Source organism: Schistocerca gregaria, chromosome 6 (assembly GCF_023897955.1).
Source record: "Schistocerca gregaria isolate iqSchGreg1 chromosome 6, iqSchGreg1.2, whole genome shotgun sequence".
NCBI classification, from domain to species: domain Eukaryota; kingdom Metazoa; phylum Arthropoda; class Insecta; order Orthoptera; family Acrididae; genus Schistocerca; species Schistocerca gregaria.
Window position 1 is genome coordinate 347,260,723 of NC_064925.1, and position 135,258 is coordinate 347,395,980.

At 39.2% G+C, this 135,258-nt stretch overlaps 2 protein-coding genes across 3 annotated transcripts; one reads left to right on the top strand and one right to left on the bottom strand.

Moving 5' to 3' along the window:
• The first annotated feature begins 3,132 nt into the window (after positions 1–3,132).
• LOC126279112 (E3 ubiquitin-protein ligase MYLIP) lies at positions 3,133–38,763 on the top strand. The gene is made up of 7 exons (XM_049979593.1): positions 3,133–3,409; positions 32,837–33,030; positions 33,139–33,373; positions 33,482–33,648; positions 34,078–34,294; positions 34,456–34,668; positions 36,692–38,763. The coding sequence occupies exons 1-7, from the start codon at positions 3,299–3,301 to the stop codon at positions 36,905–36,907; spliced, it is 1,353 nt and encodes a 450-aa protein (XP_049835550.1). The 5' UTR covers positions 3,133–3,298; the 3' UTR covers positions 36,908–38,763.
• Positions 38,764–42,766: 4,003 nt separating this feature from the next.
• Positions 42,767–105,147, bottom strand: LOC126279110 (protein LTV1 homolog). Of its 2 annotated transcripts, none has more exons than XM_049979591.1 (9): positions 104,888–105,147; positions 103,882–104,022; positions 98,044–98,247; positions 97,856–97,943; positions 94,619–94,751; positions 67,623–67,836; positions 59,247–59,555; positions 58,835–59,074; positions 42,767–42,933 (listed from the first exon to the last, which is right to left on the bottom strand). In XM_049979591.1, the coding sequence occupies exons 1-9, from the start codon at positions 104,888–104,890 to the stop codon at positions 42,820–42,822; spliced, it is 1,446 nt and encodes a 481-aa protein (XP_049835548.1). In that variant the 5' UTR covers positions 104,891–105,147; the 3' UTR covers positions 42,767–42,819. The 2 variants fall into 2 exon arrangements, with proteins under 2 accessions (XP_049835548.1, XP_049835549.1); XM_049979592.1 differs by having other exon boundaries at positions 98,044–98,244; positions 104,888–105,100.
• Between the last annotated feature and the right edge of the window lie 30,111 nt (positions 105,148–135,258).

Here is a 135,258-nt window from a genome sequence, read left to right on the forward strand (position 1 = left end):
TGTGTGGCTAAAAATCCAAAGATCTGGCTTTGAATCTTCCGTAATTCTTTTTTTCTATCACTTGCCAATTCATTCACCTTTGGCAATGTTGCCCTTCTTTGTGTACGTCCAATACCCCCTGTTAGTCCTATTTGTTACAAGTCCAACACAGCTGAGGAAAATTCTAAGATGGGTCACATAAGTGATAAGCAGTCTCTTACATAGATTGATTGCAATTCCATAGTATTCTAACAATGAACGAAAGTCCACCCTGTGCTTTAGCTATGTGGTTACTCCATTTCGTATTCCCACAAATTGTTGTAACAAAGTATTTGTATGAGTTCGCCAATTCCACTTGTGATTCTTTAATATTGTAGTCACAGCATACTACATTTTTTCATTTTGCATAGTCCACAATTCTACTTTACTAAATATTTGAAGGAAGTTGCCAATCTTTTTTTTTCTTCCAGGCAGGACTTCATTATCGATAACTGCATCACCTGTGAATAGTCTGAGATTACTATTACTGTTTTCTGCAAGGTCATTAATATACACCATAAACATTGAGGATGTCAAAGTACTTCCCTAGGGCACACTTGATGTTACTTCCACATGAGTCAATGACTCTCCATCCCAGATAATGAGCTGTGCCCTCTCTACTAAGAAATCCTCAATCCAGTCACAAATTTCTCTTGTGTGTGTGTGTGGGGGGGGGGGGGAGAGGATACTGAGTCAAATGCATTTGGGAATGAGTCAAAGTGAATAATAAAAAAGAGAATCACACTCTCTACACCAAACTAACAATTAATTAGCAATATACTTCTAAATACTATGTATGTGTATGTCAACTAGATGTAGCCAGGAAAGGACATGAGGAAGCTCCTACACTAGCAGATGAACAAAGACTGTAGAAATTCACAGACAGAGAGCAATGGACACGTCTCTGGACTATTGAAATTGCTCCATCAACGGCTTCACTGATGTTATTGCAAAATGGGTTACAGATGCCAGACTTACATGTAAGCCTAAGTACTGACCTGAAACGAAGAATTTCACTTAATGAAGTGACACCATCAGAAACCCCATTCATATAGTAGTTGCACAGTATTGGAACCCTTAGGTAGTGTCATAGCCCTTTTGAATGTGAACTGGTATCCATTACTGAGTGTAGAGAAGTATCTTTGGAAACCACACTGAAGATGAATAAAAAGCTTTCTGGAGTCTTAATGTCTACACCAAGTGGTTGTTAGTCATTATTTTCTTTTGTCTTCTCTAAACAGCTGATAAGTGGTACAAGGAGAATTTAACCCTATAAGTTAGTGCACAACTTCTCTAATTTCAGAAAGATAATCATGATCGCTTCTTTCTGTGAATTAATGATATTGTCACTCACCAAAACTTCTGTTAGGAAGCATGAGGAGGTAGCCCTTGGATGTGGGATTTAGGTAAGTTAGCCATTTCGTAATTCTTTTTGTTTGACTCTGGTTGCTGTTTGTCTGGCTCTGGTTCCATATTGTGAACTGCAAATAAGGCACATACTAACTCCCATAAATTAGAGGGCTGGTTATACTCTTCTGTGTTGTTGTAACTTAATATCAACTGTATGTATGATGTGATGAGCCTAGCATCAACATGTCTATGTGTGAACACATCCCATTCATAAACAGCTTTCTACGCTCTATATTAACACATTCAACAGATTGTGTAATCCAATACTTGTGTGGTTTACGGCTCCTGTTTGCAAATACACAATGACGGTTTCAGACTAGCAACTGCCTTAATATTACATGAAATACTTGGTGACATAAGTGCCAGCATAACTTGTTTATTTGTAGCAGCAATGATTATTTACAGTAGTTTTATGGTGGCAAAAAAAAAAAAGAAATATGAGGAAGAAGGAACAGTTAACTTCTTGTACAATAACAACACAAGAGTCTAATCATAGCTATACTAGTAATAGTGCCTTATATGTTGAAAAATCAGTGTCATCAACGATTAACATCATAGAGCTATTTTCAGTGGTTGCATCAGCATGAATTACTCAGCAAGAGTGGGTATGAGGGGCATGCTGTCAGTCAGTCCATTGACTCTACACACATTTTGGATAATACTGATAAGTTTTATACACGAGTCCGTGTCATTTACTCCATTTTATGGGGATTTCCACAAATTGTGTTTATAATAAACACAATACGAAGCTTAAACATGGAAAGCAATTACGTTCAATTTGTGTTCAAAGATTAAAACTATGACCCCAGAATATTAAGGTATTTCGCTTCGACAAAAGACGCCAAAACATGGTTATGGAATTATGTTTCGATAGCTCTGGGTACATTTATTCAACTCCGCATTTTTATTCTTTTTTTTTTCAATGCAATGCATTCAAGCGTAAATAAAATGAATTTCTTGCTTGCCTCTCATAATGGACGAAAAATTGTGACAAAATATAGGAGATGCAGGCGGTGTAAATCGTTAATTTGGTGTAACAACGTCACATCACGTTGTTCGCTGTACAGTTTACTACAACGGCTCGTCAATTAAGTACAGCAGCCTTCCTTTCATCTCTCGACAGAAAACGCCAATGTTTAAAATACGAAACGTGCTTCATACAAGACCAGATTAATCTAATATTACTAGGATGCTTAAGAAATCCACTGCGCACATGAAGGCTCTATTTACTACATAGCTAATGACTTCAAAATATGCAGAATCCTTTAAGGAGAAATCTCCCAGTCACTTGAACACGGTGGCGGCTCATTGTTAATTGTTGTTGCAATGCTCGTTCTCAGCTATTGTGCGGATTTTTCTTTAATCTAGACGTCAAATATTATTACAACCCTTCGTTCTCTACGAAACACCATCCTATTCTGTCCGCTATCGCGCATCGCCGCATTTGGAATGCTCGCTCCAGAGAGGTTTCTAGTCGAGATCATTGGTTGACCATAGATATTAATTCTGCCAACATAGTGGATATATTTTTAATTATTTGGACAAAACATTGCTTTTAACTGTATTAAAATACACTTGCATGAGTTTCTGAAGTAATTTAAATTGACCAAATATGAGACATCAATAATTTCCGTGGTTAAATAATGGTTACAATATTTGAAAGCTAGATGGCACTAGCGGTTACAGCACCAATGTTCTGCAACCAGAAGTGACAAAATCTTGAATGCTTTGTGTTCTGTAGTCAGTCTGCGCTTGCAAAGTATAGGCGACAGATGATGGTAATGGGAGTGCGTGCTACTAAGCGGCTTGTTTGGTGGATATATAAAAGTAAGACAACGAACAGTTCTTCTAAAGATATTGTAAGACTTTAATGACTGCACATAACCAAAGCAAGATGTGGTGCTTAGTGAGTCAACCTAATTCTGTGATATTGGAGGTGGAGGTGGATCCCAAGGCGAGGGGACAGGAATGTCTCGAAAAGGTAAATAAGAAACATACTGATTTAATTTTCTATTGTCGTCTTTAATATGATGTAAAATATGTCAAATATTCTATTCCTTCAAAATATTGGCCCACTATTAATTTCGGTGTAAATATGAGTGAAATTGTAATCGTATTGTCAATCTGTAAAATTCTTTAAAGAAGACAAGTGTTCTCAAAAGTTATAATTAAGATCTCTCCGTCTCTCACAATTTTTTTTTCTCAGTGTAGCATTTCATATACTTCTAACATATTATCTGGTTGTGTTTAACCGAAACTGGCGTTTCCTGCATTGTGTATTCTGCGAATTCTTCAGAAATGTATTCCTTTTTGTAACTTTAAATAGCCGATTGTTCAACACTTTTTTTTACTACAAGAGTCTTGGCTCATTTAGTAGAACAAAAAGCATGTTCTGTATTTTAAAAAATATTCGACCAAGTCCCAATTGTGATGTGGTAATTTCATTTGGGAAGCTCTATGTTAGTAGTTTGGCATATTTTTGTGAACGCGTTTTGATTGACACAACTGCCGCAGAATTCCCGTACACTGTACAGTGTAAGGCTTCCTCGTAAATGAAATACTCCGTTCTTCAAATGAGCATGCATTCTTTTTTTTTTTTTTTTAATCAGTGTATTTACGAATGTGTAGCTTTCAGTAATCATTAGACATATAGCCTGCAATATCCTACAGTAACGTCCAAAAAGCATCCGTTCATATGGCTGAAATCACTCCATAAATGTAGCCAAGAACCAATATGAATTTACATTTAAATAATCCCAACTGAATAAAGGCATAAACTCTTTCCCGCTCATTTAAATTTGCTTAATTTTATAAATTCAAACTGTAGTTGTCAAGAGTCTACACGGAGGAGATTTTGAAAACTGGGATGATTCACATAGAAGCTAGGTGGGTTGCCAAGAGTACCTTTCTCAAGATGCCAAAATTGAATGGAAAAAAGACTTACTTGATGAGCCGAAGAAAATTTTTTAACTGGCGTCTACTAAATGCCGTGACAGGGTTCGAACAGGTGAAAGAATTTCATTGTTTTTAAAAACGCAGAATCTGGTTATCGTGTCGTTACAAGCTACTACAGCCCGTATGGTTTTTACTGACAATTTGTGCGGCAAGCTAGTGGCTATGGTTGCAACAGCCACCGGCGGGTGAGAACGTGCCGCAGCACACGTCTCCGGCGTAGCAACCGGGGACACAGCTGGCCAAGCCTCCGTGACATCATAGTGCCGAGGCCGGCCCGGCTTCCCCACGTTTTATCCCTATCGCCTGGCGAGTAAGCGCGCGGCCTACGAGGTCTTTGACACGTAATCCCGGGCGAAACAGCCACAATAGCAGACCCACAGGTTTCTTTCGTATGTTCCAAATTATAATGATCACGATTTGCTACTACTGGAGCCTCATCAATTACTGCCTTGGCAGGTCCAATTTTCGTTTTACCTCCCAGTGTGTCTTCGCACCTTAGCCATGAAGGAAAATCGTTGTTCTGTTAAGAATGATACAGTGAAGATATTTCGCACGCATCTTGATTTTCTTTTTGAGAAAAGAAGAATGCGATAAATAAATTTTTCACGTTATCTTGAATAGGTATTAGATCACCTGTGTTTGCCAAAAGTTCTGAGAATTGGGCTGTGGTGTATAATAGGGATAACGTATTTTGAACACACCTCGCATTGCCTCGTATTACGATAGGACCTGATTAATGTGATGAGATACAGGGAATTTCGCGGGCAATGTTAAATAAGACGTGATAATGCAAGTATCATTTTCTAAGATGTGCTAAAGAACATACTGCCTCTAAGTTAATGTGATACGCAGAGAAGCCAACCACAGATTGCTTCCGAAACTGTGACAGGACTTGGTTGATTGTGATTTCAGTCTCTGTCTTTATACTTTTTACAGCGTGTCTCAGGAGGAATTGTCAATATTCAGGGATGAGACAGGTACGATAATTCGAAGCAGAAAACTCTAGTAAACGTGGGCTCCAAAACGCATATCTTAACAGTTGTGATTAATTGTTCCTCGTACCTGCAGTGAAACGTTTTTTATACTGAAAAAGTGCTCATAGTCCTTAAAGTATGTGTTTCAGTCCATGTTTACTCGAGTTTTCTGCTTCGAATGATCGTTCCTCTCATATCCCAGAATATTGACAAGTCCTTCTAGGGCATGCTGTGTAGTGCTAGCGATACAATAGGAAAACTACGTGTGTTGTTCCTCGTATTTCTCGATATCAAGTTGCGTGGGCTGTCTTGTCACATTCGCCTAAAAAAGCTATGTGGCCCATTCCTTAAAGCACTCGACACTCATTCGAGTGGAACGGTGTTCAAATCTCCGTCCAGCCAACTAGAAAAATTTTATGCTTTCTCAAAATCAACTAAGGTAAATGCTAACAGTTCATATTTGGAAAAGATGCCAGTTTCCATCTGCATCCAATGAGGATAACCCTAACTCTTTATGGAACTCGTGAGATTCTTCACTTAGTGTTACTTGATTCATTACTGTACTAAAAGCTACCAGTTTCGCTATAACATGATATAGAATTATATCGCGTGGCTATAATAGGGCCATTCCTTTAACAACTAGAGAAATAAGAGCAATTTTCCGCTGGTTAAAAGTTTCAGTCGAATGACGTTTTAAAGTTTATCGGAGTATTTGCCCACACTTAATTGCAGCGTTTGGAGCAGAGAAATCGTCGTCAGAGTTGGGTTTCAGGTTAGTTTGCATTTGTGGCTCTGCGTTTAATATTACTTTGCGTGTTACTGTTTCTCAGGTGGTCGCTGCTGGTTCGTGGATATGAAAGTTTTTCAGGCTGAGCTAACACCAGTATGCACGAAATTCCAGTTGCGGTGTAGGTCAACTGATACTGTAGTTTCACTATGTTCTCCGTAAGAGGGAGAACCTCAAAGGAGGAATAGGGATATAGTGTTTCTTCCGCCCGGCAACGGCCAACAGCGGGGGCAAAGTCCAGCTCTCGACGGAGAGAGTAGTTAGCTGCGTGACTGGGCTATCTGTCAGATAACCGCTCTGCGAACAAATATCACTATCTTAAGAGCTGTCACAATGCAACTTGCTTGCTAGCTTGCTTGATCGATCCAAAATACCTTTCACCTCTTTATCTATTACTAGAGCTGCAGTTTTGGGGAAGCCAATGAGCTGACGTCACGCATTCACTAACGACCAGAAAGAAAAGTAGTCGGAGTAAACGAACATCAGATGCGTGTCAAGTTGTTTTTCATTATATCCATAAAAAAACAAAGTGCTTTGCAGCCACAGAAATTATAAGACATTGCTTGTCCTCGCAAACATAATAACCGTAAAATTTAGTGAACACTCTACAGTAAAAAGCGCTTAATGATTGTAACGTGTGCTTTTAAATAAATAAATAAAGAATAAATTTTCACAGCGGCAGAAAAGAATATCTCCTAGCTTTTTAATTCAGTGCTTCTTTCCTGCAAGCATTTATAAACTATTCATAAATATTTTGATGCCCTGACTAATATATATATATATATATATATATATATATATATATATATATATATATATATGTTGATGAGGCTGCAAATGTTTAAAAGCTTAGCAATTGTCATAATTATGACAGAGAAAAAAAATAAAGATCTCCGTTAGTCCCGTTCGTAATTCTAGTTTGCAGTCAGTATAATTTTCCATGGTCGAGATTGTGGAATTATTTATAACAATTTCCCTTTACTTCATCAAGGTTTCAGATGTACATGAAACATCGGTGGTTTCTCGCTCAGCATTTCGAAGTCAAGGCGTAGATCAGTGACTCCGTATTGTTACACAACCTCGACAGAAAAAAATCTGTGTAAAAAATGCATGGAAGTATTAGCGAAAATCTTGAATAGTGCAAAAATAACAAATAGCGTTATCAACAGCGTACCCTACTACTGAAGTTCAAATTTCTTAGAGGTATTCACTCTCGTGCATTACAAGGTACGCACACCATGTATTCACGTACATGTCTGAGATGCACATAGCGGAGTTGGGTAAAGTTTTTGTTAAGATGCTGTTTTTGTACGGATCGGATTGTTACAGTCCGGCAGAATGAGACGGGGATTTAAAAATTGACAAGAGCACTCGTAAAACTCCACAGATAGATGGCTGATACAGCGTAGAAAGGCGCACGTCCTCCCTTATTGTTTAGCATAATCGCCGTAGTTGTCGAAAAATTTCTGATATTGCTTTCGAATCACTTTCCACGTGTCTGCTCGAACAGTCTAGAAATTACCTTTAGATTCCAGAGCGAATATCAATGTTCCCACCAGCACTACTGTCTATGGGTAAATGAGATGGGTAACGGGAGCATTGTATGGGGTTGCATATATACTACGTGGAATGTGGTAAACACAATTCATCTCTGGGTCACTAGCAATCAATCATTGGGATACGAAGTTAGGTTCTGTAATATAGAATTTTTTACATCTACGTGGACATACATACTCCGCAAGCAACAATACCGTGGGTGGCGGAGGGTACTCTGTACCACTACTAGTAATTTCCTTTCGTGTTCCACACGCAAATAAAAAAGGAAAAATCGACGGTCTATATGCTTCCGTACGATCCCTAATTTCTCGTATCTTATCTTCGTGGTCCTTACGCGGAATCAGGCAGCAGTAGAATCTTTCTGTAGTCAGCTTCAAATGACAGTTCTCTAAATTTTCTCAAGTATTGCTCCAAAAAAACTGAAGCATCTCCGTGATACTTGAGTGTTGTTCGAATTTGGCTGTAACAAATATAACAACCCGCCTCTGAATTGCTTAGATGTATTCCTTCAACTGGACCTGGTTCGGATCCCAAGCGCTCGAGGAGTCGACCGAGCATCCCATATACCGTCTCCTTTACTGATGAACCATGATATCCTAAAATTCTCCCAATAAACAGAAATCAATCATTCGTCTTCCCTACCACATTCCTCACATGCTCGTTCACTTTTATATAGCTTTGCAGCGTTATTTCTAGATATTTAATCGTGACTGTCGAGTAGCACACTACCAGTGCTTCACTCGAATATTACAGGTTTGTTTTTCCTACTCATCTGCATTAACTTAAATTTTTCTGCATGTACAGCTAGCTTTTATTCATCACACCAACCAGAAATTTTGCCTAGGTCATCTTGTATTCTACTATGCCCACTGCACAATTGCTGCACAATTGCTGCACACCTCATCAGCAAACAATTGCAGATTGCTGCCCACTCTGCCAACCAGATTATTTATGTATATAAAAACCCTGTGGCACTCCTGACGATACGCTTGTGTCCGGTGAATATTCGCGGTCGAGGACAGCATAATGGGTTCCACTGCTTGAGAAGTCTTGAGCCACTCACATATCTGGGGAAACTATTCCCCATGCTCATCGCTCCTTTAAGTCTGCAGTAGGGCACCAAGTCAAATGATAAAAAGACGAGGGCTAGTAGAAATCCTTGGGTAACAGAAGAAATATTGAATTTAATTGATGAAAGGAGAAAGCATAAAAACGCAGTAAATGAAGCAGGCAAAAGGGAATACAAACATCTCAAAAATGATGTTGACAGGAACTGCAAAATGGCTAAGCAGGGATGGCCAGAGGCCAAATGTAAGGATGTAGAGGCTTATCTCACTAGGGGTAAGATAGATACTGCCTACAGGAAAATTAGAGAGACCTTTGGAGAAAAGAGAACCAATTGCATGAATATCAGATGGAAACCCAGTTCTAAGCAAAGAATGGAAAGCAGAAAGGTGGAAGGAGGGTATAGAGGGTCTACACAAGGGCAGTGTACTTGAGGACAATATTATGGAAATGGAAATGGAAGAGGATGTAGATGAAGATGAAATGGGAGATATGATACTGCGTGAAGAGTTTGACAGAGCACTGAGAGACCTGAGTCGGAACAAGACCCAGGAGTAGACAACATTCCATTAGAACTACTGTCGGCCTTGGGAGAGCCAGTCCTGACAAAACTCTACCATCTGGTGAGCAAAATGTATGAGACAGGTGAAATACCCTCAGACTTCAAGAAGAATATAATAATTCCAATCCCAAAGAAAGCAGGTGTTGACAGATGTGAAAATTACCGAACTATCAGTTTAATAAGTCACAGCTGCAAAATACTAACGCGAATTCTTTACAGACGAATGGAAAAACTAGTAGAAGCCGATCTCGGCGAAGATCAGTTTGGATTCCTTAGAATGTTGGAACACGTGGGGCAATACTGACCCTACGAATTATCTTAGAAAATAGATTAAGAAAAGGAAAACCTACATTTCTAGCATTTGTAGACTTAGAGAAAGCTTTTGACAATGTTGACTGGAATATTCTCTTTCAAATTCTAAAGGTGGCAGGGGTAAAATACAGGGAGCAAAAGGCTATTTTCAATTTGTACAGAAACCAGATGGCAGTCATAAGAGTCGAGGGGCATGAAAGGGAAGCAGTGCTTGGGAAGGGAGTGAGACAGGGTTGTAGCCTCTCCCCGAAGTTATTCAATCTGTATGTTGAACAAGCAGTAAAGGGAACAAAAGGAAAAATTCGGAGTAGGTATTAAAGTCCATGGAGAAGAAATAAAAACGTTGAGGTTCGTCGATGACATTGTGATTCTTTCAGAGACAGCAAAGGACTTGGAAGAGCAGTTGAAAGGAATGGACAGTGTCTTGAAAGGAGGATATAAGATGAACATCAACAAAAGCAAAACGAGGATAATGAAATGTAGTCTAATTAAGTCGGGTATGGTGAGAGAATTAGATTAGGAAATGACACTTAAAAGTAGTAAAGGAGTTTTGCTATTTGGGGAGCAAAATAACTGATGATGGTCGAAGTAGAGAGGATATAAAATGTAGACTGGCAATGGCAAGGAAAGCGTTTCTGGAGAAGAGAAATTTGTTAACATTGAGTATAGATTTAAGTGTGAAGAAGTCATTTTTGAAAGTATTTGTATGGAGTGTAGCCATGTATGGAAGTGAAATGTGGACGATAAATAGTTTGGACAAGAAGAGAATAGAAGATTTCGAAATGTGGTGCTACAGAAGAATGCTGAAGATTAGATGGGTAGATCACATAACTAATGTTGAGGTATTGAATAGAATTGGGGTGAAGAGGAGTTTGTGGCACAACTTGACAAGAAGACGGGACCGGTTGGTGGGACATGTTCTGAGGCATCAAGGGATCACAAATTTAGCATTGGAGGGCAGCGTGGAGGGTAAAAATCGTAGAGGGAGACCAAGCGATGAATACATTAAGCAGATTCAGAAGGATGTAGGTTGCACTAAGTACTGGGAGATGAAGAAGCTTGTACAAGATAGAGTAGCATGGAGAGATGCATCAAACCAGTCCCAGGACTGAAGAAAACAACAACAATTGCAAATCCTGTGTGATAACAATTAAATTTCTAGTTATCAAAGCACTGCTGTAGATTGTCATCTGCAAGAAGTTTCACAAAATCTGTCGTAATTAGTTGAGCTAAGATCGTGGTTAGTAGTGGAGCACTTGCTAGAGCCTCAGAGTCTACTTTAAGATTGCTGACTTTCTTGGGTCGCGGGCGGGGAGGTGTGGCGATGACCTGGTCATATGGCAGCGACCCCTGCTTAATCGGAGTGCCTGATAGCCGGGACGACAGTGAATCATGGAATAAAACGCCGACCGCTGCTGGCCGAGTTGGGAGATAATGCTCGCCAGATCCGCGTCCGTGCGGTCTGCAGCCTCTGACCCAGCGGATAAGACTGCGAGGCCTGCGACACCGCAGGCGTGGTGGCTTCTACTCATCAGTTAGAGGTTTTCGCGCGAATGTCGGAACAGATTACAGACTTGGCTTACTGTAATACACGCCTCCGCCATGCCTTGACACATTTCGGTCAAGGTTATTTGGAACGTGTGGTCTTCTCTGACACACACACACACACACACACACACACACACACACACTCTCTCTCTCTCTCTCTCTCTCTCTCTCTCTCTCTCTCTCTCTTCTGATGGGAATTTTCCAAAATAAGTATTACGTATTTTTCGTGGATAGCGTGCTTTGTCTTTGCGTTTGTGACTACTTCCATTTGTGTTTAGTCCATTTTTTAAGTATTCCTTCATCGACGTCTTAGACTCGAAGTAACTAAATTAAAGTTTGCTGTTTCATCAAACGTGAAGGGACACACTAAGCAACTGGGGTGCACCAAAGATGCAGGTGTGAACGACGGCTGCAGAGATGTCTGTGACAGGACGCTAATGACCATTGTAGTTGTGCGCCCTAAAACCACAAAAAAAAAAAAAAAAAAAAAATGTCTGTGGGCGAATATAAATGCAACTGTTGAGCAGCTGACCGCCCATATGAACGAAGGGGCAACCAACAGTGTCTCCTCAACGAATCTTCAGCGAACGTTGCTGCACATCTGTCTCCGCATTACTCCATGCTGTTCATAGGAGACACAGGCTGGAATATGCACTACAGTACCGCAGCTGGGCGTCCAGTGAGTGATAAGTGGTCTTTGCAGATGAATCGCGTTTTATGCTCCAGCGGACAGATAGACGTTGGCACGTACAGAGTGAAAGATATGAAAGCACACCTCCTAAAACAACCGTCGCTGGTGTTCATACCGGAGGGCATGCCCTGGGTGATCGCGTCATGGATAAGCGCAAGTATGCATCTATCATTGAGGCACCACTGTCCATCCAGTTTGTTATTCCTCGGTACGATGACATCTAAGTTGGACAGTGTGACGTGTCACACAGCTCGCAATGTTTGTGTGTGGTATGAAGACAACCGGGATGATTTTACCGTACTCCCTTGGTCACTAAACTCTACAGACTTAAACCCAATCGAGAATCTAAGGGACCACCTCCATTAAACTGCTTGCGCCATGGGCTCTTAGCTGACAAACCTAGCACAGCTGGCCACTTCACTGCAGTCGGCATGGCTCCGCATGCTTGTTCGCGCCTTCCACAACCTCATTGAGTGGTTCGCACTGCAAAATGTGGTTATTCTGGCTTTCGACAGATGGTAACATTTACGTGACTGGACAGTATAATAATATCTGCGTTTCATATCACTCGGATTCCTACAAGCAGGTGCTGCAATTGAAAAATAAACTGAAAAAGGGGCCCCATTAAGTTATGTCTGTAGTTACAGGAAAATAAGTTCTGAATTGGCTTCACTTCGCAGCATATCGAACGATATGATAACGTCTTGACATAATCAAAATTGATAGTTTTAAATTTTTTATTTTATTCATTTATTTTTTTGAGTGGCACATGATCGAATAGCTCAATTGGTAACAGCATTACATTCTGTGTTTCGGATTTAATCTCGGCGGCAACTTTAATGCCGGAAATTTCGAAGGCAAGAGGGCATTTCAAATCTAAAAGCAGGTTGGCTCAAAAACTAGCCTTTCACTTGCATAGTACCATGCGCAGATCCTAACTGCGCGAGTATCTGCAGTTTTTCATTGTTGATATGTGAAACACTTCGCAATGGCTGCGCAAAAAAAGCTAAGCACCGTTTGTGAATTAACTAATGATTAGATTTCTACGCGCAAATCCGTATAATGTGGCCAAAACTCACTGTGAGCTTATGTCACCTCGGATTCTAAATACAATACCTTGTAATGGCGAGATTAATTTTCACAGCAGCCCTAAAATATTTTCAGACATTAACTACACTGGTAAAACAGATATAGATGTCTTGTTCACGACAACGCACAGCCACTTTTTAAATTATTGAACACTTCGGATGATAGTCGTGAATAATTCTTTTGTATTGAAAAATGGATTAAAAAACGGCCTTGATCGCAATAAAACATTTATTTACCATGGTTATTGGCTTTGGTCAGAATGTGACCATCTCCAGACCATTTACACCACGACGGTAGACTGGTGACGGTGGACGAAGCAGGCACTAAGATTCTACGAAAGTTAACAGTTAAGGTTTTCAGAAATTACTGCAACCAGTCGCCTTTTATGTAGATGTATTTTATTTAACCATGACCGGTTTCGAGCTGCCTAGCAACTCATCATCAGATGGTATATACATTTAGTATGGTATATACATACCATCTGATGATGAGTTGCTAGGCAGCTCGAAACCGGTCATGGTTAAATAAAATACATCTACATAAAAGGCGACTGGTTGCAGTAATTTCTGAAAACCTTTTCACACCACAGTCGCAGTGTTCCACATCCACAATGGATAAAAGTCTTAGTTAACAGTTAGTAGTTGACTTTCAGGGAGTAGTAACACCTGCTCCGTCCATCATCACTGCGGTGAAAATGCTCACCTTCTAACCAAAAACCTTGTAAATAAATGATTTATTGCGGTCTAGACTGCTTTTAATCCATTTTTAAAGTACTTTTAGCCAGATCGCTGAAGTAAAATTAGTAAGTTTTATATGCAAATCCCATGTGATGGAATTCTGCCCTAAGGACGTTATTCCTTTATACCAAATGTTCCTGGAGAGCTAAAGGTCGCAAAGATAATTGTACGAGCTATGAAATAATCAGTATGTGTTTCGTATCTTCACTGACGATGGTAGCATTGGTTGGGAGAGAAGTTGGGGTGATGAAGGATGGAAGGGAAGGGAAGCTACTTGATTACATCTACCGCACGCAGGAAGTCCTCCTAGAGCCACTATGTGCGTGCGTGCGTGCGTGCGTGCGTGCGTGCGTGGGAGAAAGGGGGGGGGGGGGGGGGGACGCATACGCGCGTGAGTCTTTGGGCTTGTCGTTCGCTATAGCGGTGTGCAAGCAGAACTGACTTGGCCAAAAGCCAGTCATCTGATTGTGCAGTATTTGCTAGAGATTCAACTGCTGGTGTTAATTCTATTCCCTAAATCAGTCTATATTGCCGTAAATCACCGTAGACTGTAGCACCACGAGCCATTGAGTAGTCGTCGAATGATTGTTCGTGAAAGGATGTTTGTCATGTAAAATCAGCATTTCACCTTAACGTAAACTTAGTATCGGAGGTGTTCTACGGTATTGGAACCTGTAATGTAACAATAAGGCGAACATAATTCTTAGCATATATTCATTCCTTGGCAGGGCATTCGCATTTTTTTCTCCTCTTTTAAACTTGCTCTTATTCTTGCCATTCCAAATAGTAGTACACTTTATCATCTCCGGATTTAGTAAAACGCTATGTCAATGCGTACGAAGGTACAGATGAACTTTCATCCCGCTTAAATACGTGAGTACCTGAAGCCTGTAGAAAACAATTAGTACCCTATTAAACTAATAGGTTGCTGATAAAGGGGCCGATAATCTGATCTTTATCATATCTTTGGTGTGTCTTTTGTAACTGGTATATACATAAGGAAAAGTCCAGAGCAAATCTTTATCGAACAGTAATGTTAAGTTCTACATCTACATGAATACTCTGCAAATCACATTCAAGTGTCTGGCAGAGGGTTCATCGAACCACCTTCACAATTCTCTATTATTCAAATCTCGTATAGCGCGTGGAAAGAATGAACATCTGTATCTCGCCGTACGAGCTCTGATTTCCCTTATTTTATCGTGGTGATCTTTGCTCCCTATGTAGGTCGGCGTCTGCAATGTTGCTGCAGTCGCTGCAACGTGTATAAAATGTGTGTCTCCATAGTAAGTCTTTAGTCTGAAAACTGATTTGCTGTAGCTCCACGCTAATCTACCGTGCACCAGCCCCCTCATCTCTGCATAACTACAGCAACCTACTTCCATTTGAACCTTCTTTGTATTCTTGCCTAGGTCTCCCTCTACAGTCTTCCTCACACTCCCCTTCATTACCAACCTAGATGCCTCAATGTGTGCCCTATCGACTAGCGCCTTCTGTTAGTAAAGCTGTGCCATGCATTTTTCTCCCTAATTTGATCGGGTCTCTCTTCACTAGTTACTCGAGACACTCATCTAATCTTCAGCATTTTTCTACAGCACCACATTTCAAAAGCTGTGTATTGTATGAAGCCTCTTATACACATTAGTTTCCAATACTGCAGCACAAGGAGACGAATGTCTGTATCCATCTTAACAGACAGCATCCAGATGTGTGGTTCAAAGTGGATGGCAGAGTTGTGTGTTGCTCTGAGTAAAAATCAGTTCTAGGACGAAAGCCAAGAAAGCGTGTTTTTTCCTAGCATTCCACGGCTGCAGCTGAGTAGGGCAGGGCGCCAGGAATGAATTCAGTCACCCCAACCCTGTTTGTTTTCTTTAACCTCCGTTGCATTGCATAATGTGGATTAAGATGCATGTTATTACGGTAGCGCAGCACCTCGTAATGTCTTAACCGAAAAAATGGTTCAGTACAAGGTAGGATGTTGACTTGTGAGCGTCAACGACAGCACATATGGGTGCTCGTTGTCTTGGTCCTATTCCCGTGGAATAACTTAAATTCATTTCAGATTTATTGTGCTAGTGTCCAAAGGACAAATGTTAGTTAAAAGAACCATCCCCGCATTCGCACCGAAAACGTGAATCCAGTGTGGCCGGAGGGGATTTCAGTTATTCTCATAATGGATAAATGAAACGTATGTTATCAGCACCCCTCGCTTGCTTTGGAAAAATGATGCAAAGCTTTAGAATTCGTTCTTTCTAAAGAATGAAACAATCTGGTGGATTTTTGGAGAGTGATGTTAATGATAAACAAAAAAACAGTGCCAATTACCGCCAAACACATTTCTCCTAACTGTGTGGAGCATGTCAGTGAACTCATTGATACGTGTAACCTTGCTTTTTCACTTCCTTTAGCTATAGCAGAGAAATCACAAAATTGCATTCTTGACTGTTCATGTGGACACGTATTATAAAAGACGTTATAATAGCCCATGTTTTGAATTTACAAACCTGGATGGGGCAATTAGGGATATTCTCCTGATTGCCTGAAGTAATTTAGGAATCCACAGAAAACCTAAATATAAAGGAGCTTATGAGGGTCTTAAACTCTGTTGCTCCTAAAAACGAGTGAGGGTACACAACCACTGCGCCATTTATCTCGGTGTGTTATATGCTGAATAATCCAGTAACAGACCCCAATTCTGCAAACTCCATTAATGATACAACGTTCTCAGGCGGCAGCCTTTCGACAGTGGGCTGTTTACATGGCTACCAGTGGTAATCTGTTATCCACTGCACCGAACTATATGACAAACTGTAGTAATGTAGATTTACACGAGGAATTGCTTTGACCTTTCCGCACAACTGACTGATTTACCTGCCCTTTGGGTACGGTCGTCAGATGTGTGGCGTGTACCCGTCAAAGTTGCATAGTATCTTCTTGATCGTTCCTGCATAACATCGTACTGCCACGTCGTTATGCCATTGCGGGTGACTACAACTGCTGCTTCAAACATCACACTGCCACGTTACTCGTGTAACCTCCGTAAATCAGAATATCTGGAATGGCAACAGTGGTAAGTTGTGGCATAATTATATCAAAGGGAAATTGTATTTGTTTGACATGTACTGAATTTCTGCTTGCAGAGCGCAAATTTGAGAGATTTGCCCTTAAGGAATTGTCTCTCTACTTGATGTACTTCGTCCGCTCACTGCTTTGCATTATCACAGGGAGCATACAAAATAATAAGGCAAGCCTAGTACAGTGCTACCGCTGAGTATCAAGTATGGATCTTCATCGTGCACTGTGAGAATCGGACGAAAATTCATACTGTTATATTGCTCTTACTACAGCTGTAACGAAAGCGGCTGTAGCTGGGCGCCCTAAGCCAAAACAAACTAAACAGAAAGAAGTGGTAGGGACGTTTCTAATGTTGAACCAAAGGAAAATAATTTGTGGGGGCCTCCTAGCAATGATAAAACGATTTCTTAAATAAAAAAGTAACACATACTGCCATGTCAGTCACACTTGAACACAAGAACTCGCATGTCAAACAGCAAAGATCTTAACGTAACCATAGACGGCTTAATATTTTTAGTTTCCTCATGTGTAACCGTCACAGTAGCCGGATGATTGTCACTGCCTTCGGGGGGGAAGGAATTTGGTTCGATTACTGATACCACCTCAAATTTTTTGAGGCAGTGTGTTCTCGTACGTGATCCACTCAGACCTTGTTAGGCTAAATGTGTAGCTGCTTGAATAGGGCAGCAGCGAAATAGTCAGGATTCCTCTACTGGCAGTAACGGCTGGAGGAATAGAGGACATGCTGATCACATGTCCCACTATCATAGATCGCTCCTCGATCTGCTTTGTAACAGCAGTCGGCCAGCCGAAGCAAGCCAAAAGCCCAACCCCCGACTGATGCTTACGATCTTAACGTATGTTGATCAATAGGCCCGCCATAATTTGTAAATTTTTTTTTATGTCCACCGCAAACTATCTGATATCGTTTACGCTGATGGTTATTACATAACCATTTCAAAATTTTAATGTGTGTAATGGGAACTCGTTTCTGTAGCACAAAGCAGTTAAATATGACGACACACATTTCCTAATAGCCACAAGCCGAAACTGGCCAATAATGTAATACATGATGAAACGGAGTTATCTCAAAAAAAAAAAAAAATTGACCAACAGTGGGAATAAAAACGGTTTTAGCAGCCTTGATGTCTTAATTTGCATTTGTGCAAAGGACAATAGTTTTATGCTCTCGGCGTCAGTTACAAAGTTAACTTTGGGTAGGAGTTACGTGTGTACGAAAGTATAACTACCAAAAATGCCACCGTCGACTTGGAGCTGTATTCTTAACGGGATCGAAATCTTAAACTTTCGCTCCGTTGAACAGTAAATATTACTTAACCCACCATCTGATAACGACTAAGCCCATGAAGGCTTCCACACTTGTTTTGTTCAGTACATCGTGGCCGTGTGGAATGGTGCTAAATGATATCGCACGTTACAGTTTTAAGTTCGCGACTGCCCTGAGTCTCCATGACCGACTTTGCCATTTCGCGAAACGCAATCTCTGTTGTCGTGAGGTCGTGGCGAAAGCGAGGAGGAGGAGGAGGAAGTCTGTCCCAGGCAGCAGTTCGGCAGTAGGCCGCTGCAGAGCGCTCGTGACTAACGCAGTTTCCATTTGCAAATAAAAAAAGGCGCTGGCGTTTGTCATCGTGAGAAAACCCACCAAACAAAGACTTGTCGCGCAAACAAGACTCACTGTCAGTTATGGCGGTTATTTTTGTTGCGCCCCTCATATCTGTGCCCAGGATTTTGTTTCCTAGTAAACCCGTGTAAGCTTAGCTGCTGTCAAATGTGCCGCTTCTTCTTACGCTGTAATAGTGGAGTATTCATAAGTTTTTGTGGTTAAATTTTAAATCTATATTGGTTCAGTTTTATTAGAACAGTAGGCGAGTGAACATACCTTAGCATGCAAAGTTGTTTATTAACGAAGCATTGAATATTTTTAGTTTTTTACATTCTGGTTCTCCTATCTCATGGACAACGCACGAACGACAACGAAGCAAGCACGATCCTTCTTCAGTCATAAGAACTGGTCCATCTAAATAATTAAATGGGCGGTGTACAAACTAACAGGTCTAATTAAAATACTGCGATATGAATTTCTCCTCGTGTGCAGGAAAATCTATGGACTGATTGTCGCCAGACTCCCAGCGAACCACCAGAGAATGGAATTTATCATTTTGGATTTGCGAGCAGATATCTCTTGATAGACACACAAACTTTAGTTTGGCATAAGGATGCCGTTTGTATGAAAGAGGAGAAAAAACGGATTGCAGCTAATCGCAGACAGGTTGTGCCTGGGAGTTAAAGCAGTCCCATTTCAGTCACACGAAGCTGTAGTCTGATTTATTATTCAGTAACCAAAGCAGGGGCCCCTTGGGGGAGTCAGGCATTGTCTGATTATAGGCGTCCTGCCCTCTTCAGAGAAACCGCTTTTTTAACTATCAGAAGTTCCTGAGCCTTTACATTCACGACAGTTCTTGTGTACCACCGCAAGTGGCAATGGCACGTGAAGAAATAACTAGTTGCCTCACGCGCAAAGTGAAATTCATTAGTGAAAGCGAAGCGCTGTTGTCACCGCCAAAATTGTCATTGAACATCCTTCAATAAGAGACTGACGGGGAGTGTGTGTGTGTGTGTGTGTGTGTGTGTGTGTGTGTGTGTGTGTGTGTGTGGGTGTGTGTGTGTGTGGGTGTGTGGGTGTGTGGGTGTGTGGGTGTGTGTGGGTGGGGGGGGGGGTGTTCGGGATCTACAAACATAGGCCACTATAAATAATTACGTATTATACTAGTATGCTTTCTAGACCAGGTACTTCAACGGTAGCGTGACGGTTGGAGGAATTGTTTCTTTAGCACATGTTCTTTAAATTTCAGAGCTCCAGAGAACTATCTTGAGAGGTCGCCCGTGGAAACTTTGTCATTGCAATAACTTCAGCTGTATTTAGAAAAATTGCGGAGAAAGGCGGAAATTGTTTGCGATTGGGATACATTCAGTGCTAAACGTGTCTCGTATTGTCCAAACATATTTAAGCTGTCAGCATTATTTTGAAAGTAGTAATTGTAACTGGAGATAGTGATTTTACTTATTTTAATTGGGAATTAAATTTTATCAGCTACTTGAAAGATCCTCATGGTCTGCTGATAGTTAGTAAGGTTGGTATAGTAAAATTAACGTCTATGGATAATATCGTAGTTCATGGTTAAGACGTGCCGCCGATTAATTATAGGCCACATTGAGGTATTGGAGTGAAATGTAAATTGTCACTTGTATGGCGTACCAACAAATAGCAGGTATGGACTTGGGGTATCCATGTTATATTTCTGCCTTTCTTGGCAGTGACACATTTCTTACTGCAAAGAAAGCGGCACGCCTAACGAGTTATCGGGACTGTTGGATACTTGACGTAGCCAGCAAATATTCTGCCAAGTGAGTAGAGTAAGGACGTGTATCGCGCCAGATATGCAGTATGTCGCTGCCTTTGGCAGGTTTACGATTTGGACCATTTCACTGAGAGCGATAGGTAATCAACCCAATTTTGTCATGGAAGTTTACACTTCATTCATCAGGGCACTTATCTTTTTGCAGAGGTTATCGGAAGAACATAACATTTCAGCGCTATTGCCACACATGGAGTATTATTGATATCTTAATAAAAGGAGCAATCGCGCTTAGAATGTGAAACATTGCCATTAATTAAGGAGCTACATCGGAAGGGCAGTTAGGTAGTACAATTTTTTACTTGTGACATTTGAAGCATGGATAATTGTCTTTAGTGGTATCATGTACACGTCCTCCCCGGGAGGACGGAAGAGCGGTCCGGTTTTCGAATGCATAATGCCGCAAATGCATTGTCAAGTGATAGCTACCGTCATTGTTTAACACCGTTTACAAATTACCACTAGGCCGTGACTACTCGACCAAAACATACAGAGTTTGAATTACCTCTTACTCAAGTAGGTTGTAAGAAAGGAAGGTGGGAGTTAAATGTTCCAACCCTGGAGACGGAGCGCTATCTCAGTTTGACAAAGCTGTGGAAAGAAATAAAAGGATGGCACCATCTAAGTAACCATCCCAGCATTCGTCTTAAATGAAATTGGTAAACCTGATCCGCGATGACTACTCGAAAATTTAGACATCACAACTCTTGTAAAAGTTCAATTAACTTTTGTGCCAGCTTTTGTCACCTTTTGCGATGTTTTTTGGAGACCCTGAATCTGCCCACTTCTGGAAATTTAAATTTATCCGACTTCTCATTAAAATATTTTGTCCTGCCCTCTTCACCTTTCAGGGTGGAAACAGGTAATAGTGTACATGGGACTAAAGTTTACAACCTTAAGCAGTGTTTAGCACGTGAATTCATGAACGGTAAGTCGAACGGAATATCTTTCCTGCATTAGCAACTATATTGTAGTACGTCACATGGATTTTATATTTCCTGTAGTGTGGACGAAGTCTTTGTCTGTAGATAATAGTATTCTTAAGTAACCACGAAAGTATCCCAGGTTATTTAAGGCGGCGCATATGAAGCTTGTAGTGAAAGTGTAGCTAAAGTAATGTAGGCGTACAGCTAACCATATTCGCTAGTAATCGCCAGAGAGGGTGCATTTGATTACTTTCATCTTCTTACGAAGTACGGGTAGAAATCAGATGTTTAGTATGCCGCAACACGTTTCACTGTTTTATCAAATTCCCCGTAAAGAGTTTTGAAAACGTTATGTTAATGAATTAATGCCGTAGACACCAATCGTCACAAATTCCTTGACGATCATGGGTGAAAATTCTGTGAAAATGTGCTCTGAATCGGCGGTAACATCTACTACAACCACCACCACACCACCACCACCAATCTGCGAAACCGAACTGGGAACCTTGGTAGGACATAGTCTATCCGTGTTTCCTACGTAAAGTGAGCAAAGTTAAATTTGCTTTGTTAACATCATGGTGTTAGGTGTAATAACATAAAAATATACGAAGAAAGTATAACAGAACGGCACTGGAGGAGATAAAGTGAAGTATTAATTTGAGCACTGGATTACTTTAATCTATTAAATCGCTTTATGTTGCAACTAGAAAGTTTTACAGCTTTCTCACAAATTTGTCTTTGGCCTTACATAATTTATACAGATATAGGTCGTAGTATTGACACGTTTCAATGAATCTTATTTTCATGCGATTCTACAGCTTAGAAAATTTTATGATACACGGTGATTGCCTTGAAGTGTGCGTAGTTAATAAATAGACTTGACATTCTCAGGACCAACTAATGCAGAGGATTCTCTTTGTTACACCATGTTTCATCTAAACAGTTTATGCAAGCAGTTAATTTTGTTTCTCTGCCCTTGGGGCTCGACAGTACAGTTGATAGCAGTCTGGGAGTGTCGCAGAGTAAACAAATTAGCCAGTAGTGAAGCGTCGGCGTGTGCGCCTTGCATGGAGAACTTGTTTGTGCAGAAAGTTGCTGGGCTTTTCAGCACGTAGCGTGCGCCGTACGGCGGCTGTGTTCACAAGCACGCACTTTAATTCACGACTGTTCTTATTCTGAAAGCCCTTTCTGAACATTTCGTTGCCGTTTCAGATGCTGTCGATAATACTTGTAGAATGTTCTAATATCTCTTGCGCTCACCTTCGTATCCATTTAAGTTACCCGTAAACTACCCTTTATATTAAAAAGGGTAAATTAGACGCACAAATGCCTAGACATTAACAGGCAGTGATGAATTATAATCGAAACCGTTTATAACGATGTCGAAGGGACCGGCGGTTTTCGTTCTTTACAGCCGATAGTTGCAAAAACAGTTTTTCAATAAAAATTTCGTATCTGTAAAATTTAGACTGCAACAGAGTTAAATCTTCAAAAAGTTGCAGAAATACAGTACACTTAAAGTATCAGTATTTGTGACTAGGGACGAAAGAGAATGTTTTCTTGTTTATGCTGTACATACACCAGTAACATGCCAGTAAAATGTAGAAACCTTGATTAAGCGAAGAAACAAGTATCAATAACATAAATCATTCAGTAATGTCGAACATCGTCGTAAATAATGAATGAGAATGTTGAACATGTTTAAATATTACTGGAAGACCTGTATAGTATAATAGTCATGACTGACACAACTTCGTTCGCTATTATTGTATAAGTACCACACATACCTTTATCCACTGCAGATGTCGACTGCAGGACGAGCAGTATAATTATCGAGCAGGTGAACAATGCTTCGTTTCTTTGTTTTCGGCTGAAAGTTCCAGTTATGCAACCATTTTCAAAAATGCCAGATGTCATCCAGTATTTAGCTGTTTTTCCATAAAACTATAGGTAGGGAGTGCTTTTAAAACTTGTAGTTTTTCTCAATTTTCCAATCACCAAAAGCTTTTCTTTACAAGATCCTATCATATTTGCAGCAAACATAACTGTGATTGTTGTGGTCATTTTCCCACCCGAACACTGTTCACCTTTAAATTTCCAAGTCGTATCTGGGGTCATGTAAAACAAGCCAGTTTCATCTGCATTGAATGTATCTTCTGGCTTGCAACCTTCACACTAATAAACAGGCCTCTTCTTAGTCACACGTCTGTTATGCCATCAGGTACACAGACAGTTTCGCCACAATGTTCCCGGCAATCATATCAAGGCAAGCTCGGAATCGTATCTATCATAAGACGGACGACAATTGAAGTTCGTATTACTCAACAGACGCGCAAACTTACTGGCTTTCGCTTGAATAGGTTCATTGATTGGCACATTATTTGATCTCTGCTACTTAAAACATGTAAGTAAAAATTCTTATAAATCTTTGTGGTCAGATTACCTTGTCCAATTGTCTTCGAAAAGAAACTGTATTTTCTTTCTGTCCTTTAAAATTGTAGAGAGCGTTGAGTATGACACGCCCAAGTCCTTTAGTGGTGCTGTCATGTGTTTTCTCAATTTCGAATCGCCATACGGTATATTTCCCGAAAATGTTATAAATTCGTCATTTTATAAGATAAATCATACTAAGCGATTTTGTAAATATATAATTTGGATTCGCTGTTATAGCCAATCGCTTTTTACTACAAATAACAACTGTGGATCAAAATAAAGAAGTGAGAAACAACTCGTACGGGATGAACTAATAAGCTGACAGACCATATCTATGTGAAAAAAATTAACCAGAAGCTGATGCCGTAACGTTAAAAATGACTTACGAATACACAGCCTAAAACTAGAAGCAGCAGTCGAAAGAGAAAGGTGTTAAATTTAGAAAGAATTAAAGGCAGAAGCAATAAGAGTGTAAGTGTAAAATTGGGTAAAGAAACAAGAGACACGGTGAAAAGATGAATATCAGGGGCAAAGAGCAAATGAGAGAGAATTGAAATTCCTGTGTGGTCCTAGAACTGAAGAAGTTGAAAATTCCACCAGGTCTAATATCACACTGTTGTAGCCAAAAATTTGGTTCGCAGCGGCCACTCCAGATCCGGTTAGGTGCAAAACGTATGCTGTTATTGGATAAGGTGATTTTTCTCGATTACCCCGTAAACAATAAATAGAGCTAAATTTCAACTTCACACAAAGAAAATCACAATGAACAAATTTGGGGACGGAAGGGGGCAAATTACTGTATTTTTTGCCTCCAGGTCACATGGTCGATGACGCTACTTGCTGTGCGACGTTAAAAAAACTGCGTAGGCTGTTCAAAACAAATGGCTGCCGAGGGGAACTTGTTTACAACGCGCTCTCCTTCTGCACGTGGCACCCAGGAACCGTTGCGTTCCGTCAGGGACGGCATTTTGGCCTGTATCTTGCATTCCAGTCGTGAAGTTATCAAAGCCGTTAGTACCTGCTGTATTATTGCGTGGAAGACATGAGGTCTAAGACGAAGGTTCACAGTGATGAAAGTACGTCTCCAGTGTGGCCTTATACTAAAGTTGAACTTGAAGATAAACAGTAGAGACAAGAGAATAGAGGTTTTTTTAAATGTGAGTGCTACAGACGAATTCTGAAGAATAGGCGGGTAGATGTGATAGCTAATGGACAGATATTGAATCGGACAGAAAAAATGAATTATGGCGCAACGTGATTAAGAGAGGAGATCAGTGATAGAACACAATATGGAGGAAAAACCGTAAACGTATATAAATGCTCGACTACAGTATACAGATTTAAATGGATAGACTAACGTGGGGAGCTGAATCAAACCAGTCTCTGGGGCGGCGGCTTAAAAGTTAGGGAGGTTGCTATGGAAATCCGAGAACTTAGGTAAAGCTGGGTTTTCTGTCTGTTAGAAAGCATTATAACTGGAATATAAGCAGCAATATCCACATTTCTTTTCCTTCCATTCGTAATTATATTTTGTTAATTTGCACTGCCACTGCTCCTCCTCTTGTACAAAAAAATTACCTCTTACGCATTATAGTAATAATTAAAATAGAATTTTTTGCTTGACAAGGTTAGACTGTCCGACGAGGCAGTAAATTAATGGCGCCAAAATGTGTAGAGCCAGTCACAACTAAAGCTATTTTTTATACACAATAAACAGCGAAAATTTAGGGTCTCTGAATGTTTCCTGCGCACTGTAACCCTCGTACCTTATTAAATAGTTGCGGGTAGCCTCTGTGGTGCTTTCATATATTCATGGCCGATGCCAGGTTTGATCGGACCTTAAACCTTCTAAAATCAGGTTTGGCGAGGGAAAGAGAGAGAGCAGCGGTAAGGGCATGCGCTTCTCCAAAACATAAATGTAGCATGTCACCAGACTAAAGTAACAAAAACGGTTCGCAGGTATCTCATGTGCCTATTTGTTACTGTTTATACGAAATGAACGCGAAGAAGAATTTTTCCGCTGTAGGATACAACATTGTTGTCAAAATGGCTCTGAGCACTATGGGACTCAACTGCTGTGGTCATTAGTCCCCTAGAACTTAGAACTACTTAAACCTAACGACATCACACACACCCATGCCCGAGGCAGGATTCGAACCTGCGACCGTAGCAGTCGCACGGTTCCGGACTGCGCGCCTAGAACCGCGAGACCACCGCGGCCGGCAAACAACAACATTGTTGTCAATTAAGTTAACCCTTGAGACTTAGCGCATTGATAATCATCTGCTATCGATGATGAAACGGCAAACAAAATCAGTATAGTGGATTTTTTGTTTATTGCCAGTCGGACACTTCTCAAACGCCTAGGGCGGCATGCAGTTGGTATTTACCGACACCAGTGGTATGAAAATCTTTCGGCACTACGCACAGTGTGCCAAGAGCCATTGGGATCATTCTTATGCCAGAAGCGCAGAAATCATATTTTCAGGTCTCTGTGCTTAGTAAGCTACCTACTGTCGCCTATTAACGAGCCACTAGTGTCATGTCTGGCACATTGTGTTGGTTTGGAATAAAAACTCCCACAGTGGTTAGGTTGTACCTATTTTTATAACTTATTACTGAATCAGGTCTTTGCGAATAGTGATATTTCTGGTGTATGCTAAGTTCCATTGTACCGTGTACGCCACAGTCTTGTGACTACAAAGTCTGTGCTTCACGTCTTCTGCTGTATGCTCAATCCTGCCTTTGATAGTATTTGTTCTGATGCCTTCTTTCTGTGCTGCCAAAATCTGTCCTTTTGCTCCACTTTCAAGGGTTAACCAAAAAAGGTATTTTCCATGGCTATTCTGCCTTCGATATTTTCTAAGCAGCGTCCATGGTGTGCTTTATTGCAGGTACTGTCCAGTGTTGCATAACTGTCTTCCTATGCTGATTCTCAATTTGTTGTATCTTCGGCAGGTGTTGACATTAATAAGATACAATTACTCACTTCCGTTCACACAGTCTGGTAGTACATGGTTCCTTATCCACTATCTGCCAACCCTGCAAGCCTTTGTCGTCTGATTTTCTCAGCATGTACGACCTGCCACCTCACTGAGGTGTCCTGCATAATAAATAGACCATGAGGTGTCTTCTGTCAAAGTATAGGAAGTTTACGCAACTTCATTGTTATTGTTTCCGCGAGAGGCTTCGTGGCTATTCTCAGTCTCATTGTCTTAAATAACGCAGTTAATCACTTGAAAATTCAGGAACAAGGAGAATTTTGGTGTGTAAAGGTGAAATTTTTGAATGTTTGATTGACCTTGGGCTTTTTTTTTTTTTTTTTTTTTTTTTTTTTTTTTTTTTTTTTTTTTTTTTTTTTTTTCGGGTTCGCTTACGCTAAACAGCCAGATGTTAATATTACCATTTTGTCTCCGAAGCAAATGCTTGTAAATGAACTCAGTGCACGGGACTTGGTCTTAACCGCCCTTTCCTTCTATGCAGAGCCTACATCGTACACGTGACCGATGACACTGCTTGCAATGTGTGGGAAACAAATGGTCGTCGATGCTAATCACATACGAAACAATAAGTTGTCGCCGCTGCTGTAGCGAGGGTCAGGGGAAAACTGCCGTGTACTCTGCAGAGTCGCAATTCCGTGGGACAGTAACCTGTAGGTTAGAAAGCAAACGGCAGCAGGCGTGCCCGTGAAGAGCGTAACATTTTGTATTTTCAGAGTTTTTGAAGAACATAGACGCAAGAGCATATTACAATATGGTTCATAAGATGGGGTATATTGTGCTGCTTTGGAAATTATATCTTTTGAAACTGCTATTTTCCAATGGCAGAAACTACAGTAAAAAGACTCTCTATCTATCTAATGCTAAATTGGTAATCCCTTGATGTCTCAGAATGTGTCCTATGAACCGATCCCTATTGTGCCACAAATTTCTTTTCTCCCCAATTCCATTGAGTACCACCTCATTATTCACGCCATCTAATTTTTCAGCATTCCTCTGTAGCACCACATGCCAAATGCTTCTATTACTTTCCTGCCTAAATTGTTCATCGTCCATCTTTAAATTCCATACGTGAGGGCACTCAAGACGAATGCCATCTGAAAAGAAATCTGTTATTCATTGTTAACAAATTTCTCTTCTTCAGAAACGCTTTTCTTGAGATTTCCAGTCCACATTTTATGTCGTCTCTACTTTGCTTATCCACTGTTATTTAGCTGCCCAAATAGCGAAACTCATCTACTTTTAGTGTCTCGTTTTCTAATGTGATCCCCTCAGCCCAATCCGAACGCATTCCAATATCCTTGTTTTGCTTTTGTTGATACTCATCTTAAGTACTCCTTTCAAGACACTGTCCATTCCGTTCAAATGCTCTTCCAAGTATCTTGCTGCCTCTGACAACTGTAATGCCAGTGGCAAACCTTAAAGCTTTTATGTCTCCTTCCTCAACTTTAATTCCAGCTCCAAATTTTTCTTTGGTTTCCTTTACTGCGCGATTAATATACAGATTAACACGGGGATAGGCTACAACCCTTTCTCACTCAACTATCAACCATTGCTACCTTTCCATACCCCTCGACTCTTTGACCTGTCGTCTGTTTAGCCCATATCTGACTCGGTGGCTCAGTTGGTATATGTTAGACTACAGGTCGCAACGTTCGGGGATTCGATCTCCACACCCACCCAGATTTGTCAGTTATCAGTTTTTTCACCTATGGCCATAGTGTGGGGGGAAAAGAAGCTGCATCAAGGTTCGCAATACACGTTAAACTGTAGGTCCTCCAATAGAACCAGGCCAAGTAGAGGTTTGCAGTTTCCAAACCAATCGGCAGTTTTTATTACATATTTGATAAAGTTATCGTGAGGGTCAAATATATGTATGTGTTTGTATAACCTTCGGAAGTCTTTAATTTGCATGTTGGACTGAAACTTAATGCCTTTCAAGCATCCCATGACGTTTAAGAAATGACCAGTGCGCTACTTTTTTGCAGTAACGTGCGTAGCAGATATGATATCTCCATTTAGTGCACGTAAATATTTGTCTGGAGCTGGGGAACTTGGCTATTATCGGAAAAATCAACAGGTCTTGCTTGGGTTTATTGTTCCAAAGACCTTGTTTTTCGTGGAAGCGCCGAAGAAATACACAAGATAAGGAGCGTTGTTTTGCAGCTCGGGGACGGAATGTAAGTGTGTCTGGCCTTCCCTCGATCCATAGCTCCTCATAAATCCGCGAGAAGAATGCCTCGTGCCTCGAAAGCACCTGTTTCGTGCAGACGCAAGTGCTTACTGTCTGTAACGTTTGAACAGGTGAATGTTTCGCGGGAGACTCAAAAGAGAAAGAGAAATAGCACGTTTTGAGATGTAAACATGGAAGTAGGCATTCAGTTTTCGAACCACCGTCATGGTGACTGGTAGAATTTGGTCTGTGTGCATGCAGTTAGGGAACAAGAGCACAAAATTAGTGAATGCTGATACACGCTCTTGTAACTTGTTTACTACGACCAGATCATCTGTCGGAGAAAAGTTCTCATCACCACTGGTGCAAAGAAAACGCGGAAAACAGCGCTCACCGACTTATTTACCCACTAGCTGTTGCCGTCAGCACTGCTCGCTTATCAGTGGAATGAAATGAAATGAAATGTGCGTATAGCTTTATTGGCCAGGAGACTGTGCTCAGGATATTCGACCTCTTGGTGCAAATCTTTTTGACGCCAATCCAGCGACATGTGCGTCGATAATGATAAAATGTTGATAAGGATACCACACAAATCCAGTATGGAGCTGAGGAAATCAGATCTGGTTGGGAATCGAACCCGGGAGCCTGTGATCAAGAGTCAGCAACGCTAACCTAAAGACCACGAGCTGCTGACACTCTTAAGTAGTTTTGTTGCGTGGTGACTTCCAATAATTATTAAATAGCCCTAAACTGACGAAGAATGAAAATAAATATGTAGTTTGGTGTAGGGCGAATTTTATAACATTTGTACGTGCAATAACGCAGCTGTCCTCAAGCTTCTGCCTGTTGACAGCGGCTGCGCTTGTATATCATCAAATGCAGCCTCAATAAAATCTTTCTATGTTCTCTATGTAGAAACACGTAGTTTCTCTAGTTTGTCGTACAGGTTTGAAAGGATGTCGTTGTAGTGTCGTGAAGCGTATCGGAAGCTATGAGACGCGAGACAAGAGGGCTAAAATCCGACGGGCTTGTGACTGATGTTAGAAGTATGGATTAAACACGTTGAGGATTGTATAAGTACTATATTTATTGCGTTGAATCATATTATATGGAACACACGAAACAATAAAAGCATAGTCGCAAATATGTGAATAAAGTTCAAAAGTCAGAGGTTAAATACCTTTTTCAAAGAATGTTTTTCCATATTTCGCGTTTTATTCTTCAAATCAATAAATATGTTGTACTACACACATTCTAAAGTTCTTCCTCGGCATTCAAGGTATATCGATACCAAATTTTATCAAAACAGATTACACGATTTAATCGTGAAAGCGTAACAGTGTTACTTTCCCATTTATATTATTATTTGTATGGAAGTGTGGATTATGATTGAATAGCCGCAAATACATTAAAATCGTTACTCTTTATCAAGTAGGATTAATGACAGATGCGAGGAAGACTCAGAGGAGAGCTGCATTATTTGTCATAGATTACCTTACGCGTCATAAAAGCGGCACGGAAATGCCACGACTTTTAGTGAGAATTTTTACGAATTCAAGGTTATGAATTTCCAGTGAAAAAGAAAAAAAAAGTCAACGTTAGGGCGCTTCTCTCCTTTTTTGTGTAATTCCACTGTTAGACTGCAGTAAAATGTAGCTAAAACATTCCCAGTCTGGTAGACGACTGGATTTCGTGGAACAGTGTGTTACGAAGCCGCACGGATTCGCGGCTGTCTCGCAGACGCGGTTTCGCGCGCGCGCTTTTTTGTGCTCTTTCACTGTGAAGGAAGCGTAGCGTCAGAGTCCAAAGTCCAAGGCGCGGCCAAAGTCCACTGGCAGGTGGGGCCGGCTGAACTTTGTCCGGTGTTTACAGGTAGCGGCAGGCGCAGCTGGAGGCGCGCCCGCAGCCCGTCCTTGGGGGCAGGCAGCAGGCGCTGTGCACGTGCTCAGCACGCGGCCCGGCTGTGACGAGGTGTGCCACTTCGTGCCCCGGCGCTATACACACCGCTCAGAAATAGCCCACGCCCTCCTCGCGCCTCGTCTCATCCGCTCACTCTCTGCTGTTTCAGTTTGTCTCCTCCGAAATTGTTTCCGCTGTCTGGCTGGGTAGTCGGAGAATATGCTTGCGTTCATCGTCGATAGTAATGCAGATCGACAGGAGACATCATGTCCTGAGTTTGTTGTGTGCAAATATTAAGGATTTATCCTCGTCAGGGTTTAAGTTGTCTTGTACCTAAATAAATCGGTATCTCCTCTGTCATGTTTAGACTACTACCGAGACTAAACGTAAACTGAAAGCGAGGAAAAGACTAATTATCATTAAAGTCTGATGTAAGTTTCAGTGGTCTAATTTTGTTTGCTCATAAGGGTGGCATTCTGTATGTGACATTGGTGTTATTATAGTGGTCTTTAAAACAGCGCTAGGTATCCAAGCGCGAAAGTATCTTCAGTGCAACGATAGTTTGTTACAGGGAACAACTTACCCGAACATAATTGTGTTGTGAAAGTATCAGTACCTGACCGTCGCTCTGCCTCGACAAGCTTTGTCTTTAAGCATTAATAACAGTGGATCATTTGCATTTCTGAAATGAATTTTATTGGACAGGGAAAGTTAACCCAGGCCCCATCCTTCCGTAGTCACGGCTGTCGGCTACCATAACCTTCTGTCTCCGTCTGGTTCCTAGTGAAATTTACTGCTAAAATGGCTGACTTTAGATTGTCACTAACAGGAAGGCAGCACCGGTTGCTTCCAAGTAAGCTAAACTGTCGGCAATAGACGCAAATGGCTCTGAGCACTATGGGACTTAACATCTGAGGCCATCAGTCCCCTAGACTTAGAACTACTTAAACCTAACTATCCTAAGAACATCGCACACATCCATGCCCGAGCCAGGATTCGAACCTGCGACCGGAGCGGTCGCTCGGCTCCAGACTGTAGCGCCTAGAACCGCACGGCCACTCCGGCTGGCCAAAAACACAAATGATAGTCTTTGTTATCACGCGCTGAAATATACCTGATAATTGTTCCTAGCATTTCAGTACCGTCTAGTAAATGTGCGTGAGCTGTAAGTAGTTTAAAAGTAGGAAATTTTTATTTGTATAAATGAGTTTCTATAATCCAGTCATCAGTGCAGCTCACTCTTAAATACTAAGAGTTAAAATTATGCGCATTGTAAGGTACACACTGTAGCACCTTGCAGCATGTAATCCATAAACGTGTTGCATTACAGTTTCGTGAATAGCGTATCCAAAGAATCAGATTAATATTCGCTATGGTCGTGATCTTCGTCGTTTGTGACTGGCTCGACACTCTGATCACGCAAAAAAGTTTTCCGCAATGTACTCGTCAACAGACCCGTATTTTCTTTTGCATCTCAGTTACTGCAATAAGACTGGTTTGTTGTACGCAAATCCTTAATAGGTAATATTTGTGATATTAGAAGATTCCAACGATACGTTTACTGCAAAAAAATTAAAAAAAAATTGCTTTTAGTACGTTTATCTAATGCAAATCTGGAAACAATCAAAGTAAGAACTTTCGCCAGGAGACAATTTTGTTGGCTACAGTGCGCTCTCTCTCTCTCTCTCTCTCTCTCTCTCTCTCTCTCTCTCTCTATGTGTTTTTCTATCCTCCTCTCCCCCCCCCCTTTTCCACCAGATTAGAAAGTTAAGGAAGCGGTAATCGTAGGGAACAATATTTGAACTGTAGAGAGACATTCACATCTAATGAACAGAAATTCGCTTACATGACCAAATCTGTTCATTCATCCTTTGAAGCTTATGGTGTTGCATAAGTCTGGGCCTCCAATCTTCAAATGAGATTACTGTTTCGTTTTTATTACATGACTGATAGGTGTACTTCAAAGGTCCTTACACTTTGCAGCAACTGCCAAAGATGTCTAGGGTAGATAGTGTTCTTTGTAAAGCACCTATTGCCCACTTAATTTTGATCACTTGCTGTATCAATCAAATTTCTTACTATTTTCCAGTGACAATGTATCAGTATTGATTCTTGAAGGTAATTACTGCAATGATCACTTTTGTATCAATTACTATGTAAAGTGATTCAAATTTATTATTTGTCTCCAGGTGTGCCAGTACCTTGGCATTGGTAATGAGGCTGATTATTTTGGACTGAAGTACCACTGCTCTAAAGGGGAAGAACTGTGGTTAAATCTTCGTAATCCTATTGAGAGACAAGTGGGAGGTGTTCCTCCATACCGTTTTGCTCTCAGAGTAAAATTTTGGGTGCCTCCACATCTTTTGCTACAAGACACAACCAGGTGAGGTCTGGAGTTAAGCATTTGTGCTTGCTGTGACTTGTGCATTCATTTGTATATACTACATCCTGCGAGTGAAAATTGCCTAATGTACTGCACGATTTATTTCAGGCATCAGTTTTATCTTCATTCCCGGCTGGATCTTTTGGAGGGCCGCCTGAAGGTTCCAGATTCATTAGTAGCTGCTAAATTGGCAGCTTGGATGGCACAGGCAGAATCTGGTGATTATGATCCTCAGTCGTGTCCCCAAAGTGTTTACGCCCAATACTGCCAGCTAGGTGGTGTCAATACCTCGAGGCCCCAAGACTTTATTCAGATGATTGCTGCACAGCATCGTGAACTTAAGGTAATTAGAGCACTCTAAACTAATTTGCACTGTGATTGCTAATAAGAGCTTTTAATCAGTAGCTTCTTGCACTTCGTAAACTTCAGTTGGGCATTAAATATTCCATAGGGCAATAAGCAGTCAGCAGCAGAGTACTGGCTTCTCAAGGAGGTGTCTTATCTTGAAGATTTTGGCGAGGAGGTGTTTCAAACAAAAACGAGCAATGGTGGAAGATGCAGTCTTGGAGTTGGTCCACATGGGCTCAGTGTATATCATCCAGATTCAACAAAACAAAGGTAAAAGGCCACACTAAAAATACTTTGTTCAGAAATATTGTGTAAGATACCAGTGAAGTTGTAACGGCAATATTTGCTCATCCATGTATACTATTACAGTGGGATGCATACATTAAGATTTTAGAAACCGTAACATTGGAAGTATGGCCATACTTCTTCTCACTGTCAAAATCTAGTTTAGAAGACCAGTTCAATTCTGAAAGTTGCCAAAACTACTGACATTGTTGTTACACAGATTTATTTCTTGAATTGCCTTCATCAGTTTTCTTTGACTTGATAATTATTCAGTTGTACAACAGCAGTAATTTTTACACAAACAAATAAAAAGCTGCCAACTGCAACGTATAACCCTCATACTTTTTAGTTGGGCACAATTGGTACAGTAATACTTTTACTGGAAAATAAAACTTTTTTGTTTTTATCTTACAGCATACCATACACAGCCATCCAAAGTGCTGCCTCACAGCGACGTTCCTTCCATCTTCTGTACCTAGATCTTGACAGCAACGAGGCAACACTTGATCTGAAACTGGAAACATCACAGGCAGCGAGTGGTCTGTACCGTGCTATCACCGAAAAGCATGCGTTCTATAGTTGTGAGACAGTACGCAGTGCAGTTACAGCTCAATTCATAAGGGATTTAAAGGTAACAGCCATTTGTTGTAAAAACTACGTAGGTTAGATTAATCAATGAAACACATTTAAGTGCATTTGCAAAAATTATACAATTAAAATCAGTAAATGTGATTGATTTGGAGATGAATGAAAAAGTGTCAGCTGCTCTTTAAACGTCTTTCTGTATTGCAGGGCACAATTGTGTCCATATTTAATGAGGATACTTCTCTTGGGAAGAAATACGTGTTTGACATACGACGTACCTGCAGGGAAGTCTATGACAATGCAAGGAGGGCATTGTATCAGTCTGCAAGTTCAACTTTTCCTCCAATAGAGGAAAGTCCAGAGCAGCAGATACACAATACTCCAGAACAGTGTGACAACTGTGTAGATGAAAAATGCAAGGTATGTTCCTAGATTTGCTATTTAATTAAACTAACATAGTAAAGTATAAACATTTATTGGTACTCGGCATAGAGAGGAGATGTTGAGTCACAGACAGGCACAATGAGAAGACTGCTGTGTACTTTAGACTTCCTCAGAAGATCGTCTTCTGAAAACGCACACAAACATTATATAAATGTTTGTGTTTCCTCACTTCAGGAGGAGGCCTTTTGGCCAAAAGCTAAAACATATCGCAGTCTTTTTCCTTGTGCCTTTCCTCTATGGTGAGTAGATCTATCTTTTTGTAATATTGTTGCTATACCATTCTGGACTTTACTATAGAAAGATTTGATTTCAGTGAGAAGCCACTGGCAAACCTTTCTATCCTTCTATGAAATTAAATCCCACAATCCCACTCAATTCTTTATTTCTGGAGCACTGTTTTCTTTAAATACGGAGACAGTGAAGCATTGCTGCTTCCATGCAGGTGGGGCGGTGGGGGAGGGAGGGAGAGAGCTGATATAAATAATATGGTGTTTCATGAGGAAAAGTAAATATTTTAGTACTGAATGTAAGTTATATGGAATGTTTTATTTGAATTAGTCTGTACTAATATACTAATTTGAATAAAACACTGCATATATTGTGTGTTCAATTTTTGTTTAGAGAGACACAGCTGTTAGAATGTATCCCAAACGAATACCAAAGCAAAAGGCAAAGAATTAAGTTCAAAGTTTATTTTCAAAAATTCCAACCAAGTCTAGAATGCACTTTCAAATTCTTGTTACATTGTGTGTAGCCCTTCTGAGAGAGCCATGTTAGCATTATTTTGAGGCCAGCACTGTTCATAATCTAAACTACCAGTTCACCTCGTTTACTTTTTCTTTGTAAACTTTGCTTTCAACCACCTAAGACATAAAAATATGTAAGATAAGGTTTGGGGACATTGTTGGCCCAGAAATATGAACATTTCAGCCAGTCCGTCTTCTGTGAAATGTAAACCTAACATGTTGTCATTTGTCAACTAGACTGTGCAGGGACCATCATGCTGAAAGAACATACCAACCTTTGTAGCCAAAGGAACCTCTTGAAGAATTGCTAGAAAATCATTTTCAAGAAAGTCTTGCTAATGGAGACCTATTGTAACACAAGAAACCCAACCAAGTGATTCCCTGTAAATGTGTGGTTTCTTACATTTTTTAAATGTCTCCACCAAGACATGGGTGTTTTGTTGGACTGCCAATGTGAGTTAAGGGTTATGGTACCATCGTATGTGAAAATGGCTTAATCAGTAAACAATAATAATGGGATTAGTTGGCAATTTAAATTCCCATAGTTTCTCTTCCTCTCCTTTTCAATATTGGTGAATCTACTGCAAATGGTAGAGGCCATGCATACACAATTTCTGCCATACTCTTGTATGCGGAACACACATACGTGCAAAAATACTGCATGTGCTTGTTCATTTGCATGTTGAAAGCGGATACTGCTTCTGGGCACGTCATCAGTAATCTTGTGCAGCTTTTGTAAGAAAGAGTAAATGCTCCTTATTTTAGTACTCTGTAGTTCGGAAATTGTCAAATATATTTTCTACCACCATTAGAATTTGTTACAAAAATCATAAACAAATACCACATCTCAACATACTCAGCATTTGCAAATAGGTGTGGAATGTTTAAACAATACAATAGATATGGCCAACAAATCTCAATCACGGTTGGAACAGATGTAATTATATAAATTCTAATACAACTTCGAAACTTGAACTGCAAGTCAAAAATGAGAACTAACCCTCTGTAACAGGGATACCAACATGCAAATTGAAAACATCTTAGTAACTATCTGTACATCTGTAACCACTACAAATTGGGATGTGGAATGTTTTGTCTCATATAATTTCACTTGCCCTCAATCATTGTTTAATGTGTCATGTCTCTAAATTTGAATATGCAACCAAATTAAATGTGTTTGTCCTTGAAATGTTTACATTGTACCATTTACAAAGTGCTGTGTGGTAATTATTTATCTGTGTTTCAAATTTCAGTCATCACAGCGGAAGTTTGCACGGTTGCTGGAAGCAATGTCTTGCCGTATCTGCATGGACAGGGGCATTGATACTGCATTTTTTCCCTGTGCACATGTTATAGCATGTAGTGAATGTGCTGCCCGTTGTGATCGCTGCCCACTTTGCCGTGCAGAAATAGATCAAGCGAAGAGGATTTACTTGCCCGTAGAACTGCAACAGCTTCCAACCTGTTAGAATAAATCGACAATAGTCTTTTGTTAAAGTGTGCTCTCAGATGTGATGCTCTTGGACCATACACCTTGCATGTGATGGGAAATGTGTAATTGTGAAAGAACACAAGTTGTACAAGTGCAGTTACATTCCTGTTAATTTTAATCACTCCTGAAAGTTAGTGTCTTTATAGTGCCTGTTATCTACATAAACATGATCACCTGAAGCATTTACAAAAGGGATAAAAGAATGTTGTGCAGTGTGGATATAAAATGACAGTTTTAAGACGTGAAGTGTAAAACTGTATGCCTTAAACATGGAGTTTAATGAAGGTGAACTGCCAAAAAACTAATAGTTTTAAAACATGACTGGTGATATTTCAGACTGACAGTAGTGACAGGATGTTATATGCATAGTGGAAAAACAGTACAGAATGTACTGCAGCCTCTAATAAATTAATCAAATTAAGTAGAATGTGTGTAAAGTTGGAAAGCACTGGTGATGTGCTATGAACAGCTCTTCAGAAAAAATATTTTAAAATATTTAACATTGCTCCAAGTGATTTAAATTTACACTGCAAAGGGCAAGATTGAGTATTCATATCTCAGGGACACAAGCTGCAACTTGGAATCTGTTAATGAATGCAAGTACTGTCAGATTAATTTTAGGAAAAAGGTGTAAAGTTAACTTCAGTATTGTGCATAACCATTTTATACTTTCTTGCCTCATTATATATATAAAAAAACTGAACTGACAGCATTTATAGTACCTGATTGTGCGTATCCATGCACTTAATTGAAAATAAAACTTTACATTGTCCTCAGAAAATAAGTGCTGCACTAATAGTAGTAGTCCACATGACTTGTTTTAAAAACTATAACCTTTCAGAAAATATTTTACTCTGAAGTGGCAAAGAAATTTTGAATGATGAATGGTTTAAATGGAAATTAAATTCTTAAAAATGTAAACATTTCCTTATTACTAAGTACAGTTGTAAGTATGTGGAGTAATTCTTTACACCTTAATATATGTATTACATGATGCTGAGAGGCAATAGAAAGATACCAATGTCAGTTCAGTTTTTTTGAATTATTTGCAAATATTTAAAAAAATGACTAAAATTTATAAGAAGTGCTTAACAGTGTCCTGTCAAGCAGTTTCGTTTGCAGAAAATTACAGTATTATAGATGTAACATTTTTCTTCTGTACAGTGGAGGACAATAATGGAAGTGATATAACTATTTAACTGTAACATTTTATAAGTGTGTGTGTGTGTGTGTGTGTCATTTTTTACATTGTAGGGAATAATCAGAAGAAAAATGTTTCCTCCTCAAATATATGGAATTAGGTAAGAGAAAAATATCAATGCAATGCCAGAATAAAAATCAATGCAATTATCTGTGTAAGGCAACCTGTATATTAAAATTGTCGCTTCAGCGGTCGTATTACCATTAAATCTTTAATGCTCAACAGTTTTAGTAACCAGATTAGATCAGTGATTCAATTTTGAAAGTATTTTTAAATATACTCTGCTTTGTTGTAGTTCTCTAGTAGTCATCTGATTTTACTTCAAATGGAAAAATAGAAAATACATGTGCTGAAGTGAGAATTTTGTATAATACAGAATTATTAATATATTTGTTTGTGCATTTAATTTTTCTTTTATAATGTTGTCAAATGAATGTGTGATTGTAGAATCTCAGTGTTACGTGTGATATTTTTTCTCAGTTCTAAAGATGGTGGAACTGAGGAAATTTTGTGTGATCTTTTTTAATGAATTTTTCATTAAATGTGACCTGTATCAGATCTTAATAAATGAATATATAAATGGACTGCTTGTGCAAACAATACCAATAAAATATATGGTGTTCATAAAGTGATACATACTTTTCCTGACAAAGTATGTCAACCTTGAGTAAACACATTAGCAGTATACATGAGCATAAATTTACCTTCTTTACTTATCTTGGACATATCAGTAATATTTATTAGTGATTGTAGTTAATAACCTTTTGTGTTAGGTGGACAAACATTAGGAGCGTAATACACAAATTTCAATAAAGCTGTGCACCATAACTCACATTGTCCTCACTAACAGATTATCTTCGGCAAGTTAAAAGCTCTGCAGAAACAGCCTTCAGTTTTGGCCCATCACGGAAACCCACTTACAGCCAGCTATTCATGAGCCACAGACAATGATGAAATGTGATCAGATAGAAAAGACAATTACTCTCACAACCAAATTTTCAGCTATACATTTTGTCAGAAAACAAAAGTACATGCACATTCACACATGACCGCCATCTCTGGCTGCTGCATCTACAGCCCCTGAGAATCGGATCCAAATAAACCACTCCTCATGCCTCCTGTCGGCAGCTGCTAGGATAGTGACAGCACTGACTGCAAGCTGTGGGGAGAGGTAAGGAGGAGAGAAGTAGTAATGAGGGAGCAGGGAAGTGGCACTTGTACTCATCTGCACCCAGCTACTAATGATGATGCACGACACCTCAGTAAACAAGCCATTTTATCTACTGAAACAAAACAGATTTTTCCAGTGTCTCCCCCCCCTTTCCCTTCCTTCAAATTTCCCTGACATTCTCTGATTTCCAAAACCTGTGGCAACCCTGTTGACACACTGATTGAACACATGTCCTCCCTCAGATATCTCCCCCCCCCCCCCCCCCTCGCTCTGTCCACACATGTAGCCCCCGCAATACATTTCTAAAAACGGGCTGATACTATTCCCACAACATGCCTGTCATGCAAGGCAGACTACACATCTAGGGCTTGAAAATAATTTATTTGTCTCTGATGTCCAGGCCGTCATGGTTCACAAAGCACACTGATACTGCTCCGACAACATGCTTGTCATGCAGGGCAGCCTATATGCCACCGTCTGGGAAAAATGCATTTTTGCCTGTAATTTGTTCCAAGAGCTAGAAAGTTATAAAAAGCACACAGTGCAGATACTCTTGAGCACGCGCTTAATTGTTGATGTTTTGACCAACCTCATCAATGAGGTTATGTATCCAAAAGTTATACTCTTCTTTATGCACCTTCAAGGACATACCACCGAATCATATGTGTTGAAAATGTTTCCATGTCTTTATTACAAAGCATTGCTTGGCTTATGGTGAGTTGACAACCCCATCTATTTCTCTGCAAATGAAACAATGACCACAGTATTCTACAAAAACAGTAAGGGGAAATACCAAATTAATGTTCCATTTCTTGTTATGACTTATAGCAGCCCTAGAAAATACTACACAGGTGAGTGATTTTGTTATACCAGTCATAATTCTTTATCAATCTTGTCGTCTCCCTTGCAATTTCTTTGTGATTTTTAAATTTCTGGTATCTAAAGATGTAATTTTGAGATTTTTGAACAAACAATCGTGAAACAACCCAGTACAATCGAGAATAGCAATAACTTCACACACAAGCAATGAAAACACAGATGGTAGAACAGTAAATGTGAAGTGCCTAGACAAAAAGCAAGCATGGGACAATTAATGTACCAGAAAAATAAGCAGTAATTCGAAAATTATCCGTTTGAAAAGAAGTAAGCAGATAAAATTATTAAGGCACAAAAGAGTTGCTTTGAAAAGGAGACTATTGCACAATATTCAAGAATTGTATGTATGGGTACAATCCAGTTACTATGCTCTATGAAAGAAAATGGAAAACACACTGCAGAGAACTATAAGCAACAAGCAGCAATTTTTGAAAAATCAACTAACCAACTGGAATGCCATGATGTTACAACTGAAAATGCAGAATCACCAAGTACCAATATAATTAAAATTATATCAAATGAGTAAAACACAACCAAACCTCCTCCCCCAGCCAAGATAGCCCTTCAGATGAAATTCTAGGAGTCATCACAAATGAAAAACTAGATAAGGTCAGGGACATCGAAACAACTCTAGAAAATGGAGGCCTTGCATTAGTTCAGCAACTTCATAAAGAAGGGAACAAAACACATACCAGTAATTACACAGAAATTTCATTACTACTCTTAGAATACAAAATCATATTGACAGCTCTTCTAGACACATTAAATCCTCAATCCAATAAACAAACTAGATAGTATCAAGCTGGCTTTAGGTAACAGAACCTGCCCAGAGCTAATTCTATGCCTTAGATTGGAAAGGAATTCTGCCTTATGCAAGACATTTTGTGGTTTTGTTTTCACTCAGATATGTTTCAGCACTTTTGTGCTATCTTCAATGGGTTTATTTGGTTATTTTCTTTCTCACATGAAGCTGTTCGTTGTTTATTCTGATAGCTCTAGATCTATTATACGATTTACAAGTTGTCATAGTTTTTTGAGGTTGTTTTCTTCCTTTGTAGTGGTGATCATTGCTGTCGGCACACATTCATTTTCTAAAATTTGTTCACCAGGCACAGGTTCTACTATGAACAACACATAATGGCACGGGAAAAACTGTGCTTGGCAAACAACTCTTAGAAAAAACATGGATAATGACAACAGAGAGAAATAAGCACACATTGCCTTGAGAAAAACAAAGGAAAAAATTCTACATCAACAAACTACGAGACACTGTAACTTATGTAGTGGATCTATGGCTATCAGTGTAAATGATCAACAGCATTATGTGAGGGGAAAAAACAAAACAAACTCACTGAAGGTAGCATAAAGAGTGCAGCAACTTTTCTGTGTAAAAACTAAATCACAAAATAATGTCTTGCAAGTACAGAAATAAGATGAACAGCAACATTCACAGGTGATTATATCCAAACGTAAAAAAAAACTTGGGCATTTGAAAACACCAACAAAAAGATACTGTTAACTTTTGTTGGTTTTAAAAAGGCTTGTGATTTGATAGAGAGACTCCCTTCTTAAAGCTTGAAGGAAATTGCAGTAGACAGGAAAACTCTGGAAATAACTAAAAAAACTCTTGCAAGGAAGGAAGGAAGTTCAGGATTTAACATCACACTGACACAGGTGACCAGAGATGGCAAACACTTACAAACACAGTATCAAAATTTAAATTTCTTGGAACAACTTGTAGTCTCTTCCAATTGTATCAAGAGAAAGACAAGATACACCTAATACGATACACCTCTCACGACGCGTGCGAATAGCAAGATGTCGTAATGTTCTTGGTCATAAACAAAGAGGGAAAGTTTTGTTTTTCTATGTGTAGAATCAGCTACATACCATCCAACGAACTTGCAGATGACATGATGTTTGCTGAGAAAAAATGGCAGCAGAAAATATGTCACAAACAGCGACAATAATTCCAATAAACGTGCAATAACTTACCTTAAATAAGATTGAAAAAACCCACTGATAATGATGATATTTGTGGACGAAACTAGTTTGGGAAAATAAACAAGTAAACAAACAACAAGGTGTTTTGCATCAAGGCAGACTCAGTTTCTGATATGGTTGTTTTCTATGCAAACACAGACCACATGGAAGAGTTCCAAGATAAAGTTACTGAATATTCTATAATTGAAATCAAAATTAGTTTCCACAAATAATGACACTCTAATGAAGTCTGCATTACTACTATAAATGCTCCACAAAATTTAGGATGTTTCCTCTTGATTGCCCGTAAACTAAGTTGCCCCTCCCAGACCCTTTTTGTAGCACAGCATTAAGACCTGATCAATATAACATTTATTAATCTACATGTTCTGTAACTTAACACTTTATTTTTAGTATTTTCCCACTCTTTTCTTGTACTTTTACATTCAGTGATATAAAAGCGATGTTCTGACAAGCAGAACACATCATTGATTTGAAAAGGTTTGTTCGAATCCTGTCTTCTGGTGTAGCCCTGGGTATCTACTTCTCTTCTCCATTGAGAACAGAGTCCATACAGAGAACAAATACATTCTGTAAATACTTATCATACTAAAAAATATTTATTGTACAATATGCATGGTTCCTCATGTACAAGTAATTACAAAATTTTCACACCCTGCTGATTCAGCTTATTATTCAATAGCACTTTTTCTTGCCTTTTCTTTTCTTCTTTGAAGGCAATGGCATTTGCCTTCTTCTCCAGCCGCCTCTCCTAGAATTTAAGATGATGAAATTAAACAATGGAAATTCTAGGTTGGAATATCAACAATTATGAGTAATCAAAGTGAGCACTGGGAAGATTGAAGAAATCCTACACTGTTATCCTAGGAGAGTTCAAATATTCAAGTACCTTAAAATTTACTTTTTTCCTGTGATAACAGTAAACTGGGTAATACTCAAAATGACTACAAAGCTAAGATAGCCTGCAACAGAAAATTTTAGAAACACCAGGAAAAAAACCAACCCCAACTTACATTTAAAGAAACGTGAGAGATGAGTAAAGTATATGAGTATGAAACAAAAGTTCACTGGACAAATATTAACCACCCTTTTATAACACCGGACTCTTAAGCCATGTCCACAATTAGTTTGCAACATGTTTCCAACTACTATTGTTTGCCACGTTTCGTAACATGGAAACAGACATAGAAGTGTTGATGCAGATCAAAGGAAACAATGTTCCAACCCAGCTACAACATATCACTGCTGCACGGCACTATTGTATGTTTATATGTTGTATTGTGTTTTTGTCTGGCAGTAGCGCATTCATTCCAAAAATAGTGGAGTGGAATGTGAGATACAAGCAGTAAAAAAAAATCTCTGTACAAAACTGCTGATACATTTGACAATTGCGCTGAGAAGAAAATCAGATCATGTGTAGTCCAATACTGATTCGAGAAGATATTGTTGTGAACAGTAAAGCAGTGAGTTGTGATACACTGTCTACAAACCAGCATGGTTTGGCTCTCCAATCTTGCAATTTCTGTGCGATATTCGTGAGCCAAAGAAAACTAAGAATACCGTGAACAAAAAAGTTCAAAAAACTATGCTTGCTTGCATTGCATTTTATACTGTACAGTAAACAGTCATCCACAGTTGTTTTGCCAGAGTACACTTCCTTGAGAGCTTAAAAATAATGTGCAAACTTTTCATGAATTTATTTGTTTGATTAGAAGCTTTCAGGGGTATATTTGTGGCGCAGTAAAAACTGATGAAGTGTCATCTCATCTCCATGAGCATGTGATCATGTCATCCATCTGTAAATCATATGAACTGAAGCTTCCTTGTGGGATATATTGGTTTCTTGCTGCAGCATTTTGCCTTAAGAAATTATGAAGACAAATAGTTGTAAGGATGACCGTTTGTACCGTCTCAGGTTTCCAACAACAAAGGATTTCAGGAGACTTGAAAAACTAAAGCTGTGATACTGAAAGGTTGTGTATAAGCATTCTAGCCCTAAACAACCATCTACAAGCATTCTAGCTCTAAACAACCAGTAAGTAATTAATTATTTTTTTATCATGCCTTCCTGTATACAGGGTGTGACAAAAAGGTACGGCCAACCTTTCAGGAAACATTCCTCACACACAAATAAAGAAAAGATGTTATGTGGATACGTGTCTGGAGACGCTTAATTTCCATGTTAGAGCTCATTTTAGTTTCGTCAGTATGTACTGTACTTCCTCGATTCACCACCATGATTTCAAACGGAATACTCTACCTGTGCTGATAGAACATGTGCCTTTACAGGTACGACACAACATGCGGTTCATGCACGATGGAGCTCCTGCACATTTCAGTCGAAGTGTTCGTACGCTTCTCAACAACAGATTCGGTGACCGATGGATTGGTAGAGGCGGACCAATTACATGGCCTCCATGCTCTCCTGACCTCAACCCTCTTTACTTTCATTTATGGGGGCATTTGAAAGCTCTTGTCTACACAATCCCAGTACCAAATGTAGAGACTCTTCGTGCTCGTATTGTGGACAGCTGTGATACAATATGCCATTCTCCAGGGCTGCATCAGCACATCAGGGATTCCATGCGACGGAGGGTGGACGAATGTATCCTTGCTAACGTAGGACATTTTGAACATTTCCTGTAACAAAGCGTTTGAAGTCACGCTGGTACATTCTGTTGCTGTGTGTTTCCATTCCATTATTAATGTGATTTGAAGAGAACTCTAACATGGAAAGTATGTGTTTCCGGACACATGTCCACATAACATATTTTCTTTCTTTGTGTGTGAGGAATGTTTTCTGAAAGTCTGGCGGTACCTTTTTGTAACACCCTGTGTAATTTCATAATGTTTTCCTGTAACAGAAACACATCGTGTGCCACAAAAACATGGTAGGCCTTTGTTCCTCCAGGTAAGCATACAGCTTCTGGCAACTTGAGTTTCTTTTTCAGATGTAGTTCACTTATGGTGACATTCTTGAATATACCGCCATTGAGATTCTTCCTTGACAGTCAATAACTTTGTACAAAAAGTTGTGACAGTCATTGACAACACAATGCTAAATCCCTTTGTAATTGTATAATTTGTTTTTCTAGCAATAGGGCACTGTATGACATACACTTCCCATCAACTGCTCCCATACAATGTGCGTAGTGAAGCATCTGTGAGAATGCATATGCTACTCATTTTTAGTCGCCGAACCCTGAAATAAATAAATGTGATTTTAGGTTTTCGAGGATTTGCTAGTGGGAGGAGATGATGACAAAGAGCAAGTTTCTGTCCCGTCTACATCGCCTCCTCCAAAGCAGAAATTAAGATGAATCTATGGAAAGCAAGATACCAGTTGCTACTGAATTGTTTCCCAACTATTTGCAAAGGATATATAGACAAATGTGGTGTCTCTGGCCAGTATGTAGCAGTCATATTTCGCAAACTGCCACAAATAGAAGAGCAAAGACCAAAGAAAAGCTGAATGAGGTGCTATCACAATCCGAGTTGGATTGTTTTGAGAGTATGAAGCCGTCAGTGTATGTGGATGTATCAGGGCCTGAACAACTAGTGTTGAGTCCTTCATCACATTAATATGAAAGTCAGAAACTCGTCCCACAGTAGAGAAAGTAATGTTTGATAATTTATGTCAAGTTATATAGAATGGGTAGCTTGTATGCCTCAGTGATACAGATAGCCATAACGCAAGTGTAACCACAATGCAGGGGTATCTGTTGAGATGCCAGACAAACATGTGGTTCCTGAATGGGGCAACAGCCTTTTCAGTAGTTGCAAGGGCAACAGTCTGGATGATTGGGTGAGCTTGCCTTTTAAAATCAAACAATACAGCATTGCTGTGCTAGTACTGTGAACGACTCAAAGCAAGGGGAAACTACAGCCACAGTTTTTCCCGAGGGCATACAGCTCTACTGTGTGGTTAAATATTATAGAGGTAAAATACTCCCCCATTCGGATCTCTGGGCAGGGACTACTCAGGATGATGCCTTATCAGGAAAAAACAAAATTGCCTTCTACAGATCAGCGCATGGAATATTAGATTGCTTAATCAGTTAGGTAGGTTAGAAAATATAAAAAGGGAAATGGATTGGATGAAGTTAGATGTAGTGAGAATTAGTGAAGTTTGGTGGCAGGAGGAACAGGACTTCTGGTCAGGTGAATAGAGGAAAGTCAGATAGGGATACTGCAAAAGTGGGTTTAATAATGCATAACAAAGTAGGAATGCAGGTAAGATACTTTGAAAAGCAAAGTGAATGCATTACTGTAGCCAAGATTGACACGAAGCCCACACCCACCACAATAATAAATGATCGTATGCCAACTAGCTCCGCAGATGGTGGATGAAGAGCTTGACGAAGTGTACAGTGAAAGAACAGAAATTATTCAGATAGTTAAGGGAAACAAAAATTTAATTGCAATGGAGACTAGAATTCAATAGTAGGAAAAGAAAGAGAAGGAAAAATAGTAGTTGAATATGGACTCATCATCATCATTTAAGACAGGCAACAGAGCATGCACAATGTCGGCACTACTACAGTGTATATCCACCTTTCGCAGCAATGCAGGCTGCTATTCTCCCATGGAGACGATCGTAGAGATGCTGGATGTAGTCCTGTGGAACGGCTTGCCATGCCATTTCCACCTGGCGCCTCAGTTGGACCAGCGTTCGTGCTGGACGTGCAGACCGCGTCAGACGACGCTTCATCCAGTCCCAAACATGCTCAATGGGGGACAGATCCGGAGATCTTGCTGGCCAGGGTAGTTGACTTACACCTTCTACAGCACGTTGGGTGGCACGGGATACATGCGGACGTGCATTGTCCTGTTGGAACAGCAAGTTCCCTTGCCGGTCTAGGAATGGTAGAACGATGGGTTCGATGACGGTTTGGATGTATCGTGCACTATTCAGTGTCCCCTCGACGATCACCAGAGGTGTACGGCCAGTGTAGGAGATCGCTCCCCACACCATGATGCCGGGTGATGGCCCTGTGTGCCTCGGTCGTATGCAGTCCTGATTGTGGCGCTCACCTGCACGGCGCCAAACACGCATACGACCATCATTGGCACCAAGGCAGAAGCGACTCTCATCGCTGAAGACGACACATCTCCATTCGTCCCTCCATTCACGCCTGTCGCGACACCACTGGAGGCGGGCTGCACGATGTTGGGGCGTGAGCGGAAGACGGCCTAACGGTGTGCGGGACCGTAGCCCAGCTTCATGGAGACGGTTGCGAATGGTCCTCGCCGATACCCCAGGAGCAACAGTGTCCCTAATTTGCTGGGAAGTGGCGGTGCGGTCCCCTACGGCACTGCGTAGGATCCTACGGTCTTGGAGTGCATCCGTGCGCCGCTGCAGTCCGGTCCCAGGTCGACGGGCACGTGCACCTTCCGCCGACCACTGGTGACAACATCGATGTACTGTGGAGACCTCACGCCCCACGTGTTGAGCAATTCGGCGGTACGTCCACCCGGCCTCCCGCATGCCCACTATACGCCCTCGCTCAAAGTCCGTCTACTGCACATACGGTTCACGTCCACGCTGTCGCGGCATGCTACCAGTGTTAAAGACTGCGATGGAGCTCCGTATGCCACGGCAAACTGGCTGACGCTGACGGCGGCGGTGCACAAATGCTGCACAGCTAGCACCATTCGCCGGCCAATACCGCAGTTCCTGGTGTGTCCGCTGTGCCGTGCGTGTGATCATTGCTTGTACAGCCCTCTCGCAGTGTCCGGAGCAAGTATGGTGGGTCTGACACACCGGTGTCAATGTGTTCTTTCTTCCATTTCCAGGAGTGTATTTCTTTCCCACTGATATTACTTTCATTTTGGAGACGCTAATATTCATACCGTAGTCCTTAGATTTCTGATCTAGCTCTGAAATATTACTTTGCAAACTTTCAATCGAATCTGAAATCAAACTAAATCATCCGCATATGCGAGACTGCTTATTTTGTGTTCACATATCTTAATCTCACCCAGCCAGTCTATTGTTTTCAACATATGATCCATAAATAATATGAACAACAGTGGAGACAGAGACAGGTTGCAGCCTTGTCTTACCCCTGAAACTACTCTGAACCATGAACTCAATTTACCGTCAACTCCAACTGCTGCCTGACTATCCATGTAAAGACCTTTAATTGCTTGCAAAAGTTTGCCTCCTATTCCATAATCTCGTAGAACAGACAATAACTTCCTCCAAGGAACCCGGTCATATGCCTTTTCTAGATCTATAAAGCATAGATACAATCCCCTGTTCCACTCATAACACTTCTCCATTATTTGCCGTAAGCTAAAGATCTGGTCCTAACAACCTCTAAGAGGCCTAAACCCACACTGATTTTCATCCAATTGGTCCTCAACTAATACTCGCACTTTTCTTTCAACAATACCTCAGAAGATTTTACCCACAACGCTGATTAAAGAGATACCTCTGTAGTTGTTACAATCTTTTCTGTTTCCATGTTTAAAGATTGGTGCGATTACTGCTTTTGTGCAGTCTGATGGAACCTGTCCCGACTCCCAGGCCATTTCAATTATCCTGTGTAGCCATTTAAGACCTAACATTCCACTGTATTTGATGAGCTCTGACTTAATTTCATCCACCCCAGCTGCTTTATTGCACTGCAATCTATTAACCATTTTCTCCACTTCCTCAAATGTGATCCTATTTCCATCATCATTCCTATCCCATTCTACCTCAAAATCTGAAACATTACTGATCGTATTTTCACCTACATTGAGCAACTCTTCAAAATATTCCCTCCATCTGCCCAAGGCATCCACAGGATTCACCAACAGTTATCCTGATCTTTCCTAAATACTTGTCATTTCCTTCTTACCTCCCTTTCAAAGACTGCTAATTACACTCCAGAATGGTTTTCCAGCAGCTTGACCCATAGTCTCCAACCTGTTTCCAAAGTCTTCCCAAGATTTCTTCTTAGATGCTGCAATTATCTGTTAGGCTTTGTTTCTTTCTTCAACATAACTTTCTCTGTCTACCTGAGTTCTAGTGTTGTTGTTGTGTTGTTGTCTTCAGTCCTGAGACTGGTTTGATGCAGCTCTCCATGCTACTCTATCCTGTGCAAGCTGCTTCGTCTCCCAGTACCTACTGCAACCTACATCCTTCTGAATCTGCTTAGTGTACTCATCTCTCGGTCTCCCTCTACGATTTTTACCCTCCACGCTGCCCTCCAATGCTAAATTTGTGATCCCTTGATGCCTCAAAACATGTCCTACCAACCAATCCCTTCTTCTAGTCAAGTTGTGCCACAAACTTCTCTTCTCCCCAATCCTATTCAATACCTCCTCATTAGTTACGTGATCTATCCACCCTATCTTCAGTATTCTTCTGTAGCACCACATTTCGAAAGCTTCTATTCTCTTCTTGTCCAAACTAGTTATCGTCCATGTTTCACTTCCATACATGGCTACACTCCAAACAAATACTTTCAGAAACGACTTCCTGATACATAAATCTATATTCGATGTTAACAAATTTCTCTTCTTCAGAAATGCTTTCCTTGCCATTGCCAGTCTACATTTTATATCCTCTCTACTTCGACCATCATCAGTTATTTTACTTCCTAAATAGCAAAACTCCTTTACTACTTTAAGTGTCTCATTTCCTAATCTAATTCCCTCAGCATCACCCGATTTAATTTGACTACATTCCATTATCCTCGTTTTGCTTTTGTTAATGTTCATCTTATATCCTCCTTTCAAGACACTGTCCATTCCGTTCAACTGCTCTTCCAAGTCCTTTGCCGTCTCTGACAGAATTACAATGTCATCGGCGAACCTCAAAGTTTTTACTTCGTCTCCATGAATTTTAATACCTACTCCAAATTTTTCTTTTGTTTCCTTTACTGCTTGCTCAATATACAGATTGAATAACATCGGGGAGAGGCTACAACCCTGTCTCCCTCCTTTCCCAACCACTGCTACCCTTTCATGCCCCTCGACTCTTATTACTGCCATCTGGTTTCTGTACAAATTGTAAATAGCCTTTCGCTCCCTGTATTTTACCCCTGCCACCTTTAGAATTTGAAAAAGAGTATTCCAGTCAACATTGTCAAAAGCTTTCTCTATGTCTACAAATGCTAGAAACGTAGGTTTGCCTTTTCTTAATCTTTCTTCTAAGATAAGTCGTAAGGTCAGTATTACCTCAAGTGTTCCAACATTTCGACGGAATCCAAACTGATCCTCCCCAAGGTCTGCATCTACCAGTTTTTCCATTCGTCTGTAAAGAATTCGCGTTAGTATTTTGCAGCCGTGGTTTATTAAACTGATAGTTCGGTTATTTTCACATCTGTCAGCACCTGCTTTCTTTGGGATTGGAATTATTATATTCTTCTTGACGTCTGAGGGTATTTCGCCTGTCTCATACATCTTGCTCACCAGCTGGTAGAGGTCTGTCATGACTGGCTCTCCCAAGGCCGTCAGTAGTTCTAATGGAATGTTGTCTACTCCGGGGGCCTTGTTTCGACTCAGGTCTTTCAGTGCTCTGTCAAACTCTTCACGCAGTATCGTATCTCCCATTTCGTCTTCATCTACATCCTCTTCTATTTCCATAATATTGTCCTCAAGTACATCGCCCTTGTATAAACCTTCTATATACTCCTTCCACCTTTCTGCCTTCCCTTCTTTGCTTAGAACTGGGCTGCCATCTGAGCTCTTGATATTCATACACGTGGTTCTCTTCTCTCCAAAGGTCTCTTTAATTTTCCTGTAGGCAGTATCTATCTTACCCCTAGTGAGATAAGCTTCTACATCCTTACATTTGTCCTCTGCCATCCCTGTTTAGCCATTTTGCACTTCCTTTCGATCTCATTTTTGAGACGTTTGTATTCCTTTTTGCCTGCTTCTTTTACTGCATTTTTATATTTTCTCCTTTCATCAATTAAATTCAATATTTCTTCTGTTACCCAAGGATTTCTAGCAGCCCTCGTCTTTGTACCTACTTTATCCTCTGCTGCCTTCACTACTACATCCCTCAGAGCTACCCATTCTTCTTCTACTGTATTTCTTTCCCCTATTCCTGTCAATTGTTTTCTTATGCTCTCTCTGAAACTCTGTACAACCTCTGGTTCTTTCAGTTTATCCAGGTCCCATCTCCTTAATTTCCCACATTTTTGCAGTTTCTTCAGTTTTAATCTACAGGTCATAACCAATAGATTGTGGTCAGAGTCCACATCTGCCCCTGGAAATGTCTTACAACTTAAAACCTGGTTCCTAAATCTCTGTCTTACCATTATATAATCTATCTGATACCTTTTAGTATCTCCAGGGTTCTTCCACGTATACAACCTTCTTTCATGATTCTTAAACCAAGTGTTAGCTATGATTAAGTTGTGCTCTGTGCAAAATTCTACTAGGCGGCTTCCTCTTTCATTTCTTAGCCCAAATCCATATTCACCTACTATGTTTCCTTCTCTCCCTTTTCCTACACTCGAATTCCAGTCACCCATTACTATTAAATTTTCGTCTCCCTTCACTATCTGAATAATTTCTTTTATTTCATCGTACATTTCTTCAATTTCTTCATCATCTGCAGAGCTAGTTGGCATATAAACTTGTACTACTGTAGTAGGTGTGGGCTTCGTATCTATCTTGGCCACAATAATGCGTTCACTATGCTGTTTGTAGTAGCTTACCCGCATTCCTATTTTCCTATTCATTATTAAACCTACTCCTGCATTACCCCTATTTGATTTTGTGTTTATAACCCTGTAGTCACCTGACCAGAAGTCTTGTTCCTCCTGCCACCGAACTTCACTAATTCCCACTATATCTAACTTTAACCTATCCATTTCCCTTTTTAAATTTTCTAACCTACCTGCCCGATTAAGGGATCTGACATTCCACGCTCCGATCCGTAGAACGCCAGTTTTCTTTCTCCTGATAACGACATCCTCCTGAGTAGTCCCCGCCCGGAGATCCGAATGGGGGTCTATTTTACCTCCGGAATATTTTACCCAAGAGGATGCCATCATCATTTAATCATACAGTAAAGCTGCATGTCCTCGGGAAAAATTACGGCTGTAGTTTCCCCTTGCTTTCAGCCGTTCGCAGTACCAGCACAGCAAGGCCGTTTTGGTTAATGTTGCAAGGCCAGATCAGTCAATCTTCCAGACTGTTGCCCCTGCAACTACTGAAAAGGCTGCTGCCCCTCTTCAGGAACCACACGTTTGTCTGGCCTCTCAACAGATACCCCTCCGTTGTGGTTGCACCTACGGTACGGCCATCTGTATCGCTGAGGCACGCAAGCCTCCCCACCAACGGCAAGGTCCATGGTTCATGGGGGGAGGTGAGTTCTAGTATGTAGCCATTTTTGATACGCCTCCTTTTTCCTTTTACAGGCTGCCTTGACTGTGTCATTCCACCAAGCTGTTTGCTTCATCCTACTTTTACACACAACTGTTCCAAGACATTTTTTAGCCACTTCTAGTACTGTGTCCCTGTATCTTGTCCATTCCTTTTCCAATGACTGTAACTGACTACATTCAACTAACTGGTACCTTTCTGAGATCGCTGTTATGTACTTGTGCCTGATTTCCTTATCCTGAAGTTTCTCCAGTCTTATCCTCCTACATATGGACCTGACCACCTGCACTTTCGGCCTCACAATCCCAATTTCACTGCAGATTAAATAATGATCGGCGTCATCAAAGAATCCCCTGAATACACGTGTGTCCCTCACAGCCTTCCTGAATTCCTGATCTGTTATTATATAGTCAATGACAGATCTGGTTCCCCTGCCTTCCCAAGTATACCGGTGAATGTTCTTATGTTTAAAAATGGAGTTTGTGATTGCTAAGCCCATACTGGCACAGAAATCCAAGAGTTGTTTCCCGTTTCTGTTGGCCACCATATCCTCTCCAAATTTACCCATAACCTTTTCATACCCTTCTGTTCGATTTCCAATCCTGGCATAAAAACTATCCATCTTATTTTTATCTGTCCCTTCACAATGCGAATATACTGACACAATCCTAATTTTCTTGCTAGACACTGTCAAATCTATCCACATCAGTCGTTCGTTTACATACCTTATTGCAACTACGCTGGGTTCCATTTCTTTCCTGATGTAAAGCCCTACACCCCATTGTGCTATTCCTGCTTTGACTCCTGACAGGTAGACTTTGTATTCTCCCACTTCCTCTTCTTTCTCACCCCTTATACGAATGTCACAAACAGCTAAAACGTCCAGCCCCATTTTACTTGCAGCCTCTGCCAGCTCTACCTTCTTCCCAGGGTAGCCCCCATTGATATTAATAGCTCGCCAGCTCATTACCATTTGTTTGCCAAGTCGTATCTTAGGAGTCCCTGCTTTGTCAGTTAGAGATGGGACTCCGTCACCTCCAAAGGTCCGAGGCATTTTGCCCTGTTTGTTGCCAGCATCATATTTAAAGTACCGGGGAAGCAGGTTGCTAGCCTTACTTGCCCCGAGTCCCTTTGGGTTTTACCCCTAACGGTTGAGGGACTAACCGGTGGATTTGGTAGTCTTTGCCGTATGAGCACAAAGGTGACCACATCTCAGAATATGCCCGAGATGCCCAGCCTTATTCCAAAGTAACTGGTATCCCGACTGTCGGGACCACTTACTTGGCCACTCATACGTTGCCCGTGGTTCACGAACTAGGACATGACTACAGGAACCCACACCATGAATATGGACTATGGGAAACAAATGAAAAGGGAGAGTTTCACACAGAGCAAAATTTAATCATCGCAAATACTTGGTTTTACGTATTATAAAAGAAAGTTGTTTATGTGGTAGAGATCTGGACACACCAGAAGGTTTCAGACTGATTATATAATGGTAAGACAGACATTTAGGAACCAGGTTTTAAATTGCACATTTCCCGGGGCAGATGTGGACTGTGACAGATTATTGGTTATGAACTGTAGATTAAAACTGAAGAAACTGGAAGAAGGTATGGGAGCTGGATAAATTGAAAGAACCACAGGTTGCTAAGAGTTTCAGAGAGAGCATTAGATAGTGGTTATCTATAACGGGGGAAAGGAATACAGTAGAAAATGAATGGGTAGTTTAAGAGGTGGAATAGTGAAGGCAGCAGAGGATCAAATAGGTAAAAAGACAAGGCCTCGTAGAAATCCTTGGATAATGCAACAGATATTTAATTTCAATGAGGAAAAGAGAAAATATAAAGATGCAGAAAATGTAGCAGGCCAATGGAATACAAATGTTTAGGAAACGAGACTGTCAGGAAGCGCAAAATAGCTAAGCAGGATTGAATGGAGGACAAATGTAAGGATTTAGAAGCATATTACATTAGGGGAAGAATAGATATCACCTACAGGAAATTTAAAGAGGCTTTTGGAGAATAGAGAAGAAGCTGTACGAATATCAAGAGCTCAGATGGGAAAACAGTCTTAAGGAAAGAAGGGGGGTGGAAAGCGTATATACAGGGTCTATACAAGGGAGATATACTTGAGGGCAATATTACAGAAGTAGATGAGAATGTAGTGAAAATTACTGAACTATCAGCTTAACATGTCGTGGTTGCAAAATACTTACACGAATTCTTTACAGAAGTATGGAAAAACTGGTAGAAGCTGACTTCAAGAAAGACCAGTTTGGATTCCGGAGAAATGTAAGAAAATGCAAGGCAATACTGACCCTACAACTTATCTTAGAAGATAAGTTAAGGAAAGGCAAAGCTACATTTATAGCATTTGTCGACTTACCGAAAGCTTTTGATAGTGTTGACTGGAATACTCTCTTTGAAGTTATGAGGGTAGCAGGGGTAAAACACTGGGAGCGAAAGCTTACGTCCAATTTGTACAGAAACCAGACAGCAGTTATAAGTACAAGCAATACAAGTCACGGGGTATGAGAGGGAAGCAGTGATTGAGAAGGGAGCGAGACAGGGTTGTAGCCTGTCCCCAATGTTATTCGATCTGTAAACTGAATGAGCAGTAAAGGAAATCAATGAGGAATTTGAAGTAGGAACTGAAGCTCAGGGAAAGGAAATAAAAATTTGACTTTTGCTGCTGACATTGTAATTCTGTCAGAAACAGCAAAGAAGTTGGAAGAACAATTGAACGGAATGGACAATGTCTTGAAAGGACAATATAAGATGAACTGCAACAAAAGCAAAACAAGGATAATGGAAAGTAGTCAAATTAAATCAAGAGATGCTCAGGGAATTAGAATAGGAAATGAGACACTTAAAATAGTAGATGAGTTTTGTTATTTGGGCAGCAAAATAACTGAGAATGGATGAAGTTGAGGGATATAAAATTTTAACTGGCAATTGCAAGAAAATCATTTTTGAAGAAGAGAAATTTATTAACATTGAATACAGATTTACACATTAGGATGTCTTTTCTGAAAGTACTTGTTTGGAGTGTAGCATTTATGGAAATGAAACATGTACGATGAACAGTTTAGACCAAAAGAGAATATAAGCTTTCAAAATGTGATGCTAGAGAAGAATGGTAAAGATTAGAATGGTAGATACATAACAAATGAGAAGGTACAGAATAGAACTGGGGAGATGAAAAATATGTGGCACAACTTGAACAAAGCAAGGGATCAGTTGATAGGGCATGTTCTGAGACATCAGGGATTAACAATTTAATACTGGAAGCAAGTGTGGGTGGTAAAAATTGTAGAGGGAGACAACAACAATAGCATACAGAATCAATAAAAATCTGATAATATACATATTTAATGAAGTTTTCATTTAGTTATGTTTACATAATCCTTCATGTCTTCCATCAGTAACTTCAGGAACTATTTGAGGTATAACTTGCTTCAAAATCGGAATATGAGTAAATAAGAAAAGCTCTGAAATGAATCTCCTGGTGAAAACAAAAAGAGTAACAACAGGTCTTTGGACTGTAATTGCTGTTTTTCCCCCAAAACAAATGGTGTTGCTCTATTTCCCAGAATTCCAAAATGGTGGGTGACATCCAAGTGAAGTTATGGAGAGCACAGCTGTCTTAAATGTCCAGTCCCTGCTGCAAGTTATTCCTACCAGCTCTTCTACAGAATGGTTTCATCCATCAATGATGATGATGATATCTTTCCATGTCAAAGGATCCTAATCGACACCGTCCACACATGAGTGTCACGTCTTGCCAACGACAACCAGCTTCAAAGCTGACAGAAACTGCTACTGTCTGTGAATACAGACAGAGTGAGCATTGTGAAGGAAACTAGCTTCGATCAACATTTGGAGTTAGACATCTTCCTAAAAGCCACTGCTCATAGCAGCAGATAAAGCTGTATGTGTTCAGTGGGCCAAACAAGGCAGAAACTGGAAAACAGATAGTTGCAGGCATGTAGTGTCATTCACCTAACAGTGGTTTTGCCAGCTGTCAAACAAGATAGGATGTTGAGCACACGGACAGCTCAATAAGGCATTTAACCCACAGTGTGTAGAGTGTGCATTTCTTTCAAGATGTTTTAGGGATGTTTTCTGCATCATGACTAGAGCCCCTACTTCAGATTAGCATGATCATAAACCTGGATACAATCTTGCTGTCTTTCTCAATGGGCTAAATTAGTATAAAGCTCTCGTGTTTCCAGCCAAATGAGTTTGTCAAAATGGTGCAGTTTTTAGACGAGTTTCACTGGCATGATATTCTCTTTATGTTCTCGTGGGTGGTGTTGGTATGTCCGAGAAATTCATTGAGGGCTTTCTTCATTATAATGAAGTTGTTATCTACAGAAGTTTTTGAGGCATGTGGTCTCTGTAGCAATTTCTTCAAATTCCTATAGACTGCATGGCTCAAACCAAACAGTTCTACTAAAACATAGATGAAACCTTCATTGTGCAGCTACATAGCAGGACATTGTGTGGCCACACAACAGGGGAGACCTCGACGAATTTCTTGCGACACATTAGTGCCATCCAAAAGAACATAAAATTCATCATGCAAGTGGGGAAAGATACTTGCCTTCCATTCCTAGACTTTTCGGTATGGAAGAAGCAAGATAGCACATGAGGTCAGTTTGTGTAAGCTATGTACAATGATATGTATTTCCATGCACTAGTTGCCACTGCCCGTCCAACACACTTTTATGAGGACTCATGTTCACAGGAGTTGGGCCATAAGTGTCTAGGAAAGTCAATGCATACAAACTGCATCTCAGAGTAACATAGGAAGAGGACAAATGAATGATATTTCTGAAATATGTGGAACCACCAACAGCTAAGATCACAAGGATCTTTAAGAAATATAATGTTAAAACAACCTTCTGAGCACTGCATAGGATTAAAGATCTAGCTGACCTAGCCAAGTATCCAGTGGGATCGTGCACACCTTGCATTTATTACATTCATTGTGAATATGGGCTGAGGTGGCTGGCCAGACACAGTGCTATTTTCAGCAGCAGAGCTTGGAGCATTGCAGGTACAGTCCTCTGGGGCACAAAGGTAAATCAGCAGTCACTGGGCATAGCTTGGATGAAGGTCATGTTTTTAATTTTCAACAGATGAGAGTACTGTGTAGGGCCAGTGGGTTTTGGAACAGTATAACAAAGGCAGCCATTCAAATTTGGTTTAATGGTGACCTCATAAAAAGAGATGCAGCAGCTGATGTTTTTACCACATGTGGACCTGTTTTGTGTCACAATGTATTACAAGCACTTGCTGGCAAAAGACATCCACATGGCACATGGGGTGAAGTCTGACCAACCACGTCAGGACTCAAGTAAGGACCCTCCCTCTCCTACATCCCAACCCACCCTAGGACAAGGGATGAAAGTGGAAGTTATGTCAGGTCAGTCAGCTGTGATGTCTATATAGTAATAATCAAGATGCCCTCTAAACACTTTGGGGGGGGGGGGGGGGGAATAAAGGATGAAAGGAGTGACATTCATCAAAATGTTGCATCTTTTTGACAAACACACTCTGCTAGAAGCTTGAGAACTTTGTATTAGTATGAACTTCCATGTTTAATTCAACATTCTTGGTGACAAAGTGTTTTCCCTCTTCTTTATCTTCACAATGTCAGCCCTTCTGTCTTCCAGGATGACAACAGCCTCCTTTGTAGAGCTGCACACATGCATGCACAGTCTAACAAATGCTCAGGTACACTATTGCACCTTGACTGCCTCGCTAAATCCCTAAAATTTTAATCCTGTAGAAAATCTCTGCACTATTTGGAACAATGGGTAAAATACAGCAATCAATGTACCCACGGTGTGGTAGCCTTATGAGAGCTTATTATCAATGAGGGGCTTCAGCTGAATATGGCATACTTAAAGAAACTCACAGACTCTCCTCCTTGCAAAACTGAAGCTATTATCAATGCCACAGGCTGTGTGACGACCCCTGGGGCCCAACAAATTGTTTTGTTTACGCTGCTTGTCAGGCAAATGACAAGCATAAATTTATAGGACACTTAGCTCATCTTGTCTTGTGTGTTTGCTTCAACAACTGTCTATGTAAGTATTCATTTATGTATCAAACAGCCCTTTTCCTGGAATTTTATGGTTCACTTTCTGAAGTGAAGGAACCTACGATGCCAAAAGGCAACATTTGTGTACTGGTGTTACATAAAAATTGCAAGTATCTTCTATTTTTTGTTGTTGTAATTTTATTCCAGACATCCTTTACTTTTCTTTAAAGATATCTGCAATTACTGGCAGCAGAGCGCATACAAACCCGTCTGTATTCTTTCAGCATTCTTTTCCTTTCCTTCCTTTGTTCAGGAGTCTCATCTTTGGATCGAATAGACAGAGTTGACAACACTGAAATCACAGATTCTGAACCATCACAGTCACCATTCTTCTTTTGGGCAGCATCAAATCTTGCCAATGACTGAGGTGTGAGCTTGTTCGTGTTATTACCCAAAACATCTAGAGGGATACCAGTCCTTTTGCTAACACGAATATGTTTTGATGGCTATAGGAGGCAGAAAAAAAAAAAAAAAAAAAAAAAAAAAAAAAAAAAAAAAAAAAAAAAAAAAAACACAGCGATTAAATTTACTGAATCTATGTATACTGGAAAACAAAGGAATAAAATTTGATATATGTCGCAAGTTAAACAATATACAAAACTTATTGTTCTAACTTACTTTTACATCAGGTATCAGTTTGGGGTGATTGTAGATATTGGAGTAAGTTGACAGAATTGATTCACAATCCCATTTTTCTTGGTCTTTGTCCTTTACTTCAATTTTCACCATGTCATCGCCATCTTCAGAGTCAGATGACATCTTTTCAAGTATTTTCAGTGTTTTATCTACATAATTTAATTGAGAATTCTTTTCTTTTTCAAATTCCTTAGCACATTCCAACAGAATAGCTGAATCTGGAGGTATGTAGCCCTCAATTTCCTCACAGTCAAGAGCACCAATTTCACTATCATCATAATCCGCAAACATCTGAAAATAGAAAAAAAAGAACATTAATTGTAATATCAGGTTTCAATGAATATGAATAACAATTTGAGAATCATGGTCAATGAGATCAAATAAAAGAAGTACCATCAGGACAATATTCCTCCTCCATTATCATCACAATTATTTTTTGCTTTCCTCTTTCTTGGGATAATGTACAGGGCACTCAGAAACAATCTGAAAAGCTTGTAAGGGTGCCTCAGGTTAAGTTGTGCCGAGTAATAACTATTAATAAAAAATTTCCATATGTTGCACCATTTATGAGTTATTTAGCGTTGAAGTTAGGTAATCAGGCTGTTGCACACAAAAATTCAAGCACCCTGCCAGATATAGTGTTGTCAAACATGTTCTTCATTTGGTTTCCTAAAACCGAACAAGACAACAGTACAAAATTTGGACATGGGACGGAAATAAGGAATGAACCTGAGCCAGAAGTTAGTTGGTTGGTTGGTTGGTTGGTGTGTTTGGGGGAAGCGACCAAACAGTGACATAGCAGTCCCATCAGACTAGGGAATGATGGGGAAGGAAGATGGCTGTGCCCTTTCAAAGGAACTATTCCAGCATTTGTCTGAAGTGATTTAGAGAAACCAAGAAAAGTCTAAATCAGGATGGCCGGACATGGGTTTGAATAGTCGTCCTCTTGAATGCGAGTCCAGTGTACAAACAACTGCACCATTTCGCTCAGTGAGCCAAAGGCTGAGCAGTCCTGTGCACTATTATCCAAGCTATAACAACTGACAATAATTTTATTTGGCAGGCTAATTGAATTTGTGTCCACTGTGACCTTATTGGTTAGCTTCATGGCTAACTAACTCAGAAACAGCATAAGGTTTTGAATTTTTTCCTTAACAATTACTTCTCAGCACAACCTACCATGCAACATCCTTAAAGGTTTTCTGACTAAGCAGTATATATGAAACAAGCTACTCTAATGTGAGAGGTCGTGTTATTTTGTGAGACAAAAAGATGCTGAGTCACATTAACTGTGAAAAAAAAAAAAAAAAAGACTGTAAGAAAGTGAGCTGACAAGGTCTTTATTGCAAATAGGCAATATACACACACAACTCACGCAAACACAACTCTCATACACATTCGACCTCAGTCAAATAAATACCTGCTGAGGTCAAACTGGCAGTATGTTGCCTAATTCTGGCAAAGCTCACTTCTGACAGTCTTTTTATTGTGCCTATCTGTGACTCTGCATCTCCGCTATATGGTGAATAGCAGCTATCCTTTTCATAATATTGTTACACCTTCAATGCAAATAGGCAATACTCACACAACTCACATAAACATATGACCTCAGTCAAATGCATGCTGAGGTCAAACTGGCAGTATGTTGCCTAATTCTGACAAAGTTCACTTCTGACAATCTTTTAGTTCACTTCTGACAATCGTTTTGTTGTGCCTATCTGCAACTCAGCATCTCCACTATATGGTGAATAGTAACTACCCTTTTCATAACATTGTTACAGGCCATCCTGGATTTTACATTGTTTGAAACATAAACAAGGGGTGTTCATTCCCAAAGTAACATTTCAGAAAATGACAGATGTAAATGGAGTCTTAAGACAAAGCAAAGCACATAAAATCAAAAGTAAAAACCTAAAATCTATTTATCTTTCCAACTGGCAGCAACACAAGTGTGCAAGGAGGAGGAGGAGGAGAGGAACATAGGGAGTGGGACTGAGCATTTGTATCTCCCCCCCCCCCCCTCTCTCTCTCGCTCTCTCTCTCTCTCTCTCTCTCTCTCTCTCTCTCTCTCTCTCTCTCTCTCTCTCTCTCTCATAGAATCAAAGGAGAACTATAAAATGTTTGAAAAGTGAGAACTTAAATTAGCTGACTTAATGAAGGAAAGTGAATAACAGTTGGTAAAGAATAAGAGGCAACAGGAATACCAACAAATGGTCATAGGTTATAGTAATATAGGCTGTGTTGGTGAACAATGGTGTTAGGTATAAGGACAGTTAAAGGCTGGAAGGCATGGCCTATTAGGAAGTGAACAAAAAAATTTCATGAAAGAGGAACAATGTGTAATAGGCACTGGCAAATGATATCCAACTGAATGTGTGGCAACTGTGGGATGTTATAGGCATTTCAACATAATACAAACAACTAGTGCAAAAACCGGTTCTCATTTGAGTACAAGAAAGAGTATTTGGCAACACTGCACGACATATACCAAATGTGAAATCTTCGTACCCAATCTTTATCAATAGGTTCATGCTGTTCATGGAATAATGATTGCTACAAAGTAATTGTACAACACAAGGTACTAAACAAACCAGGTTCCTTTCTTGTACTTGGACCACAGTAACAAAATAATTGACAGCTATTTGTTTACAGGAAACCTACAATAGCAACAACCACTCAGAGAATGAGCTTGCTCATACCTGCTGTTCTGTGCCTGTTGTCATATCGCTCTGTTACCTGGTGCCAGTTGTCACAGTCACTTGCACACACAGTTTGTGGCCAGTAATGTAACAATTATGATTGTTTTTCATTGTTTTGCTGTGTGGTGTGCTGATTTTTCATTACACGATATCCTAAAATAGTTGTGAAAGTGTACACAAAAGCAATAAGACTATATTATCACCCTGCTATACAATCCCAATGAGTGTTAAGGGGCAGCACGTTGATGAATCCAGAACTAAAATGCCCAATCGTTGCAGTCACAGTCGTACTGTGTACGCAGACAAACATGAGTCAACAATACCACCCCTCTTGTGCTCAACTCTTAATCGTTTTGTTGTTCTGATTGAGGTATGGTGGTTCCTCTTCACAAAAAGATTTGGCTGAGGTTATGACTGTGATACCACCAGCTAATACCTTAGCTGACATCAACAAGGCCTGCACTAAACCATGCTGACTATATCAATATGTAAGAGGCAGTCACAAGGTTTCTGTTTGAAAGCCGTACAGTCCAGAATTGGTGTGACAACCATGCAAAATCGCCCTGAGCATTGAAGCAATCATCCCACCAATGCAACAGCTTGGGGATACCCGTTTGGTGAAACACCTGTCCTGCTGCATGAAGGAGTCTGCAACTGATTGCTGCACATCCTTTCCCAACAAGAATTGTCAACTCTCCAAGGCCTTTTTTTTTTAAGGGGACCAAAGGCATGACAATTGCATGGGGAGAGATCAGGACTATACGGCCATTGCTTGAGTGTCTCCCACTTGAGTTGGCATAACTTCTGTGTCACAAAATCTGCGATACGGGGGTGTGCGTTATCTTGAAGCAGCAGTACCCCTTGTTACATGGTTGTTTTTGACAGATATGTGTTTGCTGCCCCATACACGTGCTTCATTCTCCAATGGATGTCTGCTGGTATTTGTCCTTTGGCAGCCAAGAAAAGAATAACAAGTTGGTCACGTTTGGATGCATTTAGTAATAACTTCACCATTATTCACGTATCCACATTTGACATAAACATTAGAAAGACACGCATGCCATAGTAATCCCTTGCCTACATGCTGGTGGTTATTTACCAGCTTCAGAGTCATAATACATTGCATATACACTGTAGCAATGTCCTCAAGTGGAAAACATTTAATTGTCCCTTATACAAACCATGGAAAAATACAGATGGGCTGAATGCTGCAAAAGCCTGAAAAGTGTTGAATATTATGGGTGGAGGTTACACTCAACAACCGAGCTAGGTTAATAATTGGCTCCTTTTACTGGCCTCCTGACTCAGCAGCATTAGTGGCAGAACAACTGAGAGAAAATTTGGAACACATTTCACATAAATTTTCTCAGCATATTATAGTCTTAGGTGGAAATTTCAATTTACCAGATATAGACTGGGATACTCAGATGTTTAGGACGGGTGGTAGGGACAGAGCATCGAGTGACATTATACTGAGTGTACTATCCGAAAATTTCCTCGAGCAATTAAACAGAGAACTGACTCGTGGAGATAACATCTTGGACCTACTCATAACAAACAGACCCAACTTTTCGACTCTGTAAGTGCAGAACAGGGAATCGGTGATCATAAGGCCGTTGCAGCATCCCTGAATATGGAAGTTAATAGGAATATAAAAAAAAAGGGAGGAAGGTTTATCTGTTTAGCAAGAGTAATAGAAGGCAGATTTCAGACTACCTAACAGATCAAAACGAAAATTTCTGTTCCGACACTGACAATGTTGAGTGTTTATGGAGAAAGTTTAAGGAAATTGTAAAATGCGTTTTAGACAGGTACGTGCCGAGTAAAACTGTGAGGGACGGGAAAAATCCACTGTGGTTCAACAACAAAGTTAGGAAACTACTGCGGAAGCAAGGAGAGCTTCACTCCAAGTTTAAACGCAGCCAAAACCTCTCAGACAAACAGAACCTAAACGATGTCAAAGTTAGCGTAAGGAGGGCTATGCGTGAAGCTTTCAGTGAATTCGAAAGTAAAATTCTATGTACCGACTTGACAGAAAATCCTAGGAAGTTCTGGTCTTCAGTTAAATCAGTAAGTGGCTCGAAACAGCATATCCAGACACTCCGGGATGATGATGGCTTTGAAACAGAGGATGACACACATAAAGCTGAAATACTAAACACCTTTTTCCAAAGCTGTTTCATAGAGGAAGACCGCACTGCAGTTCCTTCTCTAAATCCTCGCGCAAATGAAAAAAATGGCTGACATCGAAATAAGTGTCCAAGGAATAGAAAAGCTACTGAAATCACTCAACAGAGGAAAGTCCACTGGACTTGACGGAATACCAATTCAATTCTACACAGAATACGCGATAGAACTTGCCCCCCTTCTAACAGCCGTGTACCGCAAGTCTCTAGAGGAACGGAAGGTTCCAAATGATTGGAAAAGAGCACAGGTAGTCCCAGTCTTCAAAAAGGGTTGTCGAGCAGATGCGCAAAACTATAGACCTATATCTCTAACGTCGATCTGTTGTAGAATTTTAGAACATGTTTTTTGCTCGAGTATCATGTCGTTTTTGGAAACCCAGAATCTACTCTGTAGGAATCAACATGGATTCCGGAAACAGCGATCGTGTGAGACCCAACTCGCTTTATTTGTTCATGAGACCCAGAAATTATTAGATGCAGGCTCCCAGGTAGATGCTATTTTCCTAGACTTCCGGAAGGCGTTCGATACAGTTCCGCACTGTCGCCTGATAAACAAAGTAAGAGCCTACGGAATATCAGACCAGCTGTGCGACTGGATTGAAGAGTTTTTAGCAAACAGAACACAGCATGTTGTTATCAATGGAGAGACGTCTACAGACGTTAAAGTAACCTCTGACGTGCCACAGGGGAGTGTTATGGGACCATTGCTTTTCACAATATATATAAATGACCTAGTAGATAGTGTCAGAAGTTCCATGCGGCTTTTCGCGGATGATGCTGTAGCATAAAGAGAAGTTGCAGCATTAGAAAATTGAAGTGAAATGCAGGAAGATCTGCAGCAGATAGGCACTTGGTGTAGGGAGTGGTAACTGACCCTTAACATAGACAAATGTAATGTATTGCGAATACATAGAAAGAAGGATCCTTTATTGTATGATTATATGATAGCGGAACAAACACTGGTAGCAGTTACTTCTGTTAAATATCTGGGAGTATGCGTGTGGAACGATTTGAAATGGAATGATCATATAAAATTAATTGTTGGTAAGGTGGGTACCAGGTTGAGATTCATTGGGAGAGTCCTTAGAAAATGTAGTCCATCAACAAAGGAGGTGGCTTACAAAACACTCGTTCGACCTATACTTGAGTATTGCTCATCAGTGTGGGATCCATACCAGATCGGGTTGACGGAGGAGATAGAGAAGATCCAAAGAAGAGGGGCGCGTTTCGTCACAGGGTTATTTGGTAACCGTGATAGCGTTACGGAGATGTTTAGCAAACTCAAGTGGCAGACTCTGCAAGAGAGGCGCTCTGCATCGCGGTATAGCTCGCTCGCCAGGTTTCGAGAGGGTGCGTTTCTGGATGAGGTATCGAATATACTGCTTCCCCCTACTTATACCTCCCGTGGACATCACGAATGTAAAATTAGAGAGATTCGAGTGTGCAAGGAGGCTTTCAGACAGTCGTTCTTCCTGCGAACCAAACACAACTGGAACAGAAAAGGGAGGTAATGACAATGGCACGTAAAGTGCCCTGCGCCACACAACATTGGGTGGCTTGTGGAGTATGAATGTAGATGTAGATGTAGACAACCTTAGTGACAGGAAACTGGGAGTAAAGCTCTTATACAGAAGAAAATCTACATCCATTATGTTGGATTTCTTTGTTGTGGTACTGGCAACATGAAAAATAAGTACAAAATCATGATTAAATACAATGTTTCTGGTAGTAAAAATTCTACCAATTTCTTCTTCTTCTCTGACAATATACATTGAAGAGCCAAAGATACTGGTACACCTGCCTCACATTGTGTAGGGCCCTCGCGAGCACACCGAAGTGCTGCAACACAACATGGCATGGACTCGACTAATGTCTGAAGTAGTGCTGGAGGGAACTGACACCATGAAACCTGTGGGGCTGTCCATAAATCCTTAAGACTGTGAGGTGGTGGAGATCTCTTCTGAACAGCATGTTGCAGAGCATCCCAGATATGCTCAATAATGTTCAAATCTGGGGAGTTTGGTGGGCAGTGGAAGTGTTTAAAATCAGAAGAGTGTTCCTGGAGCCACTCTGTAGCAATTCTGCACGTGTGGGGTATCGCATTGTCCTGCTGGAATTGCCCAAATCCATTGCAATGCACAATGGAGTTGAATGGATGTAGGTGATCAGACATCAGCTCTCAGGCATCCCCAGCCCATTAGTCGCTGGATTCCTACTCATCACCAATGATGTTACCTTGCTATACACCAACATCCTTCATGGGAATGGGCTTGCTGCTACTGTACCTCTCCTAACTTACTTACAACTCCAAAGTGGCTAACTCATTCCTCATAAACCTTATCAATTATATCGTCACACACAATTACTTCTCATTTGATGGGAAGGTATTTAAACATATCGGGGGCATAGCCCTTGGCACCTGCATGGTACCATCTAATACTAATATATTATGAGTCATTTAGAGGATACAAACTAGCCTCTCAAAACACCAAACCCCTTGCCTCACTCAGATTCATAGATATCTTCATGATTTAGACCCATGGTCAACATGTTCTATCCTCATTTCTCCACAACCTCAACACCTTCCCTCCCACCCACTTCACCACCTGGGCCTCCTCAACCATGGCCTTCACCAGGACTTTGATTATCTACCATCATGCCAGGAAATGAGAAACATCCCACTTACAGTTCTTCCCACCCCTTCTAAAGTTGTATTCCTTTACCCACCCAGCCTACATAACACACTGGTCCATCCCTATAGCAATTCCAATAACATCCAATGCCATGGGTTTCACATCCTTTGGAAGGTCCAGGTGAAAGACTGCAAGATTCACCCACCCAGCAAACTTATCCTACCCTATAAGAAGCAGTGCCACCTGTGAAAGCAGCAATCTCATATATCAGCTCTGCTGCAATTTCTGCACAGTATTTTATGGGGGCTTGGCCACCAACCACATGTACACCAGAACGAATGGTCACTGTTATACTGCCATCATGAAAAGAGTTGACCACGTAGAGGAACAACCCACTGTCCCCACACCCTCTACACAACAGTTCCTCCTTTTCTCTGTCTGTCAGCCCCCCCTCCTTTCCACCCCATCCCCCAAATCCACAGCATCACAACATTGCGCTCTCTGTGTAGACTGTAAGCAGTGAATGACAGGAAATATATTCTTGGCATCCAGAGACAGTGGACATGTGAGTTTGAGCTGTACTCGTGTGTGTTTTCTGTATCTGAAGAACCCTGTCTGAAAACTGAAATATTTCTGGCAATTTTTTTCACTGAGTCTGCCTGCAACTCAATATCTCTTCTGTGTAGAGTAGCAATCTATCCTTTACATACTATTGTTACTCCATCCTGTGCTTTCAATTGTTTGATTCTAGAAAACTGAGTTCTACATTATATCTGCAGACTCAGAACAGATAAAAATATGTTAATCCAACATAGGTATTTCTTTAAACACTGTACTTACTTTCTCAAATCTCCCGTCCAACAATGTCAACTGCTCGTTACGTCGAATAACAGAACTTGACATCGAGTAGTTCGTAAATCGTGACTTTGTTTCCTCTTCAGCAAATGTAAATTCAGACCCAGGAAGACTACAAATCTCATCGTTTTCATCTTCTTCCTCTTCAGTTTCTTCCAAACTGTCTCCAGTGGATGCAGTATCATCTGAGTCATATTCCCTTTGATGATAACACAAGAGTGGATAAATATTAGTTATGAATACCACAATGATATGGACTATCTGAAAGACACTTTCTAAGAAAATTTTAATGGTATCATGCGTGTTAAACAGAAATTTGAAATATATATATATTAAAAACAAAGATTCCAAGACTTACCAAGCGGGAAAGCGCCGGCAGACAGGCACATGAACAAAACACACAAACACACACACAGAATTACGAGCTTTCGCAACTGGCAGTTGCTTCGTCAGGAAAGAGGGAAAAATGAAAGGATGTGGGTTTTAAGGGAGAGGGTAAGGAGTCATTCCAATCCCGGGAGCGGAAAGACTTCCCTTAGGGGAAAAAAAGGACAGGTGTACACTCGCGCACACACACACACACACACACACACACACACACATATCCATCCGAACATACACAGACACAAGCAGACATATTTAACGGCAAAGAGTTATATATATATAATAGAAAGAAACTTCCACATGGGAAAAATATATTAAAAACAAAGATTCCAAGACTTACCAAGCGGGAAAGCGCCGGCAGACAGGCACATGAACAAAACACACAAACACACACACAGAATTGCTAGCTTTCGCAACCGATGGTTGCTTCTTCAGGAAGGAGAGGGAAAGACGAAAGGATGTAGGTTTTAAGGGAGAGGGTAAGGAGTCATTCCAATCCCGAGAGCGGAAAGACTTCCCTTAGGGGAAAAAAAGGACAGATGTACACTCGCGCACACACACACACACACACACACACACACACACACACACACACACATATCCATCCGCACATACACAGACACAAGCAGACATATTTAAAGGCAAAGAGTAAGGGCAGAGATGTCAGTCGAGGCGGAAGTACAGAGGCAAAGAAGTTGTTGAAAGACAGGTGAGGTATGAGCGGCGGCAACTTGAAATTAGCGGAGGTTGAGGCCTGGCGGATATCGAGAAGAGAGGATATACTGAAGGGCGAGTTCCCATCTCCGGAGTTCGGATAGGTTGGTGTTGGTGGGAAGTATCCAGATAACTCGGACGGTGTAACACTGTGCCAAGATGTGCTGGCCGTGCATCAAGGCATGTTTAGCCACAGGGTGATCCTCATTACCAACAAACACTGTCTGCCTGTGTCCATTCATGCGAATGGACAGTTTGTTGCTGGTCATTCCCACATAGAAAGCGTCACAGTGCAGGCAGGTCAGTTGGTAAATCACGTGGGTGCTTTCACACGTGGCTCTCCCTTTGATCGTGTACACCTTCCGGGTTACAGGACTGGAGTAGGTGGTGGTGGGAGGGTGCATAGGACAGGTTTTACACCGGGGGCGGTTGCAAGGGTAGGAGCCAGAGGGTAGGGAAGGTGGTTTGGGGATTTCATAGGGATGAACCAAGAGGTTACGAAGGTTAGGTGGACGGCGGAAAGACACTCTTGGTGGAGTGGGGAGGATTTCATGAAGGATTGATCTCATTTCGGGGCAGGATTTTAGGAAGTCGTATCCCTGCTGGAGAGCCACATTCAAGGTCTGATCCAGTCCCGGGAAGTATTCTGTCACAAGTGGGGCACTTTTGGGGTTCTTCTGTGAGAGGTTCTGAGTTTGAGGGGATGAGGAAGTGGCTCTGGTTATCTGCTTCTGTACCAGGTTGGGAGGGTAGTTCCGGGATGCAGAAGCTGTTTTCAGGTTGTTGGTGTAATGGTCGAGGGATTCAGGACTGGAGTAAATTCGTTTGCCACGAAGGCCTAGGCTGTAGGGAAGGGACCGTTTGATATGGAATGGGTGGCAGCTGTCATAATGAAGGTACTGTTGCTTGTTGGTGGGTTTGATGTGGACGGATGTGTGCAGCTGGCCATTGGACAGATGGAGGTCAACGTCTAGGAAAGTGGCATGGGATTTGGAGTAGGACCACGTGAATCTGATGGAACCAAAGGAGTTGAGGTTGGAGAGGAAATTCTGGAGTTGTTCTTCACTGTGAGTCCAGATCATGAAGATGTCATCAATAAATCTGTACCAAACTTTGGGTTGGCAGGCTTGGGTAACCAAGAAGGCTTCCTCTAAGCGACCCATAAATAGGTTGGCATACGAGGGGGCCATCCTGGTACCCATGGCTGTTCCCTTTAATTGTTGGTATGTCTGGTCTTCAAAAGTGAAGAAGTTGTGGGTCAGGATGAAGCTGGCTAAGGTGACGAGGAAAGAGGTTTTAGGTAGGGTGGCAGGTGATCGGCGTGAAAGGAAGTGCTCCATTGCAGCGAGGCCCTGGACGTGCGGGATATTCGTGTATAGGGAAGTGGCATCAATGGTTACAAGGATGGTTTCCGGGGTAACAGACTGGGTACGGATTCCAGGCGTTCGAGAAAGTGGTTGGTGTCTTTGATGAAGGATGGGAGACTGCATGTAATGGGTTGAAGGTGTTGATCTACGTAGGCAGAGATACGTTCTGTGGGGGCTTGGTAACCAGCTACAATGGGGCGGCCAGGATGTTTGGGTTTGTGAATTTTAGGAAGACCCACCTCCTCTTCCTCAAAATCACCCTCTCCAAACCTTCCAGGAATTTCTCACTTCCAGCCTTGCCTCTCAATCATTCTTGAAAAACCTTAATCCTACTCCCAACATCACCACAGCCGAAGCCCAGGCTATCCATGATCTGAAAGCTGACCGATCCATCATCATTCTTCCGGCTGACAAGGGTTCCACGACCGTGGTACTTGATCGTCGAGAGTATGTGGCTGAGGGACTGCGTCAGCTTTCAGACAACTCTACATACAAAGTTTGCCAAGGTAATCCCATTCCTGATGTCCAGGCGGAGCTTCAAGGAATCCTCAGAACCTTAGGCCCCCTACAAAACCTTTCACCTGACTCCATCAAACTCCTCACCCCACCGACACCTCGCACTCCTACCTTCTACCTACTTCCTAAAATTCACAAACCCAAACATCCTGGCCGCCCCATTGTAGCTGGTTACCAAGCCCCCACAGAACGTATCTCTGCCTACGTAGATCAACACCTTCAACCCATTACATGCAGTCTCCCATCCTTCATCAAAGACACCAACCACTTTCTCGAACGCCTGGAATCCGTACCCAGTCTGTTACCCCCGGAAACCATCCTTGTAACCATTGATGCCACTTCCCTATACACGAATATCCCGCACGTCCAGGGCCTCGCTGCAATGGAGCACTTCCTTTCACGCCGATCACCTGCCACCCTACCTAAAACCTCTTTCCTCGTCACCTTAGCCAGCTTCATCCTGACCCACAACTTCTTCACTTTTGAAGACCAGACATACCAACAATTAAAGGGAACAGCCATGGGTACCAGGATGGCCCCCTCGTATGCCCACCTATTTATGGGTCGCTTAGAGGAAGCCTTCTTGGTTACCCAAGCCTGCCAACCCAAAGTTTGGTACAGATTTATTGATGACATCTTCATGATCTGGACTCACAGTGAAGAACAACTCCAGAATTTCCTCTCCAACCTCAACTCCTTTGGTTCCATCAGATTCACCTGGTCCTACTCCAAATCCCATGCCACTTTCCTAGACGTTGACCTCCATCTGTCCAATGGCCAGCTGCACACATCCGTCCACATCAAACCCACCAACAAGCAACAGTACCTTCATTATGACAGCTGCCACCCATTCCATATCAAACGGTCCCTTCCCTACAGCCTAGGCCTTCGTGGCAAACGAATCTGCTCCAGTCCTGAATCCCTCGACCATTACACCAACAACCTGAAAACAGCTTCTGCATCCCGCAACTACCCTCCCAACCTGGTACAGAAGCAGATAACCAGAGCCACTTCCTCATCCCAGAACCTCTCACAGAAGAACCCCAAAAGTGCCCCACTTGTGACAGAATACTTCCCGGGACTGGATCAGACCTTGAATGTGGCTCTCCAGCAGGGATACGACTTCCTAAAATCCTGCCCCGAAATGAGATCAATCCTTCATGAAATCCTCCCCACTCCACCAAGAGTGTCTTTCCGCCGTCCACCTAATCTTCGTAACCTCTTGGTTCATCCCTATGAAATCCCCAAACCACCTTCCCTACCCTCTGGCTCCTACCCTTGCAACCGCCCCCGGTGTAAAACCTGTCCTATGCACCCTCCCACCACCACCTACTCCAGTCCTGTAACCCGGAAGGTGTACACGATCAAAGGGAGAGCCACGTGTGAAAGCACCCACGTGATTTACCAACTGACCTGCCTGCACTGTGACGCTTTCTATGTGGGAATGACCAGCAACAAACTGTCCATTCGCATGAATGGACACAGGCAGACAGTGTTTGTTGGTAATGAGGATCACCCTGTGGCTAAACATGCCTTGATGCACGGCCAGCACATCTTGGCACAGTGTTACACCGTCCGAGTTATCTGGATACTTCCCACCAACACCAACCTATCCGAACTCCGGAGATGGGAACTCGCCCTTCAGTATATCCTCTCTTCTCGATATCCGCCAGGCCTCAACCTCCGCTAATTTCAAGTTGCCGCCGCTCATACCTCACCTGTCTTTCAACAACTTCTTTGCCTCTGTACTTCCGCCTCGACTGACATCTCTGCCCTTACTCTTTGCCTTTAAATATGTCTGCTTGTGTCTGTGTATGTGCGGATGGATATGTGTGTGTGTGTGTGTGTGTGTGTGTGTGTGTGTGTGTGTGTGTGTTGTGCGCGAGTGTACATCTGTCCTTTTTTTCCCCTAAGGGAAGTCTTTCCGCTCTCGGGATTGGAATGACTCCTTACCCTCTCCCTTAAAACCTACATCCTTTCGTCTTTCCCTCTCCTTCCTGAAGAAGCAACCATCGGTTGCGAAAGCTAGCAATTCTGTGTGTGTGTTTGTGTGTTTTGTTCATGTGCCTGTCTGCCGGCGCTTTCCTGCTTGGTAAGTCTTGGAATCTTTGTTTTTAATATATATATATATATATATATATATATATATATATATATATATATACACACACACACAAAATATTTCAATTTGTCTCCACATTTTACAATAAAAATCTTGGGGGAAAACAATCAGCTTTCCTATTTAAATTTTAGTTAAAGATCATCATTTTTATACTGTTCAGCTATGTGTATTTAATATTTCCTTTGTAAGCAAAATATACAGGGTGTGTAAACAAACGTCCACTTTAAGCCATGACCACAATTTACAATACTTTACTATTCTTTATAACATGAATATGCCTAAACTACTTTTCTCTCTCTCTCTTAGTTGGCGTGCCTTAGAATTGACACAAAACTAAAAAGAATAGTATTTACATTACTGCTATTTTCAAGAGATTGCCTTTAAAAAGGAAGTTCATAACACCATCAGAAAAAGATTTCTTCAACAAGTGTATAAACATAAAGATGCCAGAAATAAATACACCACAAAGCATATATTTATTACCAGAATGAGATTCTCACTCTGCAACAGAGTGTGCAACGATACGAAACTTCCTGGCAGATTACAACTGTGTGCTGGACCGAGACTGGAACTTGGGACCTTCGCCTTTCACGGGCAAGTGCTCTACCAACTGAGCTACCAAAGCACGACTTACACCCCATCCTCACAGCGTTAGGTAGGAGACGAGATACTGGCAGAAGTGAAGCTGTGAGGACGGGGCGGGAGTCGTGCTTGGGTAGCTCAGTTGGTAGAGCACTTGCCAGCAAAAGGCAAGTCTCGGTCCGGCACACAGTTTTAATGTGCCAGGAAGTACCATGCATTTCTTTATTATAAAAAACTAACATAACTCTCAGGGTGGAGAATGCCATGATTAAAAAATAATCCTTTATTTTACTATTTACCTTAGAATAATCACTGGTTAACTGTTACAATTAGTGGTTTTGGCTATAATCTACATACATCCTCATCCCTCATTGTTGTCACACAAGAATTTTCTTAACTCAGAGGTGCGCACATCGTACGACAGCTCATGCATCTCTGTGTTACAGGCGTTCTTGCGTGATAACAATAATATGGGTATGGTTGTAGAACACAGCTGAAATTGGTAATTGTAGAAGTATACAAATGATTAAGATACGTTAAATAAGTGAAACATGGACGATAAATAGTTTGGACAAGAAGAGAATAGAAGCTTTTGAAATGTGGTGCTACAGAAGAATGCTGAAGATTAGATGGGTAGATCACATATCTAATGACCAGAAGAAGGGATCGGTTGGTAGGACATGTTCTGAGGCATTAAGGGATCACAAATTTAGTATTGGAGGGCCGCGTGAAGGGTAAAAATCGTAGAGGGAGTCCAAGAGATGAATACATTAAGCAGATTCAGAAGGATGTAGGTTGCAGTAGGTACTGGGTGATGAAGAACCTTGCTTCAGGATAGAGTAGCATGGAGAGCTGCATCAAACCAGTCTCAGGACTGAAGACCACAACAACAACAACAACAACAACGTTAAATAAAATAAATATCTGTCCCTCTTTGTACTATAATTTGCTAAAAATCCTGCTTCTAAGTCTGATACATTTTTGGAATACAGTTCATTATCCAGCAACTGTCAGATCAATTTACAAAAATCATCATTTGAAAACAATCTATCCAATGTGTATACATAACATACAAAGTATCTAGAGCAAAAAAGTAGCCAAGTGACAATACCACATGAATGTAATAACCCACACCTACCCCATACAGCCTCCATTTACACTACTGGCCATTAAAATTGCTACAAAAAGAAGAAATGCAGATGAGAAACGGGTATTCATTGGACAAATATATTATACTAGAAATTACATGTCATTACATTTTCAAGCAGTTTGGGTGCATAGATCCTGAGAAATCAGTACCCAGAACAACCACCTCTGGCCATAATAACGGCCTGGATACGCCTGGGCATTGAGTCAAACAGAGCTTGGATGGCGAGTACAGGTACAGTTGCCCATGCAGCTTCAACACTATGCCACAGTTCATCAAGTGTAGTGACTAGTATATTGTGACGAGCCAGTTGCTCGGCCACCATTGACCAGCTGTTTTCAATTGGTGAGAGATCTGGAGAATGTGCTGGCCAGGGCAGCAGTCAAACATTTTCTGTAACGAGAAAGGCCTCTACAGGACCTGCAACATGCGGTTGTGCATTATCCTGCTGAAATGTAGGGTTTCACAGGGATCTAATGAAGGGAGAGCCACGGGTCGTAACACATCTGAAATGTAACGTCCACTGTTCAAAGTGCAGTCAATATGAACAAAGAGGTGACCGAGACGTGTAACCAATGACACCCTATACCATCACGCCGATGGGCGTTCACTGCGATGTTGCCAAACACGGATGCGACCAACATGATGCTGTAAACAGAACCCGGATTCATAGGAAAAAGTTATGTTTTGTCATTCGTACGCCCAGGTTCGTTGTTGAGTACACCATTGCAGGCACTCCTGTCTGTGATGCAGCATCAAGGGTAACCGCAGCCAGGGTCTCCGAGCTGATAGTCCATGCTGCTGCAAACGTCATCGAACTGTTCGTGCAGATGGTTGTTGTCTTGCATACGTCCCCATCTGTTGACTCAGGGATCGAGACATGGCTGCACGATCCGTTACAGCCATGCAGACAAGATGCCTGTCGTCTCGACTGCTAGTGATACGAGGCCGTTGGGATCCAGCACGGCGTTCCGTATTACCCTCCTGAACCCACCGATTCCATATTCTGCTAACAGTCATTGGATCTCGATCAACGCGAGCAGCAATGTCACGATACGATAAGCCGCAATCGCGATAGGCTACAATCCTACCTTTATCAAAGTCGGAAACATGATGGTACACATTTCTCCTCCTTACGCGAGGCTCACAACAATATTTCACCAGGCAATGCCGGTCAACTGCTGTTTGCGTATGAGAAATCAGTTGGAAACTTTCCTCATGTCAGCACGTTGTAGGTGTCGCCACCGGCACCAACCTTGTGTGAATGCTCTGAAAAGCTAATCATTTGCATATCACAGCATCTTCTTCCTGTCGGTTAAATTTTGTGTCTGTAGCACGTCATCTTCGTGGTGTAGCAATTTTAATGGCCAGTAGTGTATCAATGTGGTTCACGTGCACAGAACGATGAAAGGTTTCTCAGAAGACAGTGGAGTGTGAAATGAGTTTTTGGTCATTCTGTACATTCTAGAAGGCTCTACAGTACTACTGACTGCAAAAAATTTACTGTATGCGCAGCTTTGATCCAAACACCATTGTGAAAGTTACCAGTTACCTAGTTGAGCTGATACTAATATTTGTCTCTTTAGTTATTTTTACATTACATGTGATTTACAAAAATCATTTTCATGGTAAGGTGAGCAACAGTTTCAAATGGTAGGGATTCTAGAATAGTGAAGATCCTATACATTTAATTTACCAAGATGAGATGCTGAAGGGCGACAAGTGACAGCTCCCCAGCCTCAGTACACAGGCTGAGTACATCCTCTAGGCAACTGTGGTCAACCTAATAAGAATGTGTAGCATAATCTTGAATTAAGTAGTTCTCAATGATCCATATGTTGTACATCCACTAAACACTCAAGATGGCACAAATATTTTATAAAACAAGGTAGATGGTGCATCTTATCTGCACCCCCCAACCCCCACGACATGTGACTAATGCACTTATAAAAGTATTCATTGCTGGTGTACTTGATTACAGTCTGATAGGAGGTGCAACCACAAAAGCTTATAATCAAATGTAAGTTCCAGAAACATCAAGGGAACTAGTGATGTGGGCCCGGAAAACGACCGGTGGGCAGAACATTCAGAAATGTGCATTTGCCCAAAGCATTTTTAAATGCCCAAAATCCCCATACGCACACGCACGCACGCACATCGCATTGAACAGCTGTATAGTGATAAGCTGGTAAAAAAAAAGGTCTTTAGTGCATTCTTTGTAATGTAACACAGTATATTATGTGTCACATCTCTGAATATTACTGAAAAATGATTATTGATAACAAAATTATTACTGAATGTACTAAACAGCTGGCATGTGTTTTTTCTCGAATTTGAAAGTATTCTTAAATAACAAGTTCCAGTGAAATAAATAAATAAATAAATAAAGGCTTGTTTGTAGCGACATTTGAGACGGACTATAGTTTCCTATTCCAATCCTATCTTTATCTGTTATCTGCAATGCTGTGAAGATAAAATGGGGACACTAACATAAAAAAGATTTAATAATAAACAACTGAAGCCTAAGACACTGGAATCGTTCAATTCTGATACTAGTCGATTCCTAGAGAATCGGTGATTCTTGGACTTGGGGAATCGTTATTGGCACATGACTCTTCCCTCAATAAAATCATTATAGATAAGAATTTCTTTACTCTGATTTTTTGCAGTAGTATAGTATAAATAAAAATAGCACTACAGGCTACCCACTTAATAATAACTTAACATAAACAAACTTTATTTCACGAATTACTTTTAAAAATGAGTTTTGTTTTCTTTTTTTATTACATACTACCCCAAGAACTGACCTCACTAAAAATGTACAATTATGTTTACAATCCAATATATTTCCCCTACTAACTCTTTCCTAACTCTCAAGGAGCTTCTCCATCTTGGTTACCCAGCCACTATAGAAGCAGTGCTGAAAACACCTTTTCCAATACAAAATATCAGTTTATTTTTTTTTTTTTTTTTTAAGTGCTGGTTACCAATTAATCTTTAAATTCATGAATGCCCAAGCATTTACGAATTTTGATCATTTGCCCAAGCATTTATCTCGGGCATCTGCCTGGACTTATAAGTGGCCAGGCATTTTACATCACTACAGGGAACCTACAAAAATGTATAATGGCATTTATCATTTTTAACTCATGTGAATTAAAATTTTGACCACAGTTAAAATCAACACACACACACACACACACACACACACACACACACACACACACACACACACATATATTCTACACAAAATGTAAAATCAGTTTTTTCAGTCCTTTTCTCCAATCTTCTAAATATGAATAGGATCTGAGAAGCTGATGTTGCGCTATTGGGTGAGGGATAAAAAATTACAATTTCTCAACATACAAGGAACCTTTCACTGGATTCCTTAACATAACCATTATACAAAGATGGTTTGAAAAGTTCTTGGAATCGCCACAAGAGCTCAGCAATAGCTCAAAGAGCTGTTGATGTGACAATCATTTGACTGTTGCCTGTAAACACATGCTACGTCAGTGCTCTTGGAAGAAAGCTGCGGCGGTGACATTGCTCTGTTGTTGTTCCCGCCTAGTGATTTGCGAAGATGGAAAAATCCAGATTCAAGCAGTAATTAGGTACTTTGTAAAGAAAGGTATGAAAGCAAAGGACATTCATGGTGATTTCCAGAATACACGGGGGACTCTGATCCTTCAACTTTTGTCAAGTGGACAAATCAATTTAAATTTGGTTGGGAGAGCTTAGATGATGATCTTGGCAGTGGTCGGCCAAGATGTGTCACTATTCCACAAATCATTGCAAAAGTGCTCAAAATGGTCATGGAGGATCGCCGATTGAAAGTATGTGAAATTGCTCACACTTGCCAGATGTCATCTGAAAAGGTATATCACACTTTAACTGAAGAATTAGAAATGAAAGAATTATCTGCAAGATGGATGCCTTGACTCTTGGCGCTGGATAAAAAATGCATCAGAATGGAAATATCGGAACAATGTTTGGCTCGGTTTAGGAGAAACGAACATTTTTTGCGCTGCTTTGTGAGCACAGATTAAACTTAGGTGCATAACTATACCCCAGAGACAATACAACAGTCAAAGATGTGGAAACATGCTGATTCTCTGCCACCAAAGAAAGCAAAGACAATCCTTTGACAGGAAAGGTCATGGCATCATTGTTCTGGCATGCGAAGGGAATTCTGTTTGTAGGTTATCTCCCCACCGGCCAAACAAGAGAATGGCAAAATTACACGAACTAAGGTCTTAATTGATGCCACAATTGCCTTATTCACCTGATATGGCTCCATCACACTTCCATTTCTTCCCAAACCTGAAAATTTTTCTTCGTGGATAAAGATTCACTTCAAACAAAAAATTGAAAGCTGGAGTTGACAAGTATTTAGCAGGCCTGGAGGAAAATCATTTTTGAGATGGGATCAAGGCACTGGAACATCGTTGGACAAAGTGTATTAATCTACAAAGTGACTACATTGAAAAAAAAAAAAAATAAGAAGTTCTGTGACGTAAGTACTTTTTTGCTATTCCATTGTGATAAATTATCAAACCACCCTCGTACTATTACAGTTAACAGTGAAGATGATTACGCTTAAAATTCATCCTTGAATGACACATTTATCTCAGTCAAACCTGACACAACTTCACCAACCTGGTACATAAAATCATTGTGACAGGAAGGACTACATGAAACTGATAAACAACAATAGAATTACACCCCCCCCCCCCCCCCCAACTAACACACACACAAAACATGTACTACAGACTTGTCTGAAACAGAGGCAGCCACACTGCAGACCTTATAACAAAAGAAAAGTACGAGGCCTGTTTAAAAAAATACAGAGCATTTTCCACAAAAATTTTCAACACTTACATTTTACATATTGTGCATTGCCTTCATTGAGTGAGAGAGAGAGAGAGGAGAGAGAGAGAGAGGAGAGAGAGAGAGGAGAGAGAGAGAGAGAGAGAGAGAGAGAGAGAGAGAGAGAGAGTGTGTATGTACGGTGATTTCCTTTTCTGTACAACAGTTATGCACTAACAGGGATTAAAGTGCAGGTGTGTTATCAAGATGCATAAGCCATGAATTTTCTTGCCACATTTCAGGATCTTTCATACACATATTTTCTTTCTGATAGTACTTTCGATTTACAGTTTGTCCATGAGGCATGAATTCATGAAGAAGTAATTCCTCAAAGTCATAGAAAACTATCAGCTTGGCTCTGACATTCGACCTGACATTAGGACCTTTTTTTGGTCTTGGAGAACTTTTCCCAACCAATTCTGCAAGTTTAACCTTGGTCTCAACATCAAAACTACAGATTCACATATCATCACCAGTTGTGATTCTCTTAAGGAACACCTCATTCTCATTTGCATGATCAAACCACTCTTCACAGATTGTGAGGCGAAGGTCTTTCTGGTCTTTACTAATAAGCTATGGGACAAATTTGGTGGCAATATGATGCATTCCAAGAGGCTGTGTCAGGATTTCATGACATGATCCATTTGAAATGTTACATTCTTCTGTAATCTCTCAGACTGTCACTCTTTGACTGGCATGCACAAGTTCACTGACACTCCTGACAAGAACATCATCGGTAGACGCCAAATGGTTTCCTGAACAAGGGCGATTTTTAAACCCTCTGAGCAATTTGTAATACCGAGTATGGCTTAAGTACTCATCGATGCAGGCTTCCTGCAACATTTGGTGTGTGCCTGTAAAGTTTTTCTTGAGTTTCACACAAAATTTAATACAGACCCATTGCTTCTCTAACTCTGCCATCTAGAAATTTGCAAGCTATGCGACACAATGTTTTACTCAATACAGCACTGAACAATAACTAACAGACATATAACAATGAAACTTCCAGCAGTTACACATTAAACACAAGAGTGTGTAGGGATGACAATCACATTTCATTCTCACACACCACTGATGCGAAATTACAAATGTTCCGGAATTTTTTGAACAGACCTCGTATACATAAGACCCAACAAAGTTTCAGACCCAACAAAGTTTCAGACCCAACAAAGTTTCAGACCCAACAAAGTTTCTGCAATATAAAGCTCTATATGAACAGGATAAAACCTGATAAAACCAAAATTCTGACATTAGCCACAACTGGGCACTGACATAAACGCAATGGCAAAAAGTGAATATTTGTGTTGGACTGTGACTCGAACCAGGATTTCCCGCTTTATGCCAGCTGTTGCCTAAACCGTTCTGGCTATCCGAGCATCATTAGTTATCTTAACCGTTTGGCTATCTGAGCTCACTTCACATCCATCCAATATTTTCAACTTGTTGGACACAACATATGTAGTGCCCCTGTACATTATCCCATTGCTCACAGCCTCACACTGACTCCCACAAGAGGTTGGGTGAAGAAAGCATCTACACTGAATGATCATTTAGCCCTTAACATAAAACCACAAGTTATCTCGTTTTCATTATTTTCACAGAAACTGAAAATCCCAAAAATACTGAGGCAACTTAATAAAATACCTTTGGAAAATAAAAACCTGTCTACCGTATTTACTCAAATCTAAGCCGCACATGAAAAATGAGACTCGAAATCAAGGAAAAAAAAATTCCCGAATCTAAGCCGCACCTTCAATTTGAGACTCGAAATTCAAGGGGAGAGAAAAGTTTTAGGAAGTACCTTCAAATCGAAACAAAGTTGGTCCACTGTAATATGAGACACAATGAATGACGATACAGCTACAGTAGTTTGGTTCGAGTCGTAAGCTTAGCAGTTAAGCTTTACCAGGTAGCCATTGCTATGCGTCAGGCGCTCTGTCCGTATTTATAGATTAGAGTCATATTCGATTTAAAAATCTGGTCAGTTGTCGTGCTTCATTTCTGACTGTATCACTATTCGGCGTAAGAATAATACAAATGTAAACATGGCATGATATGTATGTTCTTCCGCATTTGCTGTTGTCTCACTCTAGTTTCGTAGTTTATTAGGCAGGCAGGATTTAAATGAGATAGCAGCAAACACAGAAGAATACATGGCAAAATGTTTATATTCGTATTATTCTGATGATGAAGAATATACTGCATGTGATTCACAATTCATAAAAGTTCCTATTAGCAACCATCACTTGCCACAAGTAGGAAAAAATTCAGAACATAGAGTTGGCCATATTGACAAACATCCCAAACAGTCTTGCCAGTTGGATTTTCGTAGTACATTGAAAGGCTGCTACATTCAAAGATGAGCAATACGGAATTTGTATTTACTTCGTTGGATAATGTATGAAAATGCAGTGGTTGAAACTCGGAGCGTTGAAAAAATCTCGTCTTCCACCTTAATTTATTTACTGACGCAGAGGTTTTGGTGCCAGTATTTATCTTTGTGCCTGCAAAGCATGCCTCTGTAGCGCTACATATATCTGACGGCAGAAGTTAATTGTGGCAGCATCTACCAACATTTTACAGAACTTCCTGTTACTTTGCACTTGATTCTAAGCCGCAGGCGGATCTTTGGATTACAAAAACTGGAAAAAAGTGTGGCTTAGATTCGAGTAAATACGGTATATCCATTTAAGCACTGATAGTTAAGTGTTTGGTTGTTAGAGAGCATCTGGCCCTACATTTGTAGCCTAGCTGTTATCTCTTGGTTGACGTGGTTGCCACTAGATATTTGTCTTTGCTGTGTGCAGCTTTGACCACTCAATAACAAAATGTTGCACTTTCAGTCTCTCTCTTGTATTGTTGTTTAGGCGATGCTTTCAAAAAAGCATGGTTATGGTGATCCTAAGTTTGAAACTAAATATAGTGGTTCAGGAAGTGAAGAATTGTGTGATGTAACTTCATTCGAGACTGAAAGTGACAACAGTTTGTCAGTTGAGTGACAAGTGCTCACCAATAGTAAGAGTTAAATACATTCAATGTGTTCCAGCCAGCTCCTCAAAGATTTACCGAGTGATCAAAAAGTCAGTATAAATTTGAAAACTTAATAAACCACGGAATAATGTAGATAGAGAGGTAAAAATTGACACACATGCTTGGAATGACATGGGGTTTTATTAGAACCACCCCCATACTGCTAGAAGCGTGAAAGATCTCTTGGGCGCGTCGTTTGGTGATGATTGTGTGCTCAGCCGCCTCCTTCGTCATGCTTGGCCTCCCTGGTCCCCAGACCTCAGTCCATGCGGTTATTGGCTTTGGAGTCACCTGAAGTCCAAGTGTATCGTGATTAACTGACATCTCTAGGGATGCTGAAAGGCAACATCCGATGCCAATGGCTCACCATAACTCTGGACATGCTTTACAGTGCTGTTCACAACATTATTCCTCGACTACAGCTATTGTTGAGGAATGATGGTGGACATATTGAGCATTTCCTGTAAAGAACATCATCTTTGCTTTGTCTTACTTTGTTATGCTAATTATTGCTATTCTGATCAGATGAAGCACCATCTGTCGGACATTTTATGAACTTTTGTATTTTTTTGGTTCTAATGAAACCCCATCTCATTCCAAGCATGTGTGTCAATTTGTACCTCTGTATCTACATTAATCCGTGATTTATTCAGTTTTCAAATTGATACTGACTTTTTTATCACCCTGTATATAGCTACATAGAAACTAAAAAATTACTTCAAGTTTCAGGATATTATCATCAAAGTCCAGTGCAGGAGTTCACTAAGGATTTTACTATAGGTGATCTTCCAAATTTTTGTAATTCATTATTTTGAGCTTTAAAAGCTACCTTCGTATGTCTATATATAATGTCATTCATGATAGAATGATTGGATGATTTTCATCAATAAGAATTTTTTTTTTTTTTTTTTTTTTTTTTTTTTTTTTTTTTTTTTTTTTTTTTTTTTTTTGGGACATGTCTGAAAGAACAGGCACCACACACATTAAGATAAAATCTGCTTCAGTGGGGTGAGGGAAGAGGACTAGAGAGTTTATGAAAAGGGGTAGAGTTACCCTGAATCATGGGTTAGGGGAGACTTGTCGGATAGTAAGTCTCCCCTGAAGATGAACAGATTTCCCATCCCATATCCATATGTGCGCTGAATTCTGCAAGCACACTCATGAACCACAAAATATTGTTTCTACTAAGAACGATCAAACACATCCCCGGCCAAGGCATCATTTGTCTTTCACTATGTCATGAAATGAGGAAAAGTAGTGTTCTCCTAACATCCAATATATGAAATATCTTGGGCAACATCCTTATACCATGTGGAAGATCCTACATTATCTGATGAAAAGTATCTAGATACCCTTATGCAATGTGGAACTGGCCACTAAATGTCATGAGAGGTGGACCCACCAGTGTAAAAGGAGGCAGGGAGTCTTGTGTTGTCAGTACAGAAGTGTTAGAAACAGAATGGATCAGTCAGGGGAGCTCAGTGAATCTAAATGTGGCCTAGCCATTGGATATCACTCAAGTAACAAATCTATCATAGACACTTCAAGCAGCCCAAGGGGCATTCCGTGTCAATTTGTCTAATTTCAGAACATTTTCCTGCTCGACCATCATGGATTTCGATGAAATTTTATGTGAACACTGAGACATGTCCCTAATGAACACATGAAGTTTACTGCTCATTGAAGCAATGCTGGCTGAGATATAGTCACTTGTTTGACTCCGTGCGCTCCTTTGTGCAGTGCAGAGCAAGTGAGAATTTCTGGTGGCTTTCAGCTGTTACATCATGGGTAGTATTTTGTTGATAAGAATGAAATTTGTCCATCTTGTACAACTTTACAGGTTCTCTTAAAAATAATAATGAAAAAATTACAAGCCATATTCATAAAGAAAATTTTAGGCAAAAATAACCCGAAAAAATTGGTGGGCAAAAAATTCAAAGTTTGGCTTCTTATATCTCACGGACCAAAGGTATGACAAATGTGGAACTTGGCATGCAGTAAACTAACAGCCCACAGTTCTCAAATATATAGTTTCATTTACTTACCATTTCCAGTACTGAATACATTAAGTGAAAAGTTGAAGAGTTTATAAAAAGACAAAAACTGTGGTATTTGCAACTTGATTTTGCAAAAAACTACATTCTACAAAACTTTTCAAACTGGGCTCATTAGTAAAATCACAGTTTTAACCACAAAAATTGAGTATTTGATTATCTATTGTAAGCTAACAATGTTAGATAATCCGAATCAAAGTTCAGTTCAAAAATCGCGGCTATTCACAAATGTAAATGAAATACCACAGTGAAGATGATCATCATCATCATCACCGTCGCCGCTATGCCCATAGGCAGTTTTTCATGTAGTAACTCCCGGTGCTCTCCTGCCTTCTGCCACCCTCTTCACATCTGTGTGATTCCCACTTGCCTTTATGTCACCTCCTCCTTCCTCTCAATTCCCCTATAAACTAGACTTTCTGAAGTGTCTGTTAACAAACAATCCTGTCTCAATCAATGTCCCATCCAGTTCTTCTTTTCTCTTATAACCTGCAGCAGCCTTCTTCTCTCAGCAACCTTTTCCAGCGCTATTTCGTTAGTCACTCTTTCCCTCCAACTAATGCTCTCGGCCCAGTGTCTACACTCCAGACAAAACACTTGTTAAGGCCTTTCCTCAGACCATTATTTAGTTTCTCCTTTTCCTAATGAATACCTCCTTTGCTACAGCAATGCAAGTTTTCACCTCCTAACAGTATCTCGAGTCTTTAGTGATCTTGCTTAAAAGATATTTAAATGCACTTACTTGGCTAATAATAACTTGTCCTGTCTTAATATTTGTTGGACTCCCTCCTTTTCTGATCACCACACTCTTTGCTTCTGCTGTGTTGATCTCATCTCATATACCACACAAGCTTCATTCAGATAGTTTAACGTTTTATTTTGATTGTTCACCTTCTGCCACTAATACCATGTCATTTCCACTAACACATACTCCTCTTTCTTCCATCTACACTTTTCATTATAATCTTTCCAAGGTATCAGTTTAACAATAAAGGGGAATGGCAACAACCTTGTCTAATGCCCCCTCCAATGCTGCTTCCTTCCAACATTTCATTTCCAATCTTTATTCTTTCTTTCAGTTGCAAATATAGATTGCATACGAGTCGTCTCTCCTTCCAGTCTACTCCATTTTTCTTCAAAATATTCATTAGCTTGTTCCACTGTACTGTGTCAAAAGCTTTTTCAAATAACTAAAAACAGCATAAATTTCTCTACCTTTCTTTCTCTCTCTCTCTCTCTCTCTCTCAGGGATAACTATACTTTTAGACATTGTTATCCTACAATTTGTAATCTATGACAGAACTAAAATAAATATGAAAACTAATCTTGAAGCTTAGTCTTTTGTTTTTGTGTGTGACCCGTCAAGATATATCAAGAAGATATAACCAATAAAATTTTTAATAATGGCATAAATGGTTGGTCTTCTGGGCCCAAAATTTTTCTAAGTGGCTGGTCCTCAAAGTGTTACATTTTGAATGAGAGTCAAACAACTCATCATTTAAGAAATTCATTGTACATTCTCACATGTAACATAATTCACCTTATTTTTACATAATTTAATTTTCTTTGAAAGCAAAATTCCTCAAACCACCATTCGCAAAAATTTCTCACAACCTGTTATAAATATAAACAGTTGTAATGTCATGCTCATTGAAAGCAGTTAGTTGTTAAGAAGTATTGCATTTTCATTCTAAAGCTTTTCACACATTTTGCTGTTGGCAGACACCTGTGTATGCACTGTGTTTTGCTGTTTTAATGCCACATTTTCTTTGTAACTAGAATTTTATTTTGGTGTTATTCTCTCTCAATTATGTTTCATTGCTTCTGTATTATTCTACAATAGCAGGCTAAAATAAAACTCTTTGTTAGAGTATCAGTTCTCACCAGGCAAAATTACAAAAAATTAAGAGAAAATTAAAACAATGAAAAATTTTTGGAATTCAAAAAAATTCCTAGGTTTTTTCCTAATCAATGAATTCCCAGGTTTTTCCCATATTTTCCAGGGCATATACCCCCTCCCCCCCAACTATTAAGCTTCTGTTCAGCATACTTAAGCTGCAAGAGAAATTAGGCTGATACTCCTGTGCTCTACACCTGTTTTGGTATTTCTCTTTTTCTCAATTGGTATCATCAGACCATTCACATTTTTTGTATATCTCATTACAGAAGTAGACTACTTCCTTCCTTCTCATTTCTCAAACTCTTCAACACTTCTGCAGGTAAGTTATTTATTATACTTGCCTTCCACTTCTTCATCCCCTTCAGTGGCTTTTCTACTTCTGCCTCAAGATGCTATATCCCTTTCCATCTCACAGCATCCTCTTGAACCTTGATTTCACTTGGTATTTGATCCATCTTATACAATATTCTATACATTCTTGCCATCTGCTCAAAACCTCCTGTGGTTCTTCAGCCAATGTACAATAAGCTGTTTCTAATTCCATTACTCTTCCTTCTTTTACTTTCAAAAAATATCTCCCTAACAAACCTGTAATTTCATACTTTCTCTCCATTTTCTCTATTTTCTTGCATTTCTCTTCCATCCACCTTCCTCTTGCTCCTTTAGTTTCTCTTCTTAGTTCATTATTCAGTTTCTTGCATCTCTTTACACCTTCTTCATTTTTCCACTTTATCTGTTCTTCCATTTTTTTCCATCATGTTTTCTGTTATCCATTCTTTCTTGTTACTTTTAGACACCAATTCTTTGGCAGAGTCCATGAGTCCTTCCCTCATTTTTATCCATTTGTCATTTACACATTCTTCAACTCTACCTCTTTCCCATTCTTCCATAAACCTCTCTTCCAACTCTAAAGTCTTACCTCCCTCCTTCCAAGTTTAATATTACTTTTGCTCTACTTCTTCAAACTTTCTTCAATTTTACTTGGTATTTCTCCCACTATGAGGTTGTGGCCTGAATTTATGTCTGCTCTTGGGTAAGCTTCGTCATTCTTCAGACATTTCTTAAACCTTTTCTGTATCAGGATGTTGTCCAATTGATATCTTTCCCTACTGTCTCTTTTTACAACTTTCAAATAATGTGGTACTCCATTACTAAAGAGAATTCTTTGCAGCAGCTAATTAGCCAATCAGCTCTCTCATCTCTTACCCATTTTCATACTGTATATTTGTCCCTTTCTTTACCGACCATCGCATTCCAGTTCCCCATAATAACAATGCAGGCATCAACTATTACCATATGTTCGTAAACAAAAGTTATATAAAAATCTAATGGGTACTTAGTACTTCACATTTTAAAAAGTCATTTAAGAAGCTGTGGGAAGACTACAGATTCCAGAAAATTATTTAATTATGTGCTAAATCCTGAATACTGCATGCATTAATTAGGACAAGTTTCACTAACTGTGCAGAGGATTGTTTAAGGTACTGTTTCTATCAAGGAGGCAGCAGTTTTGGCAGCTGACATAACCTAGTTCCTCATTGGAAAGTACTGAGAGCACATCAGCAGTCTGCAATGATAAGTGGGCCGCATCAACATTGCAGTCCAGCCACAGATAACAGTACACTACTGTGACCAAACCTGGTGTCTGCTACCAAAGTATTGTTTATAGTTGTAGAAGACAAAAAGCTAGTGGAAATGGTGTTACGAGGTTCCATACAATTTTTGATGTAGCTAGTGCTGTGTATAAAGATCAAAAGAGAATTTGTTCAGAGATCAATTAATAATAATACTTTATTTACACTACTTGTGCAATTTATTGGCAATGCGTAGGGACAAGAAAATTAACTGTGAGTTTTTAGCAAAAATTTTAAAGAGATATCACAAAATCTGTACTTCAGCTGTATAACAATATTACGATTCTGGTAATGACAGTTTACTAACAATCGTAACTTGCAATTAATTGTTAAAATTGTATTTTGTCTTCTACATTTCTTAAGGCTGAAGTTCGTATATAATTTTAAAATAATGGTTTATTTCCTGATTAATAAAATTTGATATGACAACAAAATTAGCACCAAATAATGCCAAAACCAACACTGCATTTGGAAAAAAAACTGATTTTAGAAGAAAAAAAACAATGAATTAAGCAAAAAAGTAACACTGAATTTGGCACCAAATGACGACAAAACTGACAAAAAAACAATGACGAATTTGGCAAACAAATTACCAAATTTATGAAAAAAGCTGAATTTGTCAAAAAAAACAACACTGCCAAATTTTGGCAAAAATGAATAACACTGAAGTTGTAAAAACCCAGAATCTGACAAAAAAAGCACCAAATTTGGAAAAAAAATTACATCTAATTTGGAAAAAAAGATATTAAATTTGCAAAAAATAACACTGAATTTGGCAAAAATGACACTGAATTCAGAAAAAACTGAAATTGACAAAAAAACCAACACCAAATTTGACAAAATGGCATTGAATCTTTTAAATAAAGTCACCAGATTTGTTAAAAAAACAATGAATTTCATAAAAAAACAAAACACTTATCAAATTTGGAAAAAAAAATAATGTAGAAAAAAGTAACAGCAAATTTGACAAATAATAACAAAAAATTTGGCAAAAAATACCACCGACTTTGGCCATAAAATAAAATGAATTTTTCCTACCTATATTATGGGTACTAATACCGTGACTGCTTTGCAGTGCTACTGCCCCTGCGAGGTGGTTGAAATAGTTCAAGTATGAGTCTCACATAAGGAAACTTTCTACACTGATAAAAACTGCCACTCCTAGCAAGTGGTATTAGGTTTTCAGATGGTGGTGTCCCAACTTTCTCTTTGTCATAATAGGATTTGCTACTGCTCTCTAGGAAAGCATCCCAGTTAAGTAGATTGTGCAAACAAGAAGTTCCAATGATTAAATCAATTATTGTAACAAACTTTACAGCAATCAGCATATAAAAATGTGAAATAGCTGACTTAATAATGCAAAGACATTTTCAGACATTCTACAAGCTCAGCAGAGATGATAATACAAATTGTTTTCTTGTTGGTGACACTAGCAAATGGCTCAGAATAGGATTTCATCATGTTGAATACCAACAGAAATACCTAAGCCTCTACAAGAACACTTGGTAAAATGATGTCAAAATTGGGCAGTTTGCAAGGAGGAAACATAATGCCACTTCTAAAATGTTGCCCTATATTATTCTTGTAAAAAATTCTGCTGTCATCTTCCTTTCCATAGGAGACAACATCAACAAACATGAACTTTTAGCTAGCACTGACAACAGCAAGCAACACGAAGAACAAAAAATGTTTGTAATTACAGGACATGGAGCCACTATAGGCAGGAGAAAATATTTGCACACACTTTACATCGATACCTCCAACACAATTTGAGAAATTCCTTTTGTGCTGAAACAGATGCACTAATTAGTTGCAAAGTACTGGCAGCATATTTATAATATTCTCCTGATGCATCTATGTGATATCCTGAATGCAAACACTAACGTTCTAAGTGACTCTCCCATTGCCACGCATCTAAAAAAAAAAAAACAAAATAAATAATAAAAGATCGAGGCACATATGGGATTGGAAGTTATACATAACTGCACTTTCTAATTTAGAATGGGGTGCAACATAATGATTTGCTAATAGTTAACACAGACACACTGCATGTGAAGACTGTACGAGAAGATAAAGGAACATTACGGATGCTATAAAAGAGGATAACAAGGGAAAAGTAGCTTCAAGTCAATGGAAGAAATGACCACTGGCTGATAAGTCAACATTTCTTGGAAGAGTGGACCATAAGAGAGAGTAAGTTATTGTTCACCATTGTCTGTACCCTTAATTTTCACTATTAATCATTGAACTGTAAATCACTTCATAACTAATTAAATTGTCAATTTCATTTTACCTTACAGAAGTTTATCGAACATTCAGCTTTCTGATGTCAATATTCAGAAGAACGTGAAGATGATAAAATCACTGCAGAGGAGCACCCATTAACACAGAATGAGGATACAATTCTTGATTCTTTTCCATCTACCAGTAAAAGGTAGAAACAAAATAGTAAAATTTATAACTTCTGGAAAATGGGTGCATCAAAAGAGAAAATAATATTCAGTATTTCAAAGAGACACCTGACGACAATGTTGATTTTTTTCTTCAGAAGTATAACAATGTGATTTCATCAAAAGGCAAAAATGATGCTACTGAAGATGATTTTTGATCTGGGAAATCACAACAAACAATCAGCATGCTCAGCATCCCCAGCTATTAGTACTGAAACACCTTTATTGTTGCAAAATGTGCATTTTACTAATGATCATTCAACTAAATGTAACTGATTATTCACAAGCCAACATAGTTATAAATTTCAGTTTATTGTTAACGGTTTCCATTGTTCAACAATAAAAGGATAAATAAACTACTGCACCTTCTCTCCTGTCCTCCGTCTAAATTGGAACACTTCACTGTCCACCACTCCCACTGCACTATCCCTCCCCCTCCCTGCCCCAGCCTCCTCCTTACCCCACCCAGTCGCCACTCTCATCATGTGCTGGTGCTGCTGCTCGCAGTGTAGTTTCAGCTCTCTGAGGCTGCAGATGCGTGTGCAAGTTGCGTTTGCGTGAGTGTGTGTGTGTCTCCTGCTGACAAAGGCCTTAATGGCCAAAAGCTATGATTGTGTGAATCTTTTTATCGTGCCTATCACCACTCAGCATCTTCGCTATATGGTGAGTAGCAACTTTCCTTCTCTGGTATTTTACAAGCAAGTAAATACGAAAACTCATTTTTCTAATATACTGCTATCAGCTGCAAGCTGCAGCTGCTTCATGTGAACTACTCATTAATTGTTTGCCGCTAACTTCAGCTGCACTGCAATGGCCACAGTGGCCACCAGTGTCATAGGAACCACACTCTTAAGCTGCAAATGATCAGTGTGTAAATATACGAATCATAAGACTGTCTTTTTTTAGCCTCAAAGCAGGAGATGAAATGTTTGCACGATAAGGTCACATTTTTCCTGTTAGCCATTGATTTTAAATCACTTTTTTCAGAATAGGGAGATACAAAGAATTAAAATGCAATAAAAACAAAATGCTGAAAGAGGTCGGCTACGTGGATGAAACACACTCAGTCTCCAAGCCTCATCGACCAAGATAAAATTCTCATGCTTTAAGCAGCTGTGATTACTACTAATCTCAGGAGTTATAACTTCTGACAGCTGGTATAGGCAAGGTGTTTGCCTTACACGTGAGAAGCAGCAGTGTTCAAAATATTCGAGAAGCAAACGAAATCAACATGTGAACATGAAGGTGATTTGTGCAGCCCTTCACATATATGATGACAACAGCAGGCATGGAGGGGCCAGAACCATAGTTAAAACATCTGCTCCCACCAACCTGTTTCCATTTAGTGTCTGAAGCCCACCTCCACAATGTGGAAAGTGTGTTGTCCTGTTCTGTGTTGAAGTTACCATGCTTTACTCAAATCTTTGCTGTTTTTTTTTATTGTAGACTGCCAAGATGTAGTCACCTGTGTCAAGATCCTTGTCTCCTCAGATAGTATTGTGTGAACACTCTTTGCGCCATGTTCTTACAAACCTGATTTGTCTAGTTCTCTTTGTTTTATATGGTGCTGTGTTCAGGATGGATCTAGCAACTTTGGGAATGGTTTGTTCTATGTAAATACTGCCATATTCACATAAAAATCAGTTACTCACCATACAGCAGAAATGCTGAGTCACAGATAGGCACAACAAAAAGACTGTCAGCAAGTAAACTTTCAACCAAAAAGACCATCAGAATTAAACACACACACACTCACACAAATGCAACTCACACACACACACACACGACTACAGCTTCTTGCTGCCGGGGTAGCTATCCTTTTCATAAAATTGAAATTCATTTTTGCTGTATGATGGATTTGAAGTGGAAAATTTTATAGACAGGAGGGGAGAGGAAAGACAAACACTGCATAAGGGCTGTTTCAACAAATAATTCGACTATAAAGATGGAAAACAAATGCAGGTCATTTTAAAGCAAGGCAGATTTTTTGTGTATTTACTAAAGCCATGAAAGAATATAGAACAATCCTTCTGGCTTAGACTTTTATATTACGAGGGTGGTTTGAAAAGTTCTCAGAACGGAATAGCAAAAAAGTACTTACATCACTGATTTTTTTTTAATTTTTTAATGTAGTCTCCTTGTAGATTAATGCACTTGATCCAATGATGTTCCAGTGCCTTGATCCCATCTCAAAAACTCGAGGCCTGCTAAATAGTTGTCAACTCCAGCTATCAATTTTTTTGTTTTGAAGAGAATCTTTGTCCGCCATGAAAAATTTTCAGTTTTAGGAAGAGATGCAAGTCTGATGAAGCCATATCAGGTTAAGAAGGTAGTTGTGGCAAGAATTCATAGTTTGTGTAATTTTGCCGTGGCGACGGCACATGGTTGCGGGCGCGCATTGTCTCGATATCACTTTCTTCCTTGCTAAACCTGGCTTTTTTAATGTATCTTTGGCTGCTGTTTGTCCAGGAAGTTAGGATAGTATTCTCTTGTTTGGCCGGTGGGGAGATAATCTACAAACAGAATTCCCTTCGCATCCCAGAACACTGATGCCATGAACTTTCTTGACGAAGGATGGTCTCTGCTTTCTTTGGTGGCAGAGAATCAGCATGTTTCCACTGCTTTGACTGTTGTTTTGTCTCTGGGGTATAATAGTGCACCCACGTCTGATCTGTGCTCACAAACCGGCACAAAAATTGTTCATTTCTCCTAAAATGGGCCTAACATTGTCGCGATATGTCCATTCTGAACCAGCGTCAAGAATCATGGCAACCATCTTGCGGACTTTTTTTTTCATTTCTAATTCTTCAGTTAAATGTGATATATCCTTTCAGATGACATCTGGCAAGTGTGAGCAATTTCACATACTTTCAATCGGCAATCCTCCACAACCATTTTGTGCACTTTTGCAATGATTTGTGGAATAGTCACACATCTTGGCCGACCACTGCCAAGATCATCATCTAAGCTCTCCCGACCAAATTTAAACTAATTTGTCCCCTTGGCAAAAGTTGAAGGATCAGAGTCTCCCAGTATATTCTGGAAATCGGCATGAATGTCCTTTGTTTTCATACCTTTCTTTACAAAGTACTTAATCACTGCTTGAATCTGGATTTTTCCATCTTCGCAAATCACTAGGCGGGAACAACAACAGAGCAATGTCACCGCCACAGCTTTCTTCCAAGAGCACTGACGTGGCATGTGTTTACAAGCAACAGTCAAATGCCTATCAAGTGAACAACTCGTTGCACTAGTGCTTATCTCTTGTGGTGATTCCAAGAACTTTTCAAAACACCCTCATAGCATCCTCTGCCGAGTGCACAGGAAACCATCTGCAACATCTTGTTTATTTCAGTTATCCTTAAACATCTCATTCTGGGCTCAGAATGCTGTTCTTCAAAACTTGTCACAGCCCTAGGTATTAGAGTGTTTAAGACCACTCTCTTGTGCACAGCATAGTGGAATTTATTGGTCAGTTTCCTGTACACTGTACGACTGAGCTGACCATCTGCCTTGTGCTCAACAAGCACATTCAAGAATGTTAGCTTGCCCTCCCTATCCAACTTGACTATAAATTCATTCGCATGATCCATTAACTGCTGTGGTGCCAGTTCACAATGGCAACATTAAGAAGTCATCATCAATGTACCAGTGAAAAGAAGACAGTCATTGTGGCACGGGAATGAGAGCTACTTCTTTTAAATATTCCAAGGATAGATTCACCTTCACTGGCCACAGTGGCAAGTCAATGAGCCCATTGCTGGAACATCCATCATTTCATAATATTACTGTGTTACAGGAAATACATTGTCAGTAGAGCATGACAAAACAATCTGATGATATTAGCTAAGCTTAAATTCAGCACACCTCTACAACATTCTGGACATTGCTGCTTCAGGTATGAAGGCAAAAACCTTGCATATCTCAGTATTCAGGAGTTTAACTCCCGATGGCTGTGACAGCTGTCAGAAACTCAAGCATTTAATCTAAACTGATGCAACTTGAAAACTAAGTATATTTTGTCCAGTTATGCCACCATGAGGTCACAAGTCAGCTAAGGTTTTCATTAGATTTAGGTGTGTTCCTAAGTATCAGGTTTTCCATAACAATAAGTACATTAGGCTTCCTTGGATTGAAGCTGAAAGGTCACTGATTAAAACTGAATAAATTTTCAACTACCAAATATTACCCAATATGACTATGCGAACTCACTTGTCTTCCTCATTAGAATCTACTGCATTTGCAAGTTCAACAAAATTGTCTTCCAGTTGATTCTCAGGGTCATCAAAATCAAAATCATCATCCATTGCAGCAACAACATCAGGATCAAGTTCTAATCTAAGACCTGAAACAATTCATTCTATTAGAAATTGTGGAAACTTCTTAATATCTTAAATTCACAATCATGATTAATCATTCCTGGCACTCTTCTATACATTAACAGCATACATAAACATGCAATTTTATTACAAATATGGATAATGAAACCATGCAGACATCAACAGTATGCTAGGATCACAAATGATGGCGGTAGAGTTCAGGCTAGTAAATTTTTATTTCGTTTGTTGCTTGTTGTGATGGCTGATGGAGGTGCTAAGCGATAAATTATACACAAGCAAGTGAGAGACATACTTTGCAGGATACACACTTTCATCAAGCAAATAGCATGTGAATGCGCATACCACAACTGTCCCTTGGAACTGGCAACAATGCAATCACCATCTGTTTCTCGACCTGTGTGAACTGCCATCATTTGTGAATCACACTACAGCCACAGTGAGTAGAAGGGGAAGTGTGCTGTGAATTAACACAGGCAGCATAGAAAAGGTGGCAAGCCCGCACACTATGAGCAGCATTGTCACTTGAGTCTCAAGTTCATATGTGATCAGAAAGTGTTTGTTGCTTCTGTCTCCACTGATTTTGTGAGTGAACATGAAGTGTTGAAGGTTGTAAAGATAAAGAGATGTTACAAGTTACTGGTATGTATAGAAGAGAAAGAACAAAAAATGTCCCAAGTTTTTTGTTCCAGCATACTGATCTGGCCACAGTGAAACTAAAGGTAAATATTTCTTAGGCCTCTAAAAACCAGAATAGGATTTCAAAATGGGTGAAAGCAATTCCTCAGAAAGACAATCTGACTAACACTTGTTTTGTGTGTGAATCACATTTCAGTGAGGAACAACAAAAGCAGAATGAAATTTTCACTCTGCAGTGCAGTGTGCGCTGATATGAACCTTCCTGGCAGATTAAAACTGTGTGCCAAACTGAGACTCGAACTCTGGACCTTTGCCTTTCGCAGGCAATTGCATTAGCAACCCAGTAACCCAAGCACAACTCACGATCTGCAGTAGAGCTTCTGTGGAGTTTGGAAGGAAGGAGACGGGATACTGGCAGAATTAAAACTGTGGGCGTGAGTCGTGAGACATGCTTGGTTACCTCAGTCAGTAGAGCACTTGCCCTTGAAAGGCAAAGATCCCGATTTTGCGTCAGTCCAGCACACAGTTTTAATCTGCCAGGAAGTTTCAACAAAAGCAGGCTGGATTGTCACCATGAACACAGTTTAGTGATTTCTCAAGTATTTCCCAATTTACTGAAATATCTGTCGAAAATATAACACAAGGAAAATCACCAGTAACACACTCACAAAAGGGACACTGGGAAAAGACGACAGTAAACAAGACACAATTACATTGTCTGCTAGTGTTGCTTCTGTTGATTGAAATCAGGGAACGGATCAGTACTGAATCAAATAGTAATTACATTAAAACAATACTGAAGTGCTAGAAACTGGAAATTGCGCAATTACATGATTAATTAAGAACAGCAAATGCCGAAATGAAACTCCTGTGAAACAACTCAGTCAAATGTCCTAAGGCATTTTAAACTTAGTAAGGAACGGAAAATCATCTTGAATATTAGTAGCCCAAGGGATATAGACATTGTCTGAAGCACAGATTGTTGCCACAAGCTTCTGAAACACATTTCTGAAATGTAGTAAATGATCTCAAATGCTCATGTGGAATTAACACAGAAGCTGTAGAACAATTAAGAATTATTTCTGGGAAGAACAAGACTAAAACAAAGGTGTACTTTTTTTGATGAAGTTAGGCCCCCAAAAAAAGCTACATTTCAATAATGCTTTGCTGAAAATTGGTTTCGTCAATTTATGAGAATATACTCCAGACGACTGTAGTAATAACCTAGCAGGTGTTCATGTTTGTTGCTCTGCTGCATAACTGTATTTACCCTATTGCTGTGTGTGCGAGTTGCAATGTCTCTATCGGTGATGTCTAACATGTATTGATTCAAGTAATTACCTAGTTAAAGCAAGCCAGAATGAGACTTGTTGCATTTGCTTCTTTTGGCAGACAACTGAATAAAAAGGTCTGACATTGTCTATGAATTACTGGCATAAAAAAAGTTGCTTGCTCTATATCAAATGCAGTTGACGAAGCCAGAAGAATTTAGGCATTTTCAGACACTATTCATACCATAAATTACGTACGAAATAGTTGACACGATATAACTGGTGTACTTTTTAATGATGACATAATCAACTACAATTTTTATCAATAGGATACTTGCCCACAATTCGCTGGATTGGAGGATTGCCACAAATTAGCTTCCACTCACTTGGATTCGACACCATTTCAGCGAATGATCGTAAATTTAGCCCTGCATTACCTCAGTAGGCAAGGGCATTAAATTCTTGAGGGAATTTAAAGCAATATGATTTGAAGACAGCAAATCAATGTAATTACTCATCAGATAGATGAACAACTTAGTAGAGGCACATTTATTTTTGTAATGATGCTTTGTACAAAAATGCAAAGACTCACATAATGAAACGGAGAAGCATTCACGCTGATAAAAGTAACAGCTCTGCTTTCAAAAGAACTCTCCAACCTTCTCTGGCAGTACCTTGGAAATATATAAATACTTACAGAAAAGACGCCTCAGTTCTCTCCCAACATAACATATACATCATTTTGGTATCATAAGGGTCTCTGAGTTGCAATGATCAGTAATAGACTTCATAGGCTTTGACAAGCTACAATTTGTGTACATTCTTGTAAGACTTTCATTATCTCTCTATGGAAACTGTGAACATAAATGTGAATTTTTGTCGGCATCATACATAAAATAAATGCGGATGTTAGTTCGATATTTGCAACAAAAGAACTGAGAAAGAGTTCTGGAAAAGCAAACATAATTAAGAAAACCCTGTGTATTCCAAATAATTTCACAGAGGCTTAATACGATCCACAATGTCTGCTGATTTTGCTGTTGTAACATGTACTTGACAAGCAGAGAAACTGACATCTCACGATGGAACCGCTGGACTAGGGGAGTCAGCATACTTTCTCCTTTGCTTGCTATGCAGAACTATTAAATAACAGGTTAAGGATTTATATTCCATTGTGTGGATAGGCATTCATTAGGCTTTACCTGACTGTGGAGCAGCTTTATTGAGCATTCCAATTTCCTCTTCAATTTCAGATGCAAAAACGGATGATGGAAGGTAAATTTTTGTGACCTGTATGAAGCAGGTTACAATAATAAATGAGAAGGAAGGATATAATGAATACAAAATCACTGTTTTTAAGGACAGAAATGATAACTTATTAGAAATTTACTTGTGAGAGACTTTCTTCCAAATTTTCGTTCTGTTTTTGACTGGATGGGTGTTTCTCTTCCTTAGTTTTTTTCTTTTCACTAACAGGCTCCCAGACACATTCAGCACTGCTGACTTCCTTGAGATGCTGAAGGTAGTCGTAGTCATCATCAAAGAAAATTCCATATTTTCTCTGTTCTTCTTTCCGTTTTTCAACTTCTTCCTGCTGGACATAACAACTCACTAATTAAGGAACAGGTAAAGGCTCTATAAGTTAAAATATTAAACAATGATGAAGACAATGAAGATGGGTAAAAAGAGGAATCACAATCCTAGACGCAAAGATATAAAATGATACCCACACAATTGTGTACACATAAGTGTGGAACATGAGGAAAAAATAAGGGAAAAAATTACACAGTTAATGGTCCAGAACATCACAGCAAGGAGAGTAATGGAAATGAGAAGTGTGAGGAAAGATTACCGTCAACTGGGATGATTCTGACCCCCCCCGGGAGGTAACATTGATTCCAGAATCAATTTCACCCTTTCCTTTCTATTTTTGGATGAATTTATATATCTTCTTGAAAATTAAAGTTACTATATAACACAATGGAATTTGCGGATTTGAATTCATGCCCTCTAAAATAAATTATAATAAATATTATAGTTCAAGACATTTTTTAAGCCAGCCTACATATCCGCATATAAATTAAACTGTAAAAACTTTCCTGGCCCAGAAGACACTGTTAATACTATCATCAGGTTATTAAACAAATGCACACATTTTAATGAAGGTGCCTGTTGTTGTCAACAGTACAAACAACTTTAACAATTAAAAATTCATATTTCCTTTAAAACCATTAATTTTTTTTCCCCTCAGGGGCAATACTGACCCCCTCATTGTCACCAAATTTCCATTAATCCACAGGTATTCGCCTAAATATGGTGTGAAACAAAAGTGAAATTTATAATCCTTTTTTTTTTTTTTTTTTTTTTTTTTTTTTTTTTTTTTTTGGGGGGGGGGGGGGGGGGGGGGGAATGTAAGAGTAGGCAACAATGAATTTAAATTCATAGTTAGTTTAGGTCAGTCTCTGCTGTTAAAAATGTTCTGTTTGCTGCAGTAGTTTTAGATTGAGATTTGTGTTTTGTTTTAACTGTAAAGAATGGAGACTATACCTTTATTAGACAGTGAAGTCAGAGAATAAACTGCCAGTTTGAATAGAAAAAGCAAAACCATAACTAAATTAAAAGGTGTATTGAAATGCTTAGAACTTACCAAATTTCTCCACATGCAAGATGGTAACTAGATGTGGACAAGAAAAAATGGAAGAAAAACAAGACGCCGTAGCTGAATTTCTGGTTTCTATTTTAAAGTATTTATGGGAAAAGAAAAAACTCAATAGTCCTTTCAAATACAAAAAGAAATTAAATTGATGTGAGCACTGGGAAAGCTGCTTTGGCTGTTCATACTTTGAGCATGGATTTAAAATTGCTCAAAATGTCATCAAATGAAAACGTGTCTACAGTAAACAAAAAGTATCCTCGGCCTAGTTGTTCCAAGTCATCCACAGCTAATGAAGAACTCTCGAAAGCCAAGCAAAATCTCTTCCAAAGTCTGATAATTCTTCATCAGATGAACTTGATTTAATGAAATTTGCAGAGACTCTGGCAACTGATAAAAGTAATTTTGATCCTTCAGACAATCCTGTTGTTGAAGATATGCTGCTCAGTAAGTGTGAGCATCAAGACCCATTACCAAATTACTTTGTTATGGTGAAAGTAGTTGGAGGTAAAAGGGGGAAGCAAACTTTTCGCTATGTTTGTATAATTCAAAAAGTTGCAACAAAGAACTCAATGAAAACTACATCCACTCCAAAAAAACGTGTTGTATTCACTGCCCCATTCTGTTATGTGATTGGTAAGCTGCCTCCACCAGAGATACAGGCTGTTGGTTATCCAATTCTGTATATATTTCCTGAGAGAATTTTAGAAAAAGAATTTTAATGTTTTCAGCCAGTAAAAGTTTTTTTGTAGTGTGTTTTAAATAAAGGACTGATAATAATACTCATAGAAATGTGTGTTTCACCGAAACCTAGCTTACCAACATTTTACAAAACATATTGTTTTCAATCGAATCATTGAGATCCCTTTACATATGTCATACTCATAATGCACTACACAAATATTTATCCCACGAACATTTTTATAATGAAAGGGATTTGAGGGGCCAATGTAATCCCAGGTCACAAGGTAACATTGACACCTTTCAATTATTTTTTCTACTAACCTATAAAAATATATCATACACAGTGCACTATGGGTGTTTGTATAGAAATAATGTACACTAATAAGAATCACCATGAACAGAAATTGATATTTGCAAGAAATATGCTACAACATTTTTAAAAAAGGGGTCAATCTTACGCCAGATGATAACAATGAATAGTGGTGTACTGAACTGTAAAAAGAGGATGGAGGATGAGGAAAAGGGATAAAATAAAACACTACAAATCAGAGATAAAGAAAAGAGGTACTGTAAAATGGTACAAGAGAAAGAACGTTATGCAAAGACAAGATGGATGGGCATGACCAGAGGAGAATAAAGAGGAAAAAAAGGGTAGCAAAACATATCGTAAATTGTGAATGAGGGCAGAAAGTTACAAGATAAAAATGTAGATGAGAAGAGTCAGACACTAGAGCTGGATCAAAGCCGCAGGAGGACAGAATGTAATGGGAGAGAGAAAAGAAGTAGTACAGACCTTACAGCCTCTTCCTGCTGTTGTTTATTTCACTCAAATTCTGGTTGGCAATGAACATGTCCTGTCACAATCTACCCAACCTTCCAACCAACCCTAGAGGCTCCTCAATGTTCCACGTTGCTCCTGTCACCCAGTCCTCTATTTTACCCAATTTCGCCCCACATTACAGTCTTCAGCATGCTATCCTTTACAAGTACAATCAGTTTATGTACTTACCTTCATTCTATGATGCTGAGGGGAGAAAAAAAACACACACACACTTCTTTCTTGTTGGGAAAGATGTATTTCTAAAAGAAGAAAATATGCAGAAAAATAAATTGTCAGGGTATCCTCCATTCATAGGCTGTGGCACACTTGACCGTTAATTTGTCTTGTAAATATCAATAAATTCCATGAACTGTGTACAAAGCCAGACCAATAGGCATTACATACGTTGACCAAAAAAAGAATAGTGCACCAAGAATGGCTAGTTGCTAGCCTAAATTTAGATCTGCCAATAAATATTCCAAAGGACGAATGACAGCTGAAATCTATTATTTACAAATTAAAATAAATTGCATATCTGCCTTTTATTTTTTGAATAAATAATTTTCTTAAAATAAAATCTCATTTATTTTGTTTTACCCTTGCACTTCAAGGGAAGATCCATTCTGAAAAAAAAAGGCAATCAAATCACAGCACCTATTTGTGCTCTACAAAAGCACAGACCAAACTAATTTCAAAACACACTTAATACACTAACAAAGGCCGAACCACCACATAATCAAATTGTAACACCAGTACATCAGGCTTCAAGTAGACAGTTGGTAACCAATCATTTGCATGTAAAATTTCATGGTGAGGTTTTATTCCCACAACGAAAGCAAAAAAGTTGGTGGTAAGTAATTGTTTTTTTTTTTTTTTTTTAATAGAGTGCAGCAATCGGTTATCCTTTTTTTTAGATTTTATTACGCAAATCCAGGTTTCAGCTAGTAGCTAGCCATTCTCAATGCATGTAAGTCCCTGTTGTTTGGGCATCAGTCACAGTTCTTTGAATACTATATAGTATTCAAAGAACTGTGGCTGACATTATATTGAGAATAGCTAGCTATTTGTCAACATCTGGATTTGCCCTAATAAAATGTAAAAAAGGACGACTGATTGCTGCACTCTATAATTTATAATTCACATAAGAGTCGCTGAGTACACCCACTTTCTGAACGGAACATAATCTGATATATATATATATATATTTTTTTTTTTTTGCCGAGTTGTATTTTTTTGTGTACTGAATGTGTTTTAATTTACAAAGGGATGTTTAAGTTTTGAATTTTTGAGATGCTGTGATTTTGTTTTTCATTGTTGTAGATGTTGGTTTTTTTTGTATCAATAGTTATGGTTGACCTATACAGGGTGTTACAAAAGGTACCGCCAGACTTTCAGAAAACATTCCTCACACACAAAGAAAGAAAATATGTTATGTGGACATGTGTCCGGAAACGCATACTTTCCATGTTAGAGTTCTCTTCAAATCACATTAATAATGGAATGGAAACACACAGCAACAGAATGTACCAGCGTGACTTCAAACACTTTGTTACAGGAAATGTTCAAAATGTACTCGGTTAGCAAGGGTACATGCATCCACCCTCCGTTGCAGGGAATCCCTGATGTGCTGATGCAGCCCTGGAGAATGGCGTATTGTATCACAGCCGTCCACAATACGATCACGAAGAGTCTCTACATTTGGTACCGGGGTTGCGTAGATAAGAGCTTTCAAATGCCCCCATAAATGAAAATGAAGAGGGTTGAGGCCAGGAGAGCGTGGAGGCCATGTAATTGGTCCATCTCTACCAATCCATCGACCGAATCTGTTGTTGAGAAGCGTACGAACACTTCGACTGAAATGTGCAGGAGCTCCATCGTGCATGAACCACATGTTGTGTCATAGTTGTAAAGGCACATGTTCTAGCAGCACAGGTAGAGTATCCCGTATGAAATCATGATAATGTGCTCCATTGAGTGCCCAAACGTTCACAGAAAATCTGTGTTGATGAGGTGATTGCACAATTGCGTGCGGATTCTAGTCAGCCCACTCATGTGGCGGTGAATCGAGGAAGTACAGTACATACTGACAAAACTAAAATGAGCTCTAACATGGAAATTAAGCATTTCCGGACACATGTCCACATAACATCTTTTCTTTATTTGTGTGTGATGAATGTTTCCTGAAAGTTTGGCCGTACCTTTTTGTAACACCCTGTATAGGTCAAGGGAAAAGACCAATTCCTATCTTCATAGTTTTATATGTAGGTATTGGTGTTTTGGTATCAAAGGACCATTGGTATTCTGGTACCATCGGCTGCGGCTGATCTATATAGGTCAAGGGAAATGTCCGATTCCTGTAAATTTTTTTTTCATTGTTTTGTATGTTTTGGGATCGTGGTGTGATTTTTTACTGTTGTATTTAGCCTGTCCCCTCCCTAAAACCCGCAATTTCCTGCAGTTGTCCCATTATTTCGATTGTATTTTTGGAGGGAGGTGTTATTGTCTTATTTATACGTATTTTCATGTTTGTTGACGTGTGTATGTAGTGACACTATAGGCGCATTATTGGACATGATTAGAATAGTCATTTTCGCCATACTGATGACGTCATGGTTCAAAGCAGACGGGTGGAATCAGACTCTTCCGTAATGCCCAGATTTGCATAATCTTGTACACAGAGGTTTAACTTAGCTGCAAAATCATTTGCCACTGGGAATTGATGAAAACTGTGCCATGGAGTGACTTGCCCATTATATAGAAATGCACCCAACAGTTCACAGTAGCTTCCTCTAGAAAATATACAACCTCAGAATCAGCAGCAGTGTGTGCTGATATGAAACTTTTTGCCAGAGCGAGAAACAGTTTGCCAGACCGAGACTCAAACTTGAGACCTTGCCTTTAATGGGCAAGTGCTTTACTAGCTACCCAAACGTGACTCATAATCCGTCCTCACAGCTGTCCTTCTGCTAGTTCAAAAATTGACATATTTCACAAAAAACAACTAAAACCATCTGTTGAAAGAGAAAAATTGTGGCCATAATTTTCAACTGTTAATGTCAGACAGCTCTTACCTTAGGCCTCTTCTCAGCAGCTGGAACGAGAACATGCTGTGGGGCAGTTTCATCTGCTATAAGCGGATCTTGCTGACTTCTGTGTACAAGATGGAAGGTCACAGCATTCTTGCGATCAATGAACTTCTTCTTTGCTTTTGGCTGAAAAATATAAATTTCATTACCAGCAACTAACACTCTGTGGAGTTCCAGATGTCTAATATGTGGTGAAACAGTATTCAAAGGTTGGCTTTATCATGATTCAATTATTGTATTAGATCAAAAAATAAATTCGTACACCATTTAGTGCTTTTGTGTGAACGTCACTGATAAAGAAATCCATCTTGAAATACATTACATATAGTAATTGGGATACAATGCATTGTATGTTTACTCAGAATGAAACTGTTCCAAAAGGTTTTTTAATTAAAACATTAATCATTCTACATCTTTCAATTATCTAGCTCAAATGTTCAGAAATTAGAACAATGAGCTTTTTATTCATATAAGGAGATGATAAAAAAGGGGCGACTAGTTTTCCTAGTCGCAAGATCTAGGTACCCTACAGTTATATAGTATTAGTTTTATCCAAAACCGTATCTACATTTACAGAATTTCTCAACAAAAAGTCGTAAGTCTAACACAAGTGAGATCTACACAAAAAATATCGTGTGAGGAATATATTTCGAAAATCATACTACAAGCAAGCATCTTAAGCTGACTGATTCACAACATTAAACTTTACCTGATCAACCGACGTTTACGGTATTCATTTTTAATAATAAAACAGATGTAAACCATAGCAAGGTTACCAGGTTGTGCAGAATAAATGATGGGAAGGATTTTAGGTAAGTTATACAATGACCATGCAGTATTGGCTAAATGTGGATCACAATATGTACGTTGCTGAAATCTATGCATACCTTTCTGTCATTAGAAGAAGAAAATATATACACACTACACCAAGGAGGAATTCTACATCAAATAAAAGAATAATAATTCTGATGTAACACGCAACTATATTTACCATGGTTGACTACAATCGTTACCCTTCCTGGCTTGCTACTCTCACATCACTCAATAATAACAATATTAGTATAATTTCATATACTATGCAAACAAGACACCATGTGTTTCAGATTTGTAAACACAATACCACAGACGTATACACATAGCGGAATACCACTAGTACTAGAGTCTCGACTGTGGCGAAAGTCTCTGATGTGAAAGTTGTTGCCTTTCGATAACTAGCGCTGAAAGCACTTAGAAAGCAGACAAGTGACTTGTGTAAATGTTATTTATTTTTCTGCGTAACTAACTAAATAATTGTTATATTTTTATGTTCTGTGTATTAGTAAATCACCAAAGGACAAGAATGATCTGAAATAAATGTAAAACAGCAAGGTTCACTGAGTCAATGGCGTTAAGTTACAATTTATTCATAAAGAAATACTTTTGAAAATGCATGTAATTCCATTTACTCCACTGAAAGCAAGAGAATATAAATACATACTTCATGCATGAGAAGCGTAGGCCTATACTTCTCTTGTTGTTTGTTCTTATTATGATACGAATTTTCCTTGACGCACAAAATTGTTTTTGTAGAGTCTAATGATTTGAGTATTCTTACACTTTATTCGACTATCTGATACTCGAATATTATTGTATATCTAATCAGTTTTGCTTCAAAACAGAATATGTTGAAGAGTCTTTCTGTTTGTGGCTCAAATGTAGCGACAATAATTATCGAACTAGTTTATTCTCTGTTGAGCAAACGGTTTTATAGGATTTGGACATTTTATTGTGACGTCTGCCGCGGTTTTCCCTTCAGCTACAGGTTTCTTAGTACGTTAAATAACGTAGGTATTACATTCCATGCAGTTTTCCTACATTCATTCAGTGATTTAGCCGGAAATTTAGCGAACAGAATTTCGTTTTGTTGGGTAGATATAAGACATCTTCTTGCAAAACGTCAGATCTTCTGCAGTTTACTATCCATTTTCTGTTCTTGTAATAAACGACGATCTTCAGTAACTAACTGTATATCACAAGAGAATCGTAAATAACCCAGCCTGCAATCTACTGTTTCCTATCTTCTAGGTTCCTTAGGAAAATAAAGAATGAAAAATGTGGTGTCATATTTAGTTACTGTCAATTTTTATCATACAACACATGCTCCCTACTAAAAAACTATGTTACAAATCACTATAAACGATAGTATTCACATTCATCTGAAGTCGTACTCCAAAATATCACTTGCTGGCCACCTGGCGCGTTATCTTGTGGGTAACAAGAACCTAGACGTAGTGTTGCGACTGTTATGTTAGACTGGGTATACACCATGCACACTAGTGGCATGGCCACCTGTATTTTAGTCGGGTTTCCACAGACAGAAATTTTATCTATCATTCCATTCATTTGATTCAATGTGCCAATAATGCATAGACTTGTAATAATATTTCACAAACTTGGAGGTGCAGAAGTATTTATTAATGTAATCAATTGGAGTGGAGAATTAGAAACACCTGAGAGACCTGGAGGTTAGTTAGCCTAATGAGTCTATTATTGAAGGACGATCTATGCAATATGAATGTTTAGTAGTTTTTGTCTGTGTATGTAATATTTTGAAAACCGGGCGAACTGTTTTATACTGTATAGCCTTGGTAGTATGGACGTAGGAAATGTTCTTGTTAAAGGTGTTTCAGATGTAGAAATTGCCAGTAAGATGCAAACTGTGTTGCAGGAATTCATGATTATTGATTATGAAGACTACTTTAGTACTGTACAACAGATCTGAGGCCAACCAAGTGCTCCTGATCAACACCAAGATTTTCTGATCCTAGATACAAGTGGTGGATCTGCTCTCATTCTGCTCTGAGAATCGTTATTTTATGTAGGTGGAAAGTTAGCATAATGCCAAAGTAATGGGTTTAGTCTTCAACTAAATAATGATTACATTCAACAGTGGCAAAAGGTACTTAAACAGTGCAATATGGATACCACTCTAGCATTCAACATCTCCTTATAATTACTTATTTGTAACAGAGGCACACACCATCGTCTGCAGTGATGAAATGGAAGTGTGGACTTGCTCAGGTTCATATTAAAGCAGAACAGTCAATACTGCAAAAGTATTTTTTATTTATTCCAGTATAGTGATAATAAATTTTTCCTTTAGTCTTGTGTAAATATTCCTGTGAAATGGAAAATTATTTGTGACTTTAGAGATTTAAAACTACTCTTCTCTCCCATTAAAATCCTATATAAACATAACAGTGTTCATATTGACACTTTCCTTGAGCAATGACTTTTCTGCACAGTAGCACAAAGTTTGGGTACAAATTAAGTACCACATCGGTAAAAAAATAGTTTACTTACGACACCTGTGACCTAACAAAACCTTGACTATCTCTGAACACAAAAACAAAGCTTAACTACTGAAACAAAAACCTTACTTTCTGCTACCTTCAGTTTATTGTGGACAACACAAAAATTTAGAAATAGTGCTCTTCAGAATGCGATATGTATATTGTAGTGACTCCAGTTGCCAAATATTTCAGTTCACTGCGAGCTGGCTCAGCATCTTGCATACCTGTATCAGACTAGTGTACAGAGCCTTGGCTCAAAAAGATTTTAAAAGTCGTCCTCATCATGTAACTCTCTGATTAGCTTATTTGATGTCCCAAACGATTCCGTCTTCTGTATGCAACATACATGGGTCAATTTTCACTTCACCAATGTCATTATAAGCTCTTTGGCTAAAAGCTGAGCAACTTCCATATGAATAATTTCACTTGTCGCATCTTGAAAGTTATGTAAGTAGCATTTCTAATTCAGCTTGTGGAAACGCTGCCATGCATGTAAGAGGAGTGGTAGAAGACTGCGTACTTAGGAATTCGTGCCTGTGGAAAGCCGCCTTTAGAGGCCAGGGAGTCGAAATGTGGCAATACATGGATGTGGCAGTTAAAAGTCCAGGCAATGAAGGAAAATTAGGGGGAAAAATTCGTGTTATTACAAATTTTTGTACATGATATGAACGAGTGTCAGGAACAGAACATTACACTCATCAAAAATGTTTTGCATCTTCCTGGTTCCCAGAACTCTGGAAAACAGACGTTGACTGTGGATCGTTGACTGTGGATATTGTATCATAGACACAGTCCCTTTGACTATTCAGGGATTTCGCTAAACCCGCCCAAAGATTTAAACACCCACTCATGAGCAGCGCCTACTAGACAGAGGGGTCCATCAGCTGATCAGTTCCAGTCATTCCACAAGGAAGGAGATACACAGTTTGTGTTGTCTGTAGTTCAATCATGCCTAGACTTTTAATGCCAGGTTCGGTCGCGTCCGCATTGTTACTTTGCGACAGGAAGGGCTCTCAACAAGGGAAGTTTCCAGGTGTCTTGGAGTGAACCAAAGCATGGTTGTTTGGACATGGAGGAGATACAGAGAGACAGGAACTGTCGATGACATGCCTCGTTCAGGCTGCCCAAGGGCTACTACTGCAATGGATGACCGTTACCTACGGATTATGGCTCGAAGGAATGTTGACAGCAACGCCACCATGTTGAATAATGTTTTCTGTGCAGACACAGGACGCCGTTTTATGACTCAAACTGTGTACAATAGGCTGCATGATGCACCACTTCACTCCCAACGTCTATGATGAGGTCTATCTTTGCAACCACAACACCCTACAGCGCGGTGCAACTGAGCCCGACAACATGCCGAATGGCCTGCTCAGCATTGGAATCATGTTCTCTTCACCAATGAGTGTCGCATATGCCTTCAACCACACAATCGTCTGAAACCTGTTTGGAGGCAACCGGGTCAACTGAACGCCTTAGACACACTCTACAGCGAGTGCCGCAAGGTGGAGATCCCTAATGTTCTGGGCCGGCATTATTTGGGGCTGACGTAAGCTGCTGGCGGTCATGGAAGGCGCTGTAACGGCATCCATCTTCCAACCAATAGTGCAACCATATCGGCAGCATATTGGCGAGGCATTCATCTTCATGGACGATAGTCCGCACCCCCACCGTGCACATCTTGTGAATGACTTCCTTCAGGATAACGACATGAACCCTATCGAACATGCCTGGGATAGACAGAAAAGGTCTGTTTATGAACGACGTGACCCACCAACCATTTTGAAGGATTTACGACGAATCGCTTTTGAGGAGTGGGACAATTTGGATCAACAGTGCCTTGATGAACTTGTGGATTGTATGCCATACAGGCATGCATCAATGCAAGAGGACGTGCTATTGGGTATTAGAGGTACTGTTGTGTACAGCAGTCTAGACCACCACCCCTGAAGGACCCGCTGTATGGTGATAGAAAATGTAATGTATGTTTTTAATGAGCAATAAAAAGAGCAGAAATGATGTCTATGTTGATCTCTATTCCAATTTTTTGTACAGGTTCCGGAACTCTCGGAACTGAGATGATGCAAAACTTTTTTTGATGTGTGTGCAAATGATGACCATTGTGGTGTGAATATGAGTGGTCGAGGAAACCTTTGCCTTCTAGTGGAAATGTTTCCCAGTGACAAGTTAAGCTATATTGAATGTAAACAGAGGCTTGCACGGCCATTGTCACAGTCAATAAAATTCTTCTGGGTTTGAGGCCGAATTGTCATCCGTAAAATTTCGACGTTTCGGCGACTGTTGCAAGGAGCCTTCCTGAGGGTGTATTGCTACACCCTGAGGAAGGCGTCTTGCAACAGTCGGCAAACCTTCGGAATTTTACAGATGACAATACGGTCTCAAACTCAGAAGAATTTTATTGTCTGAAACTACATTGAATTTCCTACAAAAAACAACCTGTTCATTTTATCTCTATGGCCAAAGACCATACAAATTGGCCATCACATCATGGCACCATCATATCAGAGTGTATCAGCACCTACTTAAAAAAGAGGTGGTGGATGCATTCAAGCTGTCCATCACGTCACAACATTTCAAAACATCTATATTTTTTTGCCAGCGAAAATCTATACGTACAAACACGTCAAACAATATTTCTAAAGGAATAAATGGAGACCGTATATTAAGTTTTTTCTTACATAACTAGTAACATCATAAACAACTGTCTTTTTCTCCTTCATTAGAGTTAACATTTTTACTTTAAGTGTTACCGATTGAAAACTGCTTTGTCAACTTGTGTTATTATTTATGTACGATGTAGATGTCAGTTCACTTGTGTTTTTGTAATATTAAAGTAATTTTTTGATGAAAAGAAATGTTAACAACAAATCTGCTGTTTAGTTACTGGATGGCTAGTTTCAGGCTTTACTCATTTTGTTTTTAGGATATGGTTGGTGTGGACAGATCTGTTTATGCCTTCACACTTAAATGTATCTGATATCGTCATTATCCAGCATATCAATGTAACAACAAAATTTTATACACAATGGAGAATTTGTTCTTACTGGATAACACTATGTATGGCGCTGGGCTATTTATCGTCTATATTACTGTAATGATTGTAAAATAATTTAAATACACATGTATTTCCTGTAAGGGAAAAAATCACATTCAACATGCTGATGTACAACATGTGGGGATAATGAGATTCAATTAAATAAGAATTGTGTTAATATAAAATACTTTATTATGTTATTGATCATGAGAATGTAACAGACCAAAAACATACATGTTACGCAAGTAAGTACACAAAGACAAGGTGACAAATGGAAAGTGCTCCAGTGTATGTATATTAGTAAGGCAAAGGCATTCCATACTTTTTGTCTGAGTGATCGACTATTTGCATTACCACAAATATGTAAAAAGTCTGTTAAAATAATTACTGCCTCACAGCCATATATAAAGTTGTGAAGGATATTATATTGCAGTTCCCATAGACTTACCCAAGTTTAATGCCAATTATATATGAATGAAAGTGATTATGCATTTCAAACAATTGTATATTGAAATAATTTCAAATCTGAGAAATATTGTGCAATAAACACAGAATACCATGGGCAGTAGATGCGCGGACCACACAGCACATGTGTGGAGAGTGGTAGTGGTGAGGGTTGAGCGCTGGTGCTGTAGGGAAAATGCTGAAAGCTGGATTGGAAATGCCATTCTAAACTGAACCCTACACTCAAATTTTTTGTAAATATTACGTAGAGACCCTTCACGCCCACACTTGCTTGGTGAACATTCAAAAAGATATGTCTCCTCTGCTCTGTTTTTGGTCTACAAATAATTCTGCTCAAAATGCAGCGATTTATTTTCGCCTGGCTTGTTAAACTTTTGTAATTTTCAGAAAAGTGTCATGAGGTGCGAAATTTGAGTAAAGCCTACATTTCTCTTCTTGCCATGTTAAAATTTGCTTCTTTTGCTAAAACACAATGTCACCTTCCAAGATGCTACTCCAGGTGGCTGTAAAATGGGTGTGCACAACGGAAATACTGAAAGCGAAAATGAAGATTTGGCCCTGTTTGACTCATCTCTGAAGAAGAACTAAGGATCTCTTAATGGTAATTATCTCCTTCTTGCTATTTAACGTATAAATTAGAACATTATCATAAATGAATTATTAAGGGAACTAGTAACTTCCAAATGATAAATGCTGTTTCTGGTTATACATTTATTGTAGATTAAAGCCCCTTTATATTACTAGTGTTTATATGTTAATGTCCAATGAACATAAAGAAATACAAATGAATTTCCTAACTAATACGATTGATCAATTGTCCAAATCTGCCTCTTTTTGTGGCTACGCGATCTAATATAAATAAACCGAGACGACTGATAGCAGCTACATACCAAACACTTGAAGGCACTACTTTCAAAGATCATCTACAGTGGTGTGCAATATCAGTGGAAATAAAATTCACGTGATCACAGCTGTTTATCTTTATAGCCCTAATAAGCCGAAGCAATTAGCATAATCACCATATGTATTGCATCGCAGTGATGGTTCTTATACACGTCTGCGACGATGGAAGGACTCCAGCCACAAAATAAAACTATTTCAAACACTAGGATGGCAGAAGGCGCTCCTCTAACTATTATAATCGTATACTGTCTTCTCCTCTCTGTGTTCTATGTGAGTATAGACAGAAGAAGTGCTCTCAATCACTGAACACTGTGTACTCAACGGCAACTCCCTACCCATAAGCAAAGTCCAGAATCGTATAAGTTCGCAACAGTACAGTGCCTAATAGTTCTAACTATAAAATCTCCTGAGAGCAAAGTCAGCAAGTCCGCCTGTACTAACAAAAGCTAATACTGACCGACCGTCAAACAGGGGCACTCAAAACAGAAGAATATTTCTCTCCACCGTTGGCTTGCCTGCAAAGCTCGACTCCCCTCCCTCTTAACTCAGAAGGCGAATCTTCTTTTCGAAACGACGGAATATTCTCCCTCTCTACAGGTTCTTCCAAATGACGACCAACCATATTATAGTCTTTTGTCGCCCAGCGCGGGAAGTTTGCGAGGAAATACCTATATTCATCCAATGGTATACGTTTCAGAGTAAAAATCCTTGGAAATGCCTCAGCCTGCGATTTTCAAGGTGATGCCTCCTCGCTCCTCTCTGCTGCATTCAAGATTTTCAGAGTTTCTGAAGAATCATCCGGTTATCCTTCCGACCCCACTACAACACTGGCTGGCCGCTGCTGTATTGTGCTTCTGGGCTCAGGTGCCCAGACCACCGTCTCGGCACTTCCTGTGTGATGGAGGACCAACATACCTGTGCTGGCTTTTCCACCCAGAGCTTGAGTTACGCCTACTATTTCTTTTCCACTGGCAACTAGTATAGGCATTTATTGCACTGTTTTGATAATAAACAGACTCCGTCACCTTTCATGCAATAAACGTTAATAATTATTTACAAGGTGTGCATGACAATGTCTGTCTTCTTTAAATATTCATATATACGATGTACAGCCTATCAGATGATACCTAATTCTGGTTATAAATTATGGCAAAGTATGTAGATGAGTGCTTGTAAGGTGCGAAATTATAGCCAGCTTACAATCTCACCAACATGTTGTGCAGACCCAACTGTGAGAGAATTCTGAAACATTGGTTTATTAAGTGAAGAACTGGGGAAAATTAAGGTCAGTAGCTTAAGAAAAAGCACATGCTCGGTACAAAATAAAAGTGTGGTGTCTTCACCTATTTTGTTAAGACACCCACAGAATTTCTTGTTTCATCGGATATTGATGGCCCCAAAAATTATATTCTTTCATCTACAAAGTCTGTAATTAGTGAAATAACACTGTAGATAATGAAGGTTTGAGTAATAACCATATAGCAAAATACTCTCTTCTTTGATTGCTATCATTTGCCAAAATCTTATTACAATATTGCAAACTGTTTACTGAGACATAAGGAATGTTGTGGACAATTATGCTTCTCCAAAATAACGATACGATTATCAGCACAAAAAGGATTATAGTTGTTTATGTAAGGTTTCTGGGATTCAAAAGAACAAAATAACAATTTATAAGTAATGGATAGACATTGCTGTTTCACTGCTCTCTTCTTTGAAATCAAAGAGATTATTCTGAATTCCAATTTTTGAAGAGAAGTATATCAAAACAAACAAAAAAACCTTCCGGGTTTTAGTGATTGCAGACATCAACTGCAATAGAAAAGAATTTACTCTATTTATTAAGCTCATTAAAATTTTTTAACAAAACGTGAATACTTTTGTGTGCTAAAACATCTTACACTATTACTTTGGCTTTTATATGGCAACAATGCATTTTTGAATAACAATACACTCACGGAAAATAATCTCTGTGGTCCGAGCTAATGTAGTTGAGATTATCTTTCACTGTCTGCCACACAAATGTCAGTTCCACTATAACAGTCCTTAATCCACTTATCGTGAGCTACCTCTAGCACTAGAGAAGTTGGATATCTTGAAAGACTCCTTTAAGTCCTTTTCTTTGTTTCTATGGCCTAAGTATATTAAAAATAATTATTACTAAATTAAATACTTGTTTACATAATTTTTAATTTCACTGAACACAATAAGATAATGACTACCAAATTAAGTTATACATTACATGAATTTTTTGCATGTTGAAAACAACCGTTATTGCTATCATGTTCCTCACTTGAAGATTCTCATTTTCAGATGGAACAGAAGGCTTTGAAACAAATAGCTTTCACTGGATGAATCCAGAAATATGTTTTTTCCCAACACAAATGGTAAAAACACAAGATTTTAGTTTGTATCCTGCTGAGTGATTTCACACTATCTTCATGGCTACTCATATCAAAATAAGAAATCACAAACTCCAAATCCAAGTATCACAATTCTCAGTTTTTATTGCTTAGCGTTATGTGGCCCTTCCTCTAATATCTAGTTCACTGGACTGCAGGGCAGACTCATAATGTAAGTGTTGTTGCTGGTTTACATGTCCATCGCAGGATCAGATTTTGTAGGATAAGCAGCTGTGTTCTGGAGAAATAAATTATTTCTACTACCATTGCATATGTTAGAAAAATATGGTATAAATTCAAAATATTACAATAGTAAAATAGCCGAAATACAGAATTTATTGGGAAATACAGGATAGATAGCAACCCTCAATGTAAATTCTGCTAATCGAGTCATCAGGCTATGATACATCAGAGTAGTAAATTCCTTATTGCAAATCTAGAATTTTATGCTTTATAAATAAAAACCAAATAATCTAATTTGCCTGTACAGAAAGACGCAAATTGTCATTTAAAATATTTTACAAATTTAGTTATTATAACCTAGAACCATCAAAACCCATTTGTCTACATCGAAAAAGCAAATTCTCATTTAAAAATATTCAAATCTAATTAATTTTGCTCTTTATAGATAAGAAACCAAAAAGTCTCAAAGGTACACTTTTACTGAAAACGCCTTTATAAAGATAAAAACTCAAACTACATTCTATAAAAATAGAACAAAAACAAAGACAGAAAACTAAGTTGAACTATTTAAATAGTTAGAAAATTATAATAAAGAGAAGTATTGCTTGAGATACAAAGATTTAGAAAATTATTGCAAAGAAAATGGTTATTCTAAAGTATCTAGAGAAAATCTGTTGGAATTTATTGATTATTTTAATAGGAAAGGAATAAATAAACCAATAAAAAGGTTAGAACTAAAATATAAAACTTTAAAAACACTTTGTATTATTGCTAAAATAGAAAATTTGAAGAATTATTCCAAAATTAATAATAAAAAATTAGCCAAACATATTGTAAAACCTATTGTCAATATTCATAACAATGATAACAATTGTGAATTAAATAAAATTTCTCTAAAAGAAATCCATCAAATCTGTTAAATGGGAAAAAGTATCTTAAACTTAGAGAAAGACAATTATTTGACCTTATTAGAAAATTTGTAGGTAAAATTCATAAAGTTATGAGTTGTGAGATCTAAAATGAGAACACAATTAATAACAACATTAATAAGTAATTTATTAATACGGATTATTTTCAAAAACTTACACCAATAAATATCAAGAAGTTAAACAAAAAAATTACCAAAAAATTAACCATGTTCCAATTTTTTAGATTATGAAGATTTTTTCAAATGAACTAAATGGATTTATAGAAAAATTCCTGCTTTCAAATGATTAATGACTGATGGTATTAATAATAACGATAATGTTGTGAAGCAATTATGTTTTTTATTCAAATTAAAGAAGAAACAATCACCAATGTGAAGAATGTTGTATTGCAAAAATGAGCAATTAAAGTTAATGTGAAGTTTTGTTGTGATTTTTAAAGAGAAGGAGAAATATAGGAATTTAATTTTAAAACAACCAAATAAATATTATCAAGAAGAACTGATTTAGAGGTAATTTTCAGAAATCAACAAATAAACTATTAACTATAGTAGAAGAAATGGAAAGGAAAAAAAAATGTAGCTGCCTTTATGTTTTATAGATGGTTTAGAAATCAAAACTAATAAACACAATCCAAAGGCAAAGGTCCCGAGTTCGAGTCTCGGTCTGGCACACAGTTCTAATCTAGGTTCCTTTTATTTCGATGTACTGAAAGTAATTATAGACAAAAAAGCAGTAATTAATGTAATGTTACTTAGTAACATCAATTTTATCTTCTGTGGAACGTGAAGCAGAAAGAGTTAGCATATAACAAAAAATTCGATAAGAATTGGATAAAATTTTTGAAAAGAGAATATTAATTTTCCTGTTCAGTTAATAGATATTTCAAACTTTAAAAGAAATCAATTATTTCAATTAATGTTTACACATTAGAAGACAATGATGTAGAACTAAAAATTATTGTACAGCCTCTTTGCCATACACAAAATAAACAAGAAAATATGTTAATCTTGCATTAATACGAAGAGAAAATAATTCACATTGTTGTTAGATAAAATATGTATCTAGTTTAATTAGTTTACGAACTAGTGAACAAAATTGAAGAATTTGTCTTTGCGATCTATGTTTCAGATATTCTCATTCACAAGAATAATTAGAGATTTATGAAAACATTTGTAAACAACATAGGGAAGTAAAATTAAATACACCGGAAAAAAGTCAAAAAATTGAATTTAAAAATTATAATATTTATTATGTGTAACTTTTCTAATTTATGCAGATTTCGAATATTTATTGAAAACTATTCATATTGTAAACCAAATCCAAAATTTCAGAAACATTTACCATTCAGTTACTATGTTAATTATTTTAATTGCAAATTTAAAAATCTGTAGAAACATTAAAAAGATGATTCAAAATGAATTGCTAGAATACATGAACAAAATATTCCAATGAAATTGACAAAAGAGAATTAAACAGTTTTAAAAATTAGAAACGTATCATTTGTGAAAAGGAATTTACCTCTGTTGAGAAGAAAGTAACAGATGGCTGCCATTTAACAAGAAAATATCCAGGAGATAAGCACGAAGACAGCAATCTTAAATACTTAGATGCTAAATTTATTCAATTTAAAATTCAAATTTTCACACATTACAACATTCATTTGTCTATTGAAGAATTAGAAAATGAAAATATAGTTATTGATGCAATTCATAATAATGAACCAAAATATATTTATATAGTAGTATTTATATAGTTAAGATGTTCAAGACGAAATAACTTTAATCTTTTTTGATAAATGTACATTTGTGCCTTCAAGTATTGATAAACTTTCTTCTAATCTTACAAAAGAACAAAGTAGAGAACTATGAAAGATTTTGAAGGTGTACAATTACATTGAATAATTAAAAAAGGTGTATACCCTTACGAAAATATGGATTCTGAAGAAAAAGCACAAGGAACAATACTGCCTAAAACATACTGCCTTTATTCAAAACTTTATAAAGATAATTTTTCTGATTTAGATTGTAACACAGTAGAAACAATCTGGATACAATTCAATATTAAAAATTTAGATGAATGCACAAAATTAAATATGTTTTAATTTAGAATTAGTTTCGAAAATTTTATAGATACTTTTATTAAATCTTCTAAATTAGCTAAGTCTCGGTATTTTGCTGCACCTGCTTTAACGTGGTACTCTATGTGAAAAATGACGAAAGTTGAATTAGGTAATTACATGATTAGGATATGGTTCTATTTCTTGACAAAGGTATTCGATGTGAAATATCACGAAGTATTGAAAGATATGCAAAATCATATAGAGAATTTATAGAAAAATGTGAGGCAAAAATAATCATAATATTTTACCTATTTAAATGGGATTTATTTATATAGTTGGGCAATGTCTCAATTTTTTACCATCAAAAAGTTTCAGTTGGTAGTACCAAAATGTTTTAATGATGATAAATACTTAAAATATCAGTTAAATATAAAGATGGTCATATTTTAGGGGTTTTGAATTACAAGAGTAAAGATTAACTTTAGCGCCTGTGTGAGGAAGTAAATTATTATCAACTTTAAATAATAAAGAAAATTTGATTTATACTTTAGGAATCTTAAACAATGTTTAAATGTGGAATTAAAATTAAAGAAAATTCCGAGAATCTTATCATTTGAACAATCTGATTGAGTGAACAAATAAAGAGGTTTTAATAGATAAATGAGAAAAAATGAAGCTAAATATTTTGAAAATTATTTCTACAAGTTAATGATTACTTCAGTATTTGAAAAATCCTTGGAAAATATTACAATAAGAACATATATGAAATATATTTCAAAACAAAATTATGTACATACAGCCATATTTTCAGAAAATTTAGATCCAGTTGTTATGAAGACAAAATAGCATTCAATAAACACATTATACTGGAATTTGTACTCTAGAAACCTCGAAAATAAAAAGGTATAGTTATCACCACAATGTTATAAAACTATAATATGGTGATAATATTGATTTATGTAACAACGTTGATCTTTTCAGTTAAGATGTAAGAACTGAAAATCTTTATCAAAATATCAAATTAGTGAAAATTTAAGTAGGTATCCAAAAAAGGTTTTTGGATTCTCCAAATAAATAATAATGAAAAATGAAAACGTTCGAAAAATTATGCCAGAACACATTAGGTTAAGTTCGAAAATGTATGAATATAAAGATGGTGACAAAGAAGAGAATAATCTAAATCCATTAAAAAATGTGTTGTACAAATGAAATTACTTTCGTTGATTATAAAAGATGTTTAGTTTTGAACATAACTATAGATCGAAAAATGAATTTGATTAGTCATCATTTAGACACAGATTAAATAAAGTTGAATGTAATAATACTGATGATGATTAAAATTTTGTATCAGACCATGGTTTAATATGTTAGTATATAGTCATTATAAAGTAAAATCAGAATAAGTAAAAGGTGATAAATTACTTCTTACGTGAATTAGATAGTTGTATGGTAGATTAAATAAAATAAAAACTTAATTAGAATTAATAATTTTCATGATATGGTAATTTTTGATGTCTTTTAAATTAAATTTCCAAAGAAAGTTTCTGCAAAAACATTCAAATTTTGATAGCAATAGCTTTCTTTAACTTTTTGATATTTTAAAACTAATTTGTAATCCTTTGACTGATCACAGTTATGAATACATATAAACTAGCTGGTAATTTCCTTTTCACATCTTTAACAAATAAATGTTTTTATATTATTATGGAATTGTCTTTGTTTCTTATTATATAATCTTCACAACCCGATGTTAAAGGCAAATTAAGTCTTTTCTATTTTAAACCTTCTTAAAACTTTACACTACAGTTGGTAGTAGGACCTTTCAAGAGTGTCATTTGATGCTCTCAATGAGGCATGTAATTCTCTCTTAGTTGAGTAAGAAATTTTAATTCCTTCATTAATCCATGGTTTCCTGGAATAAAGTTTTATGGCCTCATAATTCTTTTTGGAAAAGTGATGTCAGTTGTTGTTGTTGCCTTGGTCATCAGTCCGAGACTGGTTGATGCAGCTCTCCATCCTACCCTATCCTGTGCAAGCTTCATCTCCAAGTACCTGCTGCAACCCACATCCTTCTGAATCTGTTTAGTGTATTAATCTCTTGGTCTCCCTCTAAGATTTTTATCCTCCACGCTGCCCTCCAATACTAAATTGGTGATTCCTTGATACCTCAGAATATGTCCTACCAACCAATCCCTTCTTCTAGTCAAGTTGTGCCACAAATTTCTCTTCTTTCCAATTCTATTCAGTACCTCCTCATTGACGTGATCTACCCATCTAATCTTCAGCATTCTTCTCTAGCATCACATTTCGAAAGCTTTTATTCTCTTCTTGTCCAAACTATTAATAGTCCCTGCTTCACTTCCTTACAGGGCTACACTCCATACAAATACTTCCAGAAGAGACTTTCAGACACTTAAATCTACACTCAATATTAACAAATTTCTCTCCATCAGAAACTCTTTCCTTGGCATTGCCATTATGTATTTTATATCCTCTGTACTTCAACAAGCATCAATAATTTTGCTCTCCAAATAGAAAAAAATCATCTACTACTTTAAGTATCTCATTTCCTGATTTAATTCCCACAGCATTGCCCGATTTAATTCGACTACATTCCATAATCCTCGTTTTGCTTTTGTTGACATTCATCTTATATTCTCATTTCAAAACACTGCCCATTAAATTCAACTGCTCCTCCATGTTCTTCGATGTCTCTGACAGAATTATAATGTCACCAGCAAACCCAAAAGTTTTTCTTTCTTCTCTGTGGGTTATAATTCCTACTCCAAATTTGGGATAGGCTACAATCCTTTCTCACTCCATTCCCAACTATTGCTTCTCTTTCATGTCCAACAACTCATATAACTGCGATCTGGTTTCTGCACAAATTGTAAATGGCCTACCACTCCCTTCCATCTTAAGAATTTGAAAAAGAGTGTTCCAGTCAACATTGTCAAAAGGTTTCTCTAAGTCTACAAACGCTAGAAACGCCAGTTTGTCTTTCTTTAATTTATCTTCTATGGTAAGTTGTACAGTCAGTATTGCCACAAGTCTTTCAACATTTCTACCGAATCCAAACAGATCTTCCACAACATCCACTTCTACCAGTTTTTCCATTCATCTCTAAAGAATTTGTGTTAGTATTTTGCAGCTGTGACTTATTAAACTGATAGTTTGGTAATTTTCACACCTGTCACATTTCTTTGGGATTGGAATTATTACATTCTTCTTGAAGTCTGAAGGTATTTCGTCTGTCTCATACATCTTGCTACCCCCATGAACCATGGACCTTGCCATTGGTGTGGAGGCTTCTGTGCCTCAGCGATACAGATGGCCGTACCGTAGGTGCAACCACAACGGAGGGGTATCTGTTGAGAGGCCAGACAAACGTGTAGTTCCTGAAGAGGGGCAGCAGCCTTTTTAGTAGTTGCAGGAGCAACAGTCTGGATGATTGACTGATCTGGCCTTGCAACATTAACCAAAACGGCCTTGCTGTGCTGGTACTGCGAACGGCTGAAAGCAAGGGGAAACTACAGCTGTAATTTTTCCCGAGGACATGCAGCTTTACTGTATGATTAAATGATGATGGCATCCTCTTGGGTAAAATATTCCGGAGGTAAAATAGTCCCCCATTCGGATCTCCGGGCGGGGACTACTCAGGAGGATGTCGTTATCAGGAGAAAGAAAACTGGCGTTCTACGGATCGGAGCGTGGAATGTCAGATCCCTTAATCGGGCAGGTAGGTTAGAAAATTTAAAGGGGGAAATGGATAGGTTGAAGTTAGATATAGTGGGAATTAGTGAAGTTCGGTGGCAGGAGGAACAGGACTTCTGGTCAGGTGACTGCAGGGTTATAAACACAAGATCAAATAGGGGTAATGCAGGAGTAGGTTTAATAATGAATAGGAAAATAGGAATGCGGGTAAGCTACTACAAACAGCATAGTGAACGCATTGTTGTGGCCAAGATAGATACGAAGCCCACACCTACTACAGTAGTACAAGTTTATATGCCAACTAGCTCTGCAGATGATGAAGAAATTGAAGAAATGTACGATGAAATAAAAGAAATTATTCAGATAATGAAGGGAGACGAAAATTTAATAGTAATGGGTGACTGGAATTCGAGTGTAGGAAAAGGGAGAGAAGGAAACATAGTAGGTGAGTATGGATTGGGGCTAAGAAATGAAAGAGGAAGCCGCCTAGTAGAATTTTGCACAGAGCACAACTTAATCATAGCTAACACTTGGTTTAAGAATCATGAAAGAAGGTTGTATACGTGGAAGAACCCTGGAGATACTAAAAGGTATCAGATAGATTATATAATGGTAAGACAGAGATTTAGGAACCAGGTTTTAAGTTGTAAGACATTTCCAGGGGCAGATGTTTACTCTGACCACAATCTATTGGTTATGACCTGTAGATTAAAACTGAAGAAACTGCAAAAATGTGGGAAATTAAGGAGATGGGACCTTGATAAACTGAAAGAACCAGAGGTTGTACAGAGTTTCAGGGAGAGCATAAGGGAACAATTGACAGGAATAGGGGAAAGAAATACAGTAGAAGAAGAATGGGTAGCTCTGAGGGATGAAGTAGTGAAGGCAGCAGAGGATAAAGTAGGTACAAAGACGAGGGCTGCTAGAAATCCTTGGGTAACAGAAGAAATATTGAATTTAATTGATGAAAGGAGAAAATATAAAAATGCAGTAAATGAAGCAGGCAAAAAGGAATACAAACGTCTCAAAAATGAGATCGAAAGGAAGTGCAAAATGGCTAAACAGGGATGGCTAGAGGACAAATGTAAGGATGTAGAAGCTTATCTCACTAGGGGTAAGATAGATACTGCCTACAGGAAAATTAAAGAGACCTTTGGAGAGAAGAGAACCATGTGTATGAATATCAAGAGCTCAGATGGCAGCCCAGTTCTAAGCAAAGAAGGGAAGGCAGAAAGGTGGAAGGAGTATATAGAAGGTTTATACAAGGGCGATGTACTTGAGGACAATATTATGGAAATAGAAGAGGATGTAGATGAAGACGAAATGGGAGATACGATACTGCGTGAAGAGTTTGACAGAGCACTGAAAGACCTGGGTCGAAACAAGGCCCCCGGAGTAGACAACATTCCATTAGAACTACTGACGGCCTTGGGAGAACCAGTCCTGACAAAACTCTACCAGCTGGTGAGCAAGATGTATGAGACAGGCGAAATACCCTCAGACTTCAAGAAGAATATAATAATTCCAATCCCAAAGAAAGCAGGTGCTGACAGATGTGAAAATTACCGAACTACCAGTTTAATAAGCCACGGCTGCAAAATACTAACGCGAATTCTTTACAGACGAATGGAAAAACTGGTAGATGCAGACCTCGGGGAAGATCAGTTTGGATTCCGTCGAAATGTTGGAACACGTGAGGCAATACTGACCTTACGACTTATCTTAGAAGAAAGATTAAGAAAAGGCAAACCTACGTTTCTAGCATTTGTAGACTTAGAGAAAGCTTTTGACAATGTTGACTGGAATACTCTTTTTCAAATTCTAAAGGTGGCAGGGGTAAAATACAGGGAGCGAAAGGCTATTTACAATTTGTACAGAAACCAGATGGCAGTTATTAAAGTCGAGGGGCATGAAAGGGAAGCAGTGGTTGGGAAAGGAGTGAGACAGGGTTGTAGCCTCTCCCCGATGTTATTCAATCTGTATATTGAGCAAGCAGTAAAGGAAACAAAAGAAAAATTTGGAGGAGGTATTAAAATTCATGGAGAAGAAGTCAGAGACGGCAAAGGATTTGGAAGAGCAGTTGAACGGAATGGACAGTGTCTTGAAAAGAGGATATAAGATGAACATCAACAAAAGCAAAACTAGGATAATGGAATGTAGTCAAATTAAATCGGGTGATGCTGAGGGAATTAGATTAGGAAATGAGACACTTAAAGTAGTGAAGGAGTTTTGCTATTTAGGAAGTAAAATAACTGATGATGGTCGAAGTAGAGAGGATATAAAATGTAGACTGGCAATAGCAAGGAAAGCGTTTCTGAAGAAGAGAAATTTGTTAACATCGAATATAGATTTATGTATCAGGAAGTCGTTTCTGAAAGTATTTGTTTGGAGTGTAGCCATGTATGGAAGTGAAACATGGACGATAACTAGTTTGGACAAGAAGAGAATAGAAGCTTTTGAAATGTGGTGCTACAGAAGAATGCTGAAGATTAGATGGGTAGATCACATAACTAATGAGGAGGTATTGAATAGGATTGGAGAGAAGAGAAGTTTGTGGCACAACTTGACTAGAAGAAGGGATCGGTTGGTAGGACATGTTTTGAGGCATCAAGGGATCACAAATTTAGCATTGGAGGGCAGCGTGGAGGGTAAAAATCGCAGAGGGAGACCGAGAGATGAGTACACTAAGCAGATTCAAAAGGATGTAGGTTGCAGTAGGTATTGGGAGATGAAGCAGCTTGCACAGGATAGAGTAGCATGGAGAGCTGCATCAAACCAGTCTCAGGACTGAAGACAACAACAACAACAACATACATCTTGCTCACCGGAAGGAAATGTTTTATCATGGCTGGCTCTCGCAATGCTATCAGTAGCTCTAACGAAATGTTGTCCACTCCCAGGCCCTTGTTTCGACTTATGTCTTTCATTGCTCTGTCAAACTCTTCATGCAATATCATTTCTCCCATTTCATATTCATCTACGTCCTCTTCCATTTCCACAATATTGCCCTCAAGTACATCACCCTCGTATAGACCCTCTATATACTCCTTCCGTCTTTCTGCTTTCCCTTCTTTGCTTAGAACTGGTTTTCCATTGGAGCTCTTGATATTCATACAAGTAGTTCTCTTTCCTGCAAAGGTCTCTTTATTTTTCCTGTAGGCAGTATCTATCCGACCCCTTGTGATACATGTCTCTACATCTTTATATTTGTCCTCTAGCCACCTCTGCTTAGCTATTTTGCACTTCCTGTCGATCTCATTTTTGAGATGTTCGTACTCATTTTTGCCTGTTCCAGTTCCTTTTTGTCTGCATCATTTACTGAGTTTTTATATTTTCTCCTTTCATCAATTAAATTCAATATCTCTTTTGTTACCTAAAGATTTCTACTAGCCCTCGTCTTTTTACCTACTTGATCCTTTGCTGCCTTCACTATTTCATCTCTCAAAGCTACCCATTCTTCTTCTAATGCATTCCTTTCCCCATATTTGTCAATTATTACCTAATGCTATCTCTTCAGTTTTAATCTACAGCTCATAACCAACAGATTGTGGCCAGAGTCCACATCTGCCCCTGGAAATGTCTTACAATTTGAAACCTGGTTCCTAAATCTCTGTCTTACCATTATGTAATCTATCTGAAACCTTCCAGTGTCTCCAGGCCTCTTCCACATATATAACCTTCTTTCACGATTCTTAAAGCAGGCCATTTATGACTTGACTAATACTTGCAATGTTTATTCTATTCTTGTCAATAAAAATATTGTCTCTAAGACTTTTATATATTTTTTGTAGCTCTTCTATTGAAGTTAACCATAACGATCAAGTTGTAAGATTTCATTAAATGCTCGAAATCAGTCTTACAGTTGTTAACAGTTAAGAAGCTGACATTAACGACCTGTGTTAGTAGTACGTTTCTAGTTTTGGAAAGAAGTTTAGCCAAAAGAGGTTATTCATAAATATACAAAACTTTCCAGCTGGAACTCTGTAAATTCTAATTATTATAAGGAAATGTCCTTTGCAGTAAGTTCAGTATCACAGACTTCAAAAGATGGATCTGTACAGTGTTTGTTTAAAAGTGTGTTATCTATATGAAATGCAGCACCATCTCTCTACTTGATTTGCAATAGTGAGTTGTTGAATCATACACATCAAGTGCAGTAAGATATAAGATATGTGCATGATTTCCAAGATCCATATCACCTAGATTTACAGATAAAACAGTTAATTTATTTCTGAGACCTCTGATAATCTGGTGAAAAATAGTAAGGTTGTTCCTGCTACCTTCACTGTCCTGACATTGGTCCCTTTCTACATACACACAGTATTTCTCTGTTTCACTTCGAGCTGGGTTGTTTATATTGTGGCTTATGTCTCAGTTGGAAGTTTGTTCACTTGATGATGTTGCTTTGGCCGTGAATGTGCCAACCATACAAAATCACTGATTCTCTTTGGAACTCATCTTGTTCTCACTGATACTCATTATGCAGTTTTTTTACTTGTGCATGAAGCAGCAGAAATACTTTGAAGCTCTTGGGTCTCTTCGGATTAAGCATCATATAGCACTGGTGTTTCTGCAGATGGTGTTTGTGGTGCAATTATGTACTGTTAATCATAGCTTTTGGAGAAGATTTTACAATGCATCTACTTGCGCTCATATTTGTGTCCTTGACAACTTCATCTGGAGTGGCTTCTGCTGCACAAAGGTAAACTTTTAGGGCAGAGCTAGAGTGGCTGGCACGAAAGTAGGGTCCTCAAGGTCACGACCGCTGCCTGCTGCCAGCAGGGGCTACGTACTGTGACTCGCCCGCCTCTTGGCTTTGTTGCCATGTAGGTACCTTTAGTGGTGCGGTAGGTCAGAGCAGCTGAAAGTTCAGTCTTACTCTGTTATATGGAGTGTTCACGTCCGATCTCAGTGTCTTACTGTCTTTAGAAAGGCGCTTTGAGATGTGTTCGGTGGTGAACAACAATGCAGGAGCAATGGCCTTCTTGTTGTACTCCCCCGGTCGGTGTACATTAATGGTGGAAAGACATTCGTAAACAATGGAAAATTATTATATCGAAAGTACTCAAGTTTTTTACGGATCTTGCTGACAATGAAGAAGTGTGAAATAATTTAAATTTCGCGCAAATTCATGAACTTTCTCTAAAACCGTGTTGTGTCTCCAAGTCAACTGTAGACCACAGTAGCAAATCCGTGTCATTGGCAATATCTCCAGACATGAATGAGTGATTGTATTCTACAAGAAAGGGATATGAACGCGAACGGAAATCAACAGACTTCGGCTATTTTAACAAAGAGCTCTTGCTTAGAACTGTACTTGGACGTTACGACAGAGGAGAGTATGCAATGGCTAAAAAAATACAGGCTGCCCTCCGTGAAAAAATTAATTACTCGGGCTCAGAGACCTCCGTTCTTCGTCATCTCTGCTTCCTTGGTTTCCGATTCAAGAAGTGTAATAAAAAAAAAAGCACTCCGTCTTCAGGGCACAAGTGGCCCACCGGGACCATCCGACCACCGTGTCATCCCCAGGTGAGGATTCGGATAGGAGCGGTGTGTGGTCAGCACACCGCTCTCCCAGTCGTTATGATGGTTTTCTTTGACTGGAGCCGCTACTATTCGGTCGAGTAGCTCCTCAATTGGCATCACGAGGCTGAGTGCAACTGCGCATGGCGGCTGGATGGTCACCCATCCAAGCGCCGGCCACGCCCGACAGGGCTTAACTTCGGTGATCTCACGGGAACCGGTGTATCCATTGTGGCAAGGCTGTTGCCCAAGAAGTGTAATGATGGATGGAAATTCTTAATGGAACATAGAGACATTGCAGCAGCAAGAGCGAAGTTTTTGTGTACAATGCTCTTTTTGCATGCTGAAGCCACCAGGCCTGCAGTGTACTTGGATGAAACTTGGGTTTCACAGAACCACACAAATAAGTATATATGGCACGACTCTGAAGGAAATTACGGCTTGTAAGTGCCTACTGGAAGAGGTAGTTGATTAATCATCGCCCACGCTGGTTCATTAACCACAAGCTTCATACCAGAGGCGAACTTGTTTTTCGTGTTGGGAAAAGTTCTTGCCAATCCGATAACTATTCAGAAATGAATGGAGAAGTTTTTAAGAACTGGTTTATTCGACTGTTGTCTGCGCTGGAAGAAGGCTCAATTATCGTGATGGATAACGCCAGCTACCATTCCATTCAGGTAGAAAAGCTGCCACGTTCAAATTGGCGCAAGGCAGATATTATGGAGTGGTTAAAGAGAAAGAATGTTTCATTTTCAGTCGATGAAACGAAGGCTGGACTCCTGTATAAGGAAGAAATTGTAGGTGCCAGAAAGACTTACCAATTAGATCAACTGGCAAACAAAATGGGACACCAAGTGGTACGTCTAACACCGTATCACTGCTAGTACAATCCCACTGAATAGATATGAGCACTAATAAAGCATGAGGTGGCGAAAAGAAATACTACTTTCAAACTTGCTGATGTCGAGAAGCTAACACACGAAACTCTTGACAATGCTACTCAGCAGAACTGAGAGAGGAGTGTAAAACATGCAGAAGCATTGCAAGAAACTGATTTGTTGAACCAGGGTTTAAGAGACACCATAGTGGAATCTGTTATGTTGCTCCTGGCTGAAACAAGCGACAGTGAATCTGAAGACATAGAGCCAGAAGATCTTTCACATTAGGTAAGTGCCACCTGTGTAAAAAGCTGAGTTTATGTAAATGTTTGTCTATTCATATCTGTTATAGAGGACATACTGCGAATGTTTTTCGCTAAGAGTAGACGTCTGATAAATTTATTACAAGTGATGGCGATTAGTTTACTCGAGAGTAACTGTCATTTAAATTAAGATTGTCAATTCTGCATTAATTAACAACAGTTTTTCCTAAAAACCTGTATTGAATGTCTTTACATCTGGATGTAATCTTACTGCATTCGGTTTACTTGTACATTTGAAATTTAGCTCTTTTTTTTCCTTTTACATACCGAACGTGGAGGCGCAGTGTTTAGCACCCTGGACGCTCATTCTCTAATTCAGGAGGACGACAGTTCAATCCTGTGTCCGGCCATCATGATTTAGGTTTACCGTGATTTCTCTAAATAGCTTCAGGCAAGAGCCGGGATGGGTTCTTTGAAAGGGCACAGCCGACTTCCTTCCCTAATCCGATGAGTCCAATGACCTCACAGTTTAGTCTCCTCCCCCCAAATCAACCCAGCTCAACACTCTTTATCATATCTACATCTACATCTACATCTACATCTACATCCATACTCTGCAGGCCACCTGACGGTGTGTGGCGGAGGGTACCCTGAGTACCTCTATCGGTTCTCCCTTCTATTCCAGTCTCATATTGTACGTGGAAAGAAGGATTGTCGGTATGCTTCTGTGTGGGCTCTAATCTCTCTGATTTTATCCTCATGGTCTCTTCACGAGATATACGTAGGAGGGAGCAATATACTGCTTGACTCTTCGGTGAAGGTATGTTCTCGAAACTTTAACAAAAGCCCGTACCGAGCTACTGAGCGTCTCTCCTGCAGAGTCTTCCACTGGAGTTTATCTATCATCTCCGTAACGCTTTCGCAATTACTAAATGATCCTGTAACGAAGCGCGCTGCTCTCCGTTGGATCTTCTCTATCTCTTCTATCAACCCTACCTGGTGCGGATCCCACACTGCTGAGCAGTATTCAAGCATTGGGCGAACAAGCGTACTGTAACCTACTTCCTTTGTTGTCGGATTGCATTTCCTTAGGATTCTTCCAATGAATCTCAGTCTGGCATCTGCTTTACCGACGATCAACTTTATATGATCATTCCATTTTAAATCACTCCTATTGAGTACTCCCAGATAATTTATGGAATTAACTGCTTCCAGTTGCTGACCTGCTATTTTGTAGCTAAATGATAAGGGACCTATCTTTCTATGTATTCGCATCACATTACACTTGTCTACATTGAGATTCAATTGCCATTCCGTGCACCATGTGTCAATTCGCTGCAGATCCTCCTGCATTTCAGTACAATTTTCCATTGTTGCAACCTCTCGATACACCACAGCATCATCTGCAAAAAGCCTCAGTGAACTTCCGATGTCATCCACCAGGTCATTTATGTATATTGTGAATAGCAACGGTCCTATGACACTCCCCTGCGGCACACCTGAAATCACTCTTACTTCGGAAGACTTGAGAATGACATGCTGCGTTCTGTTATCTAGGAACTCCTCAATCCAATCACACAATTGATCTGATAGTCCGTATGCTCTTACTTTGTTCATTAAACGACTGTGGGGAACTGTGTCAAACGCCTTGCGGAAGTCAAGAAACACGGCATCTACCTGTGAACCCGTGTCTAAGGCCCTCTGAGTCTCGTGGACGAATAGCGCGAGCTGGGTTTTACACGACCGTCTTTTTCGAAACCCATGCTGATTCCTACAGAGTAGATTTCTAGTTTCCAGAAAAGACATTATACTCGAACATAATACGTGTTCCAAAATTCTACAACTGATCGACGTTAGAGATATAGGTCTATAGTTCTGCACATCTGTTCGACGTCCCTTCTTGAAAACGGGGATGACCTGTGCCCTTTTCCAATCCTTTGGGACGCTTCGTTCTTCTAGAGACCTACGGTGCACCGCTGCAAGAAGGGGGGCAAGTTCCTTCGCGTACTCTGTGTAAAATCGAACTGGTATTCCATCAGGACCAGCGGCCTTGCCTCTTTTGAGCGATTTTAATTGTTTCTCTATCCCTCTGTCGTCTACGTCGATATCTACCATTTTGTCAACTGTGCGACAATCTAGAGAAGGAAGCACAGTGCAGTCTTCCTCTGTGAAACAGCTTTGGAAGAAGACATTTAGTAATTCGGCCTTTAGTCTGTCATCCTCTGTTTTAGTACCATTTTGATCACAGAGTGTCTGGACATGTTGTTTTGATCCACCTACCGCTTTGACATAGGACCAAAATTTCTTAGGATTTTCTGCCAAGTCAGTACATAGAACTTTACTTTCGAATTCATTGAAAGCCTCTCGGATAGCCCTCCTCACACTGCATTTCGCTTCGCGTAATTTTTGTTTGTCTGCAAGGCTTTGGCAATGTTTATGTTTGCTGTGAAGTTCCCTTTGCTTCCGCAGCAGTTTTCTAACTCGGTTGTTGTACCACGGTGGCTCTTTCCCATCTCTTACGATCTTGCTTGGCACATACTCATCTAACGCATATTGTACCATGGTTTTGAACTTGGTCCACTGATCGTCAACACTGTCTGTACTTGAGACAAAACTTTTGTGTTGAGCCACCAAGTACTCTGAAATCTGCTTTTTGTCACTTTTGCTAAACAGAAAAGTCTTCCTACCTTTTTTAATATTTCTATTTACGGCTGAAATCATCGATGCAGTAACCGCTTTATGATCGCTGATTCCCTGTTCTGCATTAACTGATTCAAATAGTTCGGGTCTGTTTGTCACCAGAAGGTCTAATATGTTATCGCCACGAGTCGGTAGAAGGATTAACTGGCTGTTTCGTAGTAAGGGTAATGCAGTTCATTAAATGACAAAACGTTGTGGTGATTCTGTATAGACTGTATATATAAACAGTGTAGTAACATCAGAACAGTCACAGCACCTATTCTGATTCTACGAGAAGAGCATAGAAATCTATGACATATGACGACTTTTACAAAAAGCTAGGATGCAGAATTGTATTACTTTAGTATGACAGAGGATAGTATCCAAAGGCTAGAGAAATACAGCGCAATGTCCGTGATAAAATTTATTATTCTGGCCACTCACTTCAATGCACTGTCTTCTAAGCCCACTTGGTTTTTAATTCAGAAAATGAAATGATGGACGAAATTTTTAACACAAGGCAGGGACATTCCGATAGTAAGAACGTGGTTTTTGTGTACCAAGCACGCACTGCGTGCTGAGAACAATAGGCTTACAGCAAATTTAGATAAAACTTGGGTTTCACAAAACCTTTCTAACAAATATTTTGCTTGACTTCAGTGAAAATACTGGCTTCAGAATAACTATAATTAATTTTGCATAGCGTATAGTGGCGGTTTGAGTGATGGATGCAATGATGAAGGATATGTATTAGCAGCCAGTAAAATATCTTCAGGAAGTAGGGAATATTCTCGGTCATATTAAAGGTAGTCGTCCGAGAAAAACTCTTGGCGACAGCCTACAACGACTCGCGCGCTAGTGTGCATGGAATATTATGGAAGTAATTTGCTCCTCTACGTGACACGATACAATAATGAGGTCTGAAATACTACCAAAAATAATTTTGTTGTTTTCTTAACAACTTTCTTTGCAGTCCTACAGAACAAATATTCATCAGTGACTACAGTTTTCGCTACGCACACCTCTCATAATATTTTTTTTATCTGAGATTACTTTTATGCTTCTGAAATAAAAGATGCAGCATGTGCATCTATAAACTTTGAGTATGTTCATATATATTTTTTCAGTCCAATTACTTTAGTGATTCTGTTACTACCACAGGAGAAAGTGTAAAAAATTGTTTTCCTCAAAAATTTCTTGTAACGTTAGCTTTCATTTTTTCCCATCAGCTAGTAAGAATTTTCTTTTGGAAAGTACTCCATCATATTCTAGACTACCTATAGAGCTTCCCAATACTTTTTAAAATTTTTATGAACATTCGAAAATTTGCTGTAAGAAAAACTGGCAATGCTGTAAGATGGCGAGATGACCTTGAAGCCCTATTTTTGTGCCAGTCACTATAGTTGTAATTGTGATCACTAGCAAGTTGGATACGTCTTCAGTCACATTGATGAGGCATACTTTAAGTGTAATAACAGGCATTGCATAGTAAGTAGTCAAGTTTTACAAAGTCATTTAGCAATGGTGCACATTTTCGCCTGTGACTATCAGACAGTAATTAAATTTTTAACATAGGCCGACTCTTACATGGTCTTTTTGCTTTATATCCAGAATGACCTTTTAGTTTTGTCATTTGGTCGGATTTTTCTGTTTCCTCGATTTTGTCCACTAAGGCAAGACAGCAGCTCTTGGTAATCGCGTGATTCACTTGCAGAGAAGCGAGATTTTTCCCCATCTTTTTAGGCTGGTGCCAAATGGTCATCTCATTTTGAATTTCACATTAACTTGATTGCTTTTCCTGTAACAAGTTTTCATATTTCGATTTTAACATTTGCAATTCTTCTAACAACACTGACATTATTCTTCCCTGCCATCACTGGTGTTCACTTTTATACATTGACCACATACCCAGATATTTTGTTTAGTATTCACATTTACACAGTCAAGGCCAGTTTACACTGACTCTCATGGCACTACTATATCAAGATGTATTCAAATTGTGTGTAATGTCATGGCACATCAAGTCAGTTCAAGTCACATTATCTCAACTTGCATTGCTGTCCCCAACTTTTTTGTGGGAATTACGATCTTTGTAAGATGATTGTCAATTGTTTTTAGACGCATAAAGCAGTAGCTTATATAGGTGTAAGCTGGCATGCATATTTGCACAAAAGTGATATTTTAGTGGATTCAAATGGTTTGCAACATGCAGGAATAACTTGTATATCAGAGAAGAAAGACAGAAGTGCAAAACAACACAAAAAAGAGAATAATTACAAAGAATGTCATTACACGATACAGTAGGCGAATTTCACACAGTATGCTGATGGCTCAAGGAAGAGGAATCTGCATCTTATATTTTAGATACTCGAAGCGTTAGTTTTTTAATTTGTTACATCAAATTTTACCCAGAATTACTAAAAGAAACGCAGTTTTAATAGATACCATCACAACCATGAGAAATTGATTTGTTCAAGGTTAAGTTTAGTTGCTAGTCCAGTGTAAATTTTTATGTATTAGTCATATCCCCCTCAATACCTTTCCCTTCAGGATTAATGGATTTTCTTTACATCTTGTACTTGGATTTTAATAGTTCAAGTGCCTCATTTGTTCTGGGGTGAGCTAGTGAAACCACATAACTATTGACCATTAATGCTTGCAAAACTGTTACACACACAATCCAGAAAGCTACTTAACAATAAATAAGCCTGTCAGGAACACATATTTAAACAAGAACTTGCAGTGCTTGAAAGTTTCAGTCCGTTTCTTTAAGAAACACTAAAAATGCTTGACCTACTAATCGATCTGATGCTAACTGCATTAGTATTCTCAATTCAAGCTTCACCCACATTGCAATCTGTTTCATTATAAAATATTCAGTATGGTACCAATATGTACAAAAATCCTCTTTATAAATGTAGTAGAGGGCAAGTAATTTAGTATGTTCAGGTCGTACAATTCAGACTGCAACCTGAATACTTCAATTAATCTTTCATCATTTATTATAAATTTTAACAAAAAATAACGAAACAAAACAATTCATAACAAATAACGAACAGCAAATAACTGATATCAACCAAAAAAACTGTGACGAAACGAAATATGGAGATCTGTGCATGTCCATGTATTGGGTGGAAATGAGCTTGAGGTCACCTGATCAACAACAGATTTATGATTTCAACCATCATACTTTCTTCCTGAGAAACTTGATAGTGCCATGACATGATATGATGGGATGGAATGGCCAGTGTGTATGCTGCCACCTTGTTTGTTTCCATAACCCTCACAATCATGTACCAAGAGAATATTTCTTCAGTTTATTTTTTCTTCTATTCTCATCACCATAGCAGTTTCGTTATAACAATTTGTAGATTAACACTATTTTTCTCAGTTCCTTTCCAAATGATTTAATATGTAACACATAACTGATTGCAATAACAGCTGAAATTTTTACAGGAGAGACTTTTCTTCATCATTATTAGATTTATTTCCTGAAATTACACACTTGCAAATTACATTTGGTCCATCATGAAAATGATCCCATGTTTTTGTTTCATATGAAACACAAGCTGCTTTGTCACACGGTATACTGTAGACTCATGTCTATTTATTACTGCTGTACCTGTCCACTGTTCAGTGCTCGAATCAAATGCACTGTAAGTTTCTTGCTCGTATTCTACATTATTTTTGTTCCCAATCTTTTCTCATACTTTCGCGTTTAATGGAGGCCACAGAAATTTTCACTGACTTCTGCTAATGTGTGCTGTTTGTGGTGGCTGTTAACAATGTATGAATATATTTGTGTAGTTACTGTTGCATTTTTAACAATTACATGAAAGAATGTTCTAGGCATGAAGATTACAAAGTGTATTCATCTACATGTTCATCCATATGCTGCAAGCGACTTTGACATGGATGGCACTTACAACAGAAACTCCCCACTGCACCCCTTCACATTGAGTGGTAAAATGGCCCAATGGACGGCCCGTCAAAAAGTGAACTCAGATCAAGTACGAAAACAGGAATATAGTGTACTGAACTGAGAAAAAAGAAGGAAAATCGAAACAATGAACAGTCGAAGCTCAAGACATTCAACACAAGCAAATTTGAATAGCCACAGAGCAGTGCAAACAGGGAGATCTGTGTTCAAGTCTCCCTCGTGCCCCATTGTCTCTATTTTCCGCACTATTATGAACTGACATGTCTGTTCGCTGTATTCAAATTTGCTGTGTCATGGTGTAGTGTCTGCTTACGACAGCGACATGCAAGGAAGGGACCTACAGACGTACATACCTCCTATCAATTATCCACACGTACTACACATTAAGACTCTTGCAGTCTGTATTGGAAGTTTTGTCACTTGAATTCCTTTGTTGTAACGTAGTTCATGCCAGTTCATTTGTTGTTTTCATTGTTACGCGGCATCTCGCCTGCTCTCAGTATTCATTACATTTACTTGTGACGATAATATATATGCTTACCAGATGACTCGTACTCTATAACCAACTTATAGTATGGCAGCTGGCAAAACACCAGAAGGAGAACAGGCATTTCAACGACCAGACAGAAAGTTCATAATTTTGCGAAAAAAACCGGCACGAGGGAGATTTGAACATTGATCTCGGCTCTGCAGTCCAACACCGTGACCGCTTGATCATGGCTCCCTGATTCTTGCAGTTCGCTCACTGTTGCACAGCTGGAGCTTGGACCATTCACTATTTCGATTTTGCTTCTTTTTCCGCAGTTTGGTATACCTCCTTCCTGTTTTCAAGCTTGATAGGCTATCCATTGGGCCATTTTACAACTATACCTGATGGGGGTATTATGAGGAGTTTGCCTTGTGAATTGCAAGAAGCCATACCATTTAAAGCAGAATTACACATTCATTCGATGACAAGACATAATAAAGTTGAAAGCCAATACTGTCAAATCCTGCTAACATGTAGTTCTCCATTAAATGTCCGAAAGTACTCA

Coding starts and splice junctions, on each gene's coding strand:
- LOC126279110 (XM_049979591.1), bottom strand. Junction 94,752..97,855: donor TAAAGCTGCTCCACAGTCAG/GTAAAGCCTAAT, acceptor GAATTGTTTCAG/GTCTTAGATTAGAACTTGAT. Junction 67,837..94,618: donor GATTCTAATGAGGAAGACAA/GTGAGTTCGCAT, acceptor TTATCATCAAAG/GGAATATGACTCAGATGATA.
- LOC126279112 (XM_049979593.1), top strand. CDS start 3,299: ATGACTGCACATAACCAAAGCAAGATGTGGTGCTTAGTGAGTCAACCT. Junction 33,374..33,481: donor CACAGCATCGTGAACTTAAG/GTAATTAGAGCA, acceptor AATATTCCATAG/GGCAATAAGCAGTCAGCAGC. Junction 34,669..36,691: donor GTGTAGATGAAAAATGCAAG/GTATGTTCCTAG, acceptor TTCAAATTTCAG/TCATCACAGCGGAAGTTTGC.